General features: G+C 32.9%; 5 protein-coding genes and 3 long non-coding RNA genes across 10 annotated transcripts; 4 read left to right on the forward strand and 4 right to left on the reverse strand.

Moving 5' to 3' along the window:
- Positions 1 to 918: 918 nt before the first annotated feature.
- LOC114334967 (pescadillo homolog) lies at positions 919 to 46,676 on the reverse strand. The gene is made up of 6 exons (XM_050652839.1): positions 46,519 to 46,676; positions 45,665 to 45,818; positions 45,147 to 45,610; positions 6,533 to 7,216; positions 5,939 to 6,266; positions 919 to 1,227 (listed from the first exon to the last, which is right to left on the reverse strand). The coding sequence occupies exons 2-6, from the start codon at positions 45,686 to 45,688 to the stop codon at positions 961 to 963; spliced, it is 1,767 nt and encodes a 588-aa protein (XP_050508796.1). The 5' UTR covers positions 45,689 to 45,818; positions 46,519 to 46,676; the 3' UTR covers positions 919 to 960.
- Positions 46,595 to 49,512, forward strand: LOC126886004 (uncharacterized). The gene is made up of 2 exons (XR_007698538.1): positions 46,595 to 46,869; positions 49,054 to 49,512. It is a non-coding gene; the product is annotated as an uncharacterized LOC126886004 (long non-coding RNA).
- Positions 49,513 to 53,745: 4,233 nt separating this feature from the next.
- On the reverse strand, positions 53,746 to 55,388 carry LOC126886006 (uncharacterized). The gene is made up of 2 exons (XR_007698540.1): positions 55,085 to 55,388; positions 53,746 to 54,204 (listed from the first exon to the last, which is right to left on the reverse strand). It is a non-coding gene; the product is annotated as an uncharacterized LOC126886006 (long non-coding RNA).
- Positions 55,292 to 65,872, forward strand: LOC114334963 (proteasome assembly chaperone 4). Of its 2 annotated transcripts, none has more exons than XM_028285102.2 (2): positions 55,292 to 55,394; positions 65,519 to 65,872. In XM_028285102.2, the coding sequence occupies exons 1-2, from the start codon at positions 55,370 to 55,372 to the stop codon at positions 65,824 to 65,826; spliced, it is 333 nt and encodes a 110-aa protein (XP_028140903.1). In that variant the 5' UTR covers positions 55,292 to 55,369; the 3' UTR covers positions 65,827 to 65,872. The 2 variants fall into 2 exon arrangements, with proteins under 2 accessions (XP_028140903.1, XP_028140902.1); XM_028285101.2 differs by lacking the exon at positions 55,292 to 55,394 and adding an exon at positions 55,519 to 55,834.
- Positions 55,850 to 62,581, forward strand: LOC126886005 (uncharacterized). Its single transcript, XR_007698539.1, has 3 exons — positions 55,850 to 60,677; positions 61,311 to 61,468; positions 62,411 to 62,581. It is a non-coding gene; the product is annotated as an uncharacterized LOC126886005 (long non-coding RNA).
- Positions 65,873 to 87,588: 21,716 nt separating the features above from the next.
- LOC114342284 (uncharacterized) lies at positions 87,589 to 88,551 on the forward strand. Of its 2 annotated transcripts, XM_028293081.2 has the most exons (3): positions 87,589 to 87,788; positions 87,853 to 88,234; positions 88,286 to 88,551. In XM_028293081.2, the coding sequence occupies exons 1-3, from the start codon at positions 87,600 to 87,602 to the stop codon at positions 88,453 to 88,455; spliced, it is 741 nt and encodes a 246-aa protein (XP_028148882.2). In that variant the 5' UTR covers positions 87,589 to 87,599; the 3' UTR covers positions 88,456 to 88,551. The 2 variants fall into 2 exon arrangements, with proteins under 2 accessions (XP_028148882.2, XP_050508798.1); XM_050652841.1 differs by having other exon boundaries at positions 87,853 to 88,551.
- On the reverse strand, positions 88,080 to 91,290 carry LOC114342281 (uncharacterized). Its single transcript, XM_028293079.2, has 2 exons — positions 89,742 to 91,290; positions 88,080 to 89,692 (listed from the first exon to the last, which is right to left on the reverse strand). The coding sequence occupies exons 1-2, from the start codon at positions 90,358 to 90,360 to the stop codon at positions 88,482 to 88,484; spliced, it is 1,830 nt and encodes a 609-aa protein (XP_028148880.2). The 5' UTR covers positions 90,361 to 91,290; the 3' UTR covers positions 88,080 to 88,481.
- Positions 91,291 to 105,114: 13,824 nt separating this feature from the next.
- On the reverse strand, positions 105,115 to 109,041 carry LOC114334970 (general transcription factor II-I repeat domain-containing protein 2B-like). The gene is made up of 2 exons (XM_028285107.2): positions 108,772 to 109,041; positions 105,115 to 105,714 (listed from the first exon to the last, which is right to left on the reverse strand). Exons 1-2 carry the CDS (start codon positions 109,039 to 109,041, stop codon positions 105,115 to 105,117), a joined length of 870 nt encoding a protein of 289 aa, XP_028140908.2.
- Between the last annotated feature and the right edge of the window lie 35,138 nt (positions 109,042 to 144,179).

Genomic DNA, 144,179 nt, shown 5'->3' on the forward strand with positions numbered 1-144,179 from the left:
GTTATCCGTTATTTGCGCCTTGACACGTTGTTAACGTTAACATTTGCGATATCTCTCTATTCACTACTTTTATTAGTTCTGGAGTGGTACCGGGAATCGAACACTTATCAATAATGATTAAATTAGGTAATTTTGCTTTTTAAAATGATTACAATCATAGAAAACACCAAAAATACTGCCAAAAATAAGCAAATGCGTCAAATTTGACAATTTAATATTTTTGTTTCTATAATTACAAAACCTGTATTTGGTGGCATCATGAATATTTGAGTCGAAAATAATAATATGTCTATTTGAAAATTTTAACATATCGATGGTTAAACTGCAAAACCTCGTAAGTCAGTTTTATGTAACTTTACAGAAGAGACAAAAACATTTTGGCTTCTTTATTTAACATTCAATTTTTTTCATTTTTTGTGTGTTTTCTTTTTAGGTAAGGATTACATTACCATCGAGTAAAATTCAGTAATACATATTGTTTTTTTTTTCAAAGAGCGGCTTACGAGGTTTTGTCTCATAAAAATGCAACTTATGAGGTTTTGTAACTTAAAATCTTACTTATGAGGTTTTTGTAGATGTCGCTAGCACCATTAAATTTAAATATTGACTTACAAGCTTCCGTAGTTTAAAAGATATTGCAGTTTAACCATCGATATTTATTTTAATATAACTTAAATGTTCGATTTTCGGAAAAATAGTATGTATACCTTCTAGGAAAAGCCACATTCTCGGACTCTGTATTGCCTTGTCTCGGCTTGCGCCTCGACGGCAATTTTTTACATCGTTCGGGAATGTTAACATTTTCCTACTTATTAGGTACATAATGCACTATTAATTAACGTAATGACTCTGCAGTGCGGGAAAGTTCGGGAAAATTAAAGTACCGTCAATTTTCATAAGAATATAAACAAAACCAAATACTGTTAAGAATATTATTTATTCACTTTTCGTATCATATATTTAAGCCTTAGCTTTCTTTGTTACAACTTTTTTCTGTCCACTCTTTCCGGGCTTCTGTTCCTTTTCATCGTGCAATCTTCGCTTCTTTCTCAATAACCATATTTCTTTAGCTCTTTGTTTCTTTCCTTCCATCATACTCTTATATAACTTACGATGTTTATTTTTCACCATTTTTTCTCTAAGACGGAATTCTTGTCTTTCTTGGCGATCTTTTTCCCACGGAATTTCTTTGTATACTTCACCAGTACTGACTGACAGCTTAGGTTTCTAAAATATGAAATGTAACTTATTAAAGCAAATGAAGAGTCAGGGGGAAGAACGATGAATGTCTATCTGGAAGCATTTTCGGTAAAATGAGAAACAAAGTTACATATTTGTTGTGAAAACAACATTTAAATTAATTTGATTTTATGTAAATATTTTGCGATATCAAATTAGGCAAAAGGAAATAATTAACCCCTTTTCGCCACGGTGTGGTGAAATTTAAAATAAAAAACCTCCCCAATATTCATTGTTTTCCCCCCTTGCGTATAATCTTGTGATGTGTTTTTAAGACAATTCTCATCGTTATTTTCCCTTGGCCATTCACAGGTTGATAGTACTCTTCCTAAGCTAACAGATTGTACAAAAATCGCAAAATGACCAAAAAATGACATTTATCGTTTTTCCCTCCGACCCTTCAAATGCAAAAGTAAAGTAATTTTAATAAGGTTCTGTTTTAATATCACTACTATTTAAACTTTAAAAAACGATTTTATACGGACTTACAAAAAAGATAATTCACGATGAAGATAGAGAATACAGTGATTACATGAGGATCTGCTACCTTGCTGTTTTGCGGAAAGACAATACAAATATGTAATAGCTTTACGCAATTAACAAAGTAATTATGTTCGGACCTATTGGAACCGTGCAAGTTCGGAAGAGCGACACCTGGTTTCATAGCTTAGCAACATTTTTAGCACTTTTAATTATATTGGCCAATTATATTAGTCCTGGTTACTGGATAATTGTCAAGGCCATAGCCCAAAAAAGAATAAAAACAAAAGGTAAGATTGAGGTTATGTTATTAAAAGGTAAACATTGTACTACAAGCAAAATACCATTGATTAAATTCACTTTAATAATTGCATATCATATCAATATTGTGGAGCAACATATAATTTTTACAATTTATAGCACACCATTTGCGAAATTCCATTTTCTTCAATGATAGTAGGTATAAAATATAAGTAAATTTGACAATTTCCATTAATAATATGAATTATTTAAGAAATATATGTTAAGAAAGTTGCAAGATATGTCTGCTATACGCGCACGATCGTTTCTCGTATCCCCTCCAAGTACTTGCACACAGCGAATAGAAACATTATAATTCCTGCTGGACGTGGTGAGAATAAGTGAACAGAATTAACTGAGTATTAACAAAGACGATGCAAGTGAAAAAATATAAATATGTGAACTCTAAATTGATTATTTTTTACAGAAATCTGAGGCTTCTTAGATTGAGGTTTATTGGAGCCTATACTTTATTGGGAAGTACGTATTACTTAGGTTAATTATGCAAGGGAAGATACAAGGGAAGAGAAACCCAGGACGACGCAAAATATCCTGGCTTAGAAATTTGAGAGAGTGGTTCGGTTGCAGCTCATTAGAATTATTCAGAAGTGCGGCCAATAAAATTAAAGTAGCGATGATGATTTCCAACCTCCGATAGGGGAAGGAACCTGAAGAAGAAGAATACTTTATTGGAGCTTAATGTATAGGTTACAGTTCAAATTGATTATCCTGTTGAAGTTGACTATTTCTAGTTCGAGTCTAATCAAACGGCTGGTTTTAATAAAAATTGATTTTAAATATAAAATGACGATTTTTATTCAACATTTCCTAGTAAAAGTAGACTCCAACTAGGATGAGTAGATATGTCTCCAGAGTAAACCGTAGGTGATAGTGTCAAATTATTTGCTTTTTCCCTCAAACGCTCATCTCTTAGCTTCTCATGAAAAGAGATCCGCATGAGCTTGTGACATTTTAAAAACAATCAACACGAATGTGACTTATTAAAACTTGAAACACCTAAAATTAAAAAAACAATAAAAACTTTAAACTAACTTTAAACTAAAAACACTAAAAAAGCGGATCCATCACAAACACAAACAGCCGATTATAGAAATCAAATGTTACTGGATATATTCAAATCGTGATAAATAGTTGAAACATTCAAAACAAAAAGATGTGCACTCATGAAAAAAGCAGGTGAGATTCTACATTTACTGAATCGATCCAGGAATTACTAAGAAACCAGCAACTGGCTAGGAAGACAGGAAAAAATGGAGGCTAGTCTTCGGAATACGTCGAAAGACATTTTAACGAGAATATATGTATGCTTGAAAATATATATGTTACGGTCAATGATGTAAATTGGACATTGACGTTAATGGCCGGGCATTGTCGTGAATGTCCATTTTCCTTGGTTATTAACGACAATGCCCGGCCATTAACGACAATACCCGTAGCTATTGGCCAATGTTGTAAAAACTTAAGTTAAATTAGATTTTTCATCAATAACCGGCCAATAACGACAGTGCCAAGAAGCAAATGGCCAATGTTGATAAATCGATGCCTCAGAAGATAATCGGTGTGAGTCAGTAAGTGTTTAAAATGAGATACTAAGATGTGTCTGAACGTAGTTGCAGAAATATAAGTAGTTATTAAAAACAAATAAAACGTCTTTACTTATCATAATATGGGTAACATATTCATATGAAGTAAACGATAGTAAAACTACACATAACCTATCTTTTATTCAAAATATCAACATTGACCGATTAACAGCGGGCATTGTCGACATTGGCCGGGCAATGATAGAAATGTTATCAAGAATTTAAAATTATCATCAATGTCCAGTTTCTATGGACAATAACGTTAATGGCCGGCCATTGTCGACAATGACCAATTCAACCGGCCATTGTCGTTATTGGCCGGCCATTAACGTTATTGGCCGGATTTACGTCATTGTCCGTAACATATACATACTTACAAAACAATTGAGTCAATAGTAGCAAAATTCCATAATAAACTACTCACCAACACGTACAATGAATACAATAAAGACCACAAAGTATTAATTCTGATCTGAAAGGCAAACCTACACTTTGGTTTATGTACACTTAGAGATAGACGAAAATATAAATTAAGACTAGAAAATAATAAGAGTAAAGGACAGAGAGACGAAATTTTAAACAAATATTGTTTCACATACACTCAGGTTGCATTAGGCTTCTTTCGGTATGTGAGACTCTGCCGAGAGTGATCAATTTCCTAGTCCCATGGTACACTAATGGACCAGGAACAAACGAACAAACTTTGGAACTGGATTCTGCTACAGGTCACTTCCGAAGATGAAGAAAGTAGTCAGCAAAATCAAACATACACTCAAAAGAAGCAGCAAACAGGTTTATGTACACTTAGAGACAGATGAAAATAAAAATTACGGCTAGAAAAATATTAAGAGTAAAGGAGAGAAAGAGGGAAATGGAATTTTAACCCTAGAATACGGGTCATTCGTAAATTTTACGACGCTCATAATACATTAGGCATTTTTGTCCACTTTCGTTTATTTTAATGATTTCCCCAATTGAGTACCTTAAACATTACTATTGAGCTTGATAGAGTAGTAGACGGTTGTTATAATTTCCAATTCTAAGACCATTTTTCGTCGCTTTGTTCGTAAATTTTACGAAAGTCCCATGTTGATGTCATATAATAAATCAGCTGGTTATTATTGTTTGTATTTTGATTTCGAGTGTTTTAGTAAAAAAAAATTGAGGTAAATTTTGTTTTTTCATTCTCATTACATGACATACTATTTAATATTGAAGCTTTTCTTATTAGGATATCAAATACAAAGTTTTTGTCCACAAAAAAAACTGGAGGAGGAAGCAGCACATATTATGAACGGGGAAGAGAGTGATCCAGATCCGTTTGAGATAGTGGTAGTGACTGGGAAGAGGACAATTTGAAAACTGAATCCTCTGATTCCGATAGCAATCATAGTCATGGCGATAAACAGATACAACACCGCAAGTTTACGTCGAAATATTCTCCAAGACATAGCTGAAATCCTCAACATAACTAAAGGAGATGATGCAAATATGATCCAGAAAAAGAAGAGGAAGACTTGTTTCTACTGTCCAAGCAAAAAAAGGCGCATGACCACCAACTATTGCAAGGAGTACAAGAAGCCAATTTTCGGAAAACACCGAGGAGATAGTTGTACCTTATGTTTAGTTGTACCCTATGTTCCTAAAAGTACCCAAATATGTTTGTTTCATAATTTTATGCTTTTGTTTTTATACTAAGAATCTTAATTGTTTTCTATACAATGAATAAAAAATTCAAAGTAAAGAATATAGACTTTTTTCTATGGCGTAGTAAAATTGACGATAGTCCCGTATTTACGTTTGGCGAAAACGGTCCCGTATTCTAGGTTTAAACAAATATTGTTTTACATACACCCAAGTTTCATTAAGCTTCTTTTGGCATATGATACTCTGCCGGGAGTAACCATCCATTCCACAGTCTCATGATATACTAATGGACCAGGAGCAAACGAACAAACTTTGGAACTGGATTCTGTTACAGGTCATTTCCGAAGATGAAGAAAGTAGTCAGCAAAACAAAACAACACTAAAAAGAGAAGGCAGACGCTAAAAAACCTATTCTAAAACCACAAAAATAGATCTATAATATACACAAAAGATATTTCAGTTGGAAGTATGAAAAGTTCAATGAAGACAAACGACCCCTTCTAAATACAACCTTAGTCTTATATTAATCCTACACAGATTGGCGTTGCACAAAATGTAAAAGGTACATCGCAGGCTAGAGAAACTTGCAGGTTTATTTACGATATTATATTACACAATTAGAATAAGTAATTCAATAAAAAATCTGAAAATATTATAATTATAAATACCTTCGATTTTGTTGATTCCTCTTGATCAGTACCTTCCTCTTCACTTTCATTGTCTTCATGATTATCTTCCTCATCTTCCCCCTCACTTTCTTCCTCATTGTCATCTATATTCTCAGTCCCTTGAGTTTCATCTTTCATATGTTGCTCTTCTAATTCGTTTTCATTGTACAATGCTCTAGCTTCAGGTGGAATGTATTGCTGATCTCTTTCTTTATCGATGAACGGTGACAAATGTGGAGGAAGAACTTCCCCCATGAAATATTTCTGTACTGGTAGTAAGTCCCGAGCATTTACAGAATCAAAAACCCATTGCGGTTGGACATAATACCTAAAAAATGTTATAAAAGAATAGAAATTTTTATTTATAGACTAGGTAATACAGTCGAACCCGCTTATTGGAATAGCCTTCGTGCCAAGCTAAAGTATTCCTATAACCGGGATATTCTAATAACCGATCATTAGTGGCTAGTAAAACCGTTTCGGGACCTCAAATTTCTATTCTTTAAACCGAGATATTCCTATAAAGGTATTCTAATAAGCAGGTTCGACTGTAATTAATTTCAGTGTACATACATATGTGTAATAAAATTTTACCTAGATATAAACTGCTTTTCCATAGAAGGCCGATCTACAATCTGATGAGTTATACATTCATCATCTTCATTAAAAGTTGATCCAACAAACATTGTCTTATCCCAAGATACTTCTCCACCAAAACACCTTATTACAAAAACAAGGGGCTCCCTAGGAACTTCCCTATTTAAGAAGAACTTTAGGCCCTTGAATAGTGTTTTAAGTTTCTTAATTTGTTCTGCTTCCTTGCGAATTTCTTCAAGTTTTTCTTCATTCACTTCACTTCCATCTGCATTAAAATTATCAATTTCTAAATCATCCTCTAGGGCTTCATTAGACGTTTTTGACAAAGAAAAATTCAATGCTGCTACTCTTTCTGATACAAAAATGTCTTCATCTACTAACATTTTTTCACTGCTACTTTGTTGTACAGCTGTAAATTTGGGAGGGTAATACAAATTTAAACTATGATAAAGCCTAAAATTTACAAATCCAAGCATCACAGTATAGAATTCAACAAAGGTAGACATAAGTTTAAAGTCGACTTCGGCTTTAGACTGTGGTGTAAATGAAAAATGATGAGGTGTAACCCAAGTAATAGTTTGTCCTTTAAATTCGGCCTGAAAATATATTCCTTTAATTGAAATAAATACTTTTCTTAATGCCTTCCCTTCAACTACTGCATGAAGAAATTCGAGTGTCAATCTAAAACAGAAATAATACTATAAGCAACCAATTTTACACTTTTAAATATTTATGTATCTTAAAGAGACCCATATAAAATAATTAGGGTACACACGGAACGTCCCTGGCACGTTCTGGAATGATCTGGTAATTAAAGTTACCCAAGTATGTGCATTATGTTTGCAACATAAAAATATTTATAGAAACTAAAGGTAGGGGAGAACAAGCGGGGATTTTTGCAGTTACTCGAGCGCGTCAGATTAGCATATGGGGAGAAACCTGGTACCCTGCAGATGTACCTCTACCATATATTGGCTCTTAACACAGGGGAGGTCGTTAAGGGGGGCCCGAAAAAAAAATCTATCCTTAAAAATACTCGAAATTGTCAGATTAAGATAAGGTAAGTAAAGTACATGCAAAACAGTGTATATTAAAAAATCTGACGATTTGAGGGGAGCGTAAGGAAATGGGTGAGTCCCAAAGTTTCACAAGAAAAAAGCGAATATTTCGCGAAATGAATGACAGATCAAAAAACTAAAAAATATGTGGTTAATATTTTTTTAAAATCTATCGAATGATACCAAACACGACTTCCCAAGGAGAGGGGTGGGGGGTAAATTCAATATTTTAAATACAAATCCCGCGATATTTCGAGAAATGAACATCAGATCGAAAAACTGTAAAATACACTTATTCAATACTTTTGAAAAATCTACCGAATGGCACCAAACACGGCCCCCCACGGAGGTAGGTGGGGGTTACTTATAATCGGAAAAAACGATTATTGGAAAATTAAATTAAAAAATGGCAAGCGCCCACTAAAATGGAAAACTTTACTTAACTTTTTTTGGTTTTAGGACCTACTCTTCACAACCCAATAGGTCCCCAAAGCGCTCGAGTGACTGCACATTTAGCATACTTTGCTCCCCTACCATAAAAGGTTTTCTGTTTTAATTATTCATATTGATGAATCAACATAGTTAATAGATGAATAACAGAAAATGTTTTAGACAATTCATTTTGATTTATTGTGATTTGGTTTACCCACCATGAAACCGCCATGTGGGTGGAACCGCCACCCGACATATAAAAATGTGTTGTGCTCATAGACATAATAAGCGTAGACAAGGCATACTGTGCAAAATAGCGTAACGCGCGGGCACTCGATCGGTGGTCTATCTATCTCTTTCGATCAAAAGAGATAGACAAAGACAAAGATGGCTAGACCACTCCAAGTGAATATTGGCTAATGACGTCCTTGATATTGGCTTACACCTCGATGCACAGAGCAGTCCATACCTTACCTAGTCTATTCTTATTATGTCTATGGTTTTGCTACATTTTGATGAAGAGAGGGATAGATTTAAAGTAGTGCTTATTAAAGATGGTATGGCATGCAGGATTTCAGTTAGATTTCTTACTATCAAAACAAAAACAAATTGGGTGTGCTGTATTTCTCGATCCTCGCCACAAATTGGCAGCTTATGATTTATTGGAATGGGGGCGTTCCTTGACAAAAGAAACATGTACAAAACTCGAAGAATTATAAAAAAATATAAAAAACGTGCTTTAATCTGGAAGCCACAAACAAGGAAGTTGGATCTTCTTCTGGGTCCTCTAGTGGTGAGGGCAATCTCAAAATTTTGTCATGTAAAAGAAAAGGGTAAAGAGTGTCATGTAAACGAAAATATTTTCGAGTAACTTATATGGTCGCCTAAGTGCACATTCAGAGGAGTTTCTTGGAGAATATCAAAGTGGTTTTTTAGGCCTGGTCGATCAACAACAGACCAGATCTTTGTGCTAAGGCAAATACTGGGAAAAACCAATGAATTCAAGATTGACACATACCATTTTTTCTTAGATTTTAAATCAGCCTATGATAGTTTCCCAAGAAATAAATTGTATGAAGCCATAGATGAATTCCACATCCCTGATAAACTGATAAGATTGGTTAAAGCTACAATGCGTAAAGTCGTTTGCAAAGTCAAAATACAGGGCGAACAATCACAGGCGTTTGAAACGAATGTTATGCTGCGACAGGCAAATGCGCTGGCGAGTCTCCTCTTCAACATAAGTAATTATACAGCACCGGTACGGGCCCACAAAAAATTTTTTTCCCCAGATCTACTGACAAACTGGGCACTTCACAACATCTGGCAACAGCGCCTCCCATAAGAGCCTGTGTATTAGAGTTAGATAGAAAATCAATTTTTCCCCAGATTCTGGGGAAATTTTAAGGTCCATTCTGGTCATTTTTGTCTCGTTTTGTGGTGGAGGCGCGACTGCTCGTCGGATCGTGACGTATGAGTTGGAATCAAAATCCAACTCAGACGTCACAGAGCCCGCTATGCTGTACGCTTTCCATCTGTCACTTTTTATAATATACAGGGTATAGTCAGACAGTCAAACCAATTCTTCTTTTCGGATGTCACAGTGATTCTTCTATTTGTGATTCACGGTTCTTTATTTTCTACCAAAATATTATCTGCCACTTCAGACATGGATGCGTTGTCAAAGGAACATATGGCGTCTAAACGACTTAACGTACAGAGCCGCGATAGACATCGCTAATAACATATAAGATATAATATAATCATTCTTTCGATATGTCCAAACCATCCTTCTCTCCTGAATGTTATTAAATACAATGCAACGGTATTGCAACAAAACCAACATTCGTTTACATACACACGTTTTCACACACACATCCTTCAAAATGAACCTGAACCATCCTTAGAGCATGGCCAAACTAGCTAACTCGACATAGGATTCTGGACACTCCATATAAAAGCATAGAAAACTTTAAGTCCACCTTGGACAGTGGAGTCCTGTGGTGGACATTTAAGTCAACCTTGGACAAAAATTCAATACAAATTAAATGGGTCAATTTTCTGTTAAACATGATAGAGTCTGGCGTGGACTGAGCTATTCTAATAAAGTTTTAAGGATTATCGCATTAAAAAAGTGTTTTTATGTTAAGAAATAAAACACCAAGATGTTCGTATTATTTATTTGAAAAATTATAATAGTTCTAGTAATTTTAAAATTGTTTCTCTTTGCAGTTCTGCCTTTTTATTTAAACCTATAATTATTTTACGTTTCTGAAGCATTTTTTCCTTGTATGATTTCCGTATCGCCATCCCACGTTCAGTTTCGTAAAATTTTCTGCTTTTTTCATTTGCTTCAACTTTTTTTCTAATACCTTCCTCTCCTCTTTCACACTTGCAGGTTGATTTTACGTGTAGTTCATGCTCTGATGTATATTTTTCTAAATTGCTAACACCTTTGCTCGCTAGGGTAGAAATTTCATAGCGTATACTTGCACAGAATTTTCCTCTCGAATGTAACCATTCTGATTTAAATACTCTTCTCTGGTAATGGGAGTGAGGTTTACTTAAAAGTCCATTTCCGTCTCGACGAAGGGTTTTTGACCATCAGCACAGGTAATGTATCTCAAAACACCAACACAATGATCCAAACAAATAATTTTTCTAAATGTTGTTTTTGGATGTAATCTTTTCCCTGCACGTTGTATTTTCTTCTTGTAAGCCAACATTGTAGATCCATTTGTAAAGTGAATTAATGAATGGAGATGTTCGTGTGCAGTACTTCCGTCGTCTGCTACTAAATGACAACGGCAAATGGAATACCATTTTACATTAGGAGCACATGCTAGAAGAGAAAAGTCACTCTCATTTAAGAGTAAATGATACCATTCTCTCGGTGACTCTTCGTAGTCCTTTGCCATATCCGCTGGCGAAAAAACTTTAATGTCGTTGACACTCAAAAGAGCCAGATAGTCACTTTTTGACAATTTAGACATATTTTAACTGGATATTTAATAACGAAGAACTGAACTCTCAACTCTGTCTCACTAGACTAAAAGAGTCTTTACGAAGTCGTTAAGATTATATGCCAGTACAGCTTCCCCCACCCTAATTGTTTATTTCACGCATGCGCCATTAACACGGTCAAAGTTCAAAATATTGTTGTCTAGACCACTGCAACTAACGCGGTTAGTTGAACGAAAATATATCTATCTCAGTAGAAACGAAAATGTCTCTGATTTTTATGTCATTGTATTTTATTGGTTAAGGTATTGTACGTCACGATTGGACCAATAAGACCGAAGATTTATAACTAAGGCCCTTTTGTCTGTATTGTGAACATACGTAAGTAAAGCCCTTTTGACATGCTGATGTATTTGATTAAATCTGGTTTGAAAATAATGTGAGAAATTTCGGTGGTTTGGACTTAGCGAAAGAATCTATCTGTTGTTCTGAAGCTATTTCCTTGTGGCATTTTTATAATTAAGTATTTTCGGTGGGAAATAAGCCACAATTTTACCAAAAAAAAAATGAATTTATTAACGTTTCGACGCCCAAGTCGGGTGTCGTCAAAATACAAAATAATACTAAATAAACAAAAATGTTGTTGCTTAGTAAAAAATTCTTCTAATAATTAATTCAATCTAACTCGTTTATTAATTTTTTACTTAATTTTAAGTGGTTTTTGACCATCAGCGCAGGTAATGTATCTCAAAACACCAACACAATGATCCAAACAAATAATTTTTCTAAGTGTAGTTTTTGGATGTAATTTTTTCCCTGCACGTTGTATTTTTTTCTTGTAAGCCAACATTGTAGATCCATTTGTAAAGTGAATTAATGAATGGAGATGTTCGTGTGCAGTACTTCCGTCGTCTGCTACTAAATGACAACGGCAAATGGAATACCATTTTACATTAGGAGCACATGCTAGAAGAGAAAAGTCACTCTCATTTAAGAGTAAATAATACCATTCTCTCGGTGACTCTTCGTAGTCCTTTGCCATATCCGCTGGCGAAAAAACTTTGATGTCGTTGACACTCAAAAGAGCCAGATAGTCACTTTTTGACAATTTAGACATATTTTAACTGGATATTTAATAACGAAGAACTGAACTCTCAACTCTGTCTCACTAGACTAAAAGAGTCTTTACGAAGTCGTTAAGATTATATGCCAGTACAGCTTCCCCCACCCTAATTGTTTATTTCACGCATGCGCCATTAACACAGTCAAAGTTCAAAATATTGTTGTCTAGACTTGCAACTAACCAAGTTATCCAAAAATTTTGGCTTGCTGTTCTCCCACCGCAACTAAATCTCAACCCTACGTTAGGTTAGGCAGTGCAACAGAGGTTAGCAGAGCGTCACAGAATCTCTAAGCGTTGCCCAACAAGATATATCTGCTAACCTCTGTTGCACTGCCTAACCTAACGTAGGGTTGAGATTTAGTTGCGGTGACAGAACAGCAAGCCAAAATTTTTGGATAACTTGGTTAGTTGCAAGTCTAGACAACAATATTTTGAACTTTGACCGTGTTAATGGCGCATGCGTGAAATAAACAATTAGGGTGTGGGAAGCTGTACTGGCATATAATCTTAACGACTTCGTAAAGACTCTTTTAGTCTAGTGAGACAGAGTTGAGAGTTCAGTTCTTCGTTATTAAATATCCAGTTAAAATATGTCTAAATTGTCAAAAAGTGACTATCTGGCTCTTTTGAGTGTCAACGACATCAAAGTTTTTTCGCCAGCGGATATGGCAAAGGACTACGAAGAGTCACCGAGAGAATGGTATCATTTACTCTTAAATGAGAGTGACTTTTCTCTTCTAGCATGTGCTCCTAATGTAAAATGGTATTCCATTTGCCGTTGTCATTTAGTAGCAGACGACGGAAGTACTGCACACGAACATCTCCATTCATTAATTCACTTTACAAATGGATCTACAATGTTGGCTTACAAGAAAAAAATACAACGTGCAGGGAAAAAATTACATCCAAAAACTACATTTAGAAAAATTATTTGTTTGGATCATTGTGTTGGTGTTTTGAGATACATTACCTGCGCTGATGGTCAAAAACCCCTTCGTCGAGATGGAGATGGACTTTTAGGTAAACCTCACTCCCATTACGAGAGAAGAGTATTTAAATCAGAATGGTTACATTCGAGAGGAAAATTCTGTGCAAGTATACGCAATGAAACCCTATTCTACCCTAGCGAGCAAAGGCGTTAGCAATTTAGAAAAATATTCATCAGAGCATGAACTACACGTAAAATCAACCTGCAAGTGTGAAAGAGGAGAGGAAGGTATTAGAAAAAAAGTCGAAGCAAATGAAAAAAGAAGAAAATTTTACGAAACTGAACGTGGGATGGCGATACGAAAATCATACAAGGAAAAAATGCTTCAGAAACGTAAAATAATTAGTGACCTAATGAATATAGGTTTAAATAAAAAGGCAGAACTGCAAAGAGAAACAATTTTAAAATTACTAGAACTATTATAATTTTTCAAATAAATAATACGAACATCTTGGTGCTTTATTTCGTAACATAAAAACACTTTTTTAATGCGATAATCCTTAAAACTGTATTAGAATAGCTCAGTCCACGCCAGACTCTATCATGTTTAACAGAAAATTGACCCATTTAATTTGTATTGAATTTTTGTCCAAGGTTGACTTAAATGTCCACCACAGGACTCCACTGTCCAAGGTGGACTTAAAGTTTTCCATGCTTTTATATGGAGTGTCCAGGATCCTATCTGTTATTGTTGCTTGAAGGGTATCGAAGAGGTCTTTGACCACATTAAATTTTCTGTTGATACCTATGTATAACATTACTTACTCGGTTTACGTTCATATTGAAGGATATCTGTGTGTATGTAAAGAGCAGATGATATGGCTATGTCGAGTTAGCTAGTTTGGCCATGCTCTAAGGATGGTTCAGGTTCATTTTGAAGGATGTGTGTGTGAAAACGTGTGTATGTAAACGAATGTTGGTTTTGTTGCAATACCGTTGCATTGTATTTAATAACATTCAGGAGAGAAGGATGGTTTGGACATATCGAAAGAATGATTATATTATATCTTATATGTTATTAGCGATGTCTATCGCGGCTCTGTACGTTAAGTCGTTTAGACGCCATATGTTACTTTGACAATGCATCCATGTCTGAAGTGGCCAAGTGGCAGATAATATTTTGGTAGAAAATAAAGAACCGTGAATTACAAATAGAAGAATCACTGTGACATCCGAAAAGAAGAATTGGTTTGACTTTCTGACTATACCCTGTATATTATAAAAAGTGACAGATGGAAAGCGTACAGCATAGCGGGCTCTGTGACGTCTGAGTTGGACTTTGATTCCAACTCATACGTCACGATCCGACGAGCAGTCGCGCCTCCACCACAAAACGAGACAAAAATGACCAGAATGGACCTTAAAATTTGTTTAAAATTTCCCCAGAACCTGGGGAAAACTTGATTTTCTATCTAACTCTAATACACAGGCTCTTATGGGAGGCGCTGTTGCCAGATGTTGTGAAATGCCCAGTTTGTCAGTAGATCTGGGGAAAAAATTTTTTTGTGGGCCCGTACGTACCGGTGCTGTATAATTACTAACATAGCTCTGGAAAAGGCGGTCAGAGATGCCCGAATAGACAACAGATGAAATATTTTTAATAAATCATCCCAAATTTTGACATATGCAGATGATGTGGACCTAGTTGCCCACACAACACGCAAACTAGAAGAAATGTATACCACCTTCTCAAATGCCTCAAAAAATATGGGCCTGAAAGTAAACGAGGAGAAAACTAAGATGATGGCATCAACACCAAACAATAGAGCCAGAAACATCAGTCACCAATTCACTGTTGATAACTCTACCTTTTTGTAGTGGTGGAGAAATTCACATACTTAGGCTCCCTGATCACCAAGGAGAACGTCATGACAGAAGAAATCAAGCGAAGGATAATCCTAGCGATCAAATGCTATTTTGGACTGAGTAGACATATGAGAAGCAGAAACTTAAGCCAAAAAACAAAAATACCCATATACAAAACCCTTATACAACCAGTGTTGACATATGGATCGGAGACATGCACCATCTCCAAGGCAGATGAAAACCTTCTGCTTATATTTGAACGAAGGATCCTGAGAGGAATATTCGGTGGCATCTGTGAAAATGGTATTTGGAGGAGGAGGTACAACTACGAGGTATACCACAGATATAAACATATATTTGGTGGTAAAGACGTAGTATCTTTTATAAGAATAGGGAGACTAAGATGGGCAGGACATCTAGCAAGATCACAGCATAACAACCCTCCTAGAAGAATCCTTATGTCACAATCTGTGGGAAGTAGAAATAGGGGTAGGCCAAAACTTAGATGGAAGGATGGTGTAGATGAGGATATAGGCGCAGCAAACTGGCAACGGTTGGCAATAGATAGGACTGACTGGTGTAATAGACTTGGAAAGGTTGAGACTCTTTCATAGGGCTGTAGCACCATTGATGATGATGATAAAAGCAAAGGGTGCACCTTGACGACGAACTGGATCGATAGCTAGCAGAAGAACGAGAAGACAGACACAGCATCTTATCTTGGCAGAAAGGCTCTTCTCCAGAGCCAGCTTGACCATGAGTAAACAAAGAAGACAGCTCAGTGAGGATTTAGTGGCTACGACCCTTTGTGTCCAGTCATGGACAAAAGAAAAAATATATTTAAATTTAATAAATACAATCAAAATATTTTAATTTTTTTTAGTTGTATACTTGGTGAATGAATTTTATGAAGAGTAAAGAAGGTAAACAAGGTCGGGCATCACAGATGTCGTAGCACGGCTGAAGTGAAATTGGATGGGCCATGTGGCCAGAATCAATGATGAGTGGTGGACCCAAAAAAATTACAGTTCAAAAATGTTTATAAATTTTTTCAGGATTCTAAAAAATTGAATGCGTTTAAAAACATTGGCTCGAAATTTTGCACCTAACCTCTTAAAACGATATTAAGATCAAAAAGGGATTTTACAAATAATTATTTCCACGAATTGCAAATAATTTTGAAAAGAAGGTATAAAACTGAAAAGACCATATACTCTGGGCTAATTAGCAAAATACAAGGAAAAGTTATTTACCAGCAATTTTATTGCTGAAATTGAATCTTATTATTGTATGTATTAATAATATAGGTATGCAAAGTCCGCAGATAGTGTGCTACTTTTTTTATAAACAAAATGGCGCCCGAAAATCGTGTTTTTTCAATTTTTGCTCTATAACTCCAAAGATTTTAACTTTACACCAAAAACACCCAAATAAAAATTCACCGCAATTAAATTCTGCATAGAGACGTGTTTTTCCCGATTCACTTCGAAGAAAACTTTTCCCGGAAAAAGTGGGTTTTTCCAACAAAATCTTTAATTTTCAACTAAAATTTTAGATAAGTAATTGTTAATCAATAATTAAATAACTTGGTAATGTAAAAGCCCTTTTCGTAAAGATTATAATTCCAGAAGCCGATGGAAATTGAATGAACAGTTTAGCAACAATTGAATTGGTTATTAAAAATTTACGGTCGCTATAATAACGACAATAATTATGATGCATAAGAATAACTATGATTTTTTCATAAAAAAGACACTATACCTATCTAATGTACTTTACAGAATTGAAATTGGATTATTTAAGCGGCCTCAGGAATATTTTAAAATTATAAACAATTTTTTGGCTTATAAACAAATAAAATATCTCGGGAAATATTAAACTAAATTAAATTATGAAAACGGTATTAGAAAAACAGCAGCAGGATGCTTCTTTTAAAAGAAAAAACGTTTAATTATGAAGAGTGGTTCCTGAGATACAAGCGGTCAAAGTTGACCGGAATTTACGGCAAAGATATGAACAATAGGATCATAATTTTTAAACCATCACCTTTTTATTTTTGTCCTCTTTCTCCAAACCAATTTTCATATCTTTAAAATACTCATAACATATATTATTATAATAAAAACTATCGATAATACGTGTGAAAATTGCCAAAAATAGCAAAATTCCAATCAAAAATTAGGTTGGAAAAAATGTAACCCTCAAAGTTCAAAATCGGTATACGTTAAAAAAATGCATTTTCTCGGCTTCCCATGGAGCAATTTCCTTCATTCTTTTTTGTTCCCTAATAACTCGAGTAGAGCCATCAAACTAACGTATTATTAAATGTCAAACTTGCTTTTGTTTTGTTATAATAGATTAATTTATTTATAAGAACAGAAAACTACATATTTTTCCAGTTGTAGGCTTTTTTTTAGATAAACTTACTACAAGTGTACCTTTTAAAGTTAAAAATATAAATATTCTCATTTGAAAGCTGTATAGTTATTTAAACAATTTTTATTTAAACAAATTAAAATTTTGTGTTATAATAAATAAATTAATTTATTATAACAAAACAAAAGCAAGTTTGACATTTAATAATGCGTTGGTTCGATGACTCTACTCGAGTTACTTGGGAACAAAAAAAGAATGAAGGAAATTGCTCCATGGGAAGCCGAGAAAATGCATTTTTTTAACGTATACCGATTTTGAACTTTGAGGGTTACATTTTCTCCAACCTAACTTTTGATTGGAATTTTGCTATTTTTGGCAATTTTCACACGTATTATCGATAGTTTTTTTTTTTTTTTTTATTTACACAAATAAACCCGCATCAACCACTAAGGGTTATTAGCGGGGGGACATACACAAACAGTAAGATACATATTATTATATAAAAATGCTTTACAATCTGGTGTATTGTTTAGTCATTTTGAGATAATTTAATAAGGAGTTTAGGTTTGAAGTCAGTACACTTTTAATATTGTCACTAAGAGCACACGCGATCCTTTCTTTCTGGTACACTGGACACTCGATAATTATATGTTTCACTGTCAGTTGCGTGTTGCAATTGGTACACATCGGAGCGGCCTCCTTGTTGAAGATATGCTTGTGTGTTAGTAACGTACATATGTCCTATTCGGAGTCGGTTGATGATGACTTGGTCTTTTCTATTACTTGGTAACATGAGTTTAGTTCCTACTTGACTTAGGCATTCTTTTAGTTTGTTGTTAGTCTGATCCCAAGTAGTTTGCCACGTTCTGTGGACATGACCTTTGATATTGACTTTGTGATCAGTCCAAGGTATTTGATCTGTGATAGAAATACTTTGGTCGGTAGTTGCATTGCTTGCTAGAGAGTCCACTTCCTCGTTGCCAATTATTCCCATATGGGAAGGTACCCAGATGAAGAAAATATCTTTCTGTTGATTCTGTAGATAAGATAATTCTTCTTTGATTTTGAGAAGAATAGCGTGAGTTGTATATAGCTGTTTTATCCCAAGTAATGCGCTCATTGAATCGGTGATAATCACAAATTTGCTTTCATGGATAGAACCACATTTTTTCATTGCCTGGTGAATTGCTGTAAGTTCTCCGGTATATATACAACAATTTGTTGGGATTCGTACGGTAGACTTGATGTTTCCGCAGATATAAGCTGCAGCATGTCCTTCATCACATTTGGAAGCATCAGTGAAGATTCGATGAGTTGTTGGGTATTTGGAAATTAAATTTTTAAAAGCTTGCTGGATAAGGAAAGGATGTGTGGAATGTTTAGGGAGATCTTTTAGAGACATATCTATTTTTGGAGGTTTGATCATCCAGGGAGGAAAATTTACATGAATGGGTATAGTGAGACTGAACTGTTCTAAATTAAAGCCAATACGTTTTGTTCGCTCAGGAAATGGTAGCATATTTCTTGCAATGTTTTCGTAATGATCAGAAGATATATTTGTTCTGTAGAATATTGTTGAGTAGGTTACGTTGCTTTTGTTTGCTGAAATTCTGGCAACGTAATTCAGTGATAGAAGTTGCCTTCGTTGGCTTAAAGGGAGTTCATTAGCCAGAACTTGTAAACTACTTACTGGACTAGTTCTTGTGGCACCTAAAACCAATCTCAAGCACGTATTTTGAATGTAGTCAAGTTTTTTTAAAGATGTTTTGTTAGCAGTATCGTAGCATAAACAGCCGTAGTCTAATTTACTTCTTATTAATGATCTATATAGATTAAGTAAAGTTGTTGTATCAGCCCCCCAAGAGGTATTTGACAGCATTTTTAGTAGGTTAATTCTGGATTGGCAAGAACGTTGCAGATTCGTTACGTGGTTTTTCCATTTTAAGTCACGTTCAAAAGAAAGTCCTAAGAAATTTATTTCTTCTGACTGCTTCAGCATAACTCCGTTAAGTGTTAATTGAATATTAGGATAGTCTTTCCTTTTGCTAAAAATTAAATAACGTGTTTTTTCGCCAGAAAATATAAAACCCGTGTTTTGCGACCAGTTTTCAATTGTATGTAAGGCCGTTTGCAATATATGTGATCCCAGAGTTACATTATTTGTTTTTAGATAAATGACTAAGTCGTCTGCATATAGGCTAGTAAATACAGGCAGCTTTATTTGATGTATAATACTATTTATTGCAATCAGAAAGAGTGTAGGACTTAGAGTAGATCCTTGTGGAGTGCCATTTTGCAGTACTCGTCTGGAAGATGTGAATCCATTGGCTCTAACTCGAAAAGTTCGTGTTTCTAGAAAATTTTTAATAAACGACAACATATGCCCTTGGACATTCCATTCTTGAAGTGTTTTTAGTATAAGATGTCTCCATGTTGTGTCAAAAGCTTTTCTTATGTCAAAAAATACGGCAATAAGTTTTTGATTGTGCAGAAAAGATTCATGTACAGCTGATTCAAGGGTTATTAGATTGTCTGTTGTGGATCTACCCGTACGAAATCCACTTTGTCTGATACTTATTAGGTTATTGTTTTCGAGATACCATTTAAGACGATAATTAAGGATTTTTTCTAAAAGTTTGCAGGTACAGCAAGTAAGTGAGATTGGACGATAGGAATTTGGATCGTCTTTTGGTTTATTATATTTAAGGATTGGAATTATAGTTGCTTGCGACCATAGATCAGGAAAGTCGTGCTGAATGAACATATTATTAAAAATATCAACTAATATTAGTTTTGCATTTAGAGGAAGATTTCGTAAGAAAAGAGGGTGGATATCATCAGGTCCTGGCGTCGAATTTTTTGCGCTTAAACAAAATTCTAATTCTTGAAGACTTATGGGTTTGTTTATTGGATTGTCGCTCTCGGTGATTTGTATATTTGACGATTCCATTAGATTTTTATATTCTAAAAAAGATATGCTATAGTTGGAATCACTAGAATTAAGTTCATATATATCTGCTAGTATTTCTGGAATAGCTACCTTGTTTGAATGCATTTGGTTATTGTATGATAGCGTATCTATGCCTCGGAAGTATTTTGTTCCTTTTATTCTGCGTACCAGTATTCAGTGTTCCATATGTCGCCTATGGGAGTGGAAGGATTTATTGAAGCCACATACTTTTTCCAACTGTCTCGTTTTCCTTTCTTGATCAATTGTCTGCTTTTTGCTCTGAGATTTTTAAAAATTTTAAGGTTATCGATAGTTTTATGTTTCTTATAAACGTTGAAAGCGTGCTTAGACAAAGTAAGTGCTTGCGCAATTTCGTTATTCCACCAAGGAACTGGCTGCCTTTTACTAGATTTTGTTTTTCCCACTGCGATTGTTGCTGCAGAAATAATAATATTATTAAATAGTTCCAGATTTTCGTTTGCGGTATTGGTTAAATTAAAGTTGTTTGTTTGTCCTTCTATAAGTGTTCGATACAAATCCCAGTCAGCTGACTTTATTTTCCATGTTTGGTGAATTGGAAAAGTCAATATATCATTAGTATCTATGTTTATTGTGATAGGGAAATGATCACTATCATATAAATACCCCAAGTGTCCCTGTGTCCCAGTATAATAAAGTAGCTAGCGACGGACTGCATAAAGAGAGATCTATAGCTGAAAATGTACCATTGTATGAATTTAACCTAGTAGATTTGCCAGTGTTCAGTAACACTAAATTTAAATTGTCGATGAGATTGTTTAAGAGATTACCACATTTGTCGGTTTTGTTACTTCCCCAGGTACTGTTGTGACAGTTAAAATCGCCTAATATTATTTTTGGGTGTGGAATTTGGTTTAAAACATTGCTTAGTTCAGTTATATCTAAATCAGTAGGATGAGGTAAGTATACGTTGCAAATATTAATTTTCATTTTGTGGGTGACTGACACTGCAACTATTTCCAGGTTTGTTTGCAGTTGTATTTCGGTTGACTCTATGTCATCCCTTACGAAAATTGCTGTTCCGCCGCTTGAATGATCTGTAACTCGGTTTCTTAGAAAAGGAACATAATTTTTTAATGTTACATTTTGATGTTTGAAATGGGTTTCTTCTATGCATATGACTAAAGGAAGATAATCGTTTATAAGAAGCTTGATGGATTCTATATGGGTAAAATAACCATTGAGGTTCCACTGTAATATGAATGTATTATTGGCCATTTTAACTATTTACTTGAGAACTTGATTCGTAGTCAGTTTCGTCTGGTAATATTGTTTTTTAAACTTTTATTTTGTGTTTGAGAATATATAAAGTTTAGAATTTCTTTGATTTCATCGCTTTCATTTGAATAATTTTTAGCAATAAGTTCAGGATGTTTTGAGTGAAGGGAATTTGACAGAAAATCACATATTTCATGAAAAGAAAGTGTGAAGGAAGGGATTCTATTTTCAATTTTTTCTTTAATTTCATTGAGAATATCTGGAATAGAATCTTGAGTTTTAGGCTTTTTATTTTTTTTGTTTTTCAGTAGTGGGAGGAGGTAGGTCATTTTCAAGGATTTCGGGAGAAGTGGAAATTTGTCTTTTAGTAACATGAATAGCTTCAGAGATTTTTCTATCGCTTTCAATTACTGAATCTTTGGATATTTGTGGTTGTGACGAAATCTGTAGTTCTTTGTATGTTTGTAAGGAAGTGGTTTGGTCGTTTGTGGCTGATGTTAATTCGTGATTTTTTGTGATGTTAAGTTTCGGTTCCTTTAATGTCTGGGTACCTTCTTCGTGTTCTTTCCGTGGTTGTTCTTCTGGCTGGCTATATTCTTTATTGGCAGAGTTGGGTACGTTCACTGGATGGTCAGTTTCCGTTTGATTAATTGGACTACTTAATGATGATAAAGAAGGACAGTCAGAATCTTGATGTCCGACCGTCTTGCATCTGGAGCAGTTTAAACCGTCTATGGAAATGTATATTCTATATGATGTATTGTCGAATGAAATTAGGAATGAGTCAGGAATCGATGCATTTTCTAAAGGACTTATGAAGATTTGCCTTCTAAAGCTAAGCACGTGGCTGTATTCCGGGTCTTGCATGCCTACTCGTAGAAACGTCATGTTGGAGACGGATTTTATACCCATAGTTTTTAGATGGTCTTCAATTATGCTATTAGGTATAGTAGGACATACACTTGATATGATTAATCTCTGGGCAGGAGTTATTAATCTTCTTACTTCAATTTGGTTGCCGTCAATAATTACATGTTTGTGGGAGCTAAGAAATTGGTCAACTATATATTTAGACGAGAGGTAGATGCAGATGCGGTTGTTTGCGATTCTGGATGCCCAAATAACGTTTTTGGGCTGTACTATTGATCCAACAGCTTTTACATATTCGAAAACTTGTATTCCTTGTATGGTTGAAAGTATGATACCTTGGTCTTTTGAAGGATGTTTAAAACTGTTTAATGCATGAGAGTAAGAGATATGTGACGTAGTCGGTGTATTTCGTGAAGTAGTAGCTAATTCCGGTTCAGCCATCGTCCCGTTGAAAATTTACATGCATTGGAACAGCGGATCTGAAGCCGGACCTGGCCTCTTAACAAAATTAGACGGCAGCCTAATTACTTGAATCAGCAAAAAGTTGTTGTCGATAATCGATAATTTGGATTGAAATCGATAAAATATTGCCTTTTAACTTCTGATTTTATGGTTAGATATAAATAATGCAATTTTGTACTCACAGAATCGTTGGTTTTTTAACACACTGTCACATTTAAACTTTATCTTGCAAACAATGTAAAAATTAAATTATATTTCAACTTTTAACTACTTGAATTTATAAATTTGTCAGGACCGATATAAAGCTACTTATCGATAGTTTTTATTATAATAATATATGTTATGAGTATTTTAAAGATATGAAAATTGGTGTGGAGAAAGAGGACAAAAATAAAAAGGTGATGGTTTGAAAATTATGATCCTTTTGTTTATAACTTTGCCGTAAATTCCGGTCAACTTTGACCGATTGTATCTCAGGAACCACTCGTCATAATTAAACGTTTTTTCTTTTAAAAGAAGCGCCCTGCCGCTGTTTTTCGAATACCGTTTTTACAATTTAATTTAGTTTAATATTTCAATTCAATTTCAATTCTGTAAAGTACAGTTGAGTCCGCGAGTCTTTACCCGTGCGTCATTAATACCTGGCGAGATAAAACACATACTTATTATTTAGCATCATTCTCTTCCACGCATGAAATTAATGACAAACCAGCTGCCGCCTGTTATTAAGTAAAGACACATGTTATTTTTATGAACGATTTAGACTCAGTACATTGAAAAGAGATAGGTACAAAGAAAGACGATTGGGGACGTCTTCACATATTTTAAGTACAATTTCTGACGATTTGGTTTGTTTACTTTTGTGGCTGTCAGTTTGTTGAATTTTTTGCTGTTATTTTGTCGAATTTTTGCATTTTGAAGTTGTTTATAGTATACAAACAGTTGTTTTCACAACTAATTTTATATTGGAGTTAAAATTTTGTAATAAGTTTATGTTATTTTACGATAAATTTTGACAACGTACAAAGTTAACCTCATGGTTGACACAGTTGAATGCTTGTGTTTAAGGTTCCGCCAAAGTGAATAAAATAACAAAAAGAAAATATGTTATCGAACTTTTTTATAAATTGTTTATTTATTTATTAATCAATGATAATAAAATAATTTATTAAGCTAGTTCAAATGTAGCTGTAATTATGCACCAAAATTTTAAAGCAAAACTTAAATTTGACATTCTATTTATTTGATAACGTCAAATTGTATACTATAACCCGTGATCGGAATAATATCCACGTGCCGTTGCGTTTAGTAAATTTCAGACTTATTTCGTATGCTTTAAATGATGACGCACGGGTAAAGACTCGCGGACTCAACTGTACATTAGATAGGTGTAGTGTATTTTTATGAAAAAATCATAGTTATTCTTATGCATCATAATTATTGTCGTTATTATAGCGACCGTAAATTTTTAATTAACAATTCAATTGTTGCTAAACTGTTTATTCAATTTCCATCGGCTTCTGGAAGTATAATCTTTACGAAAAGGGCTTTTACATTACCAAGTTATTTAATTATTGATTAACAATTACTTATCTAAAATTTTAGTCGAAAATTAAAAATTTTGTTGGAAAAAACCGCTTTTTCCGGGGAAAGTTTTCGTCGAAGTGAATCGGGAAAAACACGTCTCTATGCAGAATTTAATTGCGGTGAATTTTTATTTGGGTGTTTTTGGTGTAAAGTTAAAATCTTTGGAGTTATAGAGCAAAAACTGAAAAAAACACGATTTTCGGGCGCCATTTTGTTTATAAAAAAAGTAGCACACTATCTGCGGACTTTGCATACCTATATTATTAATATATACAATCGTAAGATTCGATTCCAGCAATAAAATTGCTGGTAAATAACTTTTCCCAAAAATGGCCTATTCTCCGATAATCAGCCTAGACTAATATTCCAGAAATATAATTTTGTATTTCTAAAATACCAACAGAAAAATTATATAATTAAAAAGAAATTTCACAAAAGTGCAATATTTTCCATTTTACATTCATATACAGTGAGCACGTAAAGGTTGGAATAAATTCATTTTCTCGAGAATGAACAATTTTGGAAAAAAATCCCGAAACAGGTCAATTTTTATTTTTAAATTAAGACTTTTTGGCATACATATCATACTAGTGACTTCATCCATCTGGGCGTGATGACGTCATCGATGATTTTTTTAAATGGAAATAGGGGTCGTGTGGTACCTCATTTGAAAGGTAATTTAATTTTCTATTCAGTAATATAAACATTTACATAATTATTTATACAGGGTGACCAAGAAAACATTTTAATAATTTAATTTATTGACATAAAAGAAGAATGCATGTAATTTATTTAATCCAAAATACATTTTACTGCTCTCAGAAAACAGAAAAAAATGTTTATTTGAAAAATATTCATTCCTTTTCGCTTAAACTAAATGTTCAAACTGTCCAGAGGAAGGTGGGTGGCGGCTTTGATATTGAATTTAAGCAAAAAACAATATTTATTTGTCAAATAAACATTATTTCATGTTTTCTGATAGCAGTAGAATGTATTGTGAGTTAAATAAATTACACACATTCTTCTTTTTATGTCAATAAATTTAATTCAAAAAAAAATTTTTTGGACACTATGTATTGATGTGATCTTGATTATTGATATGAGATAATATTCTTATTTGTCATTTAATTTAATCAATGCATTAATAATAATTTAATTAATTAACCAGATCACATATCAATATGTTTTCAATCTCAGGGCTTTTTATAAAATTAATTACTTACTTACGTGGCTTCTAAGTATTTCTCAATGGTTCCTAATCGGGATAGGAAAGAAAAGAGTAAAATAATACACACATATGGGTTACAATTATAATCAAAATATTGTTTATTTTATTTAAATGGCAATCACTGCTTAATATTTGCTAGATCTTATTTTTCTTAAACATAACATTTACAAATGGGAATCTTATTTCCTTTTGGTTTCCAATTGAAAGTTTTTATTAACATTTAACTATTATGATTTATTAGCAACAATTCTATTTAAGTTTGATGAAGCTTTTCTGATATTATTGATTATGTTTCTTCAAATTTAAATGTGGTATTTAATACGAAAAACCCATACATTCATGTCCAAACAAATGAGACTGACCTTTTTCTGGTGAACTGAGAATGTCTTCACACAAAACCCGTTTCCTGCTATCCTTGGCTGCGATCAAAACCTCGTCCTGGCTTTCAGTAATGTTCTCCTTTGAAAACTAGCTCGTATAGCTCTCGTATCTGCTTCTGTCGTGATGCTGTATTCTACCTTTTTCGAAACTGCAATCAGCTACCGGGACACTCTTGGCTCAAGGAGGTTCTTTTACTCTCAACCTGGCCTACCTCTCGTTCCACGATAGATACTCCACACTCACGGAACTACACCGGCTTTCTCACTCTCAGTACACTACCGTCTACTACTGGACTTCACTTCTCGACAGCTCAAAACATTCTGATCTCTATTTGTCATTCATTCCCCTACTTTCTAAATATCCCTTCCAGATTCACAAATCAACCTTCCACCACCAACTCTCATTCGCAGTCTTCCTCAAAACCAATTTTTAATCTTTCTAAATATGCTTAATGGATTTCCAAAAAAAATAGTTAATTCCCATTCTAAAATTACTTTCTACTATTTACAAAATTTAATGACCTATTCTCTATTTCCACTAAGTCTTATTTAGCATAGGCTAATGATCGAACCTTCCGCGAACAACGATAATGACCTATTGTCTATTTCAACTGCGTCTTATTTAGCATAGGCTAATGATCGAACCTTCCGCGAACAACGATAATGGTACGCGCCATTCACTTTGTTTATTCTCGGCGCATTGTCCCGAGTTTCGTAAGCTTATTCTAATCACTTCTTAAAATTAAATATAACAATTTGTTGTATACAGGTTGTTCTAAATTTATATGCCCGTGGTTGAGAAAATTGAAAAATTTTTTATTAAATTGAATTTTGTTTATAATTATCAAAATTTAATTTTCATATCAAATAGAAATATAACAAATCCCCGCCTTGTATTCGATAAAATTTATCTGCATTTTTAAATAAATTTTCTCGAGGCAAAACCAACTCCCTGTATATTTCCTTACTTTAATCTACGTCTTATATCCCTTCTTCTTGTATTACTCTAATTAGTCCCACCTGTAGAGTAATTGTTTCCTTATTTTCAGTGTCCTCATCCTGTGTTAGAGTGTCGGCTATTATGTTGTCTTTCCCTTTTTCCCATATCAATCTTCTGTCTTTTTCCTCAGATTGTTCACATACTTTTACCGTGTATTCTGCATCCTCGTTTTCATATGCCTCCTCTTCAAATGCCACTGTTTCGATCATATCTTTTTCGCTTTCATTTGTTAGCTTTATTTCTTCTTCTCCTGAGCTCATCTCTTCTTTTGAGGAATCCCAAGTTTCTTTTGCTTTTGATACTCTCAATTTTTCTTCTTCTGGGCTTAACTCTTCTTTTGAGGAGCCACAGGTTTCATTTTCTTTTGTCTTTTTCTGACTTTTTCTCCCTTTTCTTCTTTGTCCTTGCTTCGTTGCCAAATTCATTTCCACTGTTTGTTCTTTATCTGATTCGTCCGTATTTTGTTTCTCCTGTTCCTTGTCCTGTTCTTCTTCTTTTTCTTCTGTTAGATTCATCGTATTATTTTTAAAATCTATCACTACATGTTTTTCTGCCAATTCGTCAACTCCTACTATCATGTCATGTGACATGTTTGGCATTATTACACATTGTAGTGCATACATCTTCTTACCCAGTCGTACCATTACTCGTATGCCTTCATTTATAGTTGCCAATGTCCGTTTGTTTGCGCCCACTAAATTTACCCTAGGTATTTTGTAAATTAAATTTGTTAAGTTAACTTCTTCTATTAGTTTTCTGTTGACCAATGTTATTTCAGATCCAGTGTCTATCATAATTTTAATTGGTTTCTCGTTGATAAATCCATCCACAAATTTTAAATTAACTCCATTTTTCTTTTCGTTGTTTCTTGCCAATTTAATAAACTCCTTGGGGTTACAAAAGATTCCTGTTTGATTTTTGGTTTTTAGTGAGCGCCGTCGTGAAAAGACGCCGGTTGCTCATCGTTGTTTATATTTTCGTCATAATGTCTCTCTCCGTCATATTCATCTGTCTGGGTATTATTTACTTCTCTTCTATTTTCTCTTGGTCTGTCGGATCTGTTTCGGTTTTCTCGATATCCCTGTTCATTTTGTCTACCATTATTTCTGTTTTCTTGATTTGCGAGTGTGGTGTTTCTATTCTGGTATTCTCGATTTCTGTCCTCATTCCATTGCCTATTTCTTTGTTCATAATTTCCTCTTCCGTTGTCTCTATTTTCGTTTTCCCTTCTGGGATTAAAATCTCGTCTTGTATAGTCCCTCCTATTTTGATTTCTATCTATGTAATCCTGTGTTTCTCGGGGCCTGTAATCTTCTCGCGACCTTCTTGATTTTCTTTCTCTTAAACGTGATTCTCTTATTTGTAGGAATTGGCATAAACTATCTATGTCTTTGTAGTTTTGCAATGTGATATGGTTTTCCAGCGTTTCTTCGAAATGTCTTGCAATCAGTTCGACTAATTGTTCCGATGAGTAATTATATTGTAAATGTTTTGCGTTATAGTAAATTTGTAATGCATATGTCCTTTCTGATATACCCATCCTATCATTGTATTTCCCATTTTGCAATTCCTTGTTAATTTCCAATTGTTGGACTTTTCCCCAGAAATAATTCAAAAATTTTTGTTCAAATTGTTGCCAACTGTCAAATTCTTCTTCTTTGCAATCGAACCATATGCTTGCTTCATATTTTAGATGGTTTCTGATAGTTTCTTTTGCTGTTTCGAAATTTCCGATGTGCTGTATTTTCTTTTTCAGGCTATTTATGAACGGCACTGGGTGTAATCTTCTTACATCCCCGCCAAATCTTATCTTCACGTCATCTGTGCTATGTATAACCATTTCTCTTCTTTCTCCTACATTTTGTTGAATATTGATTTCCGCAATCTTTCTTTCCATTTCTTCTCTGATTGCTTGAATAGCGTTTTCAAACTTGTTTTCCAAATTTTCTATTTCCTTTTTCTGGCCATTCGTTAACTCCTCCATTTTGTTTTGAATTTTCATTTCTTGTGCTTTCATGTGGTCCTTCATTCTAATTTCTTGTTCTTGCATGTGATCTTTAATTTTCATTTCTTGCTGTTCTATCTCGTTTTTCATTGTTGTCAAACATCCTTTTATTTCCTTTTCATACTTTTCTATGCGTTCCTCTATTTTCTTATTGTTCTCTTCTATTGCTTGTTTTGTTTCCTGTTGATTGTCATCCATTTTTTTCTCCACTTTATCCATTTTCTTTGATGTTTCTTCCTGATTTTTATCCATTGTTTGTTTTGTTTCTCTTTGATTGTCATCCAGTTTTTGTTGTGTTTCATCCATTTTCTGTTCCATTCTTTGTGACTGGAGTTGCATCATTTGTAATAACTTATCTATTCCTGATAATTCTTGCTGTTCTGATGCCATGATTGTCTTGTCTAAAATATCTTCTTGGTGTGAATTATTCTCTTGATTTGAATGTTCTTTTTGTTTTTTGTTGTCTTTGCTTTGGCTTCTTGTCACAGACATTTGTTTTCAAGAAGTACTGTCCCCGCCAAATATGAAATTTTACTAGTATGTTACCAAGACGACTTTTTCTCACCCAAATATTATAAATTGTCAATAAATATATCAAATGTAAATATCGTAAAAATAAAATATTAAATCAGTTATGTAAAATTTGTACCTAAAGAGATCTAAAATTTTATGTTATCAAATGTAAGTATCTCACTTTTTACCACAGGCATATAAATTTTCAAATACCGGCTTTACTCTTTCTATCCTTCAAATTTGCCACTAGAAATACTTTACAATGCTTTCCACGTTGGACGACAGTTGATGTGATCTTGATTATTGATATGAGATAATATTCTTATTTGTCATTTAATTTAATCAATGCATTAATAATAATTTAATTAATTAACCAGATCACATATCAATATGTTTTCAATCTCAGGGCTTTTTATAAAATTAATTACTTACTTACGTGGCTTCCAAGTATTTCTCAATGGTGCCTAATCGGGATAGGAAAGAAAAGAGTAAAATAATACACACATATGAGTTACAATTATAATCAAAATATTGTTTATTTTATTTAAATGGCAATCACTGCTTAATATTTGCTAATCTTATTTTTCTTAAACATAACATTTACAAATGGGAATCTTATTTCCTTTTGGTTTCCAATTGAAAGTTTTTATTAACATTTAACTATTATGATTTATTAGCAACAATTCTATTTAAGTTTGATGAAGCTTTTCTGATATTATTGATTATGTTTCTTCAAATTTAAATGTGGTATTTAATACGAAAAACCCATACATTCATGTCCAAACAAATGAGACTGACCTTTTTCTGGTGAACTGAGAATGTCTTCACACAAAACCCGTTTCCTGCTATCCTTGGCTGCGATCAAAACCTCGTCCTGGCTTTCAGTAATGTTCTCCTTTGAAAACTAGCTCGTATAGCTCTCGTATCTGCTTCTGTCGTGATGCTGTATTCTACCTTTTTCGAAACTGCAATCAGCTACCGGGACACTCTTGGCTCAAGGAGGTTCTTTTACTCTCAACCTGGCCTACCTCTCGTTCCACGATAGATACTCCACACTCACGGAACTACACCGGCTTTCTCACTCTCAGTACACTACCGTCTACTACTGGACTTCACTTCTCGACAGCTCAAAACATTCTGATCTCTATTTGTCATTCATTCCCCTACTTTCTAAATATCCCTTCCAGATTCACAAATCAACCTTCCACCACCAACTCTCATTCGCAGTCTTCCTCAAAACCAATTTTTAATCTTTCTAAATATGCTTAATGGATTTCCAAAAAAAATAGTTAATTCCCATTCTAAAATTACTTTCTACTATTTACAAAATTTAATGACCTATTCTCTATTTCCACTAAGTCTTATTTAGCATAGGCTAATGATCGAACCTTCCGCGAACAACGATAATGACCTATTGTCTATTTCAACTGCGTCTTATTTAGCATAGGCTAATGATCGAACCTTCCGCGAACAACGATAATGGTACGCGCCATTCACTTTGTTTATTCTCGGCGCATTGTCCCGAGTTTCGTAAGCTTATTCTAATCACTTCTTAAAATTAAATATAACAATTTGTTGTATACAGGTTGTTCTAAATTTATATGCCCGTGGTTGAGAAAATTGAAAATTTTTTTATTAAATTGAATTTTGTTTATAATTATCAAAATTTAATTTTCATATCAAATAGAAATATAACAGTATAAATAAATATGTTAATGTTTACATTAGTGAATAGAGAATTAAATTACCTTTCAAATGAGCTATCACACGACCCCTATTCTCATTTAAAAAAAATTTAAGATGACGTCATCACGCCCAGATTGGTGACGTCACTAGTATGATATATATGCCAAAAAGTCGAAATTTAAATATAAAAATTGACCTGTTTTGGGATTTTTTCCAAAATCGTCCATTCTCGAGAAAATGAATTTATTCCAACCTTTACGTGCTCACTGTATATTTCCCAAATTATAATTCTTTTATAAGAGCCAACCCATAACATACAATTAAAAACTTTGACAACATTGTAGTTATTTTTGACATATAGAAAGCACAGGCCTATCTCTGTAACTTCTTCTTCTTCTACGGCACTACAGCCCAAATTGAGCCTTGGCCTCCTTTATTTTTTGCCTCCACCCTTGCTTGTCTGTGGCTGCTCTTCTCCATACACGGACTCCTAAAAGGGCTTTTGCGTCGCTGTTTACTGTGTCTTCCCAGCGCTTTCTTGGCTTTCCAACAGGTCTCTTTCCCTGCATTCTAGCATTCAGTGCTCTTTTTGGTAGCCTATCCTCTCCCATTCTTATCACATACCCGGCCCATTGCAATCTTTGTATTCTAATGAAGTCTGACAGGGGTGTTTTCTTATAAAGTTGATAAAGCTCATTGTTGTATCGACTTCTGAAGATTCCGTTTTCCCTCACAGTTCCTGATATTCTCCTCAGTACTTTCCTTTCGAATGTGTCGAGTTTGCTTTTGGATGTTTCTTTCAGGACTCAGGCTTCACTGCCATAGCATGTTATTGGTCTATCTCTGTAACGCTGCCATCTAAATGTGAATTTCACTATAAAATATGCTTTTCACAAGTGAATGTTATTGGTATGTCATTATCTTTTAAATTCCATAAGTATTGTACTGTAGTGAAAGAGTTAATTCCGACCGAACTCTTGTTTGATGTTTTGAAGTTTCGTGGCGTGTGGCGTTGACTGTTGCTGGAAGCAGATAGATTCATGGTCACACGCTTACTAGAGATGGACAGAACATTCCCGAAAGAATGTACTCAATATATAAGCACGCCGATTTTTAGGAGTAAGTTAGTTATGGATAGAAACTCCGAACTGTAAACTTGTAAATAAATATAGCCGCATATAAATTCGAACGGTGAGTTTTATTTTTAACTGTAAGCTCACTACAGGACAAGATGGTGGAATAAAAAAGTGACAACAGAAACAAAAAAAAGCAAAAAATATATAAAAACGGGATTAGAAGATAAAGAAGAGTATTACAGGCAGATATCAGAGATGATTGGTAAAAAAGATAGTCATACAAGCAAAAGCAAAATTATGGAAAGAATTTGCAGAAGAACTACAAGAAGGATATGTTGCTTCTCCGGAAGAAAAGTGACACAAGTGAAAAATGCATACTTAATTCCAGTTATCTTGTTATTTATTGCAAAATATCCTATAGTTTTACCAGGAAAAATGTCATATACATAGATGTTTGTTTACTTATAACTTCGAAAGATGGTACTTAGTAGTGTCATTATTCAGTTATGCTCTGACATTTGATGTGAAGGTATAGTTATTTATCACAAAAACCATTGTATTTCAAGAAGTGTCCTACATATTTTTCTTTAATTTTAAAAAAATTACCAATATTTTAAAAGAAAAGTGACATATTTCGATCTTTTTTGCTTTGTTAAATCAGATGCATATCATAGTTTCTTTGGTTTTGCCTCTTACACAATTAGAAACATTCATTGATTCATATTTTTCGTTTTTAAATTATAAATTTTAGCCGTTTAGTTAAAAAATCTATTTTTGTCTCCCCTGAAAAAAGTTGTTTTTTGAATTGAGACACTTTTCTTCCAGATGAACGATGCATCAAATAATAGAAACTGTTGGACAATAATGTGACATATGAAGGGAGAAAAGCAAAAGGATATAAACCCAGTAAGAAATACAATGACAAATCCAAAAAAAACCCAGAAAAATAGCTAGGGTATGGAAAGAATATTATGAGAAAAAATTTGATACTGAAGTAGTAAAGGAAGACAGCATAATAAATGAAGACAAAGAAAACGACAGAGCAAATAAGAAGGGAAGAAGTAATAGGCTATTGATTACGTACTATAGAAAGGAACTACAACGTTAACGGAGTTTTATTATTTCATATGGTCAATGAATCTCTATATATGAAAAAACCGCGGAGTGCTACCATTTAAAGGGGTGCGTTTTTGAGAAATGGGTGAATTAGTCCCTGGGCACAGGTTTCATTAGGGTGAGTTCTATGCATTTTTGGTACAAACACGTCTACATAAAAATTGTTCCTGGTTAAATTTCCTTTCTAAATATAACTTTTTAAAGTCAAACATACTTTTTTTTACAAAAATATATTCAAATAAAAAAGCACAAAGAAACCCAAAAGAAAGAAATTTTGTTTTTTGTCCCATAACTTTTGTCCACGGCGATATAGGTATAGACATTGCTTCACAGAAAAAAAACTAACGTATTTTGTCTTTAAAATGATGTTTGGTAGAGGTCATTAGGATTTACAGTTTTCGAAATATGATTTTTCAAAGTTCGCCACTCACAGCAATTTTGGGCAATTTTCCTTGTTATTTCGCAAATATTGTTCTGTAACTTTTTTCTACGTAACTTTAGGCATGTGCAATGGCACATGCAAGAGGAATAGAAATAAATTACCTTTAAAATGTTCTACTGTGTAATGTTGTACGACTTCTTTTGAAGAGGTTATCTTTTTCAAGACTTTATACTTTTAATCAGTTTTTATATTTTTTACGATTATTTTCTAAATTTCCCACTATAACTTTTTTTTCTACATTTAGGTATATATTGTATGATAAACAGAAAGCTTATTCTGTTTACTTTAAAATGGTGTATTATAAAAAATTCTAGGATTATTTTTGAATAAGATATGCTTTTTCAAAATGTAATAAGTACTCGCAACGATTTTTGATTTTAGGATTATTTTTTAAATTCCTCATTATAACTTTTTCATGTGATTGTGTGTTATGATTGAATCTTATTTTTTATAGGTAATACTTTGGATCCACTTGAATTGGCCGGGCAAACTTCAAAATATGGATTAATTCCAATATTTACTGTAGAGCTCCTGCACCACAAGATTTGCTTGAAAAAATAGCACGTAAATTTACCAAAGGATGTACAAAAAACTGCGGTTGTAGGAAGATAGGAATTAGTTGTTCGATATTCTGCAAAGGGTGCATGTGCATGGGTACTAATTGTGGAAACTCATAAGATAACTGAGTTGTCAGAGGAAGATATTGAAGCTAATGCTAACGAAGAGATGGACTTTGATTTTAAAAATTTTTTAAATGTCAACGTTTAAATAATTTTAACCAAAGTAATGTTTTCTAAGACTAATTTTATGTAATTTTTGTAAAAGAAATATTTTTACATAATACAGGTAAAAAAATATCAAAGAATCACTCGGTTTCCATTACATATTTAAATATAGATTATACACCATTTTAAAGAACAGAAAGTTAGTCCTCTTTATTGAGCAATATATAGTATATTCATGTACAAGATTCATGTACCTTATCAATGAAACAGGTGACCAAAATCACGAGATAAAAAGACGTATTGAAATTGCCAGGTCTACTTTTATAAAAATGAAAAAATTATTTTGTAATCGTGATATTAGTATTCATCTACGAACTAGAATGTTAAAATGCTATGTATTCAGTACTTTGCTCTACGGTGTTGAGTCATGGACTCTTAAACAGAGGAATATTAAAAATCTTGAAAGCTTTGAGATGTGGTGCTACCGCCGTATACTACGAATAAGTTGGGTGGATAAAATTACAAATGAAGAAGTAATACGCAGAATAAATAACGAGCCAGAAGTTCTACGGAGTATAAAAAAGAGAAAACTTGAATACTTAGGCCACCTGATGAGAGGACAAAAGTACACATTCCTACAAAATATAATGCAAGGAAAAATCCAAGGACGAAGAAATCCAGGCCGTAGAAGAATGTCCTGGATGAGAAATTTGAGAGTGGTTTGGCTGTACCACTAACGAATTGTTCAAAACAGCAGTAAATAAAATTAGAATCGCCCTAATGATATCCAATCTCCGATAGGAGAGGCACTCAAAGAAGAAGAAGATGTACAAGAAAAAAAAAGTTATAATGAGAAATTTTAAAAATAATCGTAAAAAATGTAAAAAATAATATTTTTTTTATATAATATAATATTATATTATATATACTATATATAATATAATATATAATATATTATATAATAATATTATTTTATTTTTATATTATATTATAAAAAATCGTTATAAGTTGATATAAAACCTTGAAAAACCATAATCTCTTTAAAAAAAAGTCGTACAACGCTATACAGTAGACCATTTTAAAGGTAATTGATTTATATTCCTATTACGTGTACCATTGCATATACCTAAGTTACGTAGAAAAAAGTTACAGAACAATATTTGCGAAATAACAAGGAAAATTGCCCAAAATTGTTGTGAGTGGCGAACTTTGAAAACCATATTTCGAAAACGATAAATCCTAATTACCTCCAATAAACAATATTTTAAAGAAGAAATATGTAGATTTTTTTTCTGTAAAGCAATATCTATACCTATATCCTCGTGGACAAAAGTTATGAAACAAAAAACAAAATTTCTTTCTTTTGGGTTTCTTTGTGCTTATTGTTTTGAATATATTTTTGTAAAAAAAAGTATTATTGACTTTAAAAAGTGATATTTAGACAGAAAATTTAACCAGGAACAATTTTTATGTGGATATGTTTGTACCAAAAGTGCATAGAACTGACCCTAATGTAACCTGTGCCCAGGGACTAATTCACCCATTTCTCAAAAACGCACCCCTTTAAATGGTAGCACTCCGCGGTTTTTTCATACATAGATGTCCATTGACCATATGAAATAATAAAACCCCGTTAACGTTGTAGTTCCTTTTAGCTATCTTATTTTGAATATAATCAATAGCCTATAATAGAAGAATTACTTATCAAACATACAAGTAGGCAAGGCAGGTGGAGATAATGAAATAGAACTGGAAATGGTCAAATACATGGGACAAGAAGGAATAAATTGGCTATGGAAAAGATGTAACAATCGGAAGATTTTAATTGGAAGAGAAAATGGTATAAGCCCTTTGCTATTCATAATAGTAATGAATGAATAGATAAGAAATACTAGAGTAAGAACCAACCAACTACAAATAAGATACCACAGATTATAACTAGTAACAATAGAATCATTAATGTATAAAAGTTAAGCAAGAATCAGGGCCGGACTGGCTCATAAAAAAGGCGCCAACCCAAATCTTAAAAAGGCGCCAGAATCCCCTTCTTTACATCAAACTTTTTTCAAATCCTAACTCATGTAAAGTAAATAAATATTACTTGTGATTTTTTTGTTTATTTTAATTTATTTAAGTTTATTTTAATTTAAATCCATAAAGTAATTTACTACTTTTATTGGAAATAGTAAATTATAATAAGATGCCATAAAAATATAGCTTCAGTTTCCCAGTATCCCTTTTACTCCGTTCCATTTTTTGGTGCTCTATGAAGACTTAAAACAAATTTTTGAAAAGTTTGAGTAATTTTTCAACTGCTTCTACAGAGGAATCTACTGGTTCAAAAACATTAAACAAAAATCATGATTGGTGTTCAATATAAGTCATTTTTGAATTTTTTCAAATTTTTAGAGCGCTCTAACACTCCATATAATAAAAGAGTAAACCTATATAAAATATTTGCAACCACACGGTGTCAGGCGATCCGTGGATGAGTGGTGAATGACCTAGATCAGACGGCCGCAAGCGGAGCCCTCGGAGAACTGACGAAACCCTTTGAAATTTGAGCCTTAGCGTGGGTAAGTGCGCACTGCCTCGCCGGACAGTATAATTCGCCCCTACTCATGGGAACTATATGGATAAGTATTTATTCACGCAGGAAAAAATAAAACAAAACGAAGGGACAATGGAGCGAGTCACCGATGGTGATGCAAGCTGGAACAAGCTATGAATGAGATGATAATATGGTGTTCATCAGTAGTGAAGAGAATAAAGGGAAAGTACTCAGCGAAGAAGAAAAGAGGAAGGAGACCTGAACAAGACGGATCTTCCTGCGGAGGCAACCTTGCAAAGGAGCTCCTCACTTAGGGAGAAAAGATCTAGAGAGAAGGAGTAGAGCTCCGACATAACATATATGGTAAGAGCAATGAATAAACTTATCAGAGTTACAAATAATTTAGTGAAACTAATGTCCCACCATAAGAACACGAAAGTCGAAATCAAGAATGAGGTAAAAAACCTTAAAAGAGTCACCAAAGACATCTTCTTCTTTTTGTATAGCCATGACTGTCTGTTTTTTCAATGTGTCTCTAGTAAGTTGTCGTTTCATCGTTTTCGTGTTCTTCCCACTGATCGTCTTTCTATTCGGGAACCGTCTCTCGCTGTCCTTAAACTACCGAAGACACGGAGGGCATTTTCAGAGAAGTCGCCCTCGGCAGCATTGAGAACCGAAATAGAATAATGTAGAAAAGCGGTGAGGAAGGAACGGCTAAGAGGCGGCAGGCGTGTCCACACAAATGGACTTCGAAGATTCTGCAACGATTCTGAACTCAAGGGAAAGAGGCTTTGAAAAAATTAACATTATAAATTCGAATGGGAAGAAGATCACTTTACTTTACGGTCGCCAAACCGGGAAGAGGAAATAAACCTCCAGGCGACTAAGTAATGGTCTTGGAACCTAAACTTCTAGGTGAGGGCGTCTTTAAGAGTATAGGGGGGGCTACAGAGGTAGGAACCTCAGGAAGCTCCTCGAAGTCACCTTTATGGGTATGGATCTCCACCTCGCGCTGGAGGAGTATGAACGTGGGGACGCAGAAGGGGATCGTGAAGGGATGTGGAAAATCCTACGCCGAGTTGCTGAAGCTAAACAAATGCTGAGCATATATAAGGAGGAGTCAAATTGGTGTCAAAAGCGCTAAGAAGATTAGGTACAAGGATCTAAACCTCGAAGTGGCATGAAAAGAACAGGCCGAGCACCTGAAGAAGATAAGCGTGGCCCGCATGAAGGAAAACGTAGTAGAGAACGTCCGGGGCTATCAGGACCAGGTGGACATATTTGATATAGACAGTGATGTCAAAAAGGAAGAAATCCTGAGACAGGTTCGGAGGTATACCGGCAGCAGAAAATCTAACACATCAAACTCGTCCCTATAAGGGAAAATGGAGAAGGCAACACAAACGTCACAGTCAGACCGACGCACATCGCAGCCAAGAAAGCACTGGGAAAAGAACATGTTGGCTATAACTCGTGCAAGATACGAAAGAGAGACTGCATGTCCAGCGATGCTTCAGATGCCTACAGTTAGGTCATGGTAAAACCGACTGCAAGGGAGAAAACAGCGGACTCCTGCTACAGATGTGGCAAGGGAGGCCATCAGGCACGAGAGACCAGTAGTGAGGCGACTTTTTGCCTCACTTCAGTGCCGGGAGTATAAATGGGATGTAAATGATTAATGAGATGTTACAAGATCGGCAAGCTCTTATTTTTAAAGGAGGCTTATCGAATTTCAACATTTATACCAAACATTAAAATGGCCACTTTTTGCGCATTCTGACAAAGTTACAATTCTACTACGCCCACGGGCTTCATTATGTAGGATTCTAGGGCGCAACAATCCTATATGTATAATGTAGTTATGGAGCGCAGAAGACTGCACTCATATGTTTTAAGCCAATTGTGAGATGTAACACTCTTATATTATAATAGAAACAGCGGATATTGATACCTATGAAAGGCGCCTTAACCGAAAAATTGATCTTCGAGGGCGCCGCGCGTCGCATCTAAGCTATTTCTTCTTCTACGGCACTACAGCCCAAATTGAGCCTTGGCCTCCTTTATTTTTTGCCTCCACCCTTGCCTGTCTGTGGCTGCTCTTCTCCATACACGGACTCCTAAAAGGGCTTGTGCGTCGCTGTTTACTGTGTCTTCCCAGCGCTTTCGTGGCTTCCCAACCGGTCTCTTTCCTTGCATTCTAGCATTCAGTGCTCGTTTTGGTAGCCTATCCTCTCCCATTCTTATCACATGTCCGGCCCATTGCAATCTTTGTAATCTAATGAAGTCTGACAGGGACGTTTCCTTATAAAGTTGATAAAGCTCGTTGTTGTATCGACTTCTGAAGATTCCGTTTTCCCTCACAGGTCCTAGTATTCTCCTAAGTACTTTCCTTTCGAATGTGTCGAGTTTGTTTTTGGATGTTTCTTTCAGCACCCAGACTTCACTGCCATAGCATGTTATTGGTCGAATTAAGGTTTTATAGATTCTCATCTTTGTATTTCGGTGGACACTTTTTGACCGAAATATATGGGAGAGGGCAAAATAAGCTCTGTTTGCCTGCGTTATTCTCTTCCTTATTTCTCCATCTTCTGATCCGTCGGCATATATTTCTACTCCCAGGTATGTAAACTTTTCAACCGTTTCAATGTCATCTTCATGTATAATGTTTTCTGGGACTATATTTCTTCTCGTCTGAGTCATTATTTTTGTTTTTTCTGTGTTAATTTCCAGACCTAGCATTTTTGTTTGTGTTTTTAACTCTGCATATGTTTCCTGTGCTCCTGTTGATGTTCTACTCATAATATTAATATCATCAGCATAAGCGGCCAGTTGAACCGTTCGGTTGATCAGTAGATTTCCTCGTCCAGTTTGCATTTGCCTAACCGCATACTCCAGTGCCAGGTTAAACAATGTTGGGGCCAGCCCATCTCCCTGTTTTAGTCCCTGCGAAATGTTAAAAAAGTCTGTCCGGTGGTTTTGTATTCGTACACATGCCTGAGTTTCATCCATTGTGGCTTTAATGAGTCTTATTAACTTGTGTGGTATTGCCAATTCAGCCAATATATAGTATAGTTTGTTCCTTTTGACTGAGTCGTATGCCTGTTTGAAGTCTACAAACACGTTGTGAACATCAATATCGTGTTCCCATGCTTTGCTCAAGATCTGTTTTACTGTGAATATTTGATCCAGTGTCGATCTTCCCCGTCGGAAGCCCGTCTGATACTCTCCAATAATATTTTCTGCTAGTGGTTGGAGCCGCTGGTTTATAATATACGTGAGGACTTTATATGCTGTACATAGTAGAGAGATTCCACGGTAGTTTTTGCACTGGAGTTTGTCTCCTTTTTTATAGATCGGGCATACTATACTTTTCTTCCAGTCGTCGGGTATTTTCTCTTCTTGCCATACGTCTCTGATGAGCGCGTGGATGTGACTTGCTAGGTGGTCGCCACCTACCTTATATAGTTCTGCTGGTATTTCATCAACTCCCGGAGCTTTATTGTTTTTCTGGGCCTTAATGGCTTCGAAAACTTCCTCTATGGTTGGAGCTTCTACTCCATTCTCTTCTACGTAGATCATACCCATTTCATCTTCCATGTCTACTTGAGTTCCAAGTAGTGTCTGAAAATAATGCTTCCAGGTTTCTGTGACTTTCTGTTGGTCACTGATTATTTGCCCACTTTCATCTTTACATAGACTTGTTTGAGGTTTATACCCACTTTTTATCTTTTTTAGGTATTCGTAAGCCCCTCTAATTTCGTTATTTTTGAAATGTTCTTCCATTTTTTCTATTTGTCCATTTTCATAGGCTCTCTTTTTATTTCTACATGTCTTGTCTGCTTTCCGTCTTGCGACTTCAAATAATGTTCGTCTTTCCCGTGTTCTTCTTGTTATGTACATTTTGTGTGCTTCATTTCTTTCCTCGATTGCTTGTCTGCACTCGTCATCAAACCATGCTGCTCTTCTCTCCTTTTTCTTGTTTCCCAGGGTGGACGCTGCTGCTGTCAGTACTGCTGTTTTGATATTAGTCCATTTGCCCTCTATGGAGTGCAGTTCTAGCGTCCTTAACTCATTTGCGACTTCTTGTTCGAACTTCTCTTTACATTCCTGAATCTTCAGTTTTTCCAGGTCCAGTTTGTTTGTTCTTTGTTGTCTTTCGTTTCTTTTGCTGTTAACTCTGCATCTAAATTTGGTTTGTACTAAAAGATGGTCTGATCCACAGCATGCTCCTCGTCGTGTTCTCACATCGGAGATACTACTGGCTGCCCTTTTGTCTATCAGCACATGGTCAATTTGATTGGTTGTGGTTCCATCTGGTGAAATCCATGTCATTTTGTGTATGCCTTTATGTGGGAAGCATGTGGAACTTATAACCATGTTTTTACTGGTGGCAAAATTTATCAAAAACTCCCCATTCTCGCTTGTTTCATTGTGCAGAGAGTGTTTTCCTATTGTGCCATAGAACTGCGGTTCCTTGCCTATTTTAGCATTCATATCACCCATTATAATCTTGATGTCATTTTTTGGCGCATTATCATATACTATCTCCAGCTGTTGGTAAAAGCTTTCCTTTGTATGTTGCTCTTGATCTTCTGTTGGACAGTGAATGTTTATCATTGTTAGGTTGAAGAAGTGGGTGCGAATTCTCAACTTACATATCCTTTCACTGACTGCCTGGAAGTCGATGATTTTTGACTTAAAATCATTATCCACCACAAATGCGACTCCACATTCTTTGCTTCCTTGTTCCTTCCCACTATATAGAATTGTGTGCGTTTTAGTGTCCCTGACACCTTTCCCCAGCCATCTCGTCTCTTGAAGAGCAGTAATCATGATCTTATATCTTTTTAGTTCTTGCAGAAGTGCGGTTTGAGCTCCTGGTCTATTTAGCGTCCTCACATTCCAGTTTCCAAATGCATAGTCCATGTTTCGTAGCTTGAGTCGTTTCCGAAAGTTCCGTCCTGTATTCCGAGGCAAATGTTCAGGTTTCGTAACAGTGTGTTTTTTCCGGGAGTGGGTTGTCAGCCCACTGCCCAACCTTCCTCCTTTATCCGGGCTTAGGACCGGCAGTGGTGACTCCTGAGCTACTCGATTCACCCATTTGTCACCACAGGCGGAGTTATCTAAGCTATTTGATTATCTAATACCTGATACAAGTTGACAAGTTGTATTTTGTTGTAGCCAATATAGCCCAATACATGACCGTTTTTGAGTGTAATTTTCAGGGGCAACTCCGAATTGCATGAAAATTTGGATTTAGGTTCTACTTACCCTCCACTTCAAAGTTGAATTTGTGCCGTTGGTTGCTTTTACTTGGGGGGTGACATTTACCCTTTCTCGAGGGATGAAAAACGCGTGTTTAAAATAAGGTCGGAAATGGATAATTTGACAGATTATAAGCAACTTTCGTTCTATAAAGTTTTTTACTTAAGTCCATACTTTTCGAGTTATTCGCGATTGAAAATGTTGATTTTTCGACAAAAAAACTACGTTTTCAGACCGTTTTTCGCAAATAACCCAAAAAGTAAATATTTTATCGAAAAAACTATTCTTAGAAAAAGAATAAAGTGTATATAAAAAAACGAAAGAAATGGTGTATCAGTAAAGTCTATAAATTGAGTAGAAGCAAAGTTGTAGCTCATGAAAATACGTTCTTATTCGTCTAATTCCAAATCGAATAATTCAACGTGAAATCACCGAAAAATTAAGCACTTTTCGGGAAAAGCTTATTAACATTTTTAAAGTATCTGAAAAAAGCTTTATACTTGTTTTTCACACAAAAGTCTCTAGCATCAAAACGAGATACTGAAAAAAAAAGATTGCCGCTTTTTTTGGTAAAAAAAATCGTAAAAACCTCCCTCTATTTAGCACCCTCAATAAAAATTAACGTTACTGTTTTACCATTTATTTTAACTGTATGTATATTGTTGATATGATCTGTAAGTTTGATTGGTTTGAAGTGCTTCTTTTTGAAAAAATTTGGTTTCATAGTAAAAAAAATTTTACTAAAAATTTTTGAAAAATTTCCTTTTTTCAAAATAACTTAAAAAGTATTATTGATAAGAAAAATCTTAAAGAGTAAAAAAATGTAGGATTTGCTATTATAAATATGCTAGTTTCATTTTGGTTTTCAGTAAGACAAAAATTGGTTAAGATATGCTGTTCAAAATTTGCATACACTCGTGATTAGTGACCCGTTCTAGCTTTTTGAACTATAACCCTTTCAAAAATAAGCACTTTAAACCGGTGAGACTGACATATCATATAAAAAATAGATAAGTAAGTAAATTGTTTGTAAAGCGGTAGCGATTAATTTTATTTGGGGAGCTAAACACAGTGAGATTTTCATTTTTTACCAAAAACAAAGAGGGCCAACTTTATTTTGAGCGTAACTCGCTTATTTTTAATGCTAGAAACTTTTATAAACAATTAGAATAAAGCTTTTTATAAACACTTTAAAAAAGTTTGAATGGGTTTTTCTAGAAAAGTGCTTAATTTTTCGGTGATTTCACGGAATTAGATGAATAAGAACGTATTTTTCATGAGCTACAACTTTGTTTTTGCTTGATTGATAGACTTTACTGATACACCATTTTCTTCAGTGTTTTATAGGCTACACTTTTGCTAAGGATATTTTTTTCGATCAAATATTTACTTTTTGAGTTATTTGTGAAAAACCGTCTCAAAATGTAGTTTTTTTGTCGAAAAATAAACATTTTCAATCGCAAATAACTCGAAAAGTGTGAACTGACTTAAAAAACTCTATAGAACAAAAGTTGCTTAAAATCAGTCAATTTATCCGTTTCCGTTATTTTCTTGAACACATGTTTTTTCACCCCCGAGAAGGGGTGACTGTCACCCCCCAAGTAAAAGCAACCAACGGCGCAATTTCAACTTTGAAGTGGAGGGTAAGTAGAACCTAAATCCAAATTTTCATGCAATTCGGAGTTGCTCCTGAAAATTACACAGTATCGCCGTATTTCCCGTTCATTTACTGGACTAATGGCTTCATTCTTTAGGATTCTGGGGCACAACAATCTAATACCTGATACAAGTTGTATTTTGTTGTACCCAATGGCTTCATTATTTAGGATTCTGGGGAGCAACAATCATATATGTAAAATGTAGTTATGGAGCACAGAAAACTACACCTGTCTATTATAGGTTAATTGTGGGATGTAACACTGTTTGTACCAAGTATCAGATAATTAAATGGCTTAGATGCGACGCGCAGCTCCCTCGAATACCATTTTTATAATAGAAACAGCAAAAATTGATACCTACAAAAGGCGCCCGAATCGTAAAAATTATCTTCGAGGGTGCCACGCATCTTGTCTAAGCTATTTACCTATTATAATATAAACAACAGATATTGATACCTACAAAAGGCAAAGGAATCTAAAAATGGTCTTCAAGGGCGCCGCGAGTCGTATCTAAGCTATTTATTATAACAGAAACAGCGGAAATTCTTGATACCTACGAAAGGCGCCTGAATCGTAAAAATTGTCTTCGAGGGCGCCGCGCATCAAATCTAAGCTATGTTTTATAATAGAAACAGCGGAAAGGCGTCCGAATCGTAAAAATGGTCTTCGAGGGCATAGCGTGTCATATCTGTGCTATTTGATTATCTGATACCTGGTACAAGTTATACTTTGTAGTACCTACTGGCTTCATTATGTAGGTTTCTGTAGCAGTTTCTGTTTCTTCATTAAGTAAAAACAGTTTTTAGGGGAATGGTAGCCGCCTAATCTTTGTGTAAAGGTTAAAAAAAAAATTTCAGCGTTTATTTTTTTTAATGGATAGATACTAACGAAGGCAAAAGGCGCACCGGCCCACGGGCCGGTGGGCCTGGCAAGAATCACTCAAGGAATTGAAAATAACGGCAGGAAATAGAAAAGAATGGAAAGTAAAATAATTAGCCAAATTGACACCCTGATAGGTAGAAGGAAGGGGAGAAAATAAGAAAGATTTTAGGTGTTACTTTACTACCAATGATCTATTTGTTATTAATATATTTACCTTCTACATAAAGCAGATTGATCTCTTGGTACATGTGCTAATGAAGGAAATGTACTAAACAAAAAACATAGCGTCAGGCAGTCATCTAAATCTTTCAAGGCATCCATAAACGTTGGATAACGTTCTTTTACAATATGATCTAATTTAAGTGTGGGATGGTTATTAAGAAACTTATTTAGTTTTTCAAAATCTTTTACAGCTCTAGCACGTCCAACTTTTTTATTAAATATTTTGTAATCCCTTAAACGCCAAATAATTGGTTCATGTAGTAAAAATTGTATATCCTTCACATGGTACAGGGTTTTAATTCCGGCTTTTCCTTTTTGGGCTCTTTTGCGATTTCTAGGTTCTCTTGGATATATCCCTTTTAAAATACACAGCTTGCGAAAATCGTTAAGGGATAACTGAAGTTTCTTAAGGGCTGCTTTTCTAGTCATAAACTGAGCACCTTCTCCAGATGTATACTGAAAATTAAACAAATGATAAATCTATTCTTCATTTTAATTAAATAATTTTACCTTCTTCTTACGCTTCGAAACCATTTTTAATTATTTACGAAAAGTTAAATCAAAACATACATGTACACTCTCACGTGCATTCAAAATAAAAGGTTATGTTATTTTTAATTTTTAGATGACACATGCACATGACACATGACATATTCACAGATAACTTCCGAGTGCAGTGATGTCATATCAAAATCAAAATATTAAAAACAAGTACAAATTTAAGGCAAAATAGTTAAATATTTTTCCGCAAATCGCCAGGAAATTTTGACATTCCTGTCAAAATTTCTTGAAGAAAAAGTCAGGACTTCCTTACTGTAAGGAAATGATATTTCCGTACAGTTGTTAGTGTTCTACATAAATGATAGAATTTTTACTCATGCGATAATCCATAAAACGTCTGTATGCATTTTCGTACTTTTCTCTTGATTTCTTTGGCAATAATTCTAATGAAGCAGTATTCACTGCCTCAACCAGCTCTGGAGGAGTCCCAGGAATGGAAATTTCATCATCACTTATCATTTTACTTTCGAGAACACCAGCAATTAAATTTATAAGCGTCAAGTTTGACAATTCAACCTCAATACGTTTCCATATGTAACCCAAGTAATTTTATTAGGAATTTCAAAGCACCATTTATTTGGGAATAAAATTATCGCGTTTTTTTAAATCAATCAATATCTGTCGAATTTTAAACGATTTGCGGAAAAATAGTATGTTTACCTCGTAGGAAAAGCCACATTCCTGGACTCTGTGTTGCTAAGTCTCGGCTTGCGCCTCGACTTAGCAATCTTCACAGTCGTCCAGGAATGTTAAGCTTTTCCTACCCGGTAAACAATGTACTATTTACCGATAAATTCACATACAGTCGGAAAAATGAAAGAATTGGGATAAACCGTAATCGTACCCCCTCCTAACTGCCAAAGTGTCATGGCCGCCGTCGGGACCTATTGTGCTGACATTTACAATGTTTACATATAGAAAAGTTTGTTTTTTTCTGCTTATAATGCCGTTTTCTAAAGATATTAGTGAACAAAATCGATTTGCTAACAATATTTAATATATTTTAAATGTGCTAAAATTGGATTCAACAGCAAAAGTCGCATAAATAACATATAAATAACGAATTTGTTCACCTATTACAAATGGGGTTATGTGGTTGTAACTGTTTATTTTGGGAATAAAATGAAAATGATCAATTAAACGACTGGAAAACTGTAAGTATTACAATTAAAACATGTTTATCCTATCACAAGAGTTCACTTCATTTTAAGAAAGCTAATTATTATTATACAATAGACATTTATAAACTGCCATGTACTTTTAAGGTTACTTTTGATCTGTTTTCAAAGCTTATGATTAAATGTTACCTCTTTATTAATTAGATTTGCCAACAAAAGATGCATGATTAAGGCCAAATGCAATTCCTTTGCTAAAGTCATAAAAAAAGTACCAATACAGTTAAAAAAATTATTTTAAAAAGGTCTCTCAAAAGACATGAAAATATACAACAACTCAAAAAACTAGAGAATGTAAAGAAAGCCAGGTTATTGGAAATGGAATTCCTGTTTAATTGAAAGCCAGTAAACTATCCAAGACTTTTCAGAATCAAATGTGTCAACTTGTAAAAACGATTCTTCTGAAATTTTTAGTAAAAACCAGATTATCCTCAAGAAAAATTCTGTTTAAGAGGATCGGTACGTATTTTCGGCTGCAATGCTATTCAAATGGGAATTCATTTTTTTCAAATCCTGAGAAAACTAATAAGTATTTTTGAAAAATTTAAACGCAGAATGAAAGATTACGTTATTAGCGAGGGCCGAAAGTCCCTGAGAACTTCTATAATGTTTATTTTAATAAGTTACAGGGGTGAAAAAACTAAGAGAAAATTTAGTGTGATTTTTAATTTCAAATATCTCATTCAAAATAAACTTTTTATTTATTCTAAGGGACTTTCGGCCCTCGGTAATAATTAAGGGCCGGTTGTTCGAACGATAATCAACAGTGATCACTATCAAATATTTAATTACTGTCACCAAAACTGTCAATGTCAACTTTTATTGGGTTGTTGAAAACATAATTGATTAAAATTATGAGATTAGTTAATCAATTAACATAACAATTATTAACATAATTGATTAAGTAATTTCATATTATGTTTTCAGCAACCCAAACAAAGTTGACATTGACAGTTGGTGACTAATTAAATATTTGATAATGATCATTGTTGATTAGCTTTCGAACAACCGGCCCTTAGTCTTTCATTCTGCGTTTAAATTTTTCAAAAATATTTATTGGTTTTTTCAGGATTTGAAAAAAATGAACACAATGCCGTGGTAATATTTTCCAAATCTGTCTTTGTCTTACAACGCACTCAACCGAATATAATATTGTCAGCATATATTGTCAGTCAGACACTGACAATCAGTGACAATTTTAAATATTTGACATTGCATCGGGAATATTTTGAGAAATTGATTAAATATTATTGATATATAGTGTATTTGATAAATAATTGATTTAAGACGTGAACTTAATAAAAAGTTATTTATTGTGTATTATTTGTGGAAGATCCAAGCAGAGAATACATCAGATATATCCTGTGATCCAAGTATTTTGTTGTTAGAGATGTTCAAAATTTTAAGCGTTCCAAAATAACAACATATTATTAAAAAATCACTTTAACACTTTTCCTCTTTTCTCGATTGATTATTAGTTTTTGTTGTACAAATAAATTATACAATCACTGAAAACATAGTTAGTGAAAAAATTATCACATTTATTAACTGAATTAATAATTTGCAATTATAAAAATAACAGTTATCCAAGAACATTCAAAAGCCATCTCTTTAAATTAATTATGACATTTTCAAGTAGAATGACATTCTAGTAATGTTTACATATCCACACCAGTGTGAATTTTACTACACGTAATTTGCCGTGTAAAGACAGAAAAAGTAGGGATACACGTTAAATATTTGCGAATTATGTACCCATAGCCTTAAGTGAGACTCAAAGTCATATTTGTGAATGTGTCATCTTTGAATGAAACAATTTTTTTACCTAAACAATTAAATGTATGGATCTAATTAAAAACAATGCTGAATCAAGTACAGTTACAGAAATACAATCCTTTGAACTTCTAAATGTGATTGTTGAAAGTGTTGAAATAGCTACTGCATAGGGATTCGAAAGGGATAGACTTGTTATGAACGCACTTGATCATGTACTTCTTACTGTTATAAAGTTGAAACAAAACTTATTTTATGCTTTTTTATCAGTCACTTTTAATTGTGTATCAACTTTACGTGGTACATCGTGCAAAAATTGCTAAAATGCAAACATTATATTTATTTTCTGTGTTACATTGGATACTATGATTGAATGTCTTCCTCTTTTAGATAGTGAAGTGAAGAACATCTTGAAGTTCCAATGATGTTTCAAGATGAGATAAATCGAAATAATGGTTGTATGTTAGAAGGACAGAGAATATGAAGAAATGTTATTGCTGCATATTTAGTGTAGTGAAATACAAACTTCAAACATTATAATATATTTTTTGATTTCAAACATTTCATATGATTATGAAAGAACATCTTTCTTTTTAAAACAATGAAGAAGTGAAGAACATAATAAAGTTCCAACGAAAATGATTCCAGATGAGGAAAATCGAAATAATGGTTGTATGTTACATGTATAGAGAATACGAAGAAATGTTATTGCTGCAAACTTAGTGTAGTGAATTAAAAACTTATTGTCAAATACAAATCAATTTATTTCATACTTTTATAATATATAGTGATATAATTTTATATGTGTTCAAATAAAAATATTAATAAATAAAATACAATAAACACAAATCATGTATATCTTACAATGAATTACAAAATCAAAAATTAATTACAAAAATATCAAAATAAATCTAAAATATTAAAAAGTTACATTTAATTTTTATAGTACCTACATACTTTGGTTGGTACTCTAATAATTTGGAGATCCATTAAAGTTTGTAGATGGAAATTGCAGGTATCTAAAAAATATAATAATATAAAGTAACTCAACAATCTCTTTTTAATTAGGGTAGCAGTTGATAAAGATGACCCTTGCTCGGGAAATCAAATGTATCTAAAAAAAAATTAAGTAACAGCTTTCTAACAAAACAATCTTAGCACTAAACGGAAACAAAGATACTGGTAAGTATTAAAACATTTTTTGAAAAATCTTTCTGAAAGTGAAAATAAAGACTTTTCTCTATGGGAACAACTAAAACTGGGCATGATTTACAAAAAAATGTATCCAGAACAAACTTCTTCTCTATAAGGCAATACTACGACAAGTCTGGATGTACAGGATTTAAATCTGGGGAACTGCCAGTAATACAAATATGCAAAAACTATTAAGATTCTAATCCGAAGTCTTTTATGATGTCCGATGTTTTTAGTACCACTACCAAATATCATGCTAAACTGAAAATTATAGGGTAAAAATCTGTCTGATCACCCAAACTTTTAAAAGCTGGATGCTTATCTGATCTAGTCCAGAGGCTGGTTTCGGTATTGCATCTATAAAATACTTAAATAGTAAGCATGGAAATTTTTATTATGGTCCGCCTTGAGGCAAACTAGGGCACTAGAGGGTTAAGAAAAGTTACAGATCTCTACACCACTGGGAAGTAGATAGTAGTTACTAATTTGTAAAAAAGTCAGAAATATGGTAATGTAGACTAAATTAATATAAATATGTAAAGAGTTCTCACCCCTGAGTGTAGTTCCCACTGTGTCATTTTTTATATCTGTCATATTGTTATAATGATAACAGATTGCATTAAAGTTAAAATAAAAAAGAATTAAAGAAGTTCATAAAAATATTCTATTTTTGAAAAAATATTTAAGTGCTTAAATACTTTTTTAGATAAAATATACATAAAATTTATTTTTTCTACAACTGTGTTAAAAATGCAACTTTCAGCACTCTATACAAGCGTTAAAAACGGTACCTTAAGGCACTAGTGCTTTAAAAATTTTATGGCACTGCAGTTCGTATTGACTGTATAGGCAATTTTGATGTAATGTCAAAAAAATATAAAAATGGAATGTCAGTTCAAGTAATAGTTATTTATGATATAAGTGTTAAAAGTACACGTTTAAGGCACGCATGTGAAAGTTTGTGCCTTAAAAATGTACTTTTTAACACGCATATCATACAATATTTTTTCTACAAACGTAATTACAGGACAATATCTACAAAAACTTTTACTTGAACTTGACTGACATTCCATTTTTATATTTTTGTGACATTACATCAAAATTGTCTATACGGTCAATACGAATTGCAGTGCCATAAAAATTTTAAAGCACTTGTGCCTTAAAGTAGCATTTTTAATGCTCTTATGGAGTGCTAAAAATTGAATTTTTAACACGGTTGTAGAAAAAAGTTTTTGTAGATATTATTCTGTAATTACGTTTGCAGAAAAAATATTGTATGATATGTGTGTTAAAAAGTACATTTTTAAGGCACTCATGTGAATTGCAGACTTTCACATGCGTGCCTTAAATGTGTACTTTTAACACTTATATCATAAATAACTATTAAAAAACTAACAGAAAATAGTAAAAATATTTGATTGAGCATAAGTAAAAAAGTCACTCTCTCAACCAATAAACATTTGTGATTAAAATTAATATACTTAATTGATTATAATATGAATGTGTTCTTGTAGAGTTTCATATAATAATTTCCATTTGACTAAAGAGACACAAGCTGGAATACTTAGGTCAATAATACTTAGGTATGAAACACCCTAAAAAATATGAACTTTTGCATTTGATAATTCAGAGAAAGATACAAGGTAAATGTGGTTCTGGTAGAATCTCACAATCATAGCTGAACAATCTAAGACCATAGTATGGAAAATCGACTCCATCATCATTAGTTAGAGCTGCTGTCAATAAAGCCACAATAGCGAATATGGTAGCCAATATGATATCCAACAATTGATAACAGTCATGGAACTACAAAATGTATTATTTCAAAGTGTTTATGGGATAAAATTAGTAAGAGTGACATGATACCTAACAAAAATTTGATTCAGAAGATTTAACATAAAACTTGTAATTCTCTTATACTAAACTCACAATAAGGATGCACCAGAAATAAACAACCCAAGACATGTTGAATGATACAAATAGCACTCCCGAATCATGATTTACAATGTATAAACTTTGTAAATCATGATTTGTGAGTGCTCCTCATAACATTCATCATGTCTTGTGTTTGTTTCTTTCTAGTGCATCTTTATTGTGATTTTAGTATTATAATTATATACAGTGTGTCCACGGTTGGGGTGCCCAAGAGGAAAAACTTTTTTATTTTCAATTTTAGCGAAAAATGTCATTATTGATAAAAAGTTTTGCTTGTTCTAAAACCCCATAAAACGAAATAAAATTCAAGTTTTTTAAATCCTGCTTAATTTTGTAGCCAATTTTATGTAAATCCCTATTTTATGTAAATTTTTGCACTAAGTTTGAAATCTTAACAATAATCTAGTGTTGCCAAGCCACAATGTAGCTTAGTAACTATCAACTTCGATAAATAATTTGCGAATTGTCAATTTTTTTGACAATGTTAAGCTATCAATAAAGAATTTATCTTGTGATAAATTTCATTATTAAAATTGTTGTATTAATAATTATTTAATTAATAAATAATTGGATGATTCAAGGAGAACGACAAAGTCTGGCTTCGTAATCCAGAGAAGTGAAAGGGTTGTTCTCCCAAGTTATTATTGTTACAATTTCGAACTTAGTGCAAAAATTTATAGGGATTTACATAAAATTGGCTATAAAAATAAGCAGGATTTGAAAAACTTGAATTTTAGTTCATTTTATGGGGTTTTAGAACAAGCAAAAGTTTTTATCAAGAATGACATTTTTCGCTAAAATTGAAAATAAAAAAGTTTTTCCTCTTGGGCACCCCATCCGTAGACACACTGTATTACTATTTTTATAATAAAAAGATTATAGTTTATAAAATGTGATGCTGTATATGATTTCAAATATTAATCTTTTCTATTACCATACAAAAAAAATATTGCCTTTACTCAAAAACATTTTATTTATCATAAAATTTTTAAAGATATATTTAAAAAGTTCATAAATATTAATATTAATTTATACAAAAACATTAAATATTTTAGTTTTACTGGTTTATGGCTGTAAGGTGTCTCTGAATATTTTTCACTCTTTTATAAGATGTTTCGAAAATTGAAATATCTCTGAAAGTTTTTAATATTTAAAATCAGTTTTCATAAATTTATCATCGGTGAATATTAGAGATCTTAAGTTCACAGTGGCACAAACAACTGAAAATATCTTCTGCAAGTGGAAGAAGACTAACATACATTTTACATACATTAATTGTTTTTATTTATTTGGTTGGATCTATCTATGTGTACTCAAGCTTTAGCTATCTTCATTGTAAGAATTTTAAGTTTAGCGTGATATTTGGTAGTGGTACTAAAAAAATCGGACATCATGAAAGACTTTGGATTGGAATCTTTGTAGTCTTTGCATATTATGTGTTACTGGCAGTTCCCCAGAATTAAATCCTGTACATCCAGACTTGTAGTAGTATTGCCTTATAGAGAAGAAGTTTGTTCTGGATACATTTTTTTGTAAAGCATACCCACTTTTAGTTGTTCCCATAGAGAGTAGTCTTTATTTTCACTTTCAGAAAGATTTTTCAAAAAATGTTTTAATACTTACCAGTATCTTTGTTTCCGTTTAGTGCTAAGATTGTTTTGTTAGAAAGCTGTTACTTAATTTTTTTTAGATACATTTGATTTCCTGAGCAAGGGTCATTCATCTTTATCAACTGCAACCCTAATTGAAAAGAGATTGTTGAGTTACTTTATATATTTTTTAGATACCTGCAATTTCCATCTACAAACTTTAATGGATTTCCAAATTATTAGAGTACCAACCAAAGTATGTAGGTACTATAAAAATTATGGGTTACTTTTTAATATTTTAGATTTATTTTGATATTTTTGTAATTAATTTTTGATTTTGTAATTCATTGTAAGATATGCATGATTTGTGTTTATTGTATTTTATTTATTAATATTTTTATTTGAACACATATAAAATTGTACCACTATATATTATAAAAGTATGAAATAAATTGATTTGTATTTGACAATAAGTTTTTAATTCACTACACTAAGTTTGCAGCAATAACATTTCTTCGTATTCTCTATACACGTAACATACAACCATTATTTCGATTTTCCTCATCTGGAATCATTTTCGTTGGAACTTTATCATGTTCTTCACTTCTTCATTGTTTTAAAGAGGAAGATGTTCTTTCATAATCATATGAAATGTTTGAAATAAAAAAATATATTATAATGTTTGAAGTTTGTATTTCACTACACTAAGTATGCAGCAATAACATTTCTTCGTATTCTCTGTCCTTCTAACATACAACCATTATTTCGATTTATCTCATCTTGAAACATCATTGGAACTTCAAGATGTTCTTCACTTCACTATCTAAAAGAGGAAGACATTCAATCATAGTATCCAATGTAACACAGAAAATAAATATAATGTTTGCATTTTAGCAATTTTTGCACGATGTACCACGTAAAGTTGATACACAATTAAAAGTGACTGATAAGAAAGCATAAAATAAGTTTTGTTTCAACTTTATAACAGTAAGAAGTACATGATCAAGTGCGTTCATAACAAGTCTATCCCTTTCGAATCCCTATGCAGTAGCTATCTCGACACTTTTAACAATCACATTTAGAAGTTCAAAGGATTGTATTTCTACTGTACTTGATTCAGCATTGTTTTTAATTAGATCCAAACATTTATTTGTTTAGGTAAAAAATTTGTTTCATTCAAAGATGACACATTCACAAAATTATATTTATATATATGACTTTGAGTTTCACTTAAAACAGAATTTTTCTTGAGGATAATCTGGTTTTTACTAAAAATGTCAGAAGAATCGTTTTACAAGTTGACACATTTGATTCTGAAAAGTCTTGGATAGTTTACTGGCTTTCAATTAAACAGGAATTCCATTTCCAATAACCTGGCTTTCTTTACATTCTCTAGTTTTTTGAGTTGTTGTATAATTTTCATGTCTTTTGAGAGACCTTTTTAAAATAATTTTTTTAACTGTATTTGTACTTTTTTTATGACTTTAGCAAAGGAATTGCATTTGGCCTTAATCATGCATCTTTTGTTGGCAAATCTAATTAATAAAGAGGTAACATTTAATCATAAGCTTTGAAAACAGATCAAAAGTAACCTTAAAAGTACATGGCAGTTTATAAATGTCTATTGTATAATAATAATTAGCTTTATTAAAATGAAGTGAACTCTTGTGATAGGATAAACATGTTTTAATTGTAATACTTACAGTTTTCCAGTCGTTTAATTGATCATTTTCATTTTATTCCCAAAATAAACAGTTACAACCACATAACCCCATTTGTAATAGGTAAACAAATTCGTCATTTATATGTTATTTATGCGACTTTTGCTGTTGAATCCAATTTTAGCACATTTAAAATATATTAAATATTGTTAGCAAATCGATTTTGTTCACTAATATCTTTAGAAAACGGCATTATAAGCAGAAAAAAACAAACTTTTCTATATGTAAACATTGTAAATGTCAGCACAATAGGTCCCGACGGCGGCCATGACACTTTGGCAGTTAGGAAGGGGTACGATTACGGTTTATCCCAATACCCATGAACGAAATAGCTGTATTTTCCTGTCACCGTGTCGCAAAGAAAACTGCCCAGTACGGCCAATTTTTTGTGTGACTGTGACACGGTGACAGGAAAATACAGCGTGTTTTATATGTTCGTTCATGGGTATTCTTTCATTTTTCCTACTGTATTTCGTATTTCTGTTCTGAACAGTTCACTTATTTCTAAAATTATTTTGTACACCTGAAATCTGACAACCTCTACCTCTACAAAAAAAGAAGAATTTAATTTAGGTTATATTTATTTTGAATTTACTTATGAATGATACTTTTTAATTTGGAGTACCTAATTTAATTTTGGAGTTTGTAAAATGACTAAAACATCAAGCGAAAAACATATAGAATATGTACCCTCCAAACTACATACAAATATTTTTCAACTGGATGTTTTAGGTAGAGTATATATTCATAAAACAGTAGTTTTAAACAGTGTCTTTTTGCCATTGTAGTATTTTTTATTTGTAATTATTATTCTCATCAACCATGCAAGATTATTAACGGAATAATAATTTTGTGTAGTGGGGTGTATGCTTATTTTAATGGATATTTAACCTCTTCAAAACGTTATTCCTACATTTAAGTTGTCCTTATTTATACAGAAAAATCTTCTGGAGACTCAAGGATTCTGTTTTGTTTTCAGTCACTTTATCACCAACCTCATAGAGCACTTTATTTCATCTCCTTGTTTCAAATAGTTTTTTTTTTAAATGATACAGTATCTCTTGGAGCAACTGGATGGCGGTATGCATAACTCGACCAAGCGCCAAAACATAGTTTTGAGATAAACGGCTTCAAAGTTTTTCGTTTCTTGGTTGCTTAATGGTCACTTAATGGTAAGTGGATTAATGTCGCTTAGTTTAATTTTGTTTTTCGTAGTAACCGTTAACGTGACAATAACAGGGATTTTTTCCAAGATAGTTTTAGCTATGTGTCACCAGAATCCGCTGTTATCTCGATATTAAAGAAATGGCGCTTGGTCGAGTTATGCATAACGCCATCCAACTACAACTTCTGATCTACTTACTTACATTAAAAACCTTATCTGACTCTAAAGTCTATCTTTATGATAGAGAGAGTATTATAGAATCGGAGGTACCAGTTAACACGTTCCGTGTGGATGGCATACATGTGAGCCACATGATGCCTTCACCAATGTGCAGATTGCACGCATATAATGCCATTGATTCAGAGTATAAGTCTTATATAAGAGTATATTCAGTATAAGAGTATAAGTCTTAGGATCAGACATCTGCAAGCAATATGTTAAAATTATGCTATAATACTCTCTCGATCATAAAGATAAACTATAATTTACTCTATTGTAATGTGGATCAGACAGTAGCATTATCCTACAAAGGAGCTCTTCAACCCTTGCTTCTTAACCAGGCCTTGGTTGCTATATGAGATTTTCTCTCACAGTTTCAGAATATTGCACACAACTTTTTCCCTGGTAAATTACACATATTGTAGATCCTTCTAGTCTCCTAATTACCTTCCTCTACAATCGAATAGACTCGTCTGCTCAGATGGTGGTTCAGTTGACTTAGTATGACCCGATTGTTAAGTCAGTACGCTTCATGTAAGATATTCTCACATCGCACGACCACCGCATATAATATTATTAATATATTAATTGTATATTGTATATTGTAGCATTATTTTATTTTGTAATAGTTAATTTTAGAAGTTGCCCTATTACAGGACAATAAAATAAAGGTATCACATAGTACAAATTTGAAATTTGTATTGAAATATTAAAATTAACAATATTTCTACATTTTTAGATTAAAGTGTAAAAGCACATCAACAGTCACATTGTGATAAGCTAATAATAACTTTATTACGTTTAAAACCTATTTTGAAAATTTTATTTCGTAAAAAAAGACAAAAGTTGTATATACTATATACTTCATCTAATTTACTAACCGTTGCACGTCATCCGCGTCATAGCCTGTGACGTCGCATGATACCAACACGAAATATTTAGGCGGTAGGTGTGTTCTTTTTTAGAATCACGTTGCCGAATACACTGGAATTACAGCCACTAGACATATTTTATTATATACGCCTAGAAATAATATTTGAAGAATTCTATTAATGTTAACCCGAGTGTTAACCTAAAGAAATACACAATAATATGTTTCATTTAATTTGTATAAATGGATTAAAAAGCGTTTTTATGAAGCACATTTACTCGAATCACACTGTAACTGTAATCGAACGAAGGTGACATTTTAGAATAAATTGGTAACATTTATTTGACAGTTGCGGTGATGACACTTCATATTTGTTTATATTCTTTACTATAAGTATCTGTTTTATTATATTTACTGTTTTAATTATTTACTTTATTATAAAAACATTCTCTAGGTACTATAAAAATATAAATTTCACCTAATTTTATCACGACTTAAAATAATCGAGGTATCTGACAACTTTTTTAGTTGTTATTGTAGACATAGATATACAAAGAAACCTACCGGCATCATGCCAAGAGTTCGGAGCCGTTTTTTAATTATTAACAACGCAGTGCAAAAACGCTTGCACTGCAAATCTTAAAAGATTATAACTTAATTATTGTTCTCTATTTCTTAAGTTTTTACTTATTTACATTGAATATTAATTTGTTTTGTTGTATAATCCACGTTTACAATAATTGTGTGATCTATTTGATTAAAAATTAATTCAGGATTTTTTTTATACTTTGGCAACTATGTCAACTTAGATCTCTGGCGTAGATAATGACGTGCAACGGTAAGTAAATTAGATGGACTGTATGTGAGACAAAATCTGATTTAGGAGACTGATTTAATTGAATTTTGTTTAATTTTAATTTTGGTTTGTATTTTTTAACGCAACCTATGCTTTGTAAAGGTTGACATTTACTTTTGTAAAAATGGTATATCCCTAAAATAAATAAATAAAATCTCACATGCGACCACTCACGTTAAAGCCACCTAGCGACCAATGCCAGGTTAATAACAGCCAGATCACTACCATTGATTCTGTAAAATTTCTTGGTATTTTTTTAGATAGCAACCTTAAATAGTCCCTTCATATCGATTTGTTAAGTAAGAAATTAGCCTCATCTTGCTATACAATAAGATCTGTTTCGAAGGAAATCAATCTAGCATCTTCCAAAATAACAATTTTCCTTTGTTTGAGTCTCATCTTCGACATGGTCTTTCTTTTTGGGGTTCTAGTACAGCTGCCCAATCCAATGTTATTTTTAAATTACAAAAAAGAGCAATACAGTATCTGTTTGGCGGTAGAAGAACAACACATTACAGAAGCTACTTCAAAGATCACGGAATTTTAACACTTCCCTCTTTATATATTTTAGATTCTGTTTGCTTAATTCGTAAACACCTTAGGGAGCGTTCAAGTATTACGTAACGCGATTTTTGAAGATTTTTGACCCCCCCCTCCCCCCTACATAACGCACTCTAATGGGCGTTTAACTATTGCGTAACGCAATTTTTGAAGATTTCCCCCCCCCCCCCCCGCCCTCCTGCGTTACGTAATACTTGAACGGTCCCTTACATGTTTTTCCAGTAAGACCCAATCATGACTACTCCACCAGAAATTCAACCTTTGATAAGTTAGTAAAAAAATCTGTATTATATTCTGCAAAAAATACAACCAGCTCCTTTTACAACTTAAATCTGCAACATCTTTCCCCAAGTTCCGTAAAATGACAAAATCCTATCTACCTGATAGACCATATTCTACTGATATTCAGCATATACAGCAGCTTAAACAACCTATTAGTTACTTAGGAACTTATTAGTTCCTAACATTATTTCTTGCAATTTATTTAAATTTTGCTATATATTGTTTTTATTGTTTTGTTTTATTTCATTATCTTTCATTCTGTAATATTGACGATTTATGTAATTTCCGTAAATTGTAATTGTTATGTTACTGTTATTTTCTGACTCTCTCTAAGCTTTGTCCATAAAATTGTACAATTTTGAGTTACAATAAAGCATATTTCTATTCTATTCTATAAACTTTACATTGATATTACTGCAGTATACCAATCTTTTAACTCCAAATTCAGGCAACATGCATCCAGTGGCAGCTTTTGGGGGTAGGCAGGATAGGCCGGGCCTACCCAATAATTTTAAGAGGTTTAAAATTGAAAAAGATATAAATATTTAAAAATTATATTAAAGCATGTAAATAACTTTTAAATGTACTAAATCACTCAATACATCAGCGTCCGTTAAGACAACTTTGTTATATTATCACAGAAAGTATCGAATTGTATTCAGGCATTTTAAATATCATTAATGGGCCCGCTCGGACGTGGCCGACCTCGCTCACATAGGATCTCCGTACAAAAAGCATTTGAAGTTAAGCAGCTTGCCGGAGAATGATTTTTATATTGCAGTGTTATGCTTGGTGCATAGGCCCGATTGAAACGGGCCTTCGCCAAGCCTCGTTGCCACTTCCCTAACAACACACAACATTCCAGGAATGTACTACCAAAGTTCTATCAATATTTGAATGTCCTGGACATTTAGGGAACATTCGGTGAACATCTGTTTAAATTATTCCTGGAATGTTACCATAAGACATTCTGTGAACATACTACTAATGTTCCTATATTTTAAGTTGCGAAATAATACATACGTGTAAGAGATACAACATTACTTATAACATACCAGACAAACTAAGTGACATTTTAGGCCTACAGTGCAATAATATGTCAAATTTAAAGAGTTTCCCAAGATTATAAACATACAAATGTAATAAAAATTATTGTTCGCGAATATTCAATTTGGAATGCGATTTTGTTAATAAAAAAAATACTTATAACTTATGCAAAACCCAAGAGAGGCATTTATATTTATTTCTTTTGCGTTCATTTTCAAATTCGCCGTGCATATATTTTTGTGCATGGCGCTTGAGAGGGCATCACGTGACTAAAAACGACCAACCAACGACCTCGCTTCGGCCATCTTGGCATCTTCATCTTGGCGACCTTGCCTTGCCGTGGATTGTTTTTAGTTGTTTGTATTATTTGTGCTTTTTAAGAATATTTTTTTAATTCGGATACTTTTATAATAGCTTTAATAGTATTATTAACATAGTGCATAAAATGGTGTCCTGTTTTTAACGCAGTTGGAGTAGCAGAAACAAATGTAGATAAAAAAATCTGCAGGAATAACGTTTCAATTATGACAGAAGCTCAAAACAAATGACTGTGAATGAAAAGCCCTATTAAAAGGTTAGTATGCAAATATGTAAACGAAAGCATGCCCTGTATTTCAGAAAATAAATTAATACTATTAATACCCTAATAATACTATTCATAAAAAATCTTTTAAGTAACGTAGATATAACAAAGTGAATAAAAGGCATAAATCAGAAGAATTATTATTTTATTTTATAAGTTAATAATTGGTCATATCCATTTATTATTTTAATAATAATTGTGAATAAGCCACAAACTTCGCTTATTCCTAACTAAAATAGTAAATAGAGATAGGTAATAACAAAAGGATTTGTAAAACTAAAATAATTCTTTTTGCGTTTTTGCTAGTGTATGCGTTTATAAATAGGATGGTAGACCACACACTATAATATGCAGTACCAACTAATGAATACACAGAATATTATAGTCGATTTGCTAAACTCAGTCTCAGTACTAATTACTGTAATTTTGGCAAAATTGGCCAAAAACAAAAAAAAATTACCTACTAAAATCACTAGCCAGTTGTGTCTGAGTTTGGGGAACCGACTATACTAATAAACAATTTCTAAGCTGTTTTATAATAATTTTGTGAGTTCATTAATCATATTTTTTATTTAAAACTAAAATTTGTTAATGCTTAGTAATGCATATATTTTGTATTTTTAGCTTTCCAGAAGATCCTGCGAAGAAGACATGAAGTATAGATCAGATTTGTTAATAGAGGAGTATGTTCAAAACACTTTTTAGAAAAAGATATTGACAGAACTTCACTTTCATCTGTTCGTTTGAGAGACTGTGCTGTTCCAATAGCTTATGTCACACAGGTATATGCATAACCTAATTAATAATACAGTCCGTACAATATAGATACTGTTGTAATTCATTATCTACATCGGAGATCTAAGTTGACATTGTTGCCCAACTACAAAAAATTTTTGAATTCATTTTAAGTCAAATATATCACATAATTATTGCGAAGTAGATTATACAACAAAACAGATTAATATTCAATGTAAATAAATAAAAACATCAGAAATCGAAAACAAGAATTAAGGTATAATCTTATGTCACAGTTATTAAGGTACCAAGGGTATTATAGGGATATACGTTGACCGAAAGCATTATTATTATAATACCTGTGGTGCCTTCAACGTTTAATGCCCGACTAAATTATTCTTTATATGCGAAAAATTTGAATGAATTTTGAATTGATTAGTTTTTAAATAAGTACATTTACCAGTAACAGTAGTAACGTAATTGTGGTAACCATAGTTTTACTTAGGTTGATATTTGTCAACTTGACAGTATCTAAGTCGTTATTTAAATTTAATGCCCAAGGGCGTTATATCGTACTTAATAGACTTCGAAATGTCATTATTTGTCAAATAATGTACCAGTAGGACATTAAAGTAAATAATAAAAACAATAAATATAATGAATACTAAATACTTATTTGTTTGTGAAAAATCTATTTCTTTGTGGCTTTTTTGTAATTAATTATTCTAATGGGGAAATAAGCCACAATTTACTTGAAAAAATAATTTTATTAAGGTTTCTACTTCCACATCGGATGTCGTTGTCAAAATACAAAATGTTCATTATTATTATTTTATTTATTAAATATTATTTATTATTTATTTAAATATTATTTAATATTTATTTTTTTATTATTATTATTTATGCATATTATTACCTGTAAATAATATTTCTTCTGATTGTTAATTGTAAAGGATAGAAAAATTACCTTTTATTTTATTTTCTTTTAGAATCAGCTGAGAGAAGTGGTCTACAAAAAACCAGAAAGGAAACGGAATATGTGGCTACGAAAAGCAAAAGAAAGGTTTACAAAGCAAATGTGACACATTTTTTTATAATATTTAGGAATGTCAGCAAATTACATTAAAAAATGTATGTAAAGATTTTTTGCAATAAAAATGTTTATATTTATCAAGGATGTATTATTTGGTATGGCCATATATCGTCAGTGATGTGACAGTACCTCCTATCTGTTTTTTTCAAGAGATTTGTAAGATAGACTAAAAACTTGTTTCGGCCACCTCCTGTTTTCATATATTTTTTGACTTGTTTTGCAGTAAATTCAACTATCTATTTACTACAAAAAAAGTCAGAATACGTACGAAACCAGAAAGTGACCTTAAAAAATGTTTTTCGTCTCCTGCAAACCTCATGAAAAAACATATAGGAGGTATTGTCACATTACTGACGATATATTTCAGTGAATGTCTAAAAAATATACTGTGAATGTTCAAAGAACGTTCGTAGACATTCATGGAATGTTCTAACAAGACATTCACTCTAAAAATATACTGTGAATGTCCAAAGAACATTCATGGAATGTTCCAACAAGACATTCAGTCTAAAAAATAGACTGTGAATGTCCAAAGAACATTCGTAGACATTCATGGAATGTTCCAACAGAACATTCTAAGAATATTTAAAATGCTGACACAGCACTTTCCTGGTACTTTCCAGGGACATTCGTGTGCATTTGGGGACATTCCAGGAATGTTTTCAATGTCCTGTGTGTACATTCTAGGAACATTCATGGAATGTTTTGTGTTATTAGGGTTGTAACATAATTATCGAATTGTAACTGACAAATTTGCACAAAGCAAAGAGAGAAGAATAAACCTGCTCTATAAATAATAAAATATGCAAACTATTTGTATATTTTAGTTCATAATTTTATTTAGTTTTAAAAATTATAATTAAATGTAAATCTGTTACAGTTACCTTCTAAGTATTTTATACATAAAAATAAATTTTTATTTGCATATTATGTATTATACATAGTTATTTGTAATTTTCTGCCGTGGCCTACCCAAAATTTTACCCCACCAGCCGCCACTGCATGCATCTATTTTCTTGAAGTGTTAACAGTAAGTAGGGAGTACTTTAACTATCAAAATTTACCCTATGCCGAAGTGTGGTTTTACCTTGGGGGTCGAATCCACCCTACTTAGTTGGAACATTTATATTGCAAAATAACCTCCAGAATGAATAGGCAAAGCAAAAACTGATCTAGTTTTTCCGAGTTTTTTTTTCGAAAAATCAATACTTTTAGACTTATTTGTGATTGAAAATTTCAATGTTTATGTTTTTATAATTTTTTTCAAGAATAAATCGTAAACTTTACATTTTATCGAAAAAAACTGTTGATTGATAAAATCTTGTTCATAAAAAAACCAAAAAGATCAGTGGCGTAACCAGGGGGGTTTGGGGGTTGTAACCCCCCATTGTGATGTACTTTGAGCTCTACACATAACATTATTACTATTTCATAACCCCTAGAGACCCTACAAGAATTATCTTGAGTCCTGATTACACCGTTGAAAAATATTACTTTTTATTTTTGGTGTAAGCATAATACAAATCTTGTTATAATTCATTGAGACTGAATGTGACAATTTCTTTAACAAATAATTTTAAAAACTCAACATATAATACTTAACAGGAAAAGGTCAATTTTACTGGAAAAATGTGCAATAATTTACTCTTTGAAGTACTTAAAAAAGCATTAAAATGATACTTTGTTAAACTCCCTAGCATATGAACTAAGAACGTTATGATAAAAATAAGGTCAATTCCTATTGTTACACTAGATGAAATTTTAAATTCAGTTTATTTAAGCATCAGCAGAGTGTGATCCACAGGTTTAAACGATTTAAAATAATTAATTTTGAAAAAAGTTATGGATATGGTGAAAAAATATTTTTGCCCTTTTTAAAAATACCAACTCTTTTTTTCAAAATAAATGCAAAACTAGTGACGAAACGTAAAATGTGCTATATAAAACTGTTGATTGAATACCCGACGAATCGGGTATTTAATCAAATCAATGATAAAACTGAATTTTCTATATAGAATATGAAAAAACTCTGGAACTTTTTTACTTAGAATATATTTTTGTTGGAGTTGGAGTGGATTCCACCCTCATGGTAAAAGCAGCACACTTCGGCATAGGGTAGATTTTCAAGTTAAGGATAAATAAAGCTTAATTCCAAAATTTCATCAAAATCTATACATATTGATGTAAATCAAAGGTTATACCATATTTTTTGTACAGTGGTCACTGGACTATATATGTTTTTTAAAGTTGTTGTTAATCTAAGCTTTGATATTACTAAAATCCTTCATCTCTCTAGAGAGATTAAATTGTTTTGTTTAAAAGTGGTGGAAGTATGGTTCTTTTCATGAGCATTTTTCAGTGCGTCACAAATGATAGAAAAAAAGGTTAGTCCGTGATAAATACACATTTATGACATTTATTCTAACATGACATTTTAGTTAAATCTGACAGTTGTCACATTTTATTTGAAATTTGGTATAAAATCAAATCAATTGTGTTTATTGCATTTATAAATTGGTATTTTCTTTGATTTGTATAGTCTTATAAATTGTACAGATTAATTTTTTTTTTATATAGAATAACATAATATTATTTAATATTATATTATTAGCGCCATCTATTGACAACTAGATTAAATGTTATAAATGTCATCGACGAAATGTAATCAGAGACGTGCGTTTTGTACTGTCACATACAATTTAATGCGTTAGAGAGAAATCGAAAAACTGTGACGCACTGAAAAATGCTCATAAAAACTGTGACGCACTGAAAAATGCTCATGAAAAGAACCATAATATGTAGTATGTGATGTTTTACCAAAAAAATCTATGGTCAGTTCCATAGCTGGCTTCTTTTACATTTTTGGCTATTTGTAATAGATACTATTTTGATTTGAGACCAACAGTATATTTTCAATGTTACAATCTTTTTTAAGCATCTAATCACCTAATTTTTCCATTTCCTTTCTATTCCATTCAACTGATTTTATTTTTTATATTTGTAGAAAGAAAAATTACATGCCAGGTAATTAAAATGAAGGATTCTATTGTTATATATGTAAACGAAAATGATACACCAGAGTTTAATAATTTAGCATTAGCCATGAAGGATCGCTACAGTAGTGAACCAATTAGTACTGTTCTAGTGGGTGACTTCAATGAAGATTTTTCAAAGAATACAACTTCTAAGTTATGTAAAAAGTTGAATAAGGTAGTTTTTTTAAGTTGGAATGTAAGGCAAGATAGATTGTTAATGCCACTTTTGGAAAAACAAATCTATGAAAAAATTAAGAGTTCTCCAGATATGTTTTAATGTAAATGTAATTTATTTAATTTGTATGAATAAAAATTCAGTCGTCTCTCAAGTCTCTTATTGATTAGACGTGTTTGATTTAAAAGTCGATTCACTAATTGCTGCAAAAAATAGACGGTTTGTTTACCTTTTACTCATTTATTTGGTTAAACTATTTGGATTTCTACAAGTAAGTCGATTTATTCCTTAATTTGTCAAAATTGTACTTAAAGATCCGACTTATGTCTAGGACGGATGTTGGGAAGTTCCCCTGGCGGCGGCAAGCCGCCACGTTCTTCAAATATAAGAATCGAGGATATCAGGGTTCTGGATGGCATGGACCTAGACGAGTCAAACGTAAATATTAATCAAGATGGTTTTCACGGATTTACAGAAGCTGATAAGAATAATATTGCAACAGGGGACAAAAATCAAGTTTTTCCAGCAGATAACGATAACAATAAAAACTCATTAACAACAACAGCAAATAATTTAGACCAGCCAAACCAGTCTTTCAAACGCGATATTTCCATTACTAATCGATTTACGTCAAGAGATACAGGTTCGTTCTTAATTTTTGTGGAACATGAATTTTTGAATGTGGGAAGATTGCATCCAATGAGACTTGGTGAAAAACTGTTAGCACTTTCGGAATACGAAAAATCTATCTTAGAAATTAGTAGCGTTGGTCGTAATATACTTAAAATTGAAGTTAATTCAGGGTTAGTTGCAAACAAATTAGTGGAAAATTCGGTATTTAAAGACAATAAATTGATAGCTTATATCCCCTCACATTTAACAGAAAAAAAAGGTATTGTAAGATCGGTTGACATATATCTAACAGAAAATGACCTTGTTAAAGTTATAAAATCAGAGTGTTCTGTTAGTAAAGTTCAGAGAATGTTTCGAAAAGTAGCAAAAGACTGAGTGATTGAGAAAATCCCACGTCAAATGATAGTTGTCACATTTGCAGGTAATAAAATTCCCCAATTTATTTATATAAATTAAGTCAGATGTCCCGTAGACACATATGGTCATCATGTTATGCAGTGTTGCAATTGTCTTCGTTACGGCCACTCTGCATCTCAATGTAAGGGAAAAAGGAAATGCCGAAACTGAGGCAAAGAAAATGATAACGAATGCACTCAATGTGATAATTTCTGCATATTTTGTAACTCTAATTCACACAATTCGACAAATCGATATTGTTCAGAATACAAAAAACAAAAACGAACCAAGGAAGCAATGGCACACAATTATATTTCTTTCAAAGAGGCCGAAAAACTTATTGACAATCCTTCCTACACTAGTATTGTTAAAAAAAAACAGATTTGCTCCGTTACTGTCATCCACTACTGAATTCCCTTCATTAGTTTCCAGGCCAAATACCTGTTCCAATATTGCTCAGAGCTCATCAAAACATTTGCCTCCCATTGCAAATATTTCAAATACTGCAGCTTCTACTAGAAAAAAACGAAAAATACACCCATCGTCTTCTACTCTTATTACCGCTCCAAGCGAATTTAGCTTTTGTGCTAGCCCCGTATTCCAGTTCGGGAACTATAATAAAAATGTATCTAAAAATAACGATGAATATCTTAAAAATGAATTCGCTACTACTTTGAAGGATTCAATCAATAATTTATTTTTAGACATTCCTGCTCGAAACCCTACGATTAATAGTTCAGTTCCCTCTATACAAGATGTAGAAAATATAATTAACAGCGTGATTAAACATTTCTTTACCTGATATGGCCGGTTTAAAAATTGTTCAGTGGAACGCTAGATCAGCGTACTGTAATAAAAACTCTGTTACGCAACTTTTTACAGAAGAACACTTTGATATAGCTCTTATTTCGGGAACTTGGTACAAACCAAGTATGAAATGTCCTTACAGGGATTTAATATTATTAGAAAAGATAGACGTAATAAACGAGGTGGAGGTGTTAGCATAATTATCTTTAATAATATTAAATACAATAATATAGTATTCAACCAAACATTTAATAAAAATATTGAAGTTTGTGGCATTGATATAGATGTCAATGGCACCAAAATATCTGTGGTTAGTATTTATCGTCCAGGTAGCATTGCAGTCACAGGGAACGACTATGTTTCCCTTTTTCAACAAATTCCGCATAATTTTATTATTGGTGGCGGCTTTAACGCCCATCATGGAGCCTGCGGCTCTATAAACAAGGATCATAGAATCATAGCGGTAACATACTCATGGAAGCTTTAGAATACTTCGACAACTTTATCATTGCAAATGACGGATCACCTACCAGAGTCTCTGCCCCTGGCTCTCCTCCATCATGTGTTGATCTTACCCTCATTTCGTCCAACTTTAGCTCACAATTCTCTTGGTCTGTTAAAGCAGATACGTATGGCTCTGACCATTATGCTATCACATTTGTGTTACAACTCAGAATTGATAATATTAATATTACCCCCATTCATAAGTGGTCTATGCGAGAAGTTGATTGGGCATTGTTTCAAACAAAAATTGATAACGATCTCTCCGATATTCCGCTTTTCAACAATACTAACGAAGTGATTAACTTTATCACCAATTCAATTACATCCTCGGCGGATACAGCTCTTAAAAAACTTAGCCCTTCTCTCCTAAAAAGGCTCCTCATCCCCTTGGTGGAATGAGGAATGTCAACAGTTAGTTACCCAAAGGAAGGAAGCCTACAAAACGTACAAGCGCAATATTATAACTTTAAATTATATCAATGTAAAAAAATAGATGCGCTCTGCAAAAGAACCTTCAAATTGAAAGCCATACAAGCTTGGGCAGACTATTGTACTCAACTCCAGGGGCGTAACAGAGGCCCTCGCAGCATTAAGGTTGCGGGGGGGGGGGCAATCGATCAGGGGCCCCATCTTATCATCTGATATTGTGTAAAAATCTGTTATTGTTATATTATTTACGTTGTGTGTTTAAATTTAAAAACGTAAATTTCTAAATAGGTGTATTCGGCCAGTGAATCATCTCGTATTTAGAAACTTAATGCTTTCTGGTCTCCCGAACTTTTATGGTGACGACAATAAACTATAATGCTTTGTACGTGACTATTGAAAGATTTGAGAATTGTAATTTGTCGAATTTTAGAACAATATTTTTAAATCTAGAAATGGGTTTTCTCTTTCATCTTTACCTACGTTTAGTATTTGGATACAATTATCCAGAGGCGTAACAGAGGCCTCCGCAGCATGAAGCTTACGGGGCAATATGTTAGGGGCCCCATCTTCAGGGCCGTAACTACGATGTTAGGGGCCCCGGGGCAAAGGTGATCTAGGGGCCCCCTGCCGGGGGTCTGGGGGTTTACCCCCCAGCGGAAGGCGGGGTCCAGAAAAATGTTTGATATTTAACCCCTTGAAAACGCATTTTAATGGATTCTATGACTAAAGTTTCTTGAACCTACATATTATATTGCTATTTTAGTTGACCAACACAAAATAATTTTGAAATCACCTTATTTTTTATTAGCTTTAAAAAATTTAAAAGAAAAACAACAAAATGAACAGATAGTAAAACAAAATGAGATAATATAATGAAACAATAAAAAGAATATTTCTTGAAACTTCAAAACCGAATGGACAAATATGAAGATATGAAGGTTTATTTAGAGAAAATGCAGGAAGAGGAAAATCAGATTGCTGAGGAGATACAGAAAATTGAAAAGGTGGAAGAGAAATTTAAGAATGCGTAAAATTCGATATGGAAAAAGTGGAAGAAAAATTGACGGAGATAGGAAAATGTCAAAAATGAGGAGACCGTCGGGAAGTAATTGTATACAGCTCTAATGAGAGCAGAATCCTATTTGACGAGGATATTAGAAAACGATATCCGGTACCTTCAGCAGTGACACTCTCGAAGGCGAATACCGTCACTGCTGTTAGATTTATTATGCTGTGCAGTGGCGACACGTGACTTTTTCTAAAGTGTTACCAAAGCCACATGTAAAAAATCTTATTTTTGAACCTCCAAAATATAAGTTTTTGTTTATTTGCAAAAATGTTAATAATAGAATTGTATAAAGAGGATTTTGTCATTAATCCATTTAAAAAGCGTTTCTCAATGGAAATTAAAGAAAATGAGGACATTCAATCTTGCAATTGGGCATTTCTTTGGCAGGTTTTAATCCGCTTCATTGCTGAAAAACTGCTTTCAACGGATGCACTTGTAGTCGGAACTGTTAAAAATAGGTTTACCAATTTAAGATCTTCCTGAAATGCATTATTAAGTTATCAATATAACCTGGATCATTAAAAAGAACTGTCAATTCTGTTATTAACTTTACTGTGACAAATTTTTGTCCATCTAGCTTTACAAATTGATGAAAGGCATATATAGCAAATTTTTGTCCATATAGCTTTACAAACTCATAATATATTGCCAAACACTCGAGATGCTTTACATTAGAAAATCTATTTTTAAGTTGAAAAATCATAGTGTCAACAATTTAAAAAAAATCGTCGATGACACTCATCCATGTTTAATTGCACGCACACTGAAATAGGTAAGTTACCATTGTAACCATTCCAAGAAGTGGTAACAAGAGTTCTATTATCCACAGTCCACGGCACCATAGCGCACCCACGCCTTCGCCTTTCAAAATTTTCAGACACGAGCCGTTTCTGCCCGTCCGACCGATTTCGTTACCACAAATAAAAGTGGTAACAAAATAACCTGCAACCGAGTCGCATAAACTCGTCGATATTTTCGTGGCTTCTAGATATTCTAGTTGGCTTTTTACTGAATTACTATTAATTAACACTCATATTTCTATTGTAAAAAAAATAAAATGGAATTATTCTACAGTAGTTATAAAATATTTTTATTTGCAAGATTCTTAACTGTTACCAATGGTAACAGTGGTTACATGGACGCTTCGCCAGTGATGCTGTGGTACTGGTAGGGCTGATTCCAATGTGCTCATTCCATCTTACCCTTACCTTTATTTTCAATATGTGGTACCATGTGGTTCCGTTCACGTACCAAGATGTGGTCTGGGTAAATTGGTTAAGGTTAAGTCAAAGTAGCTGGGACCGGGGGCCGCTATTCCGGTTGCATTTTAGTTTTTATTTCACCAAAATAACTAATTTCCTCAGTAACAATATATATCTTTACGAAAGGTAGCTTTTATTACATAAATATATTATGGGGGCCCCAGCTTAGCCCGGGCCCCTCCTCCAATGGCAGTTTAGGTTTTATTACGCCGAAATAACTAATTTCTAAGTATTAATTTAAATTTTTATGTTAAGGTCTTGGGAGCCACAGCTCAGCTCAGGCCTGAGGGGCCCCTTCTAAGGGTTCTGTTCCAATTGCATTTTAGTTGAAAATACTAATTTCTCCAATGGAAAATTAAAACTTTATGTTCAGTTCTAGGGTGCCCCTGTAAGGTCTTTTTAAAATTGTGTCATTTGAAAATATTTCGTTGGGATCGACTTTTAAAATACATATTTTTATTTTCCTCGTTAAACTCTATGCACCGGCAAAAAAGGGGCACCTGCGGGGCCCTCCTTGGCCGGGGGCCCTGGGGCACTGCCCCGGTTGCCCCAATGGTAGTTACGGCCCTGCCCATCTTGTCACCTAATATATGTAAAAGTGTGTTGTTATATTATTCTCATACATACGTTTTTTAAGCAGTGCGAATTAATAAAATTGTAGATATTTATATTTGCTGATAGTAGTGCATGAAGAAAGTTGTTCATCTCATAGAATAATACTTATGTAATCATTTAGTAATTTTTGTTCTATTTTATTCTATGCCAATAAAGATAAAAAATGTAAGTCGTCATAAACAATGCCTGAATACACTAATAGCTCAGTAAATGACAGTTTTGGAGTGAAATTATCAGCGTCACGACGGACATTTATTTGCTTGATTATTTCATTCGTAGGAGATTCTGACCAATAGAAAGCTAAAGAAATCTGAATTAAATCGATAATTTTTGATAATCTCCCGTCGTTAAGTATATTACGTCAGATGCCCTTCGTTGCTACGAAAAAAATACATTCAGTGACATTAATGACAATTATTAATGTTTTAAAAATTATAAAAGTGATGACTTTCAATCGTCAAATATTTATAAAAACTGTGGGTTTAATGGTACTTACATAAATAAATTACAATAAAATTTTGGTTTTGAACAGTTTTATTCATGAAATAATCGCAACAAATTGCACTCGACCTCTGAAATTAATATAGAATTTTTGCTCTCGTGACACTTTGACATAATTTCACTCGCCTTCGGCTCGTGAAATTAAAACTGTCAAAGTGTCACTTGGGAAAAATTCAATAATTTCAGAGCTCTTGTGCAATTACTACTGACAATTTGGATGTAGGTTCTAGTTACACTTCACTTCAAAGTTGGACTTATGCCGTTGATTGCTTTTACTTCGGGGGGTGACACCTCATCTTGGGGTGAAAAACATACATTTAAAATAAGTCCAGAAATATATAAATTGACTAATTATAAGAACTTTTGTTCTATAGAGTTTCTTTATGTATGTTAATACTTTTCAAGTCACTTGCGAGTGAAAATGTTTATTTGTCAACAAAAAAACCACGTTTTCAGACGGGTTTTTCGCAAATAACTCAAGTATTTTATCGAATTATTATTTGTAGCAAAAATGTAGCTTATGAGATGCATAAAAATGGTGTACTTATTCATGAAGTCTATCGACACAGTAAAAGCACAGTTGACGCCCATGAAAAATTATTCTTATTTGTCCAATTCCAAATCGAATATCTCAACCTGAAATACCCAAAAAATAAAGCACTTTTCGGGAAAAACTCAATAAAACTTTTTAAATGTTTCAAAAAAGCTTTATTTTTATTTTTTATAAAAGTTTCTAGGACCAAACTTATACGAGTTACGCTCAAAATAAAGTTGGCCCCTTTTTTGGTAAAACAAAAATCGTGAAAATCTTTTACTTTATACTTATTTACTAAAATACTTTAAATATTTATTGCTTATTATGAATTATGATCTGTAAGATTGACCGGTTTGAAGTTCTTATTTTTGAAAAAATTTGGTTTCATAGTAAAAAAGTTTTTTTATTTTGGAAAAATGCCTTTTTTTTTCAAAATAACTTAAAAAAGTATTAGTGACACGAAAAATCTCAAAGAGTAAAGAAATGTAGGTTTTGCTGTTAATTTGGCTTTATTTTGTTTTTCTGTAAAACAAAAATTGGTTTAAGATATGGCTGTTTAAAATTTGCATATACTCGTGATTAGTGACTCTTTCAAGCCCTTTCAACTAGAACCCTTTCAAAAATAAGCACTTTGAACCGGTGATACTTACAGGTCATATAAAAAACTTAAGTAATTTGTAAAGCGATAATGATTAGTTTCATTTGGGGTGCTAAATAAGGGGAGATTTTCACAATTTTTTGTATTTTAAGCGTAACTGGCTTAGTTTTGATGCTAGAAACTTTTGTAAAAAATAAAAATAAAGCTTTTTTTAAACACTTTAAAATGAGTTTTCCCCGAAAAATATTTAATTTTTTGGTTATTTCACGTTGAAATATTCGATTTGCAATTTGACGCGTAAGAAAAACTTTTCACGAGCTACAACATTTCTTTTACTGGGTCGATAGAATCTCTTTGTTTCATTTTTTAATAAGCTACATTTTTGCTAACAATATTCTTTTCGATCAAATACTTACTCTTTGAACTATTTGCGAAAAATCACCTAAAAACGTGATTTTTTTGTTGAACAATAAACATTTTTACTCATAAATAGTGTGACCAACTCCAATTCAGTCGAATTCGGGACAAGGCTGAAAAAACACCCCATTTTTTTAATATTATAGAACTTTAGTATATTATCATTTTATGTATTATTTAACATTTTTATGCTGATGATATTTTTGATTTGATTCAGCCACAATGGGTTGTAATGAAAATTCCATTTTTGTTAGTTTTTGACGTTTTGACTTCCAATCTGAAAATTGTTCTCAAAAGGGAAAAATTAGAAAATCAACTCAATGTAAATAGGTATACAGTTGAGTCCGCGAGTCTACCCGTGCGTCATCACTTAAAGCATACGAAATAAGTCGGAAATCTATTTCAAGCAACAACAACTGAAAGAAAGTGGCTACTGTTCCGATTACGGGTTTTATTATAAAATTTGACGTTATCAAATATATAGAATGTCAAATGTAAGTTTTGCTTCAAAATTTTTGCGCAGAATTACAGCTACATTTGAAGTAGCTTAATAAATTCTTTAATTATTATTGATTAATAAATAAATAAACAATTTATAAAAAAATCCAATAACATATTTTATTTTTGTTATTTTATTCACTTTGACGGAAATCTAAACACAGTCATTTCTTTACTGTGTGAATGACGTTAGCTTTGTATGTTTTAAATATTAATTGCCTAAATATAATTATTTACCTTAAAATTTCAAAGCCCAATATAAAATTAGTTGTGAAAACAACTGTTTGTGTAATATAAAGAAACTTCAAAACGCAAAAATTCGACAAAGCCGCAAAAAGTTCAACTGACTGACAGCCACAAAATTAAACAAATCAGAAACGTCAAACAAATTGTGCTTAAAATATGAAAACATACCGAATCGTCTTTTTTTGTACCTATCTCTTTTCAATGCACTGAGTCTAGATGGTTCATAAAAATAACATGTGTTGTTACTTAATAACAAACGGCAGCTGGTTTGTCATGAGTTTCATGCATGGAAGAGAATGATGCTAGATAAAAAGTATGTGTTTTATCTCGCCAGGTATTAATGACGCACGGGTAAAGACTCGCGGACTCAACTGTAATCTTAGGTTAATATAAAAATAAAATTATCATTACAACCAATGGTGGCTTAATCACATAAAAATTATAATTGTCAAACTTCCCAAAAGCAAATCGCTTCAGAACATTTTTATAGTGATTAATTCTTACTATTGTAGCTTGTTTCTTAAAATCATATTTGTCTTGCGATGAATAATACCACCATATAAAATGTGTGCATTTTCTATGTGGTATTAGAATATTACTCTAGAAATTGTCGACTTCTTTCGTCCCACCAATTCAATTTGATGTGAATTCTCAGAAAAATAACGTATTAATAATTTCAAAATAGAATTTTACCAAAACGTTGAAAATTTGGATTGCCCGGAAGCCTGGTCGGGGACGCCGGGACACGACTCCGTAATTCAGGCCATGTCCCAGATTTTCCGGGCTAGTTGGTCACACTACTCATAAATAACTCGAAAAGTCTTGAGTTGACCACTTCGGTGGTGACACTGAAAATTACACGGTATCGCCATATTTTACGTTCATTTACTGAGCTGTAACACATATAGGTATTTGTTACACATGTCGCATTTAGTAATTTTTTAAAGGGGCCCCATTTCCAATTCTGCGCGGGTGGGAGGCCCGACGGAGTTTGTTACGCCACTGGGTAAGACAAAATAATAAGTTGAAGTTTGGAGTAGGTACCTATATATTTCATCTGTTTTTCGAAGATTTAAATGCATCTAACAAATGTTACAATTAGGTAGATACCTACACAGCATCCACGTGAGAAACCCATTCCACAAGACAACAAAGAAATTTGGCAAATAAATGTAGACAATACTTTGAAGTCGCCTTCATGAAACGCCATTGATAGAGAGTAAAGATTAAGGATTTGGATAATTTTAGCTGACCAAATTTTAATAATTGCTAAAACGTATCGTGAATACGTTTGTTGTTAGAGCTGGCTCATTGTTAGGCATCGCAAATACTTACAAATTAAAATGTGAACCGATATTATTTTTATTTTTTTAAAACGTTTTTATATACTTGGCTTCGTCTTTGTCACTGTCTCCGCAAATTTTGTAATCCATTTTAAACGGAATTCTAGGCTACCCAGGCATCTGAAATTTTCAGAATAGCTCAGAACTTGCTAACAATGCAATATTTAACTGCTATTATATGGATAAATCTTCTTCTTCGTTTGACTAGGATTACTCCTGTTTGTCTGCCTCTTATTCTGTTTCAGTTGTTGTTGACTGTAGATTGTCTTTCCACCTTATCGGCGGCCTTCCAACGGATCTTCTTGTGAAGTTGGGGGTTGCTGGACGAAGACACTACCCCGAACAAACAAACTTAAACTTTTTCAGAAACTTTATTCATATATAATTAAATGTACAATTACATTACGTTGACGTTGAGATAGGTCGCGGATAACCCATTTCTCGGTAACTAGATCCCCTGACTAGCGCGACAGAGTGCAACGACAACAAAAAAAGATGTCTCAGGTACTCGACCTTCCTATTTATATCTGTTATAGTTAAAAACAGTGCCAATATGTATTACCATATATGGTTAGATTCTATACGTATTTCAATAATGACGTGTGCTTTCTTTGCAGTCTTTCAAATGAGTTCAATACTTTGAACTCTGCTACTATCGTAATAAATTATACAAATTGCAATTATATTATTATGACCTTATTTTTATAACAAATAAATTAGGAAAATTCCGTGAGGGTTGTCGTGTACCATCACATTCTGCTATACGGCTTGTTGTTTTTACATATCTTCGCTCATCTATCTGGTTCCATTTGGTTTACATGTTCGTTATAGTTTTTATTATGGATAAATTGATTTTTTTAATTTCAAACTATTTTAAATATATGACTAATGCAATGACATTTAGATTCCATTTTTAAGTACGTCAACAAATCGATAATTACAAATTGATGGTGGCTCAGTGGTAGAGCATAAGACTGCAGATCTAGAGGTCCGGAGTTCGAAACCCGGTTGTTGCGTATCTTTTTTAATTTTTTAAATAAATAATTAAAAGTTAATATACTTAAAGTTCATATTTTATAAGTTAATTATTACATATAAATATTATATACAGTGATGAGCACGCTAATAACCGGCAAAATAGCTCAAAAGATGGAAAAAATAATACACTGCGAAACAAAAAGTGATGAAACTAGTGGAGGTGGAAATTATCGTTATAAACGTCTAAAATAATGTTACATTATATAGTTTCCCACCTTTAAACGTCTGTGACAGGAGTATTTTATAAAATTCTACTGTCACAGTCACAGTTGTCATACTCCTCTGATACGTCTAAAGGTGGGAAACTATGTAATGTAATGTTATTTTAGACGTTTATAACGATAATTTCCACCTCCATTAGTTTCATCTCTTTTTGTTTCGCAATGTATTATGCTTTCCATCTTTTGGGCTATTTTGCCGGTTATGAGCGCGCTCATCACTGTATACAATTTTAAATATTTTCTTTGGTTTATATGAGTTTAAATCCGCTAGAGAAAATATGCCTCTAAAATAGTCGATTATAAGTTATAATCATTCATACAATCATATATAACATTCTTTTATGACAGAAATTGAAACAACAAAATAGTTTATAATTTTATATTGGTTCCTATAAATAATGAAAACCTTTTATTATAAAAAGTGCTTTTTTATAAAAGTGTAATTATTTTTATGTAGGTAATGATGTATACCTATTTGATTTGGACCTCATAAACTTAGTAGACTTTGTTACATGTAGGTAGTAGGTACCTACCTATTCGTCACCATTCTAAATTTCTTCTTTGTATCTTATAAATTCCTGATAGGAATAGGAATTATTTTATTTTTAAAATATTTTGTATGGTTTTTGTATCCCTTACTTATTTCTCATGCTACACCATTGAGAATTGATCCTATAAAGAATAATTATTGGCTATAGAGAGGCACTGAACAAATAATAAAGAAGAGGGTATTATATAGTAGATTCTGCCGATTCTGGTTTATCTATGGCACTCAATATTTCAGCCAATAATGTAGCATATGTATTACACGAATCGAAGTACACACATGTACACAAATCGAAGAAAAGAAAACTCAACATAGGTATGTACTTATAGGTAGATATCTACAGTCAAGAAAGAATAACGTCGAAATCTTCTCCAATATGAACTTAGCAAATAATTAAAATCTAATGAATAAATGAATGAAAACTAGGTACCTAACTCTACTTTGAGACTAAAATAACACATTAACCACTAATCTCAGAGATAAAATTAGAAAAGCAAAGAATCGAGAAGATGAAGTCATTCTTGGCTACCGCTACCAGAGCACAATAAAAACCGATATTACACAAACAGCGCATGAAAAGAAACGAAATAGCAGACCTAAATATGGCTAATATAGGTATATCTTATCTACCTACTCAAACAAAAGCCATGGAATTGAACACTAGGCAATATCCAAGAAATTTTCAGAAAGTTCGACAAAGTCGACAGAAGTACCCAGGATAAAAACGTCCTGGAAGATGTCTACAAGTCTATATACATGTATTGTAACACCTATGTTTAATAGGGCCATATCCAACCAAAATCAACCAAACTAACTAACCAAAATCTCACTATTACCTACGTAAGAATAGAGAAAATCTGACAAAGTAGAATAAAGAAAGAAAGGTTCTTCGAGGAAGTCGAAGACACTCCAGAATTCACAAAAGTTTGGCCAAGGATGGAACTGCGACTCAAGTCGATTTCCTGAAAAAGAAAACCTAAACTTATAAAGAAGGTATTTGCATTATTATGCCATGAAAAGGTTTTTGGATATTTGATGCCTTTCCCACAGCCGTTTACATTTTTATGTAGAGGCCAGGATCCCAAATGTAAGAACTTCCCTGTCAGCCAATGTACTGTTTTCCGTAATTTTTACAACATATCATTTTTAAACAGCTATAACGACAGTTCAAAATGTCGATGTAATGTAGAGAATACTGAATTTTCTCAACTTATTTGTTTCGCCTAAGGGAGGATACCGGGATCTAATGGAGTGTGACATGGCACGCTTGACCAGTTTAAGCCAGGATCCAATGGAGTGGCAAACTTCATCAGTTTACGTCGGCAAAGTGAAATAGAAAATTTAGGAGAGTGAAAAGAAAAGAGAGGATGGTTGGCACCCCAAGCGTTACTGTGAAATTGGTAAATATTTACTTTTTGATAAAATCGGTAGGACATGCTTGTCCCTAGATTTCGAGGATACATCACCAGTGTTGGCGGTAGAAATTTTAGGAAGTTGATTAATTCATACAATGATAAAAATTCCATCATAACGTCGTTATGCCGGATTTATATTCAGCCTTTGCCACTGCTAATGCCGCTGTCGGAAATTTTGCCCGAAATACGATATCGACGCGAGTGAAGTGTTCACACCAGTCCTCATCAATGTCGACTATGTCCTCATGACTAATACTCACTCGCATTCGCGCTGCCTCTCCTCTGACTTCCTTCCAAAAACCGACTTTTTGGGAAGCGCCGTGCAATGACAGCATGAGCAGCGGCAGCGCGAGTGAGTTATTTACACAGTCACGTTGCCCAAAACTCTCTGTCCAACAGGACTGAGTGTAAATGCGGTATTAGACCGCAAAATTATCACAACACTGACCGTACCAGGCGCAAGCCGAGTTGGAAGGATTTGTTTCAGCTTCTGACTTATTTTGAGACGTGCTCATTTACCGACAAATATAGAACAATTCGCGCCGATTCAGGTCGACCATAAATAGAGAGTTCAATCGGCCATAAATCACAAATTCTGAGGGAAATAACACTATTGCATGTTGCGTTGATTCCCTTCTTTAGTTTTTATCTTTTTCCTTTACATATTTTCTATTTCTATTTTCTACTTCTATTAACAGCGTCGGCCAATGTTTTTTAAATGCATCAATTTTATTCGAATCTTGAGAAAACTAATACGTAATACAATTTTTAAAAATAAATTTTTTAAAAAAATTTAAACGCAGAATAAAACATTACATTATTACAGAGGGCCGAAAGTCCTGAAAACTTCTATAATGTTTATTTTAATAAGTTGCAGGGGTGAAAAAGAAGAGAAAATTGAGTGTGATTTTTAATTTCAAATATCTCTCATTCAAAAGAAACTTTTGTTTATTTTAAAGAACTTTCGGCCCTCGGCAATAATGTAATCTTTCATTCTGCGTTTAAATTTTTCAAAAATATTTTTAAGTTTTTTCAGGATTCAAAAAAAAATAATGCATTTAAAAAGCATTGGCCAGATTTTTCGCGCCTACGCTCTTTTAAGAACAAGATTACTGATAGTTATGTACCTATAAGTAAAATTTTGAAAATTGAAAAAAATATAATTTGTGCGTTAATGGGTAAAAAATAACTGAGAACACAAGTGTAGGTAGCTGCTTCAAATTACTTGTAGTAGTATTTTTCGATTTTTAAAAACAGTCTTTTAAAACTGATCACTCAAACGCTTAAACCATCGCTTTATCTTTGACTAGCTCATATTTTTTCCACCCTCGTTGAAGCTGACATAAAGACCTCAGATGTAAAAAACAGTGCATGTTTTCAACACTTCAGCTGCACATAATTCTTGCCAATTAAGAGATGACAAATTGTTTATTTTGTGTTGGTTGTGTCGACCCACGGATTTGGACGTTTATAGGGGTCAATTCCCAATTCGACAATTATCTCTTTGTTTCTTCCCTTCTCATGAACTCCTCAATCCGGAGGGTTATTGTTTAACTGTTTAGGGATATTCACACTTCAACAGTATCTCTACGAAGTGTCCGAGTATTTTAGTATTTTTATTGTTTTACTCAGATATTTTTTCATTAATCATTTTTATGTTTATAATAATAATTCTATTTGTTTACAAAATTAAATATTTGATTCTAAAAGAATGGAATGTGTATTTTATTTTGTTGATAAAAATAAATTAATAGTGTATCCTAAAATATTATAGTAAATACCTACTTATTTTTATTTTAGTTATTAACTTTTATTGGTGCTAATAAGTATAGTATGCGGTCTACCTGTGCATATCTATTACAGTGTGCAAAATAAATTAATTTTTGTGGTTTATTCACAACTAAAATAGTAAATTGATATGACACAATATTAATTTATAAAATTAAAATAATATTTCTTCTGTCTGTAATTAACTGTTTGTTACACTATGAATCTTTATATAGGGTGAAAGGCACTTATGGAATAAAATTATATCTGTCCTTGTTATAAAAAATAATAAAAAATGCTGAGACCCGTCAATTTTTATATGCACATTTGCCATTTTTAAACATATATTTAAATGTACATAATGATTCACGCGAGCCTTTATTTTTAATGCAACACCCTATATATTTTTATATTTTTAAAAGCTGCCTGACAACCTGATTTCAGCGAACTAAGTCATGTATGGTGTATTAAAAATAATACAGGGAGAAATTTTGAAATTATAATGTATGGAAACCGGTGAAACCACTTATGGAATAAAATTGTTTGAGTCCTTATTTTACCAAATTATAAAAAATGCTAGGACTTGTCAAATTTTAAATCCAAATATACACTGTTTTAACAAATTTTATTTAAAAATGAATAACCATTTTCAATTTCGTTGCAAAACGAAAATACAGCCGAACCATATTCTAGTCCAATCAGAGAGTGCTGCAAGCACCTCTACCGGTTTCGAAACTTATTAGTCTCTCATCAGCAGGCACATATGCTGCTCTCCCTGATCCAACTAAAACAAACCCCAGCGTGCAGTCCCGAATTGCAACGAACGAAATTTATTTATTTTAAATTTTATTTATTTATTATTTAGCGTATGGCACCTGACACATTTCTTCTTCTTCTTTAAGTACCGTGCCCAAATTTTTAGGCGTGGGTAGCTTCCATAACAATTTGCCGATTTGCCTGACACATGCCTTGTTACATTTACATATATTTTGTATAAGACAATACATAGGTTCACAAACGTACATCTAACTTATTTACATAGTCTATCGACTCTGGAGTCGCCATCAGGAAATCCTCTGATCTGCCATGATATGATCTTGTGGGACACTGTCACTGTTCTGTGATATGATAGATGGTTTGTGGTTGTCCACAGTCACAGAGTGGGGATGGTCGTTTACCCCATTTGTGCATCATGTAACCACATCTGCCGTGTTGGGTTCTGATTCGGTTCAGCATAGACCATGTGTTGCGTGGTAAGTCAAAGCCTGGTGGTTTTTGTGTGAAGCAGGGTAAGTTGCTATTTTGTTGTTCCATTCATTCTCGAGTACATGTTGTCGTTAAATTGAACTCATTTTCCACAGCCACCTTTGCTGTTTTTATTGGTGGTCGTCTGGAGCGTAGACGGTTATCGTTGGCGGCATCTATATCTTGATGGATTGGCAGGTTTTCATTATCTACTATCTTTCTGTACTCACTAGTGAGTGCGTGTATGCGTCGTAGTTTGGGTGGTGGAATGTGGCTCAGTACTGAGAGCCATTGCGTAGGGGTGGATTTGATAACTCCAGCAATCATTCTCATTGTATTATTCAATTGGGCATCTACTTTGTGTATATGTGCCATGCTGAAGAGCAGTATTCCGCAGTTGAGAAGACTAGGCCCAGGGCAGATGATCGCAAGGTGGAAGCCGATGCTCCTCATGTTGTGCCGCACAGCTTCTGGATGATGTTGTTTCTGGATTTAAGTTTTTCCGCTGTTTTTGTCAGATGTTCCTTGAATGATAGGGTTCTGTCAAGAGTCACCCCAAGGTACTTTGGTGTTATATTGTAGGCGAGTGTGGTGTTTTCGAACTGAATATTGAGTATTATTCCTGCAAACTTGTTATTAAGTGGAAACTGGGAACCTCTGATTTTGTAGCGTTTGGTTGTAGCCTCCATTTACGGAAATATTTTCCCACTACGTGTAAGTCCGCCGTGAGGATTTCTTCTGTTTCTTCAAATGACTTACACCTTGTTGCAAGGACCGAGTCATCGGCGTAACCAAACTTCCTTGATCTGGTTTCTGGTATATCAGAGATGTGTAGGCTAAAGAGAAGAGGAGCCAGGACAGATCCCTGTGGCAGTCCATTCTTCAGTTTCCTTGGGGTGCTGATGTCAGATCCCATGACCACTTAAATCGTTCGGTCGGCTAGCATGCTGTTGATTATTCGAGCGGTGGATTTATAGGGGATTGTACGGAGGAGCTTGTATACCATGCCTTCTCTCCAGACTGTATCGTAGGCCGCTGTTAGGTCTATGAATGCGGCTGCAGTTATAAGTTTTCGCTGGAACCCTGCCTCAATAAATGTGGTAAGTGAAAGAACCTGATCTGCTTCTTTTGGGTCGGAAACCTGCCTGATCAACCGGTATTGTTTCAAGCAGCTTTGGGCTAATTCTATTGTAGATAAGGCGCTCTAGAAGCTTAAACGTCACCGATAGTAGGGCTATTGGTCTGTAATTCTTAGGGTTGTTATCATTTGGTTTCCCTGGTTTTAATATGGCAATGACCTTCGAGCGTTTGAGTTCCTGTGGTATGATACCGGTCTTCATAATGGTCGTGAAAAAGTGGGCTATCCATTCTCTCGCATTTGCCGCAGTTAATTAAGAATTCGGGATGAATATTGTCAAAACCTGGGGCTTTACCTGGCTTTACATCCTTTAGAGCAATAGTGACTTCTTCGGAAGTGAAAGGGCGGGAGTATTCGGTGTCTGTAGATTGGAATTTTAAAGTTTTGAGGTCTCGTTTTACCTTGGTTGTATGTGGCTTGTCTTTCGGTGCTCTAGATGTTGATACCAGATGTGAGGCAATAGTGTTTGGGTTAATTGTTCTTTTGTTTCTTGTTATAGAAGTTCCGCTTTCTAATTTTCTTAACAGTGTCCATGCTTGCCTGCTTGATGTTTGAAAATTAAGACTCTCTACAGTTTCGGTCCATTTTTGTTGTCTCGCCGCATCTAGGCTATGGAGCAGTTCATCTGCTATTTCTTGATCACCACTTTCAAGGAAATTTTGGTACAGTTCTTCACTATTATGGGACCAACCGGGAATGTATTCTTTTCGATACCCTCTTGGTATATGCTTTTTGGCCGTGCTTATTACGGCTCCAGCGAATCTTTTGTAATTTCTGCCGGTAGGGGGTCCTAGAGTCTTGTCCAGTTCCGTAGAAAACCTACTCCACTTAGCTTTCTTCAGATTCCACCGTGGGCGAGGTATGCAGTGGCGTAATGAGCATGGTTCCGCGGAACCAGGGCCCGGGCCCCGCGGGGGCCCGCTTTAATACGCTTTTTGCTTCTTTTGTTTCTAATTTGATGGGGACATTTTGAAATACACAAGTACACACATAAGAAATGTAACTGCTTAACAGATTTTAATTTTTGTGTAGGTACTTGTGTAGGTAAAAACGAAGAATAATTATTATTCCTCAAAAATTTTGAAAACAAAATTAATTGAAATACAGGGAATGCTGTTGTAAGGGTCCCAACACATTTTACCTGCTTTCCAAACTAGTCCATTCATTCACGGTTTTTGCTCTAAATTTTAAAGAACCGCTTGGATTGACATGAAATTTGGCATACATATAGCTTACATGTCAAAGAGAAAAAGTGATATTGTGCCGATGTGTGCTTTTGCCCTGGGGGTGACTTTCACCCCTTCTTGGGGGGTGAAAAAATATATGTTCAAAATAAGTCCGGAAATGGGTAAACTGACTAATTTTAAGTAACTTTTGTTCTATAGAGCTTTTTCGCCAAGTCAACACTTTTCGAGTTATTTGCAAGTGAATATGTTAATTTTTCAACAAAATAACCACATTTTTAGACGGTTTTTCGCAAATAACTCAAAAATTAAGAACTTTGTCGAAAAAAACGTTCTTATCAAAAATATAGCCTATAAAGAAGTAAAAAAAATGGTGTACGCGTTAGGTCTCTGGATCTCGTAGGACCAGAGTTATAGCCAATGAAAAATAGATTTATATTCACCAAATTTCAAATAGAATATTTCGACGTGAAATATCCAAAAAATTAAGCACTTTTTGGGGAAAACCTATTACATACAACTTTTTTAAAGTGTTTAAAATAAGGTTTATTTCTGTTTTTACAAAAAGTTTCTAGCGTTAAATTTAAGCAAGTTACGCTCAAAATAAAGTTGGTCCCTTTTGTTTTTGCAAAAAAAATCGGGAAGACCACCCCCTAATTAGCAACTTAAATTAAATTAATCGTTACCGCTCCACAAATTATTTTACTTATGTTGTGTTTATATGATCTGTAAGTTTCATCGATTCAACGTGCTTATTTTTGAAAAAATTTGGTTTCAAAGTAAAATTTTTAAAAATTTAAATTTTGAAAAATATGTGTTTTTTTTCGAAATAACTTAAAAATTGTTAGAGATACCAAAAATCTCGAGAAACAAAAAAAGTTAGATTTGCTTTTCTGAATATCATGTATTTTTGAAGTTATACTTCTTTACGGGCGTAATGACGGTGAAATTTTATATGGGAAAACCTAGCGACCGGGCGCATGCGCATTATAACTTTGTTCTGATTGGATGTTCAAATGACATGACAAAAATTATCCAATATGGCAGCTGTGGCACAGCTGTGGGACTGTGGTTTGATTATAATGTATGCTTGTTGCGTTTTAAAATTTGTAGGAAGAGAAACAACAAAGAAAAAGTTAGTTAATGGTTATACTGCCTTTTTAAATAGTTTTCATATTATATTTTTGGACTTATTTACATAGAAGAGATGATTGTTGCATGCCAATGTGAAAGCTCATCAAACTGTGACTAGTATGAATGCCGCAGATCTCGCTTATTCAAAGCTAAAGAATCTTTCACTGGTAAGTGTTTTATAAATAGTTGATCAAATTTTGTTATGATATTTGAACATAGCCACTTTGCACGACGCAAGTGATTTCGAAATTTATTAGTCGTTATACGGGCTCCGATACCTACCTTGAACCTACCAAAATACATAAGTACCCAACAAACATTTTAAGTTGATTTAACGTTTCATCAGCTAATTTTAGAAGCTTGCATGTTGAACAAAGGTAGTCGATTAGTTTGTTTATGCATCTGTTCAGATTCTAAACAGGCGAAAAAGGAGAAGATAATCAGCTTAAAGCTGAATAAAGTAGCATTTATTAGCGCTTCTTCAACTTTTATATGGCTATTCATATTGCTACTGTACCACTTCTGCAAAATGAAGAAATACTTATTCAGTTTCTAAACAGCTTTACTTTCAGCCTTTGTTCAGGTGCTTTTGACCAATTTTCACGTGTTATATAATTTGTTTCCTTGCTGAAAAGTAGCTTTTGCAGATATTATACAGTCTATTTTTCAACTCTTCTTCAGCTTTTTATAAATAAAACAAAAATGTTTTTTTTTTATATATTTATTACGATTTATTATCGACATTAGCTTTCTTTTAACTTCAATTTCACACTTATTTTATTATTTTATTTAAAATCGTAATACTTACTTTTTTTATTTTATAGTGTCTTCTGTGCGATTTGAACCTGCTACCTCTCGATCCATATATCACTGCCTATCCCACTGAGCTAATCGGGCACTTACCAAAAATGTGTATTTTATTGTATAAATGAAATGCTTTGGAAGCTGAACAACAGCTGAAATAAATTTGAAGAAGCGCTGTTTATTTGTCGAACAAAAGCTGAAAATAATTATCGGAATTTTAGTTGAATAACTTCTGAATACTTTCTGCAAAAGTAAACAACGCCACATTCACTAAATTTTAGCTGAATTGAGATTGATTATTAGCAGAACAAAACACTCCTGGGATTTACCGCGAAAATACTGTCTTGTCTGTAAACGGAGATCAAAATTTATTTGTTTTTCCTATTTTTATAGTGATTTTTGCGTAAGTTTTAAGTCAAAATGAATAGGTGTAATCCAGGTAAGTACGTTGTTTATTATTTATTCTTTAAGTATACAAAGTGTTTGTAAAAATGGATATTAATAATTATCAATATTATACATTTAAAAAAAGTTAGGTTAATTATTTTTTTACATTTAGTATTAAACTCATTAAATTATGAAATATTTTGGTCTTAAATAATTAGAATAAACCTGGGATATATTTATTTATATAAGGAGACTGATATTAACAAACTACTAATAAGTTACAAATCTTCTAATTAAAATAATGGGTAAATAAAAAGTATACTTTTATTATTATAAGAACGTAATATGAGTTGCCTATGCATTGGATGAAATTTAAAACTTCTTTTTTTCTACTTATGTACCTATGTAATATTGTAGTTAATATTTGAAATTTTAATTAGTTTAATTTATTACAGAACCCCATTTTAAAATCGTTGAGACGATAGAAGCTGGAAGGTCGGTCTTAACTGTTGTTCCACACAAGTGGATAAAAACAAAATTTTATTTTGGCCACCAAAAAACGTGAAAAATCTGATAAAGGATGTCAATTCTACTCCAGACATTACGTGGAATAAAATAATATGTCGCATCAAAAGAAATTATTATAAAAATCGCATTGCAGCTGAAACTGAACTTTTAGAAATGTCGGGAGGTTCGGCAACGTCTTCAACTGATTCCGAGGTTTTAGGAGAAATGAAAGAAAAAAATAAAGTAAGAAACACAAAAAAGGTCACTAGTCAACAAAATTTTGAAACTCTGTTTGCATCATCATCGTCAAAATTTTGTTCGTTTCAACCAATCATACCGGAAGAAACTCCTGAGCCTGTTGTTGAAAGCGAAAATATAATTTTGGAAACCAATTTTTCGGATGAGGCAATTATTTCTCCTGAAGCAATTGCAAATGCGCAGTTTTTAAATGTCATCGAACAGGTAAGTTTTTATTGGAAACATTTAAAATTATTACTTTAATTACTTTTTTTTGCACCCTTAATTATAAGCCTTTGATTGGAGAAGAAAGTAAAAACGACATTATTAACAAGTTGAATGACATTGAGCAAAAATTTAATCAGTTTAAAAATTATATAACAGAGAGCGTAAAAGATATGTTGGTGAAGGCAGTTGCGGCAATTAAATCAGATTTTGATGCCAAATTATTGTCAGCAATGCAGAATTTTAAAAACAATCATCAGGATGATGACAATATTCAATTTGAATTTCATGCCGTTTCAACCTCACAGGAGTTAAGTCAATTAGAGGAAAATCTCAAAGATCCAAATTATGAAAAGAAAGTAGTATAGTTATATTATTTCAGTTTTCATTTAATCTTTTAAATTTAATGTTGATACTGTTTTCTAGAGAAATTATTTTAAAAAAATTATTGGTAATATTCCTGATACTAGTAATGGTTTGGATACCTGCTATAGTATTGTAGATTATTTTTTTGAGAAAAAATTTATGGTGCAGTGTTCGTGGACGGGAGGAAGTAGAAGCAACACTGAAAAATGTTGTATTAAAAATTGCAAAAATATTTTAGAAGTGTTTTTTACAATAGTCCAAAGTTCCAATAAAGATTTTTCGAAGGCTTTGTTGAAAAAATTTATAATTGGAATTACAAGAAATGCAAAGAAGCGTAGTTTAACTGGAGGCATCCGCCAATCTTCAATACATAGAAGAAAAAAATCAATGGTTAAAAAACAACGTTTAAGTGGAAACAGAAAAGGTGTTGCTCAAAGACAAGGTAAAGGTACCTATATTAAAAAAATGTATAACATAAAAATTATTATTTCAGGCGAAAATGAAATTTTTTATGAAAATGAGCAATCATTTAATGAAGAAAAAGAATATGATGAAGATAACGATGAATATGGTATGGAAAAATATGAAGCTGACGGTGAAGATGCTATAATAGAACATGACGAGGTTGAAGAGGAAGATAATAATGATACAGACACGGACTAAAAGAACATTTTTATTAAAAAAACTTTTTAATTTACATTCAAGTTTTGTTTATTTTTAATAGTGTGTAGAAGAGGAATAAAAACAATTTTACTTTCATTGTATTTTATAACAACCATTTTACAAACAACATTCTCTAGCAAATAAAGTTTCATATTATTTAAATTTGTAATGTTGCAAATATATATGTGTAAATTTGATGATCGAATGGGATAACTAAAGAAATCTTCTTTTTTCTTAACAGATTTTCCATGTATGAATATTTTACCACCTTTTTCTGATGCAGAATTCATTTGAACAATGTCATTGTCATTTGTTAAAAACCATGAATTTTTGAAAACATTACTTAAACAAAAATTATGAGAATAAATGTAGCACTTGATAACATTCCCCCTTTTCTTAATTTCTGGCTGTAAACTTGTCTTTTTTGTATCATTGCTCAATATTAAATTTCTTTCGCCAATTCTATTAACAATTTGCTGCAAACTGTTATTTCCTTGGCGCAATAATTTTTTTAGTTGAAATAATGTATTCTCAAATGGGTACGTAGATATTGTAAAAAGTTGTCCAAATCTATTAACATCATCAACCACATGTTCTAAGTTATGAATGTTGCTTGTAATAAATTGTACGCCATAAATAATCTTAAAATCATCTATATATTTTTCAAACATTAATTGGGCAACCGAACGATTTTCAGCATACATGTCAGAAGAACATATTCTAACAGCAACAAAAAGAAGTAAAAAATGTTTATAAACGTCAGTGTTCAACACATCTTTTAAAATAACAAATCCAATATAATTAAGAAAATTGCGCCATTCTACTCCTTTCCAGTATGCCAGGCAATCTAATCCTCTTGTGGAACGATGAATTTCAGATGGAAGTTTCACAGATATTAAATGTTTGGAGATCCTCTCAATATCACGAGCACATAGCTTACTTGAGAAACCCATAGAACCATCTTTCCATCCTGTTAGACAACGCTTCATCACACCTAGCTCTAAAAGATGTAGTTCATCTGCTACTATAAAATCCTGCACCATGTCAACTTCGGAAATTTTCAAAATTGGTGACTCTTGCCCTTTATGGTGCTTACCATAATGTTTACTTCTGAATTTTGCATCAGTTCTAAGAGGACATTTTATATCAGGAAATACAACAGTTCGAGAAAGATAAGAATATTCGCCTTCAGTAGTGCATTTAAGGCATCCATTAATCCCATTGAAATTGACTACACCTGTAAAATAAACTAGTCAATTTAAGCAATAATTAAAAAAAACAGATACCTTTAATAAATGCCCGTGCAGGTGAATCGCAGATAAAGCATCTAATTTTTATGTGAATCATATGCCCATTAACACAGAGTCCATTTGATTGCAGCCGCTTAACATCCTCAACAAAAGGCTCCAAAAATTCATTTATATCTAGAGGCTTGTTATTTCCATGGAAAATGCCAACAATCATAGGTTGTATATCAGGCATTTCATATATGCTACATAAAATTGGCCAAAACTGACGTTTGGAACTTTTATATATTGGCAACCCATCTATATTTACATTGAGCTGTATTAACATGTCTTTTGACAAGTTTTTAAAAGTGTTCGTTAGACAAACGTCAAGACCTTGATGCCAATATTCTCCACCCTGTATAACTTTACAACTTTTTTTCGTATTTTTTGGCGTTTTTAATAATGTTCTAGCATCGATAAATAAACTAGAATCATACTGTCTCTTGATTATTTGTAGGAGATCTTTTAGAGCTGCATGTGTAATATTATGTCGGATTGCCCAATTTCCTAATTCGGTACTTGAACAAGGCAATAATTGCGTTTCAGTATCTTCTGTTTTAAAAATGTCTTCATCAATAAACTGGTCACCATCATCTGATGTTTCACTGGTTTCCATTAGATTATCGTCAAGATCACTTGATGTGCTAGAAATACACTCCTGTTCTTTAGAACCTATGTAACAAATTATTTTTTATTTAAAATATACTCACAAAATTAAAACAAAATTACCTGATCCTGATGCTGTGTCGTTAGCTTTTGAATGAGAAGAAACACTACTTGGTGCATATAGATTTTTTAAAAACTCTTCATAATTTGAACGGTTTACCTTTAATTTTCGGTAATAATGGCCAGATTTTTTTATTTTTTTAAAATTTTGAATTGATTTTTTATCCATATTTTTTAAATATTAAGTAAAGCACAGTGTATATCTTTTATCTAAATAATTAAAATTATATAGCAAATATAAGCAATTGTATAATACTTAATAATCATCAGCTGCAGAAGCCATTTTTCATCGAACTTAAGTATACACCTTTTGCAACGAATATGAACGATTTAATTAAATTAAAGCTCCTTTTCAGCTTTATATCAGCTTTTATAAAGTTGCTGATTAAAAGTACTTACAAAAGTTCTGGACAAGCACTATTTCAGCCCAGAATATAACTGAATAGAGAAGGTTGAATAATGTATTATGAACTGACTTAAATAGCGCTTCCCCAGCCTCTTGTTCAGTTTTTTTTACATTGTTGATCAAAAGTAGACAAAAATTCTGCAGCAGCGCTAGTTCAGCTTAGCATTCAGCTGAATAAGATATGCTGAATACTATAATACAAAGTGCCTTAAATAGCGCTTCTCCAGTCTAATATTCAGCTTAAGTCAATTGGCTGCAAAAGGGCTTACAAATAATCTGAAGCAGTGTTTGTTCGACATATTAAACAGCAAAATAGCTTAAACAGCCTTTGTCACTTTTATGCGACTACTAATCAGCTGCAGTACTCAGTATTTAGCTTGACCAGCTATTATATGTTTGTTGGGTAGATAGTATGTAATACTTTTATTTACATAATTTGATTACCATCAAAATTTCTATCAATATTCACCTAATATATTGTTTTCTTACTCTATGTTTTGTTGTATTTTTCAATTCTAAATCATTTCAATTCAAAATCAAAATAATTTGATTTACATAAGTTAAAAATGTCAAAAGGTTAATCTGTTTAGTTAGACGATCTTCGCACATAATGACAAGCTGTCTCTGTGGCGAAGTTTTAATGCGAGTGAATCCCAATACAACGCAAATACCAGCCGCGTGGTAAGTTGGTTCGAATCCCAATAGAAACTTTTATTTTTTTATTTTTTTTATACATTTTATGATTGTAAGTATATTTATTATATAATTTTATTTTCAGAAAATACGTATTTAGTTAAAAATTTTTCCGACAATTAATGTTCAGAAATCATTTGTGGCATTTTTAATGTGTTTGTGTGTGTTTTATTTTTTTATTATTTTAATTTTTGGCACTGTTTTAATAAAAATGTTTGAGAAGTAGTAAGTATAAATTAATTTAATATTTAAATAAAATATAAATAAAAAGTATATTAATTTCGTTTATAATCATATAATCATATAATAGAAGTATAACTTCTTACGTGCGTACAAAGTACACACACATTCTTTTTTTTGTTTTTCTGTTGGACAAAAATTGATTAAGATTTGGTGTTTCTAAATTTGCATACATTCGTGATCAGTGACTCGTTTAACCCCTTTTAACTACAGCCCTTTCAATAATAAGGACTTTGAACCGATGAAACTTACAGATCATATAAACAATATAATAGGATTCAAGAAACTTATGAAGTCGTAACGATTAAGTTCATTTAAGGTACTAATTAGGGGGTGATTTTCTCGATTTTTTTACCAAAACCAAAAGGGACCAACTTTATTTTGAGCGTAACTTGTTTAATTTTGATGCTAGAAATTTTTTTTATAAAACAAAAATGAAGCTTTTTTTAAACATTTTAAATAAGTTGTAATGAGTTGTCCCCGAAATGTGCTTCATTTTTGGTTATTTCACGTTAAATTATTTCATTTGGAATTTGACGAATATGAACCTATTTTTCATTAGCTATAACTCTGCTTCTACTAGGTGTAGAGACGTGATGTATACCCCATTTTCTAAATTTTTTTACAGGCTATATTTTTACTAAGAATGTTTTTTCGACAAAATACTTACTATTTGAGTTATTTGCAAAAAACCGTCTAAAAGCGCGGTTATTTTGTTGAAAAATGAACATATTCACTGCCAAATAACTCGAAAAGTATTGACTTAGTGAAAAAACGCTAGAACAAAAGTTACTTAAAATTAGCCAGTTTATCCACCCCCAAGAGGGGGTGAAAACCACCCCCAGGGCAAAAGCACATATCGACACAATATCACTTTTTTTCTTTGACTTGTTAGCTATGTGTATGCCAAATTTCATGTAAATCCAAGCGGTTCTTTACAATTTAGAGGTTTTGCAATATTTTACCGTTAAAGAACGGACTAAACATGTTTCAACTTAAATATAAAGACTAACCGCCAGGGCCTGCCTACACGTGATAACTCAAACACTTGTATATTAGCACGATTCATGAATAAAATGTCGGTATACTACAAAGTTGTAAATATTCATGGCAAGTTTTATTGCAATAATCCCAATACAATAGGGTCGATACTGGTGTTTATAGAACAGAACCGTCATCATTCAGCCTGTACTTTTATAGAAGTAGGTGATTCTAAAGCGGCCGTTTCACATAGCAGTTCACTGTTATCGCAGCGACTGTTAGGTAGGCGTGGTTTGACTGTCACCTTTTCTTCGTTGTGAATCATACCACTTCGATCGCAGTAGACTGTTATAAGAATTACTGCGATAAGTAGAAATAATTCTAGTTTTGCTATCGCAGTAACTTATTTATAAAATAAAAATGGCGAAATCTGGCGAAAACACATTACGTTCTCGGACGAAAAAAATGTTTTTATTCATTTAAGAGAAAGGATGCAATTGCAAAAATTGCGGAAAAGGTGGGTATAAATTATAGATAAAGAAACCATAAAAATGAAGATAGTATCCCTAAGAGCAACGTATCTACTAGAAAAAAGGAAAATTCATGATAGCCAACCAACAGAAATGAGCACAGATGATTATTTACTGTCCAACAGTGCCATGGTTTTAATGGTTCTGTTAATAAATTATTTTCCATGTCACAGCCAGGTCTGTTTAATAACGGTGTGTTCACTCAATATCTTTTTTTACTGTATGTTCGTTTCGCCACCGAGGGTACTTTTTTCCATAACATTTTTTTTCTTCAATAGTAATAAATAAGTTGTTACACCATCTACACCTTTTTTTTTATTCGGCGCCATCTTTAAAAGCTGACTATTTCATTTGGACATACGGGTAGTGAATCAGTAGGTAGCAGTAAAACCCATCGCAGTAGATATATCCCCACCGCTAAAAGCCGCTGCGATAACAGTCAACTGCTATGTGAAACTGCCGCTTTAAAAATTGAAATTAAATTCTAAATATATACCGGATTTATACTCAGCCCTGTTCGGCAGGGAATTGGACAGGGAAGTGGGCAGCGTGAATGTGTAAATAGCTCACTCGCGCTGCTGCTCGTCATGCTATTGCTATTGCACCTATATACCCCAATAGTCGGTTTTCTGTGGCGGAAGTCAAAGGGAGGCAGCGCGAGGACGAGTGGGTATTCACATTCAACTACTCTCTCTCTCTCTCTCACTTGCCGCCGGCAAAGGGTCAAGTGAGCAAGGGAGCAAGACGATGCTGTCATCACATTCCTTTCTTGTGAGCAGAGCCGGATTTAAGGCAGTGGGGGCCCCTGGGCAGAATTGGTGTGGGGGCCCTACCTCCTACCATTAAAAAAATGTTGATCTAATTTTATAAATATATTTTTAAATAATAAAAAGTACAAGAGCTGTAACTTGTTACAGTAAAATATTAAAAATAATACACTCGGGTGCAAAATTAACCGGACACCTTAAAAATGGGTAATTTTTGATGTCTCGCAATTCCTAAACCTATGTCCGATTTAAGTGATTTTTTAATATGTTATAGCATTATTCTTTAACAATACTGTTTTAATAATATTGTTGCTAAACAGGTAAATTTTCATTGTATACGAGGTGTACCAATGAAACTGTGTTTTTTTCTTAAATTTCGCATCACCCTGTGGAATATTCTAGCATTTACAAAATACTGAAATTGAAATCTAACTACAGCCTCATGTTTTCTAAACATTTTGCTTTTTGGTTCATGCGCGTACATTGGACCATTAAAAAGTTAGGTAATTTAACAACTAGCCATGTTTTTCATTAATACAGGGTCTTTTAAAATAAGTATGGCAACCTTTAAAGGGTAATTCTGCATGAAAAAATAATGACAGTTTGCTTTATAAACGGTATGTCCGCAAATGCTTTGTTTCTGAGATAGGGGATGTTGAAATTTTTCTTACAAACTGATGATTTATTTATTGCTTTAAAACCAGTTGAGATATGCAAATGAAATTTGGTGGGTTTTAAGACGTAGTTATGCACATTTTTGACATACAACTAAGAATTTAATATTCACCATTGGCGCGCATACGGGTAATATGACAGATCATATTACCCGTATGCGCGCCAATGGTGAATATTAAATTCTAACTTGTATGTCAAAAGTTGTATAATAACTACGTCTTAAAACCCACCAAATTTCATTTGCATATCTCAACCGGATTTAAAGCAATAAATAAATCGTCAGTTTATAAGAAAAATTTCAACACCCTCTATCTTAGAAATTAAGCATTTGCGGACATAGGTTTATAAAGCAAACTGTCATTATTTTTTCATGTAGAATAACTCCATAAAGTTTGCCATACTTATTTAAAAACATACTGTTTTGATAAAAAACATGGCTAACTGTTAAAGTACCTAACTTTTTAACGATCCGGTCCTACATAAGCGAATGACTCAAAAAACAGATTGTTGAGAAAACATGAGGCTATATTTGGGTTTAAATTTGAGTATTTTGTAAATGTTAGAATACTCCACAGGGCGATGCGAAGTTTGAGAAAAAAACACAGTTTCATTGGTACACCCGGTATACAATGAAAATTTACCTGTTTAGCAATAATTTTATTGGAACGATATTGTTGAAGAATAAGGCTTTAACATATTAAAAAATCACTCAAATCGGACAACAGGTTTAGGAATTGCGAGACATCAAAAATTACCCATTTTTAAGGTGTCCGGTTAATTTTGCACCCGAGTGTAGTAGGATGTATGGTTAAAGTTCGGGAAGTTTTCGAGGTATTTTAATTAAAAATTTCTTGATTATGTGGGACATATCTAGTTGCATTAAGACATCGTGGCCAAGGCCCATTATAGGGAGATGATTCAAACACTCTTGGCCCATCATAAACTGAAGTCGATTTTTGATTAACTTAAATTTTGAGAATGAGCTCTATCCACTGCAGTTAGTTAACATCAGAACTAAATATAAACAAAGTGTCACCTCAATTTTTTAAAAGCATCATTCATTTTCTTTTCTTTTAGCAGTTCATACATTTGAAGTTCTTTGCTTATATTTGATGAGCTGATTTCCTGTTTAAATGCATTGAAGAATCTTACAAACTGTACCAGATGGACACATAAGTTTTCATCTAAATGATTGCTATAAATGTTGGCAAGCTTTAGTGAGTGAGCTTCAATTTCATTGAGAGTTAAATTTTCCAATTTTCGAAAATTATGTAAAAATCCAAAATTGGAATGAATGGATTCATATGTAGACAGCCTCTGAGTTAAAGATGTAATGAAGTGACCTATATAGTGATGAAATTTTGAGTTCTAAACTTCTCTGATGTTGTCATATTTTTAGAAATTGTCACGTCTTGACTGTATAATTTATTTAAGTGATCTAAGTCTGCCATTCCTTAATTAAGGTCAATATTTGGATCTTGAAGAATACGACTTGTGCTGTTTGTCTTCCCTAATATCCTCTCTGTTTCCAGTAAACACATTCGATTATAGATACAAACCATTTGCAATGCTACGAGTTTTAAATTATTATTCGTCTTCCGAAATTTTGGATAATGCTCCTTTAATCTGATTATAACCTTTAACTAGTTCTTTTGCGGCATCACCTTTATAACCATCAAGTAGTATTTGCTCTTTTGCCACGGTCATAATCATAATATTTTTGCCACTGTATTAAATAGTGTGATGTTATGCCTTCTGGTCCCAATTAATTAAATCTCAGGTTTACCGATAACATTATATTTAATTCGAAGTCGATGATTCACTACATAAGTTGTTTACAATATTAACTTGACCTATCCTATACGTGAATACCTTCCAACTACATCAATAATCATAATCTTCTTTCTCGACCGAGTTAATGTTTATATACACATTTAAATAATAACAAAACATGACAATTCAATGTTACTTGCGGTTATTGATACAAGAACAGATACTACATGGATTAATGACTTTGAATGAGTTTTAAACATCTTTTGTACAGGGTGATATTATAATACCATACCTCCCCGTTTTGTTAAAATTACATATTTTTAAAATGTGATGCTCCTCTTTCCCTTTTACAAAAATGTTTATGGTTTCCTAATACTATTTTCAAAAATTAAATTTCCTAACTATCCTAACTAACTGTAACATGGTACGTTTCAGAGTTTTTTTTTTATCCTAAAAATTGTTTATTATTATCACTAATTCACTTTCTGTTCCGTCTTGCTTTTTAGTCTTTTCTCCATTCACAAAACAGTGTCCACATAAAAACAGTGACTAAACCTATCGGGATTTTTAATATAGTCTTTTAGTGCCTATATGCATCTCCTATAAGCAGGGGAATAATCTAATCTACCTAAATAAAAATCTCGTATCTAACTAAAAGTCCTAAGCTAAGCTAATATTACTCGAATAAGTAAAAAAAATGTATTCTTTACTCTATTAATAATTTCTATTTCAGTCTTCTTTTGATTTCTTTATATACGCCTTACTAACTTTAAAATATTGTACCTATAATAAAAATGTAATCTCTCTAAACTTCTAATAACTCTTTTGTAGCTATAATAAAGATTTAATCTCTGTTGCTGAATGTCTAAAAATTTCACTTTTTGTGTCCCTTTGCTTACTATCTACTAACACTTATTGTAAGATATTGTCTATCCTTAATTCAAACACTTCCATTTTCCGCGAAAATTTAACCTGAATTCATTATATACAAAAAATAAGTTATTTATAATTTACGTTACTTTAGAGTAGAGAAAAAAAATTTACAGCTTTAATTCTTAGACATATTTCAATGATTAGCTACTTATTTGCTTAGTATCTTCTTAATTTTGCTTCTTTTCTTGCAATTTTTATGTGTCTCCTTTCATTTTTCCCACATATTTTTCTACTCTTCTTCTTGTCTGGTACTACAACTATATATTTCTTCATTTTTCTTCATATAACAGCACTTCTACAGTGTACATAATTCATCTTCATATACATATTTCATATAACAATCATATATCATTTATCTCATATATCATTTCATATAACATCATAATCATCACTTCATATACTAGCTCCGATACCTTCGTTTTACCTTAATAAAAGAGGTTTCACTCGGATGTCTTAGTTCTCCGCCAATATTAACCCGAATTTTCGCCCTGATCTGTACGCACCATTAAGGTGGTATAGTTAACTCAAAACACGAAATAGGTATTTTATGCGGTTCAAATTTTTCTAAAAATATCACAACCTCAATCCCTTGCTTTGAGGCCGTTGTTTATTCACGAATAATCATGAATAAAATAGGTACCCTTCAAAACACAGAGTGGGTCTCTAATAAGCGTTCAAGCTTCTATAAATCATTAGTACCTTCCTAATTTGACAAGAGCAGTGGGTTTCTTATTGTCTCAAATTGACTCATAATATTTAGCTTATAATATTGTTAGTTCTTCTTCTAATCTATATAGTTCTTCTTCAAATTCCTTATCTCGACTCATCAGGTCGGTTCGTTAAAAATATATCTCTTGCTTATAGCAATGTTTGTTGTATGTCATCCCTAATCATTATTCATTAAAAAAATCATTTATATATCATTTATCACACAAAATTATTAATTCAGGTTCATATCATACAAAATTTAACACAAAATCGATGAAAATGTATCTATATAATCAATAAATATCAATAATAAAAACAACTGGCTAATAAAAATTCAATAATAGTATACATATTCGTCAATAAAAAAATAGCATATGCAAAAGTCAGATAAAAATATTCAAAATAAGTTTATATCTCAAACTTCGATAGAAATTTTTGGAAAAAAATTCGATATTCCATAAAATATTAAAAAATAACCGTACTAAAAATCGAAATCGGATAGAGATTTTTCAAATAAATTCAATAAAGATTCAAAATTCAATAAAAATTCAAGAATAGCATATATAATAGACTTCGATAAAAATATTCAATTCAAAAATCACTTCATGTTTCAAAATTCATAGATATTCTTAAAAAAAATCGATACTTCATAAATTATTCAAAAATCAGCAAAGATAAATATTCAATGTTCAATAACAATATAAAACGAGGGAAGCATTTTTAATAAAGATAGACATTCTTACTTACATTTTATTTCCACTTTGTCTTTACACTGTCGCTCACTGGGTTTCCTGTCCATCTTCGCCGTCTCCGTTTCCAAGCTGGTGCCGCCATCTCTTCTCCTTTCAGAAGACCTCCTCTAGTCTGCAGGATCAGCCATGTATTAAATAGTGTGATGTTATGCCTTCTGGTCCCAATTAATTAAATCTCAGGTTTACCGATAACATTATATTTAATTCGAAGTCGATGATTCACTACATAAGTTGTTTACAATATTAACTTGACCTATCCTATACGTGAATACCTTCCAACTACATCAATAATCATAATCTTCTTTCTCGACCGAGTTAATGTTTATATACACATTTAAATAATAACAAAACATGACAATTCAATGTTACTTGCGGTTATTGATACAAGAACAGATACTACATGGATTAATGACTTTGAATGAGTTTTAAACATCTTTTGTACAGGGTGATATTATAATACCATACCACGGTCTGCGTTGCTGTCGCTTAAAGACGCAGCTTTTAAACATTCTGTTAACAAGTTGTATATATATGTAGAGGAAGTGAAAAATACATATAGTTAGTTCTTCTAAGAAATTAAAGAATGATGTGCTATGCTAATACATGATAACACTCAGTTGCAGCTTTTGAAACTAAATTTAGAGAGTGGGATACACAAGGAATCCACAATCCACTCATCCACAATTTTGCTATTGCTATTTCAGTATCAATACACTCAATTCTTTCGTGTGTTTTAGACATTTCGTGATCCATAGATAAGCCTACTATCTGCATGTTTCCAATCACAAAATCCTCTGTAGCTAAAATGTGTACGAACATTAGATTTTACAAACGAAGCAATACACTCACCCGGTGGAAGGTGAAAACATGAATAATGTATTATATTATCACTCCTACGCTCCTTCATTTTATACTTGACATACATTGTCGATGTCGAATTCCTGTATCTCCTGCCAATATCTGTTTAAATGAACCTCTTATGTTTGAGGCTTTGTGGGGGCCCCGGGCAGCTGCCCAGCCTGCCCCCCCTTAAATCCGGCCCTGCTTGTGAGTCATTCGGTAATGAGTTGTGAGGACATTGGCGAGGAACTGATGTAATAAACACCTCACTCGCATCGATATCGTATTTCGGGCAATATTTCCGTCAACGACAGCAGCAGTGGCAATAGCTGAGTATAAATCCGGCAATAGACAATAGGGGTAAGGATAACTAGACACTATATTATAGACACTAATTTATTTTTAAGAAAATCTCGTCGTTTGATAAAATATATCAGCCCTACCGTTATCCAAGGTTTTTTTGATATTTTTTTTATTTAAGCGTTTTATCTCCCTAGAAGTTTGTATGAAATTATTTAACTTATTTATAAATGTATCATATTATGTAATTTGAGAATCTATTTTGTTCATATAAATTTTATTCCAATGTTCATTTTTAAAAAGCTGTGTTAGTCTTCCGGTATTAATGTTTTTAATTATGACTGTAATTTTGGATGTAGAAAATTTTTGAGTTTTATTATTTATAAAAACGGCTGGCGTAAAGTGATCAATCATGTGAGTATGAAGAACGATAGGATTAATATTAATTTTTGCACGATTGATCATTTTTGACTGTTTACCGTGACAGATTTTACGTCAGTAGGTACATTTACTAGCAACTCGACGGTAAGTAATCCAACTCGACGGTAAGTACTCCAACTCGACGGTAAGTAATTCACTTACCGTCGAGTTAAAAAATCTCTTAATTTTAATTTATTTTTTGAAAGAATAAAGAAAACTAACGAATTATTTCTTAATATTGAAACTTATGGTACAATTTGTTAAATTATTTAATGAAATCCCACTTGTTTGGGCTGTGGTTTCACTTCTAACAGAAACTCCTGCAAAATCGCATACATTAGTAGTATCCAACATTTTTTCTCTTCAAATACGCGATCAAAGTCTTTTCCTCGATTCTTAAATTCTTGCCTTCGCACCATTTTTTAAAACTTTGGTAGGTATTTTGATAACGGATTTTGGATTTTTCGGGAATAATTGCGGAACACCCTTCTTCCCAAGCCCGTTCAATCTCTTCAAATTCACTTTCGCTCATATTTTAATTTATAATAATCAAAATTGTACTTAAAATTATTGACAACTAAATAAAAACTCAATTCTCCATTGTTGTTATGCACCCTTACTACCTAACAACCAAAGTATCTATCTTGATAAAATGAATGAAACTAGTCAATATGACGAAAATGTTTAATTTTATAATTTATAATGGCACGTGCCATTATAATCGTGCAAAAAACGTTATAAGCATGTCGAACGTTAAGGGTAACCGATCTCAGACAATAATGGGAGTCGTCGCTCCGCTCCTCCTCCAAACAATTGTCTTCGATCGGTATAAAACCCTTACCGTTCTCCATACTTAATATACTATTACTGTTTTAATAGTCTATTGTTGTTTTTTAAGTTTCTAACGTCAAAAGTTAGTAAATTTCGATCAAAATAATGTTAGTATCTTTTTTTTTGGTTGGTAAACATTTTATTTTTCAATAGTATTAATTTTTTTGTTAATTTAAAGCCAAATTGTTTTCAAAATTGAGCACTTTGAAGCGGTAAAACTTACAGATCATATAAGCCAGGGGTCACTTGACATGTTAGCTATGTGTATGCCAAATTTCATCTCAATCCGAGCAGTTCTTTAAAATTTACAGCAAAAACCGTGAGTAAATGAAGTATAAATTAGTTTGAGTTTTTATGAAATATTTTATGATCTATGATGATTTTTATTGAATGTTTTGGGCGGGGCCCGCATCCCAACTGGAACCAGGCCCCGCTGATCTATCAGTACGCCACTGGAGGGATGGATGTGATTATAGGAATTTGGGTTCCTGCCTTTATGATTACGGGGCGGTGTCAGAGAACAAGGACCACAGAGAAACGACACAACCGCACTAAAAACGTGTACCGTTTTTGAAGACGCATGCGCGAACCTGGTTGCTTTAAGTATCGCCAGCATGCTAATTCTGTCCCTCCTGGTTGTTTTACGATAGTCCGTAGGTGTGTATGGTAAATACTCGACTTAAAAGTTTGTTTTGAGCATATATAATTATAATAGTTAAAATGTCTGGTTACTCGTATGTGTTTCACGGATGTTCATCTGCGACAGGAAGAGAAATAAGTTTATTTAGATTTCGTAAGAATAATAACAGGTAATTGTTATTGCTTTGTAATTTTTACATAAGTATTAGTTATTACGTAGATATCTAATAGTCTTAATTTGACTTGATTAAATATTATTGATAATAAATCATGACGAAAGTTATTCATTTTCTTGAATTTAATTACTCCTACTAATGCATAAAAAACTAAACTTCGCTCTGCCAAGCAAGGGATATTTCAAATTAAAAATATTAAATTTCGTGTCAGACGCAAGTCTACGAAGGGTCAGCCAGGTCAAAAATTCAACAGATGTTTTCCGTATGTTATCGCACTCCAAGATATCCTATTTTTACGAAATAAAAAAATATAAAGAGTTCTATACACGAGAATATCTGATTTAAACGACAAAAACAAAGTACGATTCAAACAAAAATTGTTGGAAACATAATTGGGCCGATAATTGAGAAAATCTTAAAATTATAGCAGAACAAGACTTCAAAATTGCAAAAACACGGTTGCAAATAAACAAACTTACATTCAATAATGAAAAAACTAAATACTTATCTACCTTTTGCAGTGCAGTATACAAAAATTGTCTGCCAACTTTTAATTATTTAAATATAAATAACAAAGGTTACCTATATATATGGATTGGAGTGTAGTGTTGTTTTCTGAATAGTTTGTTTTTTTGAATGTACCTAATATCTTTAGAAACAAAGAAAGTAGACGGTTTTGTAGTTTAACATGTCTTTTGTCGATGCAAAGGTACAAAGGTGGATACATCGATATTATATTGTAGTCTTGTGTTTTATTTCACAACGTATTATATTTTCCGTCTTTTGCGTTATTTTTTCGGATATTAGCGCACTCATCACCGTATATTATAGTATAGCTTTCCGTGCGTGACAAGCTTTAGGTTCTTGACGTTCGGCAATATTTGTACTGCTTAGAGCCAATTTAAAATATTTACGGAGATAAAATTCCGCTTAAAGAAACATTGTCAAATTATGAAACATAAAGAGAATTAAATGTAAAATGTCTTCATACTTTTGCTCCAAAGATATATCAGAGAAGGTATACGTTTCCAAGACAATAACAATATTGACATTCGATTTCAACATACTACAGTTTTTTTATCGATCACGAACATTTGTCACTCAAAGAGAATTGGAACTTTCAGAGTTTGTGACATTTCCGTGGAAGTTACAATGGCTGTGTTATTTTTCGATAACCCATATTAAAAAATATAATTTATTAGGAAATACCAAAGGAAATATAAAATTTATTTAAAGGAAATATATATTAAAGGAAATTTAGGAAATATAAAAACAATCAGTGAATGTCACACCTACCGTAGGAAATAGGTATATTGTATTATTGGTCTTTCAATGCCAAAATCAGGATAAACAAAAAGCTATTTATATTTATCGTTCCAATCAATATGATTTTCACCATTACTTTGCATTGTGCGATATATTTGCAACCTTTTGTAAATCAAAAATTATTCCATTATTATAAAGAATGCCAACAAAAGTCGGCCCTGCACGCAACTTTTTTTTTTCGGTGCAATATTTTATATTTATTGAAAGTCAACATAAATGCTTAATTTTATTTACGAATTTATATGTATTGTGTGACATGCCCACTGACTATTGGTACGCTGGTTGTTCAGGTTGCTTTCAAGGTCATTGGCGGCGTGCTCACGAAGGATCAAAGGCGTGTCGCTTGCGGTGTTGACTGTGTGGAAAGTCGTCCATTACTTTTTGTGCGACTGATAGAGGTTGCCCGCTTCTATTAGTAGAGACAAAACATAGATCAGGGTTGTATCTTTGTTTCCATGCTGCTGACATAAATGTAGGTCGGTATTTAGCATCAAACTTAAGTAAGAGATGTTCGTCCTCCGCCCATTTTACTAGTGCGTTCCCATGTTGTTGCATTGTTTATATTTCCACTGTTCATGGTGACTGTTGTAGTCCCCCACGTATATTGACGGGTGAGGATATGTGTTAATGACTTATGCTGGCCAGGATATAGCTGGTGGTTTGTAGGTGTTAGTAATGGTGATGCTTCCAATTTTTACAACAACATTATGAATTTCATCATTAGTACACGTGGAAACAAGGACGGCGTTTTCTATGTTTTGTTTAACGTACGTTGCTGTACCATATGATCGATGGTACGTGGCACCCAGTAGTTCGAAGCCAGGTATTTTTCCCCTTTTTCGCAGCTGTTCTTCCGTTTCGCAGTGTGTTTCCTGTAAAGCGACCAGATCGATGTCGTTATCTTTTAAAAATTTTGATAAGTACTGGCTCTTTGAATAGCTTATGCTTTCTACATTTAAGTGACAAATTCGGATCATCGGTCAGAGTTTTCTAGTCGTTGGGTCCTGAGAAGGACCTTGTGTATTTTTGCTAATTTGCCTTTTGATAACGTTTATCGGCATTGTAATGTGTCTCTGGTCAGGAGATCCTAAGATTATCTGACCGCCAGTATTTGCTAGTTCATTTAGCGTTACCCAGGGTGCACGTGTAGTATTCTACTACGGACGCGAACTAGCTCTACACCCCTGTTTTAACGAAAGTTTAAATATACAGGGTGATTCACGCAAGTCTATCATACCTACCTAGTTCATGGTCTTTAATTATTGTAGGAAACACCCTGTAAACAACATCATCTCAAAAAAGTGTATTATGTAGGGTCTATTATGAATAATACAAGAAATTTTAAAATTATGTATAATTTTTGTCAAGATATTAAATACATAAAATTTTGAAAATAATATTTAGTTTATGTAGATATCATATTATACTTTTTTAAATAATGGTATTATTTTTTAAATTAGCTAGGTCAGTGTGGTCCAACCTTTTAGACGCGCGGGCCGTATTAAATTTGAAATTATTATGAAGGGCCAGAGAACTCCATTCGTTTAAAAAAAAAAGTTTATTTTAAAAAATAATTTACAAATATTATTTACAAGTATTTTATTATGGTTTAAAATTTACATGTTATGTTTAAAATTTAACATAAAATAAAAAATCAAAGGGATATTTGAGGCAAGGGTTTATCCTCTACTAACTTTTGTACATCTATATCTATGCTAGTCGTAAGACTAATACACGCTTCCAGAGAATCGTTTTCCATGCGATTACGTGTTTTAGATTTAATATGCTTCAAAGCAGAAAATGTACTTTCACATATATACGTACTACCAAACATTGAATATAGTTTCACCGCAAAGTTACGAAGTTTAGGAAAACGATTGGAGACTAACTTCCCAAAAGTACTAATGTCTTCATTTTTCTTTGCTTGAAAAATCGAATCGGACTGTAGTTCGAACAGCTCTAATTGGTATTCTGCTGATTGGTTCTGGATGTTGACTCCCATTGGATTGTTAAAAAGCTCAAGATCGGGTTTTAGTGCATCAAACTTCGAAATCCTTTCATTGAATTCTCTTTTTATTTCTGTAAGAACTTTTGCAAACCTCGAGAAATCGACCATGGTTTCTTCTTGATTTATTTCGAAACACGCAGGAAAATGTGTGAGGTCGTTTATTTTCATGCAGTTCTCAAAAAGATCAAGTTTTTTGCGAAATGTCTCAATTTGACCAACCAACTGTGATACTGTCTTATTTTTCCCCTGGAGTTGAAGGTATAATGTGTTCAAGTAAGAGGTAATGTCTGTTAGAAATGCCAGTTCATGAAGAAATGTTTTGTTCTTAAGCTTTGTTATAAATACGTCCGTGTTAATAACAATTTCCGTTTCAAAAAACAGTAAGATCTCTTTTCTTAAAGAAAAAAAATTTCTAAGGCACTTACTTGCACTCAACCAGCGTATCTCTGAATGTAGGGGGACGTCCTTATATTCAGTATTTAATTCATCCAAGAAAGAGATGAATTTTCGGTGTCGCTAAACTCTGTTTCCTCCTCTTAAGCTGTTTACTATCTGCACTACAGTTTTCATAGTATCATTGATTTTAATTATCTTTCCGCAGAGAGCTTCTTGATGGATAATGCAATGAAACAAGTCCAGCCAATCCCGTTATGCGTACCGTCATTGCTTTTGTTCCGTCAAGAGCACTGCTTCAAATATATTTATACCGTTGATCCCGTCTTCCATGTGGTGCAGTTTTAGAAGTTCCTCAGTTACACAAAAATCTTCACTGATGCATCTAACAAAAATGAATAGCTAATTTTTGTCAGTAATATCAACATATTCGTCCAGGGCTAAGGAGTAGTATTGTCCAAGTAAAAAATACTGTAGAATAGCTTTAAGCCGGCGAAATATGATATTCTTCAAATACAGATGTTAGGTCAAACGTTTAAGAAGCGGCCCTTTGAAAGCATCTGTGTTTTTACGGCCAGACCTCCCGCATATCTATTCACAAGTTTCGTGCAAAACATTAGTTTTAGTTCGGAGGCTAGCAGTGTATTAGTACTGGAGTGTAAATACGTGTGTTAAGTGATACGAGTGTTTTGTTTGCTGTAATTATTTTGAATATTGGTTTAGTATTTTGTTTGGAGAGTGTCAAGTGTTGATTATTGTAATTTAATTAATGTGAATAGTGATGTGGCGCCCGTGGGATAATGTAAATATCGCGTACGATAACGCTGATATTGTAGAAATTGCCAGTGCTAGTGTGAATGTAATTACTAAAAAAAAGAGCTCGTAAAGAAGATTCGAATGCATTTAAATGCAGAAACACAGCAAGTATGTTTGAATGTATACAAAAATCTACGTACGAAATTCGGCTTCGATGAAACACTATTGGCACAAGCCACCTCTGATTTAACAGAAATTCCACTTTCTACTGTATATAAAATAGTTAAAAATGAACCCTATCATCGCAAGAAACGATGTGACTACAAATTTTCAAGACCTTTAAATCCTTCACTTGTAAAACTATTGAAAACCACAATATACGACTGCTACAAAAGCAATGAAATACCTACAATAGAAATAATAAGAAAGAAATTGGAAACAACCGGTCGAAATATGAACTGCTGTGAGAAAACTCTTCAAAATTGGATAAAAAAATGGGCTTTAAGTTCAAAAAAATAAATAAACGTCAAGCAATTATGGAAAGCCAAAGAATAGTCAACAGACGTAATATGTACCGAGAAGAAATTACTAAATATAGGCAAGAAAATAGGAGAATTTATTATTTAGATGAAACTTGGTATGATACCCACGATACAGTAAAGAAAGGATGGACAGATGGTTCAAGCATGTGCATACCAGAAATGCCTGCAAATAAAGGCTCGCGACTAATTATTGAACATTGCGGAGGAAGTGAGGGATGGGTTCCGAATGCTTTAAAATTATGTGGGAAGAAAATGGAAGATTGTAACGTTGACTACCACAAGAATATGGAAGCTGACATTTTTGAAGATTGGTTTGAAAACTCGCTGATCCCAAACTTGGAGAAAAACAGCGTAATAGTGCTTGACAACGCTTCCTATCATTCCCGACAGCTCACTAAAATACCAAATACATCTTCAAAGAAAGCTGACCTGCAAAATTTTTTAATGGAAAATGATTTGTATTTCGAAGATTTTTACACAAAAGAATAACTTATTGAAGTTCTACACACGAAGCAATTTAGAAAATTTTACGCTCTAGAGAGTATTGCCGAAAAGCATGGACACACTATATTGAGACTTCCCCCCTACTTTTGTGTTTTCAATCCTATTGAGTTAATTTGGGGACAATTAAAACCAAGTATAAGGCGTTCAAATAAATTTCGTAACTTTGACAAAAAGGTAATTGAGATAATTAAAAAAGAAGTAGCCAATATTAACAAAGTAGACTGGCAGAAAAGAATCGCCAAAGTGATCAAAGTGGAAGAATATTATAAGAAGATTGGGCACTTCCACATTAATGGTGGAAATAAATTTATTATTGAATTGGGCGATGATAGTGACGAAGAAAATACGGAAGAAGGAGAAAATGAGTTAAGTGTATCAGTATTTTAATTGTTGTGTTGTGCAATTCATTTTCCAAGCATAAGTGTACTAATGAAAAGACTCGGCTAAAAAAATATTTTTAGATTTTGTATTTTTAATAAAAAAAGAGCGGGGGCATGCTTGCATGTTGTGCTGAATTTTAAAAGTTTTGAACTGTATACCTAAAGTAATTTTAGATCTAACTGTGTTTTTATAAAGTTCTTTTAGTGTCAGTAATTCTAACAATAACAAGATTAATTATCAAAGCTATTCTACATCAGTTATTAATGCAAGCATGCCGTAAGAGGGAGGTCCGTGTGAGGTTGAATGTTATTAAAAAATTGATAAAATTAATTTTAACACATACAATATTATGTCCTGCTTTAACGGTATTTACCTAAGTATAAACAAATATTTTTAACTACATAATATTTAATTACCAGAAAACACCAGCTGCCGGCCTAATATTAAAGAAGAACAACCCAAAGAAAGCTACAAATCTTACCTATTACACTATATAGATTGCTTAAACAATACAAACAATCACGAACTGTGTCGACAATGTTTTTAAATACATGAGTATTCAGCTCAGCTCAACTCTTCTAGATACAGTTTGATGGGAAACTGAAACACATTCAAAACTTTTGGCCATCTTTTCATCTCCAAAGGATCGCGCCATTTAAACGGCAGACCACTTGATCATTTCTCCATCTCTAAATGCTTTTTTACCTTTGACAAGCTCTAAACATACTTCATATGATGCTGCTAAGCTTGACGATTGAACAGCTGTCGGTTTTGTAAATAGAGATTTTTGTTTATTCAATTTAGCTTTAAGTTCTTTTTCCAAAATATTGCGAGCTTCACCTTGATATTTGTCGTATTTTGTTTTGTGCTGGGTTTCATAATGCCTACTAATATTGTATTCTTTTGATACCGCGAGTACTTTTCTATGGGATTTTCCCATTTTCCTTGGAACATACGATTCTCTTCGAAAATTTTGCGTTTTTTTGGCACTACTCATTCTGAATTTAACATGCAATTTATTGGCCACTGTTAATTCAACACGACACGTGCAGATGACTGAAGCTAACTGCCCGCTCATCGGGAGTGGATGTTCAAGGTTAATTTGTTTCTTAAGATTACGGAAAGTTAGACAGGGTTGGAACAGGTAAAAGTTATCAATGGCAATATTTTTGAAATGTGTTTGCGGGGGCCGCAGTTTAACGAGCCTCGGGCCGCATGCGGCCCGCGTGCCTGAGGTTGGACCACACTGAGCTAGGTAAATAAAGACAGAAATAAAAACAAAGTACCAAGATATTATATTTTGTATTTAATGTATTGACGAAATTTCGATCGTAGACGAGCATGGACTATGCTAGACTTGCGTGAATCACCATGTATATTTAAATTTATATTTATATAGCGCCCATTTGAATTTAAAAGTTGACGTGTTCCAGTATTTTTTATAATTTTCTAAAAATAAGGACAGAAACAATTTTAATCCATAAGTGGTTTCCATACTTAATAACATCAAAATTTTACCCTGTATTATTCATTATACACCTCAGATGATTTAGTTAGTTAAATTCAGGTTATTAAGCAGTTTTTTTGAAAATATAAAAATATACAGGTGCTCCATTAAAAATAAAGCTTATGGACTTTGCTAGACTAGTAGCATGAATCACCCTATACAGTTAAATTATGTTTAAAAAGTGCACATTTATATATAAAAATCGACAGACCTCAGCGTTTTAAAAGATTTTTTGAAACAAAAACAGAAATAATTTTATTCCATAAGTGCCTTTCACACTGTAGAAAACTTTCATGTCTCAGATTTCTTGTAAATTGAACTGATTTCTTAGGACTTCCATTATTTATTCAAGTATTTTAGTCTCAAACTTCTTTTTATTTCTTCTAAGATTCGACAATTAAAGACCTTGGGACCAGAAGGGGACAAGCCACAATTTTGTCAAAAATGAGTTAAAGCAGAAATCGCACAGAAGACCATATATTAATGTTCCAAACAGAAAATTTCAGCTGTTTTCTCATGGATGGCGCCGCTGTAGTAAGTCCCGCTGTGTCACCATTACCTTATATTGCAACAGAAGGAGACAAGCCACAGTAGTAACCAACATGGCGGCGGAACATTTCCGTGCACGTAAACGGAAAATAGACTTAAGTTTGACTATGAACACAATGACCAATATTAATTAAATGAAAGCGAAGATGACAAAGAATACAGTATCCGGAAGTAGCAGCGATTCGGAAAATATAAACTTAAGAACAATAAGTTTATTAAATGTGTGGCTTGTCCCCTTATGTTATATTTTTCGAACCTAAAAGGTGTTCTAAAGGTTTTTGTGGCTTATCCCTTTTTAGTAAAATACCTAATTGATTGTAGGAAAATAAATAGGTTTATACCCCACAGACTTTTTGAGGTGTCTTGCCAACTCCAGAAAAGAAGGCGCCTTCTAGATGGAGACACAAGGATACCCAACGACATAAAAAAATAAGCGCAAAACTAAAAGAAATCTATGTTACGAATATATAAATACAATAGGGAAGAAAATAGAACCAAAAAAATAAGGTACACCTTGCGGTTGCATAAAACAGTGTACCTAGACATAAATTGGTGCTTGCCAACACATTCTACCAGATACTGAGAATAATGAGCCAATGGAAGACATTGAACATTTGGACAACTTTTTAGAAATTGAAAATATTAACAACTGAATTATTTTATTGTTGCATTTTATGTTCATTTTTTAGAATATAATGTTTATACAAAAGGGGATAAGCCTCATATTTTAATATAAAAGGGGATAAGCCTCAAAAACTCAAAAAATGTCAAATAAACATTTGTGTTACTTTTATTGTGTATTTAATAACATATTTCGAAACGATTATGGGCCTTACATCCGAGAAAAATGTAAAAATTGGATTTTAAGATTTGAAAATAAGTTTAAAATGATGTTTTCTCCAAAATATTGTCTCGTGGCATGTCCCCTTCTTGTCCCAAGGTCTTCAATTCAGCATGTTTCTTTAGTCTTGTGGCATGCCCATATTCAGCTTGTCATCATTATTATAGGTTGCTGAAATTTATAAAGTTAATTGAAGCAAATGTAGCACAATAAACAATAGCAGAAATGCCAAAATATGATACATACTGATGAAACTTGCAGAATTTGACAATAGACGATGCTAACATTGAATTGGTAAAACAGCTCACATACCTACCTGGGTGCACAGATACCTAACTGAGGACGCCATCGAGGAGGAGGTAATACGGAAACGGTTAATGCTTGCTAAAGTCAAGCGTCCACAGACCCGCATCGTACGCATCGTACGCAACGGATTTTAGTTTGACAATCGATAATGCGATCCGTACGATGCGGATCAGTGGACGCGGTTACATAAGTTTCTGTACAAGGCAAACTAAAATCCGTTGCGTACGATGCGTCCGATGCGTACGATGCGGGTCTGTGGACGCTTGCCTTAACAAAGCATACCTACTTCTCTTTGCCGCAGGTATATACCTATTTGGATCCAAAGATCTTTTGGAAGTACTTTTACCCAATTCAATAACTACCTTTGTCAGCGCCAAATTCTGTTGGGTCTCGGTATTCGCGTCCTAAAATGCTACATATGCTACAGAGACCTAATCACTTAAACTACCTAAGAGTATTGAAGCGTTCGAGATGTGGGTTCACACTCAAAAGTTTTAAATTTTTCAAATTCCACAAAGTCAAAGTATAGAATATCTACCAGGACTCAAACGAAACTTATGGTTCATAAACATAAGAAACTTGTGCGACATACCTCATGTCAATACAATAATATGAAGAGCAGATGAAGAATCCTTACGCACAATCCAACCAGCATGAACTCCTACACGCTGCGTAGCTTAGGTACGTACGGCATCAGAAGAGGAAGAAGATGGTATAAATTATTATTACCTTTTATTTTATCTTATTTTCTTTCACTTTCACAGAATAATTAAGCTTGTTCGCCCTATTGTTAAAATGTTTCTTTAACTCTTATCAAACATTTTTAATTTTTTGATTCAAATATTAGTGGAGTCACTGAAGGTTTTCACCTCCGATTTCGTTGAACCTTCATCGATTTTCATGAAAATTGGTCAGTAGTTAGAAGATACTTCAAGGAACAAAGGTGACATGATGCCAACTTGCGCTTTTACCCTGGGAGTGGATGCCACCCCCTCTCGGGGGTGAAATTTTTTTTATTAAAAATAATACCAGAAACAATGGCGACGCGTGACTTTTTCTAAAGTTTTACCAAAACCAGATGTAAAAAAATCTTATTTAAAAAAATATTTAACCTCCCAAATATAAGTTTTTGTTTTCAATCCTTTCCTGTGGGATAAAATTAAACAAATCACTATTCCCAAATTATATGTATGTAATTATGTATATGTAACAGGTATAACAATAAATAATAAACAAACTAAACATATTACCATACACATTACATATTACATAATATTCTACCATAAAATTAACATAAAAATGAACAAGTAGGAAAAAGAACAGATTTTGAAAACTGTTGTTTATATTTTTTCTTCCATTTTCAATAATATCATTTTTTTCTTTAAAATAATATATAAAAAAATATACAAGTAGAATGACTTTTCAAGTAGTTGATCAATTACGCAATACGTAGCAACATTCTTCCATGTTTAAATGCACGCACACTGTAATCTGTAATAGGTACTAAACCAACGTTACCAATCTTCAAAATGGTTACAATACTGATATGCACCGCGTGCCCGAGCGCCTTCTCTAGACCCGTCGGTCCTTCAAAATTTTCAGAACTAGTCCCGAGCGATAGCGAGGTTTCTCCTGCGTTACCGTTACCAGTGCCAGTATTGGTAACGGCATATGATAACGTGTCATGGATTCACATATCTCGCCAATATTTTCGTGCGTCTAGTTGGGTATTTACTGAATTAGGTACTATTAACAAGTATTTCTGTTGGTAAAAAATATAAATGTAATTATTTCGTAGTAGTCATAAAATATTTATTTGCAAGATTTGTAACTGTTAAAAATGGTAACAGTGGTTACATGGACGCTTCGCCACTGACCAGAAATCGATAGAGGGGCAACTACTAAGTAAAATTTGTTATATAAAATTATTAACATAAATCAATACTTTTTGAGTTATTAAATATCAAAGATTTTATTTTTTCTTAAAAAAAATGCATGTTTTAAAGCTGTTTTTCACGTATTACTCAAAAAATATTAGCTTTTGTAAAAAAAGTTATTATTACCAAAATTAAAGATAATAAAAAATTTAATACAGTCCCCACTTAAAGAACCAAACTAATGTTATTTTAAAGTGAGTTATGGGTAATTGAATAAATATATATTTTTTTCGACGAGTACTCAAATCTAAGTATTCAAGCTTACATAACGGGAAAACGATGCATTTTATACAATATACTTGTTAAGCACTTCGTCCACTTACAATAACAAAGTTCTAACTGCACCTTTTCTCAAATTGTAAGTTTTAGCCTAATAAGGTTTTAAGTGTTCTTTTTTATCGAATTTAATAAACCACGGGCGAATTTAATAAACATCTAACCACGGGCAAATATAATATTTTAGAAGAATCGCAGAGTTCTATGTGCAGTGATTGTTCGTCAATTTAATTTAACAGAGTTGTATCTAAATACACTTAGCACTTTGTAATTCCCAAACAGTAGTTACACCGTTGTTATAGTATTAATGAAGTGATTTCTGCGTGTATTATAATCCTAAATTGATTGCATGTGTAAATATAAAAATTAGGTGGCAATTTATTCAAACTACCATGAATAGAAAAACTTTAATATTAAAAATGGTTAAGTACCTATCAATTACCTAAAATTATGACTAATATTTTAAGAACTTTATAGACTAAATAATAATACTGAAGCCGAATCTATGGAAAAACATACTAAAGAAAAGGAAGCCATGCGAAAATCAAAACAAAATGATAAGAAAAGTCATTCCAGTTTTATGTTTTGACTTGGAAAATGTAATAACTTGCCCAAGATCTTCTATTGGTAATTAATTTTATTTACCAAAACTTACTATGTACAATTTAACAGGGCATTTATCCACAACAAATAAAGCATATTGTGCAATATGAATAGAAACTCTTCAGGGACGAAGTGGAAACTGCCCAGCCAGTGCGTACAGAAAAATCATAGAAAAGGTTTAAGAAAAAAATCATCTTGGACAACTTATCACTTGGAGTGACAACTGCGTTCCTCAAAATCGAAACTCTTACATTTCTTTTTGTGTTCTAGATGTACTTAAAAATCATCCAGACCTGGAGGTTTTAACACTGTAGTATTCCATTCCTTTACAAGGTGCTGTACAGGAGGTAGACCATTTTCATAACCAAATTCAAAGGCACATATCTAAAACAGAATTTTTCTAACTTCTTGGCTTTATAAGGGAACTGAAACAAATTAACAAAATAAAACCCTTTCAAATAATTCAAATGAAACAGTCAGATTTTAGGAATTATGGACAGTGTTCAAAACGACTAAAATTTGAAAATACTCCATTTACCAAAGTATGTTCTCTAAGGTTTTCAAAACATGACTTAACCGAGGTATGTTTTAAAAAAAGTCACACTGAAGATGAATTTACTAAAGTGTCAATAAGGCCGGCTAATCCAGTACTTTCACGCCGCAGCAAAAAAACTGCAGAAGTGAAAGTTCCATCTAATCTTGTACCTAAAATTCTTTCCGCAAAGAAACAAATTTCAAAGGAAAAAATCAGTACCATAAAGAAAATGATGCCGTCCATGCCACAAAATGACCAAGACTATTATTACAAAGCTCTGTTAAATTTAGAATAATATTTCATTTATTTACTTATAGTTAGTTCAGTTAAGGTTTTATATTAGAAATATTTGTTTTGATTTTAAAAAACCAATAAAATCTTTTAAAAATGTTCACTTAGAACTTCGTTTTAATTTCATGGGATATGATGTGAAAATCATCTAATCTAACAAAGTTGTAACTGGCAGTTAAAACCATGTTCGATTAAATATTTATGAAAATGTAATTTTAAAAGGTTCTATGTTCATTTTTAGAACAATTGACTTAAACAGCGGCAGAAACCAAAAACCATGGTTCACACAGGAAGTCAAAGATTTAGCAAAAGAGAAGAAAGATGCGTACGTAAGATATATTAACAATAGGACCCCAGAAGAGTATCAAAGATATAAATCAGATAGAAATAGAACAACTAACAGAATCAAAGATCTAAAACAAATATATTGGGAAAAATTCTCAAATGACATGGAACATGATTTACGAGGAGGTCAAAGGAAGGTATGGAACATTTTGAGGAACAAGAAGAAGCCGGTTACCGAAGAATTACAAATTAACGCAAAAAAAACCAGAAGAATGGGTAACTCATTTCGAGAATCTATACAAAGACGATAACGACGTTAATAATGAAGTACAAAGAAATGACCTACAAAACATTCACCAAGAAGAAACAGAGAATGACAACATCACCCAAGAAGAAGTAAACGAAGCAATCAAAAGATCAAAAAATAGAAAATCACCATGTCCGGTTAATATACCAAATGAATTAATTAAATACGGAGGTACAAAAATAATAGAAGAGATAACAACATTATTCCAAAAAATTGTAAACAACATGACAGTACCAGAGGAATGGAGAGAGAGTATAACAATACCCATCTACAAGAAAGGTGTAAAGACAGATCCTACGAACTACCGAGGAATTACACTACTCAATTCTACATCAAAACTATTGACAAAAATTATATCCCAAAAAATATATAAGAAAGCCGGTGTATCGGAAGAACAACAGAGTTTTCGCCCAAACAGATCTACAATAGACGCTATTTTCATAATGCGACAATTAGTTGAGAAATCAATAGAATTCGATAAGCCCATGTTGACATGCTTTGTAGATCTGAAACAAGCATTCGACAGAGTACGATTAAAGGACGTGCTCACTATCCTTGAAAAGAAAAACATAGGTCAGAGGTATAGAAACATAATCAAAGAGCTCAATAGATCCAACAAAACACGAATTAAAACCACACACAGGCTCACGGAAGAAATCAAAATCAATGCAGGCATTAGACAAGGGAACAGCCTCAGTCCATGCCTATTTAATTTAATAATGGATGAAGTTATAGGTAGTGTTAACATAATGAATTAGGGATACAAAATGGGTAACCGAACCATGAGAATACTTTGCTACGCAGATGATGCAATCTTAATAGCCGAAAACGAAGATGACTTACAACGCCTACTACAAAAATTCAAAATAACCGCCGAAAAGTATAACCTGACACTATCCAAAGAGAAAACCCAATCGATGGTAATATCCAGGAACCCAATTAGATGTAAATTAGTAGTGGACGACCATATAATCGAACAGGTAATGGATTGTAGATACTTAGGTGTGGAAATATCTAGCGACAGGCATCTGTGGCACGAATCAAAACAGCAGGCAATGAAAGCAGCGAGAATATCTGGTTTCCTGAGGGATATAATCTGGCGGAATAAATATATGAGCACCGAAAGCAAAGTCCGCATTTATAAGACATGTGCTAGACCCGTACTGACATACGCAGCTGAGACAAGGGCCGAGACAACAAAGACCAAACAAATAATGAGAACAACAGAGATGAAAACCCTAAGATCCATAAGAGGTATCACACTCAGAGATAGAATACGAAACGAAGACACATTGAGAGAGCTAGGCGTTCAAGACGTAGTGAGATGGACAAGAGCGCGACGACGCATGTGGAGAGACCACGTAGATCGGATGGACCCTGAACGTATGGCGCATTGGGCGAAAACACAGAAGCCCAACACCAAGCGACCCATAGGAAGACGATGGTACGAGAGTTGGAGCTCCGGATCGCAGCAAAGACTGTAACAGAAGAAACAGGACATAGTCCTATTACAAGAAGAAGAAGAAGAAAAAGTTCATTTATGACTTTCCAGTTCTAGATGTAGTTGAAGTTATATCTCTAATATTTGTGAATTAAATTTACTAGAAGAATACTTTAGAAGAAAAAAAATTATTCCGCATCGATATTAATAATTTTACAGTTCATAATTGGTTACGCAAACTTTAGCCTTTGTTTTCTCAAAATGGTTGAATGTCCAGCAGAATGTCCTATCAAATAAGCTCCCGTAGAAGTTAATAGCATCAAAATTAAGCAAGTTATGATGAAAATAAGAGAACCCTTTCGATTTTTTTAGGAAAAAGTGAAAAATAAAACATACGCCATTTCCACAAAAATTAAAATTTGTAGTAATCCTCACAAGAATTTCTTTAAGTTAACATAGTTAATGATTTCAACAATTTTGACCGGTTTAAAATGCATATTTTTGAAAAAAAAAGATATAATTTAAAAAAATCAGAATTTTTAAAATTATCGTACTTTTCATTTTCATTTGATAATAACTCCAAAAATACTCAATATACGTAAAAAATGATATATAACTAAATTTTAGTATTTTCTTTCCCAAATACTTTACAAACTTTACTATTTCCGTAGAGTAAAAAATAGACGAGATATAAACGTTTAAAATTTCAATTTTGCTGCGAGAACCATGTAACCGGGGCCATTTAACCTTTTATTTAAAAAAAAAACTAAGAGGTTTAAAAGACTAAGTTCGACGTTTTTTAATAGCTCTTGGAATTAACTTTTAATTAGTTTTTAGGTAAACCTGATATCTTCAAAATTAACGGAGTTATTTACAAAAAAACAATAACATTTTTTGGAAAAATTTTTAAAAGATAAATTTTGAAACATTTTTGGTGCATAAATTTTAATGCTATCAACTTGTTCGAGGGCTTATTTGATAGATATTTCAATGAACTTTGACAAATGTTTAATAAGTTATGTTATAAAATGCATCATTTTCCCGGTATTTAAGCTTGAATACTTCGATTTGGGTACTCGACGAAAGAAATATACATTCAATTACCTATAACTCACTTTTAGTTAACTTTGAAAGGTTTTTCTAGTAAGGAGTTTATTTGATTTTTTATTAACCTCAATTTTGATAAGAATAACTTGTTTGTAAAAACTTATAGATTTTAGTTATTTTTGAAAAATCGGTTAAAAACATGCATTTTTCTCACGAAAAATTAAAATCTTTGATCTTTAATAACTCAAAAAGTTTTGATTTATTTTAATAACTTTATATAACAAATTTTGCTTATAATTTGTCCCTCTATCGAATTGTGGGTTTATTTTTAATAAAATAATTTTCATCCCCGAGGAGGGGTGGAATCCACCCCAAGGGTAAAAGCTCAAGTTGGCACCATGTCACCTTTGGTCCTTGAGATATCCTCTAACCACTCACTAATTTTCATGCCAATCGATGGAGGTTCAACGAAATCGGAGGTAATAGCTCTTATCCACCTTCAGTGATGCACTATATTGCTTAGGTACGGTTGTGATAAATTTTATTCTAGTTAACATCTGTTAATGTATAATAAAACTATAAACTATTTTAAAACTAATACTAATAGTTAAACTTTTTTCACAAAAATTCTCACAAAAATATGGGTATAAATAAGAATTTTACTTGTAATTGCCTCTATTAGAAATGCCTATTATTAGAATCACCGACAATAATTCGTTGCATTAGTTTGAGCAATAAACTGCTATACCCCTCTACTAATAAACACTTTTAGGCATTGCGGTATATTCTTTGCATTTCTGTAATAATATACTGCTGTATTATTTGCAGATGAAGATTTTTATATCCCCAATAAACGAAAAGGCAGGTAGATATAACCATTACCAAAGCTTTGACCTTAAATATCAGCTGGACTGTAAAGATTTTATACTTTCAATAAACCACATTTTGGTCACTGTAGGGTAATATTTGTAACAACTGGAACTAATTGAATTAGCTATGGGGTTTTGAAGTCACTTATTTTACTTAAAATTTTGATCTATTATGTTCTTTTTGGAAATGATGAAATGAATACGTTTCGGTTTAGATGTACACAATTAGTCACAGAAAATTGACACTGCTACTGTTTGTATTCTGAAGCCAGAGTCAATTGTTTGCCAAATTCAAACAACTATTATCTAAATCGTAAAGATTTCCAAGTAAATCACTGGGAGAAATGGTTTACAAATTATTATGCCATATCTAAACCTTGCAACTGCAATTATTATTCTTCGGCAAACTTATTTTTGCTAATAATATCAATACAAAATAAAAAAAACAGATCTACAAATCTTATTAAATCGAGACTTAATCTTAAACTTGAAAGTGACCATAAAGTAAATATACAAATATAAGCGGTAACAACGATATCAAATAAATCAACAGAGAACTCTCTCAAAATAGTATATACCGACAAAATCACAAATCTTATAATAAAACTTATACAAAATAGTATCCGACGTCTTGGACCAGAATGAATGTCAATGGTCAGAGCCGTTTTTCACATATTAGAGGCCTTAGGCACATTAGGAAAATGGAGCCCTTGGCCTATAATAAAGCACTACATATTTTGTTAGAATAGAAAAAGAACATATTTATGCAAAGTTGTAGCTTTATTTTTATTTATTTACAGTAACATTAGACATTATGTATTATGAATAGATAATTAAAATAATGTAATACACACAAAGTAATTAGCATCCATGATTAGTCCTTATAAGTGTCTATCTATATCTATGCTGATTGAAGAGGCACCCTTTTAGATTTGAGTTATCGTTAATCACATCTTCAAAATCTTTACATATATTGAATCTTTACATATATCTTTACATATATTGAATCTTTACATATATCTTTACATAATATATTGAAAATCGTTAATCACATCTTCACTATGTTTTCGAGCATATCACATTCTATCGATATTAGCGACAAACTGTTTAATATCTCTTGAAGCATTGTAGGTATACTTCTTAATTCATTTTTTATTCGTTTTAATTTGGAGAAGAAACGTTCCCACTGCAGCAGTGGCGACGCGTGACTTTTTCTGAAGTGTTACCAAAACCAGATGCAAAAAATCTTATTTAAAAAAATGAAGATATGGCTAAATGTATATATACACTCACCGGCACAAAATTCCGCCACCCAAAATTTTTGATTAAGTTTGACAATCTATAACTTTATTATTTGTAATTCGATTGTAAAGATTCTTGCACGAGTTTGTAGGTACATGTATTGATGTCAATTACTATTATTCCGGTAACAAAAAATTTTTGCTTGGATGGCATTATACGGGGGTGAATGTAAGCGTTGTTTTTTCTCCTAACTTTAAAAAATTCTGTGGAAAAATTGGAGGGCTGATTTTGTTTCATACTCCTTTTGTATTATCCTGGAGGTATCACTAAGGTCTTGTTTTTTGAATTATCTGAATATCTCTTTTCTTGTAAGAGCTGTAGTTAAAAACACTGCTTTGAAGGTTTATTTAATTAAAAATATCAAACGCACTAAAATTAACAAAACAAAACAAATTTAACAACAAAACAAAACAATTCAATAGCGGTTATGTCCACCTCTTGCAGCAACGACTACTCGCAATCTGTTTAGCATCTAATAAAGATGTGTTTTCCTTGCCTGGGGAATAGCCCGATATTCCTCTACCAGGGCCATAACTGTAGGTACCAAATTTTCTGGGGGCCTAGGATGACAGCAAATAGCTTTTTTATTCATCCCATAAATGCTCAATAAGATTGAGATCTGGGCTGCATGCGGGCCATTCTAATCTTATCAATCCAACCTCAATTTTATGAGTCAATCAGTGTTTTAATTTACAAAAAATGGTACAGCTCTTACAAGAAAAAAGATATTCGGATAAATCAAAAAACAAAATGTTGGTTTAACATACAGAAAATACAACGCTTCCTTTCATCCCTGTACAATGACATGCAAGCAAAATTTTTTGTTACCGGAATAATACCAAACAATATGAATACATGTACCTACAAACTGGTGTAAGAATCTTGAAAATCGGAGCACAAATTAATAATTAAGTTATAAATTGTCAAACTTAATCAAAAATTTTGGGTGGCGGAATTTTGTGCCGGTGAGTGTAGCTTCAATAATATCATTTTGTATATCACTTGAAACTTTCGAAAAAAACGATGTTTCTAGATGTTGACAAAATTTTTGATCTTTTTTGGCAATTAATGTTAACAATTCCCTCTAATTGCCTGGATTGTCAGAGTCGTCGTACTCAAAATGACCACGAAACGCTAGTTCTTGTTTGGCCCAAAAACATACAGTATCTATTATAAGTGTGCTAAGGATATACCTATCTATTTTTTTAACAAACTCATTATGTTTAGCAATATTTGCTTTAAAAGCTTGGTTAAGAGAACTTTTGATTTTTGTTTTGCCAAACTGAATCAAATTGGTCATACACCTTACATGTAGGTAACGGAGAAATTTCATGTCTCCTTTTTAAAAATCTAACACTATTTAAATCGTGAACCTGGTCCACCCATTTTTCTGTAGAAACCAGAAGACATGGCCAACAATACAGTATATTTTTCTTGCAACCATAATATAACCAAGGATTTTCACTGTACCAACTAAATTCAAAATATCGAACTACATACTTTTGTTGATTCCTTTTTTAAATTGTTTAAAATAGGTCTTTCATTTTTAATCTCATTTTTTTCTTCAAAATTATACAAGGAGAATTACTTTTCAAGTAGTTGATCGATTAAGAAGCGACACTCATCCACGGTTAACTGCACGCACATTTTTTATAGGTATTACTGTCACCAATTTTAAATGTGGTAACAGCGCTACTGATACACAGCGCGGTTATGCCGTCGCTTCTTCAAAATTTCCAGTCACTAGCCGGTCCCGAGCGCCAGCGTGGGTATATAACCATTGTAACCAGAAATGAGTCTGGTAACAGAGTATAATAAAGTGCAACTGAGTCACATAAACTAGCCAATATTTTCGTGTCTACGAATAGTTGGCTATTTACTGAGTTAGGTACTATTACCACATAATATAATAATACACTGCGCGTCATAGAAACGGGCACTCTAAAAAATGGGTCATCTTTGATGTCGCGTATCTCCTTAACCTGCTGTCCGATTTAAGTGATTTTTTGAATATTTTATAGACTTATTCTTTGTCAATATCCTTGTAATAATATTTTTGCTAAACAGGTAAATTTTCATTGTATACCGGGTGTACGAATCAAACTGTGTTTTTTTCTCAAAGTTCGCAACACCCTGTGGAATATTCTAGCCTTTATAAAATACAGAAATGAAATCCTTACTGTAGCCTCAGGTTTTCTGAACATTCTATTTTCTGATTCATTCTCTTACGTTGGATAATACAAAAGTTATGTACTTTAACAACTAGTCATGTTCTTCATCAGTATAGGTTGTTTGTAAATAAGTGCGACAAACTGTAAGGGGCAATTCTGCATGAAAAAATAATGACCGTTTGCTTTATAAACTTATGTCCGCAAATTCTTCGTTTACGAGATACGGGATGTTAAATTTTTTTTACAAACTGACAATTTATTTTATTGCCCTAAAACCGGTTGAGATATGCAAATGAAATTTGGTAGGTTTTAAGAGATAGTTATTGCGAATTCTTTGACTTGCAATCAAGAATTTTATATTCACTATTGGCGTGCATATGGGTAATATGACCGATCATATTACCCATATGCACGCCAATGGTGAATATCAAATTCTTAATTGTATGTGAAAAAATGTGCAATAACTACGTCCTAAAACCCACCAAATTTCATTTGCATATCTCAACCGGTTTTAAAGCAATATATAAATCGTCAGTTTGTAAGAAAACGTTCAACATCCCATATCTCGCAAACGAAGCATTTGCGGACATACGATTATAAAGCAAACTGTCATTATTTTTTAATGCAGAATTACCCCTTAAAGTTTGTCGCACTTCTTTAGAAACACCCTGTACTGAAAAAGAACATGGCTAATTGTTAAAGTACCTAACTTTTGTAACAAAATGTTGAGAAAACCTGAGGCTATAGTTGAGTATTAATTTCAGTATTTTATCAATGCTAGGATATTCCACAGGGTGTTGCTAACTTTGAGAAAAAAACACAGTCTGATTCGTACACCCGGTATACAATGAAAATTTACCTGTTTAGCAAAAATATTATTACAGGGATATTGACAAAGAACAAGGCTATAAAATATTCAAAAAATCACTTAAATCGGACAACAGGTTTAGGAGATAAGCAAATTCAAAAATTACGCATTCTTTAGGGTGCCCGTTTTCTACGACGCGCAGTTTATATTTTTATTGTTAAAAATATTGGTAAATAGAAATATTCATCGTCATAAAATATTTATTTGCAAGATTTTTAACTGTTACCAATGGTAACAGTGGTTACATGGACGCTTCGCCAGTGCACTGCAGTTTGTTACCATCATTCTTAAAAACAATCTCAGTGCCATTTCTACATTAGGAAAGATGTTTTCAATTTTGTTCCCTTTTAAAAGATGATATATTTCCAGAATACTATTAGTTCCTTCATTTTTACTTTGATTAATTATTGTGTAAAGTATTCTGTTAAATATAGACATTCCATTTCCAACTTTTTCTCGTTTACGTCTTCATAATTGATTTCAGCAAATTCTTTGCAACTTTATCTCATCTCTTCGGAATTCAGAGTTTTCAAGCGAAAAAATAATCCAAAAACGTTGGCTAATGTTCTTATACGAACTTAATCGCTGTTTTAGATGAACGCCTAGGTTATCAATTAAGGGGATAAGGGTTTCGACCCTGAATCTTTCATTTCCATCCAGTTGGACGATGGTGCAGTCATCAAAAAAGTCTGGCGTAAGCTTCTACGTCTGTTTATTTGAGATTTGTCTTTAGATACTTAATGAAATTTATCCCTCAAGCTAATTATTTTATCATCGAGTGCAATAAACAAATTAATTGCAACGTCCAGTGATATCTATTGTTTCTTTCCAAAGTTAATTGCCTGTTTATACTATTCTTTCCAATATAGAGCTCAGGATAGCTTAGGACAGTGTTTTTCAATCTCTTTGATTTCGTGACCCCTTTACAGGTTGAAATATTCTGGCGACCCCCTGGTGTCATAGAAAGCTAAAGAAATAAATTAATTACAAACTACATACGTTAGGTAATAATTTTTTCCTATTTTGGTACATTTATCTTTTATTCACGCATCCCAACAATTAAAGAACAGCCAATATTTTGCTTCGCAGTTAAACGAATCTACAAAAATGTTTTCGAGTTTGCACAGTTTGTAGATACTATTTATGCGCCTTGAAGCAGATGACAGTATCATGAGAAATCTTATTTTGCTAAGCACTTCCTGCAAACACAACTGGTCAGTGTGTGTCCAATATGTTTTTAGAAATCACTTGCGACTGCGACTTGCGACTAAAACATTGACTGGAAAAAATATATCGCTATTTGAAGCGATGGCAATAACGGACTCATTGCAAAATAAAAACGACAATGCCAGACATATCCGGGACACACTGTTTTCTTCATCGACAGGCTCTAGCAGCTAAGATAGTACTTTTTGATGTAAATGACGTGCTCAAGGAAGTAATAAAAATTGTAAATTCTATCAAAGGTAAAGCTTTGCAAAACGGGGTGAAGGTATGTGCTCGCTTCATCAGAATCTCCTCTATCACATAGAGGTCAGGTAGCTATCCAAAAGAAAGGTATTGGCAAGAGTTCTGGAACTGAGAGCTGAATTGTTAATGTTCTTACAAGATGCAAAATCTAAATATGATTTTTCTGACCCTATTGGCTCTTGAAATTAGCATTTTGGCAGATCTTTTTAGTCGCCTTAACAGTTTGAACAAGGACCTTCAAGGAAGAGAAGAGAATATTTTAACAGCCAAAGATAAAGCAAAAGCATCTCACAAAGCATCTGCAAAACAAAATGTTTAAGTATTTTCTATGTGTTCAGAAAGATTGATGAAGATAATACAACAGACCAAAATCCTTGCATCATTCGCATAATTTACAAGAGCAACTTTTGACATACTTTCCAGACTTGCACTCTGAAGCTGACAATGGACGCAGATTGATTTTAACCCCTTTTTTTGACAAATCAATAGATCTGGCTGATGGCACCAAAAAATGAAAGAATGTCTTATAGATTTAGCTGCTGATTGCATGGTTAAAATGGAATTTTATTCGCAAAGTGTCGACGTACTTTGGATAAAAAAAACACCAATATCCAGAGCTGGCAAAGAAAGCTCTTAAATTATTAGTGTAATTCGCCGCTTCATAGGTACTTGTGTGAACTGACATTTTCTTCAATGGTAGACATTAAAACTAAAATGAGAAATAGACTGCAATTAAGAAATGATTTGATTATTAACCTTTCAAAAATACCACCACAATTACAATTTATTAAACTTTTGAAAAACAAACAAGCACATCCTTCCCACTAAAATTATGTGTGAAAAACCTCAACTTTTTCTTTCAGTCAGCGACCCCCGAGAAAGGACTCCCGACCCCCCGGGGGGTCGCGACCCACAGATTGAAAAACACTGGCTTAGGAGATTGAAACCGGTTAGGATGTTTATGACACTCTCTGAATGAATTGAAATATAAGACGTGTCTAGTTTTCGTTTAACAACAAATTTATTATTTATTTAAATTTTCAACTTTATCGCAGAGAAAATGTTGAAAAATTTTAATATTTTAAAATTATTTTTAATTATAAATATATTTTCTGCATATTATTTTCGCTATTATCAAAAATAGAGATATCCACTCTTAAGCAAAGTTTTTTCACAAACTTCCTATACCACTATTTACTTCCTATATACAAATATTTTAAAATCAAAATTAGCCAAATCGGTCTCGAGTTATAAAATAAAAAAAATATAAAAAAACATGACGTTTGTTAAACGTCATTTAATATTTTTTCCGTCGACCGTCCATTTATGATCAATTTTAACATCCTCAAAATCATTGATGAATGACCCCTATTAATGAATGATTTTCTATTAATGAACGAGTTTATTATAGGCAACACAACATACATTGCTTGCATAAATTAATTAAACGCTCTGTTATTGGCAGTGACCTCTGGTGTAGGCAACCAAACAAATACCTATTTACATTCCCACTAAAAAATTTAAAATCAAGTAGCCGCTGTCAGTACAATCTGTCATTGTATGTCATTATTTACTTTATTGTTTAAAATTCTGTGTATTTGAAAAATCAAAATATGGATATATCTTTATTTCTGAAAAGTAGGGTCGAAGGAAGAGTTTTGTAACGAACTCGTGAATTAAAATGGCGATTAACAATCTCGAACATTAACGCGCTCGCACCGCTCACGCGTTAAATTATCTCAATTGTTAATCGCCCTTATTAATACACTTGTTGGTTAAATAACTATTATACAGGGTGTCCCGAAAAGATTGGTCATAAATTATACCACAGATTCTGGGGTCAAAAATAGATTGATTGAACCTCACTTACCTATATACAATAGTGCACACAAAAAAAGTTACAGCCCTTTGAAGTTACAAAATGATTTTTTTTCGTATATCGAAAACTCTCAGAGATTTTTTATTGAAAATGGGCATGTGGCATTTTTATGACAGTAACATCTTTAAAAAAAATTAAAGTGAAATTTGTGCACCCCATAAAAATTTAATGGGGTTTTGTTCCCTTAAACCCCCCTAAACTTTTGTGTACGTTCCAATTTAATTATTATTGTGGCACCATTAGTTAAACACAATGTTTCTAAAACTTTTTTGCCTCTTAGTACTTTTTCCATAAGTCAGTGTTTATCGAGATATTTTGAATGTTTGTCGAATCCACCACATATTTGTATATGGTTAAGTACGGTTACAGAGACCTGTTAATAATCTGAAAATTTATTTATAATTTACATTTTTAGGTATACTTTGAAAAAGAAGCCACATCTCGATAAAAGGTAACTTATAAAAAAAAATAAGAGGCAAAAGTCTTAAAAACACTGTGTTTAACTAATGGTACCACAATAATAGTTTAACTGGAACGTACACAAACATTTGGGGGGTTTAAAGGAACAAAACCGCCATAAAATTTTTACGTAAATATGTATATTGAAAAAGAAGCCGCATCTCGATAAAAACTGGCTTATCGAAAAAATACTAGGAGGCAAAAAAGTTTTAAAAACGTTGTGTTTAACTAATGGTACCACAATAATGTGAGCGGCGGTGGAGTAACGGCAATACCGCTAGCCTCATATGCCAGTGCACGTGGGTTCGAGCCATGCCAAAGACAAACCATTTTCATTTCCAATAATGACACGAGCCGTCTCACCGTGCCTCGGAGAGCACGTAAAGCCGTCGGTCCCCCTGGGCTAGTGTACATCGGCACTAGTTACTTGAAACAGGGTTAAAGATGTAATTGGCGCCGGAACTATCCGAAAGGATCTCCCCGGCAAAAATGTCATACGACATTATTATTATTATACCACAATAATGAATTAATTGGAACGTACACAAAAGTTTGGGGGGGGGGGAACCAAATCCCCATAAATTTTTATGGGGTGGACAAATTTCACTATAATTTTGTTTTAAGATGTTCCTGCCATAAGAATGATACATGTCCATTTTCAATAAAAAATCTCTAATAGTTTTCGATATATTGAAAACAATCGATTTTCATTTTGTAACTTCAAAGGGCTGTAACTTTTTTTATGAGCACATTTGTACTAAGGTAAGTTAGGTTCAATCGAACTATTTTTGACCCCAGAATGTGTGGTATAATTTATGACCAATCTTTTCGGGACACCCTGTATATTTATAGTATATCGTCCCGGAGTTATCGTACCGGACAAACTGTGTTTCCGCTTGACGTGTCGTCATAGCCTTTTAATAGATTAGATAGCCTGTAATTTTTAAAGTGAATACTTCTTATCGCTACCCAAGATAATAATTATAATGAATAAACATAAAATGATGATAAATAAAATAGACTAAAATAAAATACAATAATCTTCGTTTATTCATCACAAACCAGTAGTTTTATTTTTACAATACATATTATAATAATAATCAAAATTAAGTAATTAAACATAAATGTTTAATAACATTGAAAATAATAAATAATAAATAAATTATATTTAACACGTTGACGGACAGAACGACTAATTTCCATTGATGGAATGTGACACAACGTCTATAGACATTTTCCCTTTTCTACTATGCAAAATACATCATATACAGTGAGCACGTAAAGGTAGGAATAAATTCATTTTCTCGAGAACAAACGATTTTAGAAAAAAATCCCGAAATAGGTCAATTTTTATTTTTAAATTACGATTTTTTGGCATATATATCATACTAGTGACGTCACCCATCTGGGTGTGATGGCGTCATCGATGATTTTTTTAAATGAGAATAGGGGTCGTGGGATAGCTCATTTGAAAGGTAATTTAATTCTCTATTCAGTAGTGTAAACATTAATATAATTATTTATGCAGGGTGTCCAAAAAATTTTTTTTGAATTAAATTTATTGACATAAAAAAAAGAATATATGTAATTTATTTAATTCAAAATACATTTTACTGCTCTCAGAAAACAGAAAAAAAAGTTTATTTGACAAAAAAATATTGTGTTTTGCTTAGATTCAATATTAATGCAGCCACCCACCTGCCTCTCGACAGTTTGAACATTTAATTTAAGCGAAAAGCAATGATTATTTTTTAATATTATATATGTTATAATATTAAAAATAAATATTGTTTTATGTTTTCTGAGAGAAGTATAATGTATTTTGAATTATATAATTTACATACATTCTTCTTTTTGTCAATAAATTTAATTAAAAAAAAATTTGACACCCTGTTTAAATAATTATGTTAATGTTTATACTACTGAGTAAAGAATTGAATTACCTTTTAAATGAGCTATCACACGACCCCTATTCTCATTAAAAAAAAATCATCGATGACGTCATCACGCTCAGATAGATGACGTCACTAGTATGATATATATGCCAAAAAGTCGTAATTTAAAAACAAAAATTGACCTGTTTCAAGATTTTTTTCCAAAATCGTCGATTCTCGAGAAAATAAATTTATTCCAACCTTTACGTGCTCACTGTATAGTGTCACAACACTTGCTTATAGATTTGACGTACTGTACGTCAACGTGTTAACACATTTTGAAAATTAATGAAATCATTAAACAAATTTTTGAAGAAAAAATTAAGATTAGTAAGAACTTAAATGTATTATTATAAAAAAAATGAACAATTCAGTAATAAGCAAATATAAAATTTCAACCCACATAATGTTATAGTAATAGCGCGCTATAGGTAGTAGTCACTTCTTTCGGCACTCTCCAAGTGACACGCACCGTTATTTATTGTCTTCCGCTTTTGAAAGCTACAGCTATAATATACTAAAAATAAATTAGAGGGAGTCAGTAAAAATTAGAGGGATTAAGCAAAATTTGGAGGAAGTCATACAAATTGGAGGGATTCAGAAAAAACTGGAGGGAGATACAATAAAAAAGGAGGAAGTCAGAAAAAATTGAGTAGTTACCGTAAACGATAATTGATTGTATCCCCCGGCGCGGATCTAGAAATTCATAATAGGGGGGGCCAGACTTACCTCAAATACTCAAATATTATATTTTCCAGATTTAGCCTTACGACTCACACTTTAAGGATAAAATACAAAATACACTATACAGGGTGTCCCGAAAAGATTGGTCATAAATTGTACCACAGATTTTGGGGTTAAAAATAGGTTGATTGAACCTTACTTACCTATATACAATAGTGCACACAAAAAAAGTTACAGCCCTTTGAAGTGACAAACTGAAAATCGATTTTTTTTTCATATATCGAAAACTCTTAAAGATTTTTTATTGAAAATAGACATGTGGCATTCTTATAGTAGCAACATCTTTAAAAAAAATATAAGTGAAATTTGTGCATCCCATAAAAGTTTTATGGGGGTTTTGTTCCCTTAAACCCCCAAACTTTTGTGTACGTTCCAATTAAATTATTATTGTTGCACTATTAGGTAAACACAATATTTTTAAAACTTTTTTGCTTCTTAGTACTTTTTCGATAAGCCAGTGTTTATCGAGATATTTTGAATATTTGTCGAATCCGCCACATATTTGTATATGGTTAAGTACGATTATAATATGTAGAGAGCGGTTAATAATCTTAAAAATTTATAATTTACATTATTAGGTATATTTTGAAAAAGAAGAAACATCTCGATAAAAGGTAACTTATCAAAAAAATACTAAGAGGCAAAAAAGTTTTAAAAACAATGTGTTTACCTAATGGTACCACAATAATAGTTTAATTGGAACGTACACAAACATTTGGGGGGTTTAAAGAAACAAAACCCCATAAAATTTTTATGTAAACATATTAAACAAGCTGAAAATGCGAGCATTATCATAACGAAAACTTTATTTATTTACGTATTTTAATTCATAATATGGAAAATTGCTATTATGAAAAGTAGTTTAGAATTAATAATTATGTTTTAATGTGCAATTATATCATTATAATTTAAATGTTATGAACTATACAGGCAGTTTACTCTTGATCGAAATTCATATTTTTTATATACCTCGTATAAAATTAATAACATTTTACATATGATGGTTGCATCATAAATCTTAGAACATGAAGAGCTTTTTATGAAGAATAACTTTTCTTCGTCAAATTAAAAATAAAAGAGTTATAAATGAAAATGTTGCTCGTATCCATAATTTGAGAAAAATCTTCAAATATTTTTTTCCATTAGAAAGATGTAATTGCACATATCAGACCATAATTGTTTATACCAAACAATAGTCTTTCATATACTGTCGGTTCGCTAAACTCAGACACAACTGGTTAGTGATTTTAGTCAATAATTTTGCCAATTTGGCAAAAAAATAATTACTAATTAGTTAATAATTACTAAATAATTAGTAATTTTGTCAATTTTGGCAAAATTCGCAAAAACAAAAAAATTACCTACTAAAATCACTAGCCAGTTGTGTCGAATTTAGCGAACCGACTATATTTTAATTTCGTAGCAAATGGAACAGTCCATTTATCATAAAGGGGAGGCCGCATACTCGTATAAACCTTTTTGCAGCTGTTAATAAATTATTGCTTTTAAAATATACTCAAATTGTATATTTGAACATCTTATTTATTTTATATAATAATTAAATTCACTATCAAATGTCATTAATGTTTTATTAATATTTAATTAAAAATTTAGTTTGGCATTCACGAAGTGTCAAACTCAAATGTAAATAACTTATTATGCTTTGCTTAACAAATCGAGATTAAAAAACTAGCCTACTTAATAGCAACGATTTCAGCTGGACGTGTAGTGTGTTGGAAGAAGATAACCCGATTGTGACGTCACATTTTACACTTTGGGGTCGATTATCGCGAAGACGGTTAGAAATATCGAAATGCCGTTTTCAGATTTGTATTCGAAGAAAAAACTACATAAGAATCCATCAATAAATCTGATCTGAGTATTGCAGGAGCGGCAACGCAATAACACACAGACTTTTGCGAATTTATAAACGAAATGTTTTCGTTGAAAAGAAGCCGTATCCCGATAAAAACTGGCTTATCTAAAAAATACCAAGAGGCAAAAAAGTTATAGAAACGTTGTGTTGAACTAATGGTACCACAATAATGAATGTTTGGGGGGGTTTAAGGGAACAAAACCGCCATAAAATTTTTATGGGGTGGACAAATTTCACTATAATTTTGTTTTAAGATATTCCTGCCATAAGAATGCCCCATGTCCATTTTCAATAAAAAATCTCTAATAGTTTTTGATATATTGAAATTAATATATTCGAAAAAAAAAAATGATTTTAATTTTGTAACTTAACCTGTAACCTTTTTTATGAGCACATTTGTACTAAGGTAAGTTAGGTTCAATCGAACTATTTTTGACCCCAGAATGTGTGGTATAATTTATGACCAATATTTTCGGAACACCCTGTATAATCCCAGATACCTACGGTATCAAAAGGATTGATAGACAATTCACGACATTAATCTCACTGGTCGTTCTTGTGGTCGTTCTTTACCATAAAGATTAACCTTTCTACATCAATGGGTAGGTAAGCATGGATTATCTAGTAAAATACAAATTTTTATATCTTTATTGTATCGCAAATTTGAAACGTGACTTTTCATGAGATAAGGTTTATACCCAGTGTAATGTATTTGCATTTTAAAATATCATTTTTGTTATTCTTTAAATTGAGAAAAATATTTCCGTTGTTTATGGTTTCACCTGTTTATGGTTTACACAAACAAATGCGCCTGCAGATTATTTTTCAGAGAAGGGTGTTTTATTAGATTTTATGGCTTCTTTCAATTCTTTGGAAGCGGGTGTCGTGTAATTTAGTGTTGTACTGATGGCTTAAAGTTTAGAGTTAACTGAAAAAAAAAAATAATAAATAATACAAAAATAACTAATAGCCTAAATATAAAAGGGGTCCATGGACCCGTTGACCCCCCCTGTATCGGCGCCTGCCCGTCGCATGGCGACGTGCGAAATCACCAGTTATTTTATAATTATCTATAGATATGTGGTAGTAAATTTAAAACATGCTCTTAAAGATACCCCTTAAAAATAATAATTGTAGTTATAAAAGTCTGTTACTATTTATTTGTATAATAATCATCTTACCTTTAGAGAATTTAATTTAAAAGATTTAAAATATGGCTGAAAATAAGGTTTCCGAAGATGTAATATGGGAGAACGGGGAAGAAGGAGAAAGGCACCAGCGTTTATATGTATGTAATCTAGTCCCTGAAATAAATAGCTATAATAAATTCTGAAATACGGCGGATTCACATCTGAGCTTCTACCTCGTTCTGAGTATCTTGTATTCGGCTATTTCTATTTTTGCCGTATATGGAAAAATATAGAATTTTTGAAGTTATATTTCTTTAGGCGCGATTGGGAAAAATTTTGAGAGTGAATTTTTATAAAAAATGACAGTATGAAGTACGCGCACTTGACAGTATGACTTAGTTGCTAAATCTTTCAAGTTACGTATGTATCAATGCAAATAAAGTGTGAAAAAAATATAGTGGTGGTTTTAGTAAATATATTTATTATACTTTTGGTGTCTTTAGATTTGTCTTCGTTGGGAATAGAATAATTAGTATTAAAATATGATGAAAAGTAAATTAAGAGTAAACAGTAGCGATCAACAGGTAGCAACAAAATGTAACTTCGGAAGATAAAGATAGTATCATAAACTTTGGCAACAGTGGTAATCTTTGACATTATCTAAGATTAATATTTTGACAATATCATAGTCGCGCTAAATGGAAGTAATAGAAAACTTTATTATTAATAAATAGATATTTATAAAAATAAACCAAAATGGGTGAAAATTTTATGTTAAGATAGGTATTTAGAAAGGTATTTGCATGAAATATCTAATAATAAAACAATAATAAATAATCATTTTTTGTTGTAAAGCGAAACAAATTTCGATTTTCGCATAATTTTGGCACGGTTTTTAATGAGCTTTTTCTTGGAAGGTTTCACTTTATTTTTCGTTTGGTTTACTTTTTCCGTTTTGTTAAACTATTGATAATATTTTTAGAATAAAAAATCCTCCTAAAACTTTATATACTCGCATTAGAATTCGAAATATTTTTACGTAAAATATACTTACCTACCTACATATAACTAAAACTTACAATTAACAATAATCTATTCTTTCAAAGAGGCCAACAACTTATACAACAATAAATATATAATAAATTAACTATCAATAAACACTAGGTACTTTCCTATGAAACAACAATAACGAATTCTTAAATTAACACACTACTGCACTGAACAGATATCGATAAAGATGACAGAACAGATTAGAGAAAATCTGACGCAGGTTTGTCAAAATGACAGTGATAATTTCTCTATGTTGCCTAATTAGTTATTTTAGTATAAGAGCTGTGAGACATTTTTGAGTAGGTATTTTAGGCAACCTGAAAATTTTTCAGGTGACTCTTCTATGATAGCCTAATACAAAAATGCCGGTCTGGCTGGAGGGTAGCGGTTATTTTCCCCAAAAATCCCCCCCAAATTTAAAAAAAGAGTAAACATTTTTTTACAAAAAAATATCATTGATATGACTTGAAAGTAAATTTAAATATTCAAATATAAAGAAAATAAACAGACAAGGCGATTTGAGGGCGATTTTAACTCTGCAAGATACTTGCATGGGCGCCCCAGGATTATTTTCAGGGGGTGCATCTGAACTTCAGAAGATTTCATCTGAATCTGTACATACTATTAATGAGTATAAAATATACAATTATACATGCATACCTATGTACATTCCTTCCGGACAGGGAGGTGCAATTGTTATTTTGGCAGGGTATTTTTTAATTTTAAATATAAATATTCTAAAAAAGACACGTTTTTTTTGGTGACATTATCCAATTGCCATGTGATCAAACAAATTACGCGTGCATATAAATGAAACCACTATAGGTAAGCAGCAGTGTGAGAAAGAGCTTATACCGATAGCTGATTGCGTCCTCTGTTGTAGCTGAGCGAGTCCGTTCGCTCGAGAAAAATCACATAACCTGGCGATATCCATGTTGTTGTTTCTCGAAACGTTAGAGTAATTATTATATATTATAGTTTTTCAAGTAACTTTTTCTTAATTAAAGAAAAATAATACGTACTATACAATAGATTTTGCAAATATGATAGAAAAAGACAAATTTATTATTATAAATATATAGGTAGAAAAGTATAAAACTATAAACTAAATTAATTCTGTGTCCGAATCTTGTACTTCTTCTTCAAATTTCTAATTGGAGCTTAAATGTTCATTCTCGTCTTCTTCGTCAGACTCTCCTCGAGACTCAGATTCCTCTTCTACATGATCTGTAAATACTTGTAATATGTATTTAGAATTAATTAAAAATAATCTGTGATTAATTAATTAAGTTGCTACGTATTCTCTGTCCTTTTATACAGAGTCGAAGCCTGGACAATCACGGGCGCATCTGAAGAAAGACTTGCCATTGTTGAGATGTGGTGTTATCGAATAATGTAAAAAATATCATGCACACAACACTTAACACACAGGGAAACATTAAGAAAGATGAAAAAGGCAAAATAAGAAATACTCAACACTATGAAGGAAAGAAAAATGAGCTAAAATAAATATACATTCTCTTCTTCTTCATCAGACTCCCCTCGATACTTAGATTCTTCTACCTGATCTGTAAATAGTTGTAATATGTATTTAGAATTAATGAAAAATTAATTAGTGGTTAATTGATTGAGTTGCTACGTATTCTTACTTATATAACCAATGCTTAATACTTTTCCTTATATAACCAATCACATCACGTTTTTTATTTCTTAGTATATGACCAAAGTAGCTCATGTTTCTTTCCTTCATAGTGTTGAGTATTTCTTTTGCCTTTTTCATCTTTCTTAATGTTTCCGTGTTTGTTACGTATTCGATAACTCCACATCTCAACAACGGTAAGTCTTTCTTCAGATGAGCATGTGATTGTCCAGGCTTCGACTCCGTATAAAAGGACGGAGAATACGTAGCAACTAAACTAATTAATGATACAACTATTTACAGATCATGTAGAAGAGGAATCTGAGTCTCGAGGTGAGTCTGACGAAGAGGAAGAGAATGAATATTAAGGCTCAGATGAGGAGTTTGAAGAAGAAGTACAAGACTCGGCCACAGAAATAATTTAGTTTATAGTTTTATACTTTTCTACCTATATATTTATAATAATAAATTTGTCTTTTTCTATCATATTTGAAAAGTCTATTGTAAAATACGTATTATTTTTCTTTAATTAAGAAAAAGTTACTTAAAAAACTATAATATATAATAATTACTCTAACGTTTCGAGAAACAACAACATGGATATGGCCAGGTTATGTGATTTTTCTCCTGCGAACGGACTCGCTCAGCTACAACAGAGGACGCAAACAGCTATCGGTATACGATCTTTCTCACACTGCTGCTGACCTATAGCGCTTTTCATTTATATTCACGCGTAATTTTTTTGATCACCTGACAATTGGAAAATTTCACCAAAAAAAAACCTGTCTTTTTTAGAATATTTATTTTTATTATTAAAAAATACCCTGTCAAATAACAATTGCACCTCCCTGTCCGGAAGGAATGTACATACATAGCTATGCATGTATAGTTGTATATTATATACTTCTTAATAGTATGTACAGATTCAGATGAAATCTTCTGAAGCAGATGCATCCCCTGAAAATAATCCTGGGGCGCCCATGCAAGTATCTTGCAGAGTTAAAATCGCCCTTAAATCGCATGGCCTGTTTATTTTCTTTATATTTGAATATATAAATTTACTTTAAAGTCACGTCAATGATATTTTTTGTAATAACAATTTTTACCCTTTTGTTTAACTTTGGGGGGGATTTTTGGGGAAAATAACCGCTACCCTCCAGCCAGACCGGCATTTTTGTATTAGGCTATCATGGAATAGTCAGCTGAAAAATTTTCAGGTTGCCTAAAATACCTACTCAAAAATGTCTCACAGCTCTTGGACCATTTAGTTATAATATGTTCGATTTCTTGTTAGAAATAAAAAATTTTAGTAGTTCCAAGATTACACAAAATCTAGGCATGGAATAAAAAAGTTTATTTGAAGAAAGTATTTTTTTTTTCTTGTTAATGGCGGTACAGGCTCCTTTTTTCAATATTTTATTTAGTTGTACAGTAATTTCCACGTACTAACATATTTCTGAAATTGGGCTCTGTACCGCCATTCTTTATTATATTACGAATATGTGTGCCAAATATCTCGACAAAATATTCAAAATTAGAGCCGCAATCTTGGAACGCGTTGGCTGCTACCTGTTCATCGCTACTGTAGCCTCTTAAAAATTTGTGTAGCAAATCTCACGTTGTTTAGATTTTCTACGATTCATCAAGGGAAAAGTAATTGCGGGGAGGCTGCAGTTCATAAAACATGACGTATAGACATTATTTTTAGTTTTTGGTATTATTATTTTAAGTATTAGATAAAATAAGGTTAATATTTAAATAAAAATACAATTAAACTGTTTAAAATATATTTATTTCGTTGCAATCATAATAATAGTGCGTATAGCACTATAAAGTATAATTTCTTACGTGCGTACAAATTACACCCACTCTTTTTTTTATTTAGCTTAAATGCCTCGACTCCTCGATACTAATGCTTTTGGTACAATTGATTTCGCAATCAGATTATAATGTAATGTGTAGTTTAGGTATGTGTTGAGTAAATGTCTTGTTACGTAGTAAAGTCGATTTAATTGACTTTACAAAGAGACGCTAATTCTATTCGAACGTTTGCCGTCACTCTGGTGAATACCGATCACACAAGGATAGAAATTATTTTTATTTATTAATAATTTGTAAGAAAAATTTCCTACTTATCTGGGATTGGAACTCGCAATCCTTGGATTCAAAGGTAGGCTCTCTTACCACTGAGCCACAGAGGGGGAGCGAAAAATTGTTGGCTCTAAAATCCTTTATTTATAAGGCTTGTTTTTAGTGTAGTTATCACCAATTTTCCCTTAATAATGTTACATTTACGACTTGATAATGTTAATAGGTATAACGTTTAATATAAATGTATTTATATTCTTAAGAGAAGATGAAGTAAAAATGGTATTCAATACGACAAAAAGCAAATATTGCTTCTGTATAGACGTAAAAGTCAATATTAAATGGCAGATTCTATAAACCCAAACTACAGCGTAAATAATAATAACTTAATATTATGCATTAGGTTCCCTTAATTTGCCTAACTAGCGTGTTTATTGGGTTCAATCAGGGCCGCGCCAAGGCTTTCAAGCGCTTTCAAGCGCTTTCAAGCGCTTTCAAACTTAGAGGATTCCTATGTTCAGCAGTGTACGATAACGGTTAGGTTATGATGATGATGATGATACTTTCCTAACACATAAAAAATAGTTTGTAGGTATACCGTATAACGATTCACTAAGCTACAAAACACTACTTACAAAGGAAGGAGGAAAGGGGCGCCTAAAATTACTTGCCCCTTTCCTCCTTCCTTTGTAAGTAGTGTTTTGTAGCTTAGTGAATCGTTATACGGTATACCTACAAACTATTTTTTATGTGTTAGGAAAGTATCATCATCATCATCATAACCTAACCGTTATCGTACACTGCTGAACATAGGAATCCTCTAAGTTTCTCCATGTCTCCCAATCTTCAGCTACCAGCTATCCAGTTCCCGACAGTTCTCTTTACATCGTCACTCCAGCGCGTTGGTGGTCGATATTTGCTTCGTTTATGCGATTGTCCGCCGGCGGTCGCTATTCCAATATTCTTCTAGTCTAGCTGTTGATCGATGTTCTTGCCATTGACCTGCACATCTCCATTTCTTCTTTCCTACATGTTCTACTATGTCTTTGATTTTTGTCCTTTGCCTGATATTATTTTGTATTCTGTCTCCTTGTGATTCTTAGCATGGCCCTCTGGGCAACCCTTATTTTCTGCTCTTAGATTTTCAGCAGCAGTAAAGTAATATTATACTGGTAAGTTATTATGAATACTATAAATATTTACAAAAAACAACGATTACGTTATCAGAGAAGAAATAAATATATAATTATTATTACCATAGTGTGTTCATTTGCTCATGGTTTTTGCCCTGTATATTAAAGAACCGCTTGGATTGACATGAAATTTGACATACGCATAGCTTATTTATAACAAAGAAAACAATTGATATTGCGTCGTCGGGGATGAAAAAATATACGTTAAAATTAATTCCGGAAGTGGATAAACTGACCAACTCTAAGCAACTTTTGTTCCAGATACAGTTTTTTCAATAAGTCAATATTTTTCGAGTTATTTGCGAGTGAATATGTTCATTTTTCAACATAAAAACCACGGTTTTAGACGGTTTTTCGCAAATAACACAAAAAGTGTATATTTTATTGAAAAAATGTTCTTAGCAATATATAGGTTATAAAAAAATTAAAAAAACTTATGCACGCATGAACGCGGTAGATCTAGTAGAGGAAGAGTTGTAGCTCGAGAAAAGTGGGTTCGTATTCGTCAAATTTCAAATCGAACATTTCAACGTGAAATAACCAAAAACTTTTCGGGCAAAACTCGTTATAATTTTTTTTAAAGTCTTTAGAAAAAGCTTTATTTTTGTTTATTAAAAAAGTTTCTAGCAGCAAAAGTAAGCCAGTAACGCTGAAAATAAAGTTGGTCCTTTTTTTTTCGTCAAAAACATCGTAAAAAGCTCCGCTTAATTAGCATCTCCAATGAAATTAATCGTTACAGCTTTAAAATTTACTTTACTTATGTATATTTATATGATCTGGAAGTTTCACCATTTCAAAGGGCTTATTTTTGAAAAAAAAAATTGGTTTTAAATTAATAAAAATAACTTGAAATTTTGAAGGAAGTGCCTTTTTTTCAAAATTTTTCCCAAGAATATATTTTTGATAAAATACTTACTTTTTGAGTTATTTGCGAAAAACCGTCTAAAAACGTGTTTTTTTTTTTGTTGAAAAATAAACATTATTCACTCGCAAATAACTCGAAAAGTAGATATTGACTTGGGAACGTACGTGGTACTCCCTAGGGCAAAAGCACACGTCGACACAATAATCATTTTCTTCTTTGACATGTTGGCTATGTATATGCTAAATTTCATGTTAATCCAAGCTGTTCTTTAAAATTCAGAAGTTTTGCAATATTTTATTGTGAGTGACTGGAGTAATAATAGTTCAGTTTAATGAGACAAATAACGGTTCGTACACTTAGGGGATCAAAGTCGATTGGTAATTTTTCAATTTTACATATTTTTCAATATTTCTGGTAACTTCAGTATTGGTAAATTTTTTTTTCGGCACCAACCGGCGCCTTTTTGGTCTGGCGCCGGAGGGCACTGCCCCTCTCCGCCCTTATGGACGGCGCGGCCCTGGTTTCAATGTTAATTTTTTCTTTAATTTTTGGTTCTTATCGGCGGGGGGGGGGGGAGGTTATTTCACCTATTTTCCCCCGTAGATTTGCTACTGGATTCTGTACAATAAATCGAAACCGACTTACTTTATCTGTCAACGTCGGTTCAATCTTTGTTGTCGAACCACAAAACTTCCAGTGTACACCGATTTTCTCCAAAGTCACAGTTCTCATCATCTTGATTCATTTTCCCCTATTTTACCATGTTTAATTTTACTGTACTTACAGCTATTTTCTACTATACCTATTCATAGTTTTCCACGTTTTAATGTCTAGAGATTGGTCAATTTCTTCAACCTGGGGAAGAGGAACATACACAGGCGGTTCAGACTGCACTGCTCCGAGAAAGCTTTTCCTGGATTTTAGTCGCTTTCGTCTGTCCCGTATTAAGAAACTTGAGGCCCCTAGGCAACCCAAGCTATAAAGCCCCTTAAGGCCTCCGCCTTCTCCCTCCAAAATCACATCGGTTAACCCCTCCATCTCCATCCACCACCTGCAGTTTTAAATTCAATCTCTTCTTTCTGCAATGATTTACTGACAGTTTTGATGCGTTCTAAAATTGTTGCCCAAAATTCATTCATTATACGAATGTTTCTTTTTTTGACATTTCTTTCAACAAACAGCCTCTTGAACTGTTTCATCCTTTTGATTAGTGTTTTCAGCAAGAGAATGCACAGCAGATTTAAAGACGTAACCTAACAGACAAAGCTCTTGTTGCGTCATCCCTTGCACTCCATCTAATGCTGCTTGTTCTTTTAATGACTAGATCGTGGCGAATGGGATCGCTTAGTGGAGGTTGATTTAAGCATTTGATCATAACTTTCCACAGGTGGTTAAAGGCTGAAAAAAGTTGTACACGGACGCGGTCTGAACAAACCCAAAATACGATATTGCTACAACGCAACTTTCAGCAGTTCCAACTAAATTAAGCGTTAATCTTAAATAAATGAGCCTGGATACCATCATATTTGCCTGACATGTTTGCTGAATGATTGTCCCCTCATGTCGTTTACATCAATGCCACAGTCGTTTAAAACGATTGAAACAACAAAGAAAGATTTTCTCCAGTATGACTACATACTTCTGAGTATGAATGTGAGATTACACTTTACCATCAGCTGGATTTATGTATCTTATAAATAGTCAACTGGTCAATATGAGACAAATCTGATATTGAATCGATACTTAAGGAGTAGTATTTGGCTTCTTTAATTTCTTTAACAATCGTATTAAAAACGTGTTTTCCCATTACTTCTATTATTTCTTTCCAGATCTTTGAAGATATATAAGAAGGCTTTCCAGTACCCTTATTGCCATAATTAGCTAAATGAGAGCTTAAAGAGGATCGTACTCTGCAAGCCACTCTAAAATGCCTATGTAGTTCCCGTTATTTTGTGAACGAAGGATCTCTTTATCACTTCTAAACGCTAATCTGCGAGAAGATAGAAGTTGGAAATCGTTCTTGATTCAATTAAATTTCCAAAGAGCTGTCAAGTAGACCATGAAGGAGCTGCCTGTCGATGAGTGTTCGCCAATGTTCGCCATGTTGGCCAAAATGGCCAAAATGTTCGCCAAATGTTCGCCATGAGTACATGGAAAGCAGTAAACATTTTCATTTGAGGGAGAGTACGTTAGCCAATCTCTTTTGTTATTTGTTACACTGATATATTTTCGAAAAACCATAGATTATGTAAAAAATCTTATAATACCTTCAAAATTTCTTTTTGATGCTGCGAAACTTCCATCAAGATTTTTACATTCTGAAGAACCTTTAACAACCCAAAATTTACATATTTCTTCAGTTATGATATTCCACAATCCTATGTTGTTTCCGAATTCTGGGCCCAATTTACCTTTAAGTTCAATTTGTAACTTAGTTTCGATTTCTGGTTCTTTTCTTGAACTGCATTATAACTGTCATTGTATGTTTTTTCATCTTTTTCAGTTACGGAAGCTGTTTCCCTCAGCTATTTGTAATTCATCATGTGCATTTTCAATAGTTGGAGCTTCAGTAGCTTTGGATTTCCGTGTGATACCGATTTTATGGTATTGCGCCATATTTGAACTTGCAACGTAGGTATATGATTTATAGTTTTTATTTAATTTTAATTATTATTTTTTCGTTTTGGGCCCTATGAGGCTCCCTTTGGGGCCGAGGCCCCTAGGCAACTGCCTACTTTGTCTAATGGTTAATCCGCCGCTTTCTATTATTGATTTGAGCGTGGCATTCGACAGAACACGGCCCTAATTCTCTTAAAAAAATCATTGATTACGTCATCACGCTCAGATTGATGACGCCACGAGTATGATATATATGCTAAAAATTCATAATTTAAAAATAAAAATATCCCATTCTCGAAAAAATGAATTTATTCCATAATTTTGCCCCTCTCTATATTGAAAAGCATTGGTGCTAAAACACTTCCATGTATAAGGCCGTTCTTTGAACTTTCCACCTACTTACTTTGCCCTCCAGCATGAGAAAAAGACGTCTGTTTTGTAGTAAAGAATATACGATCCTACCTCGATGGTGGTCATTGCAGTGGCGGCTCGTCAGAGGAAGCAAGGGAGGCTTAGCCTCCCCATAAATTTTTTACACGCGCTACACTGTTTTGTTTATCTTGAATCGCGAAAAACAACAAGCACTCTCACTATTATACAACGTGTAAATTCCATATTATCACTAAATATCCATATGCACGGAGCATTAGCATTAGAACGCATGATTGCGTCTCAGTTTTTTTATTATTATTGTAGGCAGGACCCTGGGTTATTCCGAGATGCATGAACGGAGCCGAGAAGCCGGCCAGCCTCCGTTGCTAATGCTCCGCGCAGCGCAGCAGGCGTTTAAGGAGCCCTGGTCTCCTAACAGTGGCATCTACGGTGCCATCACACGCTGCCCGGAGATTTACCAACGGAAGCTAACTAGCTTTTTGGCTCCGTTGTCGTTGCGTGCATCTCGGGACAACGAATTTTAGGGTCCTGACGAAAAATAATGAAAAAACTAAAAGTGCGAATTTTGTTATGAAATTTGGTATTTGGGGTTAGAATAATATTTGGAACAACTTGTTCGAATAACTTTTTCCGATATTTGTAACGCAAAGCAAAATATCGGTAATTTATCATGGATTTTGATTCGCAGAGGCCGAGTTTAGAATTGAAAAAATTCAGTTGAGTATCTTAGAAAATGTGAACCTTCAACCTGTATGGACTGCAAAACTTCAAATCTGTATTTATTTCGATATGCATATCTGCTTACAAAGATAGAATTGTTAACAAATAATAAAGGACACAAACTTTGGTATTAAACTTTTACAATTAGACTAATTATTTTTAAAATGATATGATATTATGAAATTATGAATTATGATCATATTATGAAATTTAAATAAAAAATGGTCAAAAAATAGGGCCTTACATTACATTTTTTGGCGCATTTTTTTGCTAGTGCAAATTTGTCTAGATATTTTATACAGTAAAACCTGCCAATAACGGTCACTAAAAATGACAGAACTATTGGCCGATATAAAAAGGTGGCCGCTAATACCAGGTTTTGTAGTCCACAAATTTTGGTTTGGGGAAATTTGAAACTGGCCGGCTAGTTCAGGTGGCCGGTTTTGACAGATGGCCTTTAACACAGGTTTTACTGTAGTAAGTATAGCCTCCCCTATTGTAAAAATCACGAGCCGCCACTGGGTCATTGAGAGCATCGTACAATTTGTGGAGCAATGTCTCCTGCCTTACTCCAGGCTTCTTCTAGTGTTTAGTCTTTATATCGGTTCTTATAGCTCTTCCATTCATAAGGAGTTGAGTAGCGACTTGGTTTGCTATAGCCTTGCTAGGTGGTTTAAATCTTCGTCTGAATGGGATAGCTTGCCGTCTGATAATTGGAAAGTTTTGTCATTTAGTCTTCTTAAAAGTAAAAGTTCGTTGTAGTATACACTGTTCTCTTGAGGCCATTGCAAACTCGGTCCACATGCGTTGATCGCATTTTGTGCTGTTATACTGGAAAAGATGCAATTACATTGTCATCATCTTCTTGATTTATCGTTGTACAACCAGAAACTTGGTTTCTAATATCTTAATCAGACATTTCATAAAAAAGATTTCCCCCC

Source organism: Diabrotica virgifera, chromosome 6 (genome assembly GCF_917563875.1).
Source record: "Diabrotica virgifera virgifera chromosome 6, PGI_DIABVI_V3a".
Lineage (NCBI taxonomy): Eukaryota > Metazoa > Arthropoda > Insecta > Coleoptera > Chrysomelidae > Diabrotica > Diabrotica virgifera.

What these genes read in the sequence shown, in the direction of transcription:
- LOC114334967 (XM_050652839.1), bottom strand. Translation starts at nt 45,688, where the DNA reads ATGGTTTCGAAGCGTAAGAAGAAG. An exon ending in CAATCTGCTTTATGTAGAAG is followed by an intron (nt 7,217 to 45,146) that starts GTAAATATATTA and finishes TTTCTGTTTTAG; the next exon opens with ATTGACACTCGAATTTCTTC. An exon ending in GAAAAGCAGTTTATATCTAG is followed by an intron (nt 6,267 to 6,532) that starts GTAAAATTTTAT and finishes AACATTTTTTAG; the next exon opens with GTATTATGTCCAACCGCAAT.
- LOC114334963 (XM_028285101.2), top strand. Translation starts at nt 55,753, where the DNA reads ATGACTAAAACATCAAGCGAAAAACATATAGAATATGTACCCTCCAAA. An exon ending in TTTTCAACTGGATGTTTTAG is followed by an intron (nt 55,835 to 65,518) that starts GTAGAGTATATA and finishes TTATATTTGTAG; the next exon opens with AAAGAAAAATTACATGCCAG.
- LOC114342284 (XM_050652841.1), top strand. Translation starts at nt 87,600, where the DNA reads ATGTTGGTGAAGGCAGTTGCGGCAATTAAATCAGATTTTGATGCCAAA. An exon ending in CAAATTATGAAAAGAAAGTA is followed by an intron (nt 87,789 to 87,852) that starts GTATAGTTATAT and finishes ACTGTTTTCTAG; the next exon opens with AGAAATTATTTTAAAAAAAT.
- LOC114342281 (XM_028293079.2), bottom strand. Translation starts at nt 90,360, where the DNA reads ATGGAAACCAGTGAAACATCAGATGATGGTGACCAGTTTATTGATGAA. An exon ending in TGCACGGGCATTTATTAAAG is followed by an intron (nt 89,693 to 89,741) that starts GTATCTGTTTTT and finishes TTTATTTTACAG; the next exon opens with GTGTAGTCAATTTCAATGGG.
- LOC114334970 (XM_028285107.2), bottom strand. Translation starts at nt 109,041, where the DNA reads ATGAGTAGTGCCAAAAAAACGCAAAATTTTCGAAGAGAATCGTATGTT. An exon ending in GCTTAGCAGCATCATATGAA is followed by an intron (nt 105,715 to 108,771) that starts GTATGTTTAGAG and finishes CTTCAACTCCAG; the next exon opens with GGGAAAAATAAGACAGTATC.